Source organism: Artemia sp. Qi Xiang Cuo, chromosome 13 (genome assembly GCF_049724085.1).
Source record: "Artemia sp. Qi Xiang Cuo chromosome 13, ASM4972408v1, whole genome shotgun sequence".
Lineage (NCBI taxonomy): Eukaryota > Metazoa > Arthropoda > Branchiopoda > Anostraca > Artemiidae > Artemia > Artemia sp. Qi Xiang Cuo.
The window spans coordinates 15758666-15902844 of NC_142806.1; the positions used below are offsets into that span (position 1 = coordinate 15758666).

A 144179-nucleotide genomic window follows, 5' to 3' on the forward strand; every position below is an offset into this window, starting at 1 on the left:
TTCCTTCAGGGAAGAAACAGTTCCCTTCCTGAAGATAAAACAGTTAGAAAAATTGTTGCTGCCAATTTGCGGCCAAAAAATCAAATATCTTGGAAAAGACTGCAGTGTGAAAAGAGATGAAAATGCAGTTTTTACGATCCCCCCTGCAAAACAATAAAAAAAAACAAAAATAAACACGCATTCGTGATCTTTCTTCTGAAAAAAAATACCAAATTCCACTTTTTTGCATTTAGGAGCTTTAAAACGTCTAAAGTAAAAGTTACCTGATACGCTGAATCTGTTGGTGTAATTTTCATTAAGGTTCTATGTTTCTTAGGGGATGTTTCCACCTATTTTCAAAACACATTTTGTATCTGGAAATCAACTACGCTGAACAAAATGGCTATCTCAAAATTTTGATTGGATGTGTTTGGGGGAATGATGGGCGTAGGGGAGGGGTGCTAGTTACCCTTCAATCACTTTCTACTTTTAAAAAGAGCACTAGCCCTTTGAATTTCCAATCAAATGAGCCTATTTTGAAGTTTATACGACAACGCCTTCTATAAAATCCTTATATGCCCCAGGGCATAACTTAAAACTTTTGCCCTGAGGGTTAAGGGGGAGTGTCCTCCTCAAAAACATATTTTCTATCTGTAAATCAATTACGCTGAACAAAATGGCTATCTCACGATTTTGATTGGATGTGTTGGGGGAATGATGGGCGTGGGGAGGGGGCTAGTTGCCCTCCAATTACTTTTGACTATTAAAAAGCGCACTTGCCCTTTGAATTTCCAATCGAACGAGCCTGTTTTGAAGTTTCTACGACAAAGCCTTCTATAAAAACCTTATATGCCCCCAGGGCATAGCTTAAAACCCTTGCCCCGAGGGTTGTGGGGCAGTGTCCTACTCAAAAAGATATTTTCTATCTGGAAATCAGCTACGCTGACAAAATCCTTATCTCGAATATTTGATTTGATGTGTTTGGGGGAATGATGGGTGAGGGGGGGCTAGTTGCCCTCCAATCACTTAAGATAATTAAAAAGGGCACTGGCCCTTTGGATTTCCAATCGAATGTGCCTGTTTTGAAGTTTCTACGACAACGCCTTCTACGAGAACCTTATATGCCCCCCAGGGCATAACTTAAAACCCTTGCCCATAGGGTTGTGGGGGAGTGTCCTCAAAAACACATTTTCTCTCTAGAATTTAACTACGCAAAACAAAATGGCTATCTCAAAATTGTGATTGTATGTTTTTGGGAGGAAAATGGGCGTGGGGGGGATTGTTGCCCTCCAATCACTTTCGACTATTAAAAAGGCCACTAGCCCTTTGAATTTCCAATCGAATGAGCCTGTTTTGAAGTTTCTATGACAACGCCTTCAATAAAAAACTTATACGCCCCAAGGGCATAACTTAAAACCCTTGCCCTAAGGTATGTGGGGGAGTGTCCTCCTCAAAAACATATTTTCTATCTGGAAATCAACTACGCTGAACAAAATGGCTATCTCAAAATTTTGATTGGATGTGTTTGAGGAATGATGGGCATGGGGGAGGGGGATAGTTGCCCTCCTATCACTTTTGACTATGAAAAGGGCACTAGCCCCTTGAATTTCCAATCGAATGTGCCTTTTTTGAAGTTTCTACGACAAAGCCTTCTATAAAACCGTATATACCCCCCAGGCCTTAACTTAAAACCCTTGCCCATAGGGTTGTGAGGGAGTGTCCTCCTCAAAAACAAATTTTCTCTCTTGAAATCAACTACAATGAACAGAATGGCTATCTCAAAATTTCGATTGGATGTATTTGGAGGAATGATTGGCGTGAGGGGAGGGGGGCTAGTTGCTCTCCAATCACTTTTGACTATTAAAAAGGGCACTAGAACTCTCAATTTCCAATCGAACGATCCCCTTTTGAAGTCTCTATGACGACCCCTTCTATATTAAGTGCCGCGCTTTAAAGGAAAAAAATAATAAAGTGTACATTGTGTCAACATTGATCTTATATGCCCTCAGGGCATAACTTAAAACCCTTGCCACGAGGGTTGTGGGGGAATGTCCTCCTTAAAAACATATCTTCTATCTGGAAATCAACTACGCTGACAAAATTTCTATCTCAAAATTTTGATTGGATGTGTTTGGGGGAATGATGGGCGAGGGGGGGGGGGTGGGGGTAGTTGCCCTCCAATCACTTTCGACTATTAAAAAGGGCATTAGCCACTCTAATTTCCAATCGAATAAGCCCTTTTCAAACTTTCTACAACAACTCCTTTGATACGAAGTGCCCGGGTACGGAGAAAAAAAAAATCAAAAACACATGGTGCCCACATCGTTCCTTACTTAGGCAGCGCTAGCGTGCGGCCTGTGATAGGCTATTTTGTATTTTACTCTGGAGCATCATCCTCTTACTATGTTGTAAGCTATCGCTGCAACCTGAACAGGTTAAAAAAATAATTTGGAAATAGAATCAATTTTATAGGAAAAACTATATCCGGGTTGCAGCGGTAGCGAGCATCCGGGTTGTAGCGGTTGCTAGCAACTAGTAAGAGATGATCACGCCCAATAGTAAAAACTAAATAGTCCTTAGGAGATTAGCTTTAAGAGCTTGAGGATTAGCTTTAAGACCTTGAGGAGATTAGCTTTAAGAGCTTCTTTGCAAATATTTTTTTGTTCCACTTGAATGAATAGTCTTTTTTCACTTTCGATTGGCCTAGACTACCAGTCCTGGTGGAACTTCCTTGAAGTAATGATACTAGGTCTGTCTTGAGAATATTTTATTTTAAGACTGAAATTTAATGTGAGTTCCTTTATATTCGTTTTTCTTTCATTTGTTTTGCTGAGGACGACTCTTGGATATAGAGTCAAAATATTCATTTAAAGTTACGTTTTACTGTCTTAGAAAAAAAAATTCCCTATTGTTCTACTTGTGGTTTATAATGGAAAGGCAGTGTGGTCTTCGTCGCTATTCAAGCTGTATACACATGAAAAAAGTCATAGATACACTTTCTGTTTCTCATAGTAGAAAAAAAAATAGTGAGGAGTCATGCATGAGACAATATTTGTCCTTATTTCTTATATAGCTTTTGCTTGTGCTCAGCTTAAGAAATCCTGTTCTAATGGAACCGGGATGCTTTTGGCTGAGATTTTGCTCCCACGTGTTTGACAATGCACTAGGCTTTTTTACATTTAATTCGTCGGAAGTTCGACATCCAAGAATAAATGAACGGATTATAAGGCTTAAAGTTCATTTGGGTTGTTTCTGGCCATTTTGGAGTGTTTTCTACACATACTGTTTCTCTTGGAAATTTTTGTAGGTTAATGAATAAATTTTTCTTGGTATTATGTAAATAAAACAACTCTCTTGTGTTATAAGTGTATTTTATGTCAAATGAATTGGGATGATATTTTATCAATTGCATTTAATAGTGAAGAGAAATTTAATTTGTTTTACCCGATTATCCAAAGTGAATTAGAAAAGGATTGTCAAAGAAAAAAGGACGGCGTAGGACAACCCCTAAGAAGCCATGGGTTACTATAGACCTTCTAAAATTGATGCGTATTAGAGACTAACATTACAAGAAAAAGACCAATCATAAATGCGATTTAAATGATATGATATATATATTAATTATCGCTATGCTCTGAATTGATTATTAAGAAAAGCAACAAGAGAATTTTACTCAAGGAAGTTTGAGGGAGTATTGGGATGTCCGGCAAAAACATAGCACATGATTAAAGAAGTACTTTAGCAGCCAACAAAATCGATCCCACTTGAAATAATTAACCAACAAGGTGAAATGCCCAAAAGTGCTGCTGATATCTCGGAGATATTCAGAAATTCTCAGCGGTAGGAAAGTGTGTTGCTGAAGGAATCTGTCCAATGTTACATGATCCAAGCATCTTTGACTACCTTGATCATTTTGAATCGGACGTTTCAATGTATTTAGCACCTGTATCATTAAGTGAGATGAAACAGGTCAGCTACAAAATAAAAAGTAATACCTCTGGAAGTGATATCATATAGTTAAGAGTAGTTAAATTTATTCTGCCACTAATCCAGAAGCTATTTTTATCCCTAATTATATCTGCACTAAAAGAGGGTTTCTTTCTGTCTTGATTTAAAGCAGATCGTGCTACTCCAGTTCATAAGGGTGGTGAGAAATATAATTTAGGAAATTATAGACCGATTTCTGCTCTTCCTGTGCTATCACGTGTTTTAGAGAATTGCTTTGCTGCCCGTCCTTATGCATATTTAAAGCGTCGTAAAGTGTTAAATCGGCATGCAGCCAATTCGCACTGTAGCCAACTCGGATTTCGGCTAAAAACATGGTTAAACAACAGAACAAGCGGTTGCCTATCTAACCAGCGTAGTAAATAAAGCGTACGATGAGGGTTACAGGGTTTTAGCAATATTTTTAGACATAATTATAGCTTTCGACACAGTAGATCATGATCTCCTACTTCTAAAGTGTGAGTTTTATGGCATAAGAGGTGTATTTTTAGTAGGACGGCTGCAGTATGTTCAGATTGACTCAAAGCGTTCATCAAGCTTTCTTATTAAATGTGGAGTTCCACAGGGCTCTGTTCTTGGACCGCTATTATTCTTAATTTTTGTATAAATGACCTAAGTCAAACCATGCCTAATATCAGAAGAATTTCAGTGAACTATACAATGATCCACACACGATGTATTTTCCAGAAACGCATCTGATAGAAATTTTAAGATGGCCATTCTTTGTCGTAGAAATTTAAAAAAGGGCTCAGTCGGTTGGTAATTGAAAGGGGTAGTGCCTTCTTTAATAGTGAAAAGTGATTGGAGGGCAACCACCTCCCCCCACGCCCATCATTTCCCCAAACACTTCCAGTCAAAATTTCAAGATAATTATTTTGTTTGACGTAGTTTAAAAGTCCAGAAATTATGTCTTTGAGGATAAGAACCCCCTCACAGTCCTCAGGGCAAGGTTTGTAAGGTATGCCCCGAGGGCATTTAAGGTTTTTATGGAAACGGTGGTCATATAAACTTCGGAGGGGGCTTATTGGATTGTAAATCGAAAGTTGAAGAGCCATTTTTAAGAATAAAATTTATTCGAGGGCAGCTATACCCCCCTCACGTCATTTTTTCCCCCAATGCATCCGATAGAAACTTTAAGATAGCCATTTGTTCAAAAATGGTCCAAAGATACGGCCTTTGGGGTTGACACGACCCCCCAAAGTATGGGGATAAGGGTTTTAAGTTATGCCCAGGGGGGATGTAAGGTTTGTATGAAGAGGTGGTCTTGTGAACTTTGGAGGAGGTTCATTGATTGGAAATGCATACTTCTTGTTCCATTTTAAGAGGCAAGCGTGATGGAGAGAAAATAGCCCCCCCCCCCCTCTCCCTGATATCTTTTTTTCCTCAGACACTTTTGATAGAAATGGAGAGACAGCCATTTTGTAGCCAATAGTCCAAAGAGAATATAACAATGCCTTCAGTAATCAAATATAAGAAATATTTTGGCGGACGTTGAACTAAATCAAAACAAACTATGAGAATGTGAACTTTCAAAAAGGTGACAAAGCAATATCTCAGGAACTATTTATAATATTAAGTTAGATCTTTAAGAGTAAGTTGTGGGGGATTTTAAACTAGCCAGAAGGCTTAGTTACAGTTACTGTAACTAATGAGGCTTAGAGTATTAAGGTGTAACTTCTAGGAAGTGTTTAGGGGGCGTTCCAATTAGACGAAAAACTGTATACATGCAGGTTTTCAATAAGGCATATAAGCAATATCATAGACAGCATCACTCTATAATAGCTGGAAATATCATTGAAACATTTAAAGGAGCTAATTCGATTCAAAATTAAAAGTTCTAGGGTCCTTTCTAAGAGTAAAAAGAAATTGGAGGGCAATCAGCTCGTCTCTCAAGTCGATTTATTTCCCAAACACATCTAGTCAAAATTTTGAGAACTATTTTGTTCAGCATAGTAGAACGGTTCAGCAACTATGTTTTTAGGGATATTGGGCATGTCAAACCCCCCACAATTATGCCAAACTATGGATTCTTAAATAAAAAAATCGAAAAAATTAATTGCAAAATGAAGGCTTGTCACAAAGTACTTTTTTTAAATTTTTTTTTTTGGGGGGGGGTTTAGCAATGGGACTATCAACGGCTCTAGAATTACAAAAGAGCTCAGGCCCTTCTAAGACTGTGTGTTCGACTGGCAATTGGATATGTAAGAAGAACTTATTATTACAGTTGTATTCCTAATAGAACCGTTGCAAACGTCAAATTTAAAAAAATAATTACTTTCGCCACCGATTACTTTCGCCACCCACTGGTCCAGCTTTCACTGGTCCACTCGGAACTTAGCCGATTACATACCTGAAGAAGATTACTTGGAATCCTTTGATAAAGTCGAAGATGCCGATACAACTGGTAAAAACTATTCAGACGGCCTTTCTGTTCCTTGTTCTGAAAACTCCACAAGTAAAGACACTTTTCATAAGACTCTGATGAAACTGATGCACTGTCTACGGAAGGGGGTGGCGAAAGTAATCGGGAAGAAAACTGGGGAGCTGGGGGTCTGTCAAAAAACGATGTTGTAGCATGGGCCATCCAAAGACACTTAACACTTGCTCAAACATTTGAAAAACTGCTAATATTAATTAGAACACTAAGAATTTCCACTGTCCAGCATGGAAACTTAAGAAGATGTTGTAGAGAGAGTGGCCTTCGTTCTCGTATCCCTCTTGACATGAAAGTTTAATGTAATAGCACATTGGAAATGATTAAATCTACAAAAAATTAGTTAGCCTGGGATTATTTTTTTAAATTTGACGTTTGCAACGGTTCTATTAGGAATCCCTTGTTTATGTCTAATGACTGGACTGTACTAGAAGCTGCTATTACCGTACTTTTTCCCTTGCACAATACCACTGTAATGGTAAATTCTTCTTACATATCCAATTGCCAGTCGAGCACACAGTCTTAGAAGGGCCTGAGCTCTTTTGTAATTCTAGAGCCGTTGATAGTCCCATTGCTAAACCCCCAAAAAAATTAAAAAAGTACTTTGTGACAAGCCTTCATTTTGCAATTAATTTTTTCGATTTTTCTTATTTAAGAATCCATAGTTTGGCATAATTGTGGGGGTTTTGAAATGCCCAATATCCCTAAAAATATAGTTGCTGGACCGTTCTACTATGCTGAACAAAATAGTTCTCAAAATTTTGACCAGATGTGTTTGGGAAATAAGTCGGCTTGAGAGACGGGCTGATTGCCCTCTAGTTCCATCATTTTACTTACATCCCGATTTTAGAATTGTATGAGACGTAACCACGCTTCTTCACAATTTGAAATTATGATTTAAAACACTATTTTGTAAGATCGAAAGTCTCGAATATTTTATTTTCGTATCACTAGAATAAAATCAGAAACAGAAGAAAAACAGGTAGAAAAAAAAAACAGAAACAGGACGAAATAGCTATTATAAAAACAGAAACAGAACAGGTAAATAAAAACAAGTCATCTGTTTCTGTTCTGTTTTTTTTCTGAATTAACAGAACAGTAACAGGTACTTTAAAAACAGAACAGAAATAGAAAACAGAAACAGTGCCCATGCTTAATCGGAATCTTTAGAAAACTCGCACACTTTATCCCGCATCTTATTTTAAGGTTGTTGTATTTCTCTATAATACATCCGTATATTTTAAATTGTTCTTCAGTATGGTTAGGGACATTTCCGTCGCTAGTTAATCCAATTCGAGTACTCCAAAATGATGCGATCCGTTTATTTTGCAATAAATCTTATAGTGATTCCGTGAGACTGTAGTATAGAAGACAAAAAATTGTACCAGCTGCTGGCTTACGGGATTTTTATCACGAGTTATATATGGTCAGGTATAATAATAATAATTTACGTTTATGCTTCCCAGGCATGTTTCAGGTTAGGTCTGATTGCCAAAATTATAATACTCGAACAAGCAAGGCGCTGTTTGCTGAAATTGCCATCACTACAAGGTCATGTTGAATTTAAAGTTATCATTTGTCATTTCCATTTGTATGATATTTATAAAATGGTTTGACAAAATTTAGAAATAAAGTCAAGGAAAAAATGCATCCTATTAATGAGTCCTAAGCTATTATACGTATTATTTTTTCTCTCCTTCTCCTTCTTTTGTTGTTTGAGGTGTGAGAACGAGTGTAGTGGATTATTTGGATAGTTTTCTTTTTTGGTCGTTATGGTGACTCCAGTAGCAATTCAGGAAAGAATTATGTATTTTTATTTATACATATATACATATATTTTTTTTATATTATCAGTATTTCTGGTATATTTAATTTGGGCTATTAACTAGTACTAAAATTGTCTCTTTTTTCTTCTATTCCTGGCACACCCCTAGGCCAACTTGCCTTTACAAATTCATGGGCAGACTAGAAGATTTAGTTGAATGACTTTGTTTTTTCACGTATTATACATATATATGTATGTTTTTTGTGAAGTTCAATTTTTAATTAATAGACTTAAACTTAATAATTTGGCCTTTACTTTTCTTTGAAAAAATTCTTTTTCGGAAGATTTTGTTTTAATAAATTTTAACAATGTAATTAATTATCGAAGAACCTTATTGCAGGGATTGCAAAAGCTTAGACAGCGTAGAAGACCAAAAGTCACACAAAACGTCAATTCATATCCACAATAGTGTTCCTTTTCGTCAACCCGCAATTCTGTAGTAAAGATGCTACGAGTAACCTATTCAACAACACTATTCTTCATTAATGCTGTCAAGTCAATAGTTGGAAATATAACAAGAAGATGACCCAAAAAATAAAATAAGAATTGAAGTTATTCATGACAACAAACGGTATGGCGTCGCACAAACTTATCTTAACGTCATCAGGCTTTTTGGTTTGTTTTTGGGTGTTCATAAATTTTATTTTCGTCAGAAACATTAAAAAGAAATGAGAGACCAGAGACGATTCTATATTTCTCTAGTTAACAAATTCAAACAAAAAGAAAAGTTTAGTTTAACTTTTTTGTTTTATAGTGGGAGGGACTAAGCTGGATCAAGGCTTTGGCCTTAAATGTAAAGAGGAAGGTCACGAGATACACAACCATGATTATTTAGTATCTAAGGCTTCTAGCCAAAAATGTGAGAAGAAATTTCACGATAAGTATTTAACATTTTACTCTGATGGCTTTCCTTGTGACAGGCGGGATCGAACCAGAGTTCCTTTAATCAAGAGCCACTGATGTCATCCACTACACAGGCATAAGGTAATTATTCGTCTGATTTTTGTATGAAGCTGTTCACATACTTTTGATGTAAGAAGTATAATGGCTAATGTGCGCTACATTTGAGTAATCTATTTCTTAAATTTATTTGGTCTGAGAATAAAAGTCAGATTTAAGGATTTTCAAGAAAATAGCGTAATCACAAACAGCTATGATGCAACAATAACTGGAAAAATATTAGCTAAAAAGAAGATAGAATAGAAGATTTATGAGGGACAACCACCTTCTTGGGGGTTATGACATAAGTAGACTCAATAATGAGAGGAGCGCAGGTGAAAATTGGTGGAGACCCAACTAGGGACACAAGCGAAAACACTTTAGGCTTGGGTATAAAGAGGAAGGATCTGTAAAAGAAGAGAAATATGATGTATCATAAGAGAACAGGAAGAGATCAAAGGAAGTATATAGGAGAGTAAAGTATGAATAACGAAGGTATGGAATGAAGACGATGGATAAAGTTGCTGAGAATCCGGAAGATGCAGCAATACAGCTAACAATAAATAATTCAATTTGGATGTTACGCAATTGGCAGTTTTGGCACTAAGTAGTCAATAAGGACTTATCTCAGTTAAAGATAAGAACAGGGCCCCATTTCCTGACATGGTAAGTGTTATAAAGATAGTTGCAAACATTTTGTGAATGTATTAAACAGTGGAGAAGTTAATGGAAATTATATAGAAAAGATAAGAACAGGGCCCCATTTCCTGACATTTCAATATGAATGTATTAAACAGTTAAAGATAAGAACAGGGCCCCATTTCCTGATATTTTCATGTGAATGTATTAAACAGTGGAGAAGTTATAGGAAATGAAAAGTTTTTTTTTATGAAGGTGAAGGAAGATTTACTTGGTGAAATGAGTTGGAGACAGAACCAATAGGATTGAAAAATAATACGGCCAAGGGCTCTAGCACCTCCCTCTTAAGCTAATTGGGAGGATGCCATTACTAACACTACTACCACAGCTACTTTTACTAATACTACAACTAAACTATTACTTCAATAACAGCAACTTGTAAGGCTGGGAGCATTAAGATATAAAAGGGTGACAGGCCAAAACAAAGAGTACAAATATCACCAATAAAGCCCTGAAATACAATAAACATTTCATATTCACATGGAATTGATTTATTGATATATATACAGGTTAAGGTCAATTTCATAATAAGCTGGCATTAGCTGGGAATTGACAAAATTTACGATCCAACAGAGATTTCATTATTAATGTTTCTTAACAAATTCTTCTCCTTTCTTTATATTCTTTTTAAGTTCCTCGACAGCTGGTGCAACAAGACTTTGTTCGAAATCAGTAAGTTTTCCCAACCCCAAGTTCTTCTCAATACCATTTGGCTGAAAAAATAAAAAAAAATCAATATTACGAATGTATTTTTGATATCCTAAAAAAAAATTGCAACAATTTGACTAGCAACAATGCTTTACAAAAAAAAACTGTTATTAAGATCCATGGTCCATTTGCAAGTTTTTGGTATGTTACTTTGATGCAGTGTTTCGGTTAAAGTTTTAAATGTTTCAACGTGAAACGACAATTTCACAATCATTCCATAATTGAGATTTAGCTCTGTTTGTTAACCAAATTACATCGCACGACGGCTTGGCCTAGTATACCGTGAATGATTCTTCATCTACTAATTCCACGGTTACTATGAGATTTGAAAAATAAATTGAAATATTAATCTAAGAAGCAGAATCAAAAGCGGTTGATCCCTATTTAAAATGATCTCTCAAGCAAGAACGAATTTAATTGGTTGACGCTTCCACGCCCCAGCACTTGCTATTGACCAATAGAAAGAAAACTGACAACTGAATGTAAGATCCATTTAGGTGATAAAATTTAAGAAATTGCAATTCAGTCTGTTATCATAATTATTTGCTTGCTTTTTAATTATGTATATATCCTTTCTATGTTTACACTTATTTCTGTTAATCAGATGTTCTACCATCAATAAAAAAGAATGTAAACTAATAAATTCGAAAGGCTACTTTTTTGAAACTGATCAGATAAATAGTATAATCACAGCACTAAATATATTTCAACCCATAAATTAGTTGTTGAACAGAAAAGAAATTGGTTAAACGGAACCTCAAACGGAAAAAAAAAATTACAGGAAAGAAACTGCAAAGATACATTGAGCCAAATAAAACTGCAGTAATAAATTGAACCAATCAGTCCACCTCACCATGGATTATCCCAAACGACACTGGACCCATTCAAACTACACCCAGAACCGTAATTTACTATGATACAGGGAGAACGGGACAATTCCCCCCCCCAGACCAAAGTTGCATACTCCCCAGCTGAAATTTAGTTTCTTCCCAAATCTTGTCCAAATTAAGAGGAAGTCTGCTTAATTCAAGAATCAAGAGAAACGATCAGTTTTCTATAGTATATCTGCCTTCATGATGTCATAGGGCTCATTTTTCATCGCCATTTTCACTTGATTTGGAAAAATTGGCTCCAACTTTGCCCCCCCCCAGGGTTTACCACGCCACTGACTACACTGATTAAATAAATTAATACAGAACGTATTGGACTATCTTTTAATAGCATTGACCCTATTTAGACTACATTGACCAGATCAATTAGTTAAACATTGATTGAAATAATCATTTCACATTACAGAGGACTATCTCACAATAGCAGTGAGTACATTCATCCCTCATTGATATAATGAGTGTCTCAATCGATTCGCGTCACCGTGGACTAGTCTATATTAAGAGTAAACCCCCCAGACTACACTCAATACATTAATCGAAATAATCAGTCCTTGTAACTGGGAACTACCCCATAAAAATATTGAACCTACTCAGTTCACATTGCCGTTGATTACCCCATAATAGCATTGAGCACATTCAGACTTCATTGATACGTTTATTGAATCAGTCAATTCGCATCACCATGGACCTGCCCATAATACCATTAAAATCAGTGAGACTGCCCTCATATACTGATTGAAATAATCATTTCCTGCCACCGGGAACTACCCCATAATAAAATTCAGCACAAACAGATTATATTCATTACCGATAGAATCAGAGAATTCCTGTCACTGCAGACCACACGATAATATGAAATACTTACACCCAGAAGAAGAGGAGTCGAGAAATATTTGGCCTCGGTAACGTCTGACCTCACATAGGCACATTCAATAACGCCCTGTTCTCCGTTCAAGGCACGAATCAGGGAGAACGTAAAACGAGCACCAGCATAAGCCATTGATAGAGTGGCGGATCCTGCACCAGCCTTGGCTTTTACTACTTCAGTACCAGCATCCTAAAAAAGAAACAACATTTTATATTATCTTATTAAGATTATTTTATCATCTAATTATTTTATTAGTGATTATAATTTATTTGGTCTTTAATTTAAATATTTTGTGTAAGTACTCTTTATTATTACCCAATTAATGCTATTATATCGTTTTTATATAACTGTATCTTATTATCGTACTAAGATGACTATATGTGCTATCTAATTATTTATGTATGATATTATACTGGCATTAAGGTTTTTCTGATTATCCTGTTGGTTAATCAGTACAACGACCACAAAAAAAGTCTGCAAGTGGATCTGTCGCTTTTGTAAAATTAACCTGACAATCCATTGTGCAACCTTTTCGATCACATCTTTTTGGCCAGACCGAAACTTTACCTTTTGCTGAAGTACATCCCAGGAGTCCCGTATGAGGCATCCAAAAATGACTTTTCCAGGTCAATGTTTTCTTATTTGTTTTGGGAAGGGAATTCAATTGAAAAAATATCACTTCAAGGAAATCCCACCATTGAATTTGACATGTCTCATACTAAGAACAGTTCAGTAATGAAAAAGAAGCGATCAACCCCGATGTATCCATATTTGTTCAAATATCTTCTTCGGAGTGAAGGAAGGTTAATTCATATTCTTCTGAAGAACCTTTCACAGAAAGCAGGAAAAATGTGGGCATTTAAAATGTACTTTTTGAGGCTTCAGGCTCACCCGTCAGTTAAAGATCCACTCACCTCCCTTCAAACGATGCATAGCCTTTTGTGACACTGCATACATGTTCTATTTAATCCCCGTTCATTTTGCACAGATTGCCTACATCCTAGGGGCTATAGCGCCACCTCAGTGTAAGAACATTCTAAGTAACTATAATCCCTGAAATTGGGGGACATATTAACAGTTTTTATACATAAAGCCAATTGGCTATTTCGGAATTCATATTCTAAAGCCATGTAGATCAAGCCAAAATTGTTGTTTAGGGCACAAAATGAATGAAATCGGCACTTGTGCAGCAACGTGCAGCAACAAGATCTCTTTTGCTACTTAAAATGGCCCTAGAACTTTGATTTCCCGTTTGAATGATTCTTCTCCCGATACTCCGCAGCAACTGGTTTGGTACGGTCACCCTGGTGACACAAATACAAACAAGCACATGTGAACAACTTTATGGAGGAAAAAATGTGCATGTATCATTCAAAAACGAGCTTCAAATCTCCAATAATGTGTGTTGTATCATGTTGAGTCTGATGTTGTAATTTTCGTCAGGATTTCCACCTTTTATGGGGACATTTTCTCTTTTTTCTATAACTATGAAATTTTTTTTTCTCACAACTTTTGATGAGTATATTTAAATTTAGCAAATATTTAGAACTACCAGAAAATGGTGTAGCTTTTGATGAACTAATTATAAACAAAATGAGTTTAGTTTAATACTGCCATGAGTTACTCTTTGCTTACGATTCCCTATCACAAACTGTTTGATAATTGTCCAATGAGTTTTCTTTTCTTTTTTTTTATTCACGGAAGAAGAGTAAAATATTACTATCTAGACCAGTGGCTCTCAAACTTACTTGTACCTCTTTTACCCCAAAACGTTTTAGGTACCCTTTCTCAGTTACCAGCACTGAGTAAACTTTAGCTAAAATATAACTAAAATTGCGAGTCTTAGAGTTAAAGAGTTGTTTTATTTTTTTTTGCCCGACTTTGTACCCCCAAAAAAATTGTGCGTAACCCCAAGGGGTATGTGTATCACAATTTGAGAACCACCGATCTAGAGGATTATGTTTAATACCACAGAGAAATTACTTACGAAATATTTTGGCTTTAAAAACTTTAAGTTTTCTTACGGCTTTTAAAATCGGTGCTAATTAGCTTCCTTTTACATACGTTATTGACGCGATTTCTCACGAAATTACGTCACCTACGCAAACATTTAAAACTAACGCGCATTTAGGACTATAACAAAGCAATCTTCCTTTACATCTTTGATAGCTTTATATCTTTGAACTGCAGAAGTTAAGAAGAACTATGCTTCATATCTCAAAGAAATGCCAGACAAACTTCTAAATGAATATGCAGTATTCCTGGCTAAACTTTTGGCATCCGTAATAAATCGGTGTTTCAGAGATCATATCTTCCATCAAGCATAGAACAGAGCATATGTCCTGATTATGCTTAGAGTGAAGGACCCGAAATCATGTGAACAACTCCGTCCAATTTCAATAACTCTGAATCTCACCAAGGTCACCGAATCTTTTATATATCGCGAACTCCTGACACAAATCAATCCTCTCCAGTATTGCTGTTTGAAAGGAAGCAGCACTAGCCATTATCTTGTGCGTCTCTATAACCTGATAACTGAATGGCTAGACAAGGGAAACACCATAGTAGACCTTCTGCTGGCTGATTACTGTAAAGCGTTCTATTTAATCCGCCTTATCACTGCAGTACAAAACCTGAAGCAAATGAGGGCTAAAAAACAGACTCTGATGTCGATAGTCGATTTCCTCAGAAGCCGTGACCACTGTGTCTATGCGGTTTTTTCTGGAGATCTCACCTCTGAATGGGCTGAAATATCGTATGGTGCTCCCCAAGGTACCAAGCTGGCTGCCATACTGTTCTTGGCTGTGATCAACTATGTTTTCGTTGACTTTGATGAACGCTTTAAATACGTTGATGATCCTCTCTGCCTTGCTCAAATTTCTCGTGGATAAATCCCAGGTAATACCCCAGTTCCAAGGAGAATTGAAAGACAGCTTCACTGATCAGTGCAGGAATAATGGACGAATTAACATCGATAAAATAGAAGTGATGTGTTTTAATTCTCTTGAAACGGACGTAGCTTGTCCTAAACCCTGGTTCCCTACCACTTCAACTGCAATTAAGCTTGGTATGACTTTCAGTACTGACTGTTCTTTCAATCTACCATGTTTCTAACCTTGTAAAAAAAGGACAACTATGTTTTGCGATCACTGACTACACTCCGACGACTAGGTTTCCCAGTGAAACAGTTACGACTAGCGTATATCCCTTACTAGAATACGCGTGCCCTGTTTAGGGACCGCAGGTGCACAACATTGACTATTTAAGAGACTATCTCGATGCTATTCAAAAACAATGACAAAAATCAAACTGGGCATTAATGTGACACATACGCAACTGCAACTGCAACGTTGAAAATACCAACGCCGAGAGAACGGAGATTCCATCTCATGTGCTAATTTGGACAGTGGTTCCTCGCTAGCGAAAACACAGTACGTTGTTGCTTCCTTTTATTGCCATCAAAGCCAATACTCGACACACGAACAAGTTCGAGCCAATAAGATGCAGAATGAGTCGATTCAACAATTCTTTTATTCCGTTTTATATAGGTGTCACTAACCATGCTTAGTTTTTTTCTTTTTCTTTTTTTCTGTGTTATTAGAAATAGCGTAATTTAGTTGAGGCTTTTGCCAACACTAACGAAAATTGTTTTAAATAAATTAATCTTAAATCATGAATAACACCAAATTTTACTAATATTTGCAAATTCAAACCCAACCACTAACACCCATTTTCTCAAAATGCGCATTTTCTGACTTTAAAAACTTTGTTTTTTTAATGGCTTAAAATTTCACAGTGGAGGTATTAGAACCGATCAGGTCTTTTAAAAGTATTTTACTATGCTATACTTTCTAGACGGGTCGCCCCGATTGGGGTCATCTACGGTTGGGGTGGAATGCTGTCGTAAAGAAAGCTTAAGGGAAATTGGAACTTCCTGGGAGGGTGTTGAGGGAGGATTCGAATAGATTAGGATGGAGAGGAGCGTGCGTACCTGTGTTGACCTCAGGAGACTTGGTGCTGAGGTGAGTTGTTAGCGGTAGTAGGTCTTTTAAAACCGGGGCTAATTACCTTCCTTTTACATAGATTATCCACGCGATCTCTTACGGCATTTCGTCACCAACGTAAACAACCGAAACAAAAGCGCATTTAGGACTATTGGAAAGCAACCTTCCTTTATATCTTTGATAACACCAAATTTTACTAATGTTCCCAAACTTAAACTCAACTAGTAAAACCCATTTTCTCATAATGTTAAATACCCTTTCTAACATAAAACAAGCAAAGAACAACTTTCAAATGCTTGAAAGGGTTTCATAAGAACACAAAACCGATTGCATTCAAACAATGATAGGCTACCAATGCGTTATTCTAAACGAGTGTTTAGAATAACAAAATGAGTGTTATGCTAAACGAGTGTTTTCAAACAATAATGCTCAAACTAGCAGACTAACCTGGATTCGTTCAGTAAGTGCCTTTAGTTGATCAGGCTCAAAAGAAACAGATGGCGTGCACTGTGAAATCACAGGCAGGATGGTGATACCAGCATGTCCACCAATTACTGGGCAGTTCACTTTTTGTGGGTCAAGTCCCTGAAAAAGAAAACAAATAAAGTACTTATAACTACTACTATGAACAAATTAAGTCATGATTTTGTAATTATTCTCAATAATTAGTAATTAATTTGTCTACACGTAGAAGCTTTGGTGAAAACTTTTTTAGAAGATTATGTTCGAATTCTTCAAAAAAATTGCAACTCTTCAATATAATTCAGCAGAAAAATTAAAATAAAGTTTCAACAAAGAAAATAAAGTTTAAAAAAAAATAGGAATAAAGTATAGGGTACATATAATATAGTAGGCCTATACACAGTATATTATAGTTTATACATAAAAGATAAAATATACAACTATTTGACCTTGCACAACTCGTCCTAGTTTGATCTAATCGGTTCGTACTTGGTCATAAATTACTTCTCTGCGTATAGAGCATGGGGGGGGGGGGCGGGGAAGGAGCTGATTCAAATTTTGGAGACCTTTTTATGGCAAGAATTATATTTGGATCCTTTCCTCATCTTCTTTACTGAGACGAGTTTGCATAAATGTAAAAAAAAATACACCAAAACCAGTGGGTGTGTGATGGGGGAGGGGGATTTTGGCGGTCAAAAAGCCCAAGTGTCGTATTAGGAAGATAAAAAGACGAAATCACGAAATTTTTAATAGATTTCAATGTTTTTACTTCGCCTATTTTCGCATTTTTATAAAAGCTGCTCCCCCCTACCAAAAACAAAATCGGGCATACATGTCTGCTTTATCCCTTGGGGTGTAGTCACAACAAAGCTTGAGCAACACTGGCTTAGAAAATATCTTCACAACAATCCACTAGCAATATATATATATATATATATATATATATATATATATATATATATATATATATATATATATATATATATATATATATATATATATATATATATATATATATATATATATATATATATATATATATATATATATATATATATTTATATGTATATAATTTATAGAATATAAATCATATAGTTTATAAAATGTTTGATACTAGTTTTTAGAAAAAAATTGCTCGTATTCTGACAAGGAAGTCAATTTACCATGAGAAATGAATTACAATTACTAGGAAAACTTCATATATAATTACTCAAAATCGTTTGCTAAGCTGTTCTCAAAGGGAAGATCAACATGGTAATGCATGTCCAATCACACTTTGATCCTCTTGGTCAACATTGCCATAGTGATTCATTTTTTTACGAAGAGCTTAGTAATCTCAGAAGTGTAAAGCTGTAAGACACGATCTTTAGGCATGATAGTGACGAATAAAACAAATACTGAAAAAAACCGTAGAAAATAATAAAATAAATATAGAAACTAAAAAAGAGACTTAAAATAAACTAATAGCAGTCACAATAAATAAGCCAATAGTAAAAATAAATAAACAATCATAGACAAAAAATAAACTGCTAATACATAGAATAAACGGCGGTAAAGTAGACGTATAAAATCAAATTTGTGAATTCACCGAGCTCTTTATTTGGATATGATATGTAACGAGGACATTTATGAAAGAATAAGCATAAGGCAGGCCAATGTAGCAGAACAATACCGATTTTTAGAAGTTAGAAAATGTCACAAACGAATCTTAGGCATGAAATGACGATATAAATATGTATATTATAATGTACATATAGGGAAGCTTTAAGAATATCGACATAAATAAAGCCATATAAAAATTCAACATCGAATAGAAACTTTCCACAAACCTTGAGTTCAGCAATGAAAGCGTTGGAGCGAACAACATCAAGGGAAGTTACACCGAAAATCCTGTTTGGATCATAAGCCCCGGCTTCGGCAAAAACTTCTGAGGCAATTGGAACTGTGCTGTTCACCTATAGTTAAAAATTAATTTGATTTTAATTTGTTAAAGTTACTTAATCAAATTAGCTTGACACACTGATCCTAATGTCTGAAAGTCACTTGAACCACCTGGAAGTCCCTATGCCTTCCCAAGGCCAGAACAAAATTTGCACTTTAATGAAAAAAAATAAATGTTTTTAATTTTATAACTTTAATAAATCAAATAATATTAACATTTTGATTAATAAATAGCAGTATATGTATATTAAACTGACAATACACATCCATTTGTATTTTTTTCAGTAAAGTGTAAATTATGTTCTGACCTTGGGAAAGCATAGGGGTTTTGAGCCCAACTTATGTTAATTCCTGCTTGTTTTGAGTTTGACTTGGTTTTTTATTGTAATTTCTGTTTGTTATGGGTTTCATTTATTTATTGATGCTGATGTTTGGTAGTTTCACGCTTGGTAGATTACTTGATTTTATTTTTGCTCATTTTTGTTTAATGGAGTTCTTTATTTTTCTTTGAAAAACTTATTTTGCGGAAAACGTTTTTTTAATTAATTTCTGTTCCTTTTATATTGACATAGTCTTTCAGGGAAACAGAAAATAATACTTTAAATCTTTTCATTTTTTTTAAGAATTTATAGTTTGGCCTGCTATTTGTATGCTGGAGAAAAATTTGCAGCAATTTTTAACAACATAAACCCTTTTAAAAATCTGGACAGAAATAGTACTGTTTAGTTTAGTTTCATACCTCGTCTAGTTGACCTGAAATGGAAAACTTGATACCATTCGCAAAAAAATCTGTTTACTTTCTTTAATAGCTTGGATACACTTACGCTATTTTGATTTGGTTAAATTTTAAGAGCAGAAGTAGCCCCGAAAGTTTGAACATAATACCCTCAGTCGTTCTTGGGATACTGCTGAGATGCCTTATTGGGAATTAGCATTAACACAGTGCACTTTTATTTAATCTTAAGGCAACATTTAGTAATTAAACATAAAGACAAATAAGAGGGTGGGCGTGGGAGGGGGATTAGTTTCCCTCAAATCCCTTTCGACCATTAAAAAGGGCATTAGCCCTTTCCATTTTCAATCGAATTAGCCCTTTTCGAAGTTCCTACGGCAACTCCTTCGAAACGAAGTGCCATGGTCTAAACAACAACAACAACAAAATAATATATTATACCCCCATCGATTTTAACTATAAAAATGTCAAGCCTTCCAATCACCTTCGACTATTAAAAAGGGCACTAGGCCTTTTGATTTCAAATCGAATGAACCCTTTTTGAGTTTCTACGACAACGCTTTCTATAAACCCCTTATATGCCCCCAGGACATATATTACAACCCTTACCATAAGGGCTGTGAGGGTGGTTGTCATCCTCTACAGGGACGTACGCAGGGGGGCCTCCGGGCCCGGGCCCCCCGGAAATCTCACGAATTTTTTTTTCATTTTCCCATAATTTACTGATTTTTCTCACAGAATAATGGGTTTGAAGGATTTGGCCCTCCCCCCAAAACAAATTTCCCCCCCCAGAAACAATTTCCAATCAAATGAGCCCTTTTTGAAATTTCTACAACAGCTTTCTATATAACCCACCAATCACTTTCAAGTATTAAAAAGGGCACTAGCTCTCTCAATTTCCAATTGAATGAGCCACTTTTGAAGTTTTTACGACAACTCTATCTATAAAAACCTTATATGCCCCCAGGGCAAAACTTACAACCTTTACCCTGGGGGCTCTGGGGGGGGGGGGTTGTCATCCGTAAATACATAATATCCAGAACTTTAAACTGCGTTGAACAAAATGGCTATCTCTAAATTTTGATTGGATGTGAGGGGGGTTTATTACTCCACTTACTTTTGACTATTGAAAAGGGAAATTTCAATTTTCACTCAAATGAGCCCTTTTTTAAATCTCTACCACAGCTTTCTACTTAAAGTTTACAAGTCCCCAGGGCATAGCTTAAAACCCTTATACTGAGAGTTTTGTTTGGATTATTACCTGAAAAGACCTAATTTTCAAAACTGTCGACTATGTTGGATAAAAGAGATACCTTGGAATTTCGATTGGATATGTCTGGGGAAATGGTGGGTGTGAGAGAGGGGTTAGTTGCCGTTCAATCACTTTCGACTATTAAAATGGCACTAGCCCTTTCAATTTCCAATTGAATGAGCCCTTTTTGAAGTTTCTACGACATCGCTTTCTATAAAAACCTTGTATTTCCCCAGGGCATAACTTACGACCCTTGCCCTGAGGGCTGTGGGGATGGAGGGGTTGTCATCCTTAAAGACCTAATTTCCAAAACTTTCAACTACGTTGAATAAAATGCTATCTCAAAATTTTGATTAGATGTGTTTGGGGGAATGATACGCGTGGGGGGGTAGTTACCCTCCAATCACTTTTGACTATTAAAAAGGGCACTAGCCATTCCAATTTCCAATCTAATGAGCCCTTTATGAAGTTTCTACGACAACGCCTTCTATTAAAACCTTATATGCCCCAGGTTATAACTTACAATCCTTGCCCTGAAGGCTGTGGGGGAGTGTCCTCCTCAAAAACATAATTTCTATCTGGAAATCCACTACGCTGAACAAAATGGCTATCTCAAAATTGTGATTGGATGTGTTTTGGTAAATGGTCAGAGTGAAAGGGGTGTTAGTTGCATTCCAATCACTTTCGACTATTAAAAAGGGCACAAGCCACTCCAATTTCCAATTGAATGAACCCTTTTCGAAGTTTCTACGACAACTTCTTTGATACGAAGTGCCCTACTCTAAAGGAAAAAGTAATAAATAATACATTGTGCCAACATCGTTCCCTTTTCGAAGTTCCTACGACAACTGCTTCGATACGAAGTGCCCTGGGGTATGAAAAAAGCAAAAAAAAATAAAATAAATAATACATTGTGTCGACATCGTTCTTTACTTAGGCAGCACTATTGCGCTGCCTATGAAAAATCGTCTGATTTTTACATAAATCCAAAGCTTTTACAGTACCAAGGACAGTCAAAATGAAAGCTGATTGTTTGAGTTGGTTGAACATATATCTTAAAAAATTAAGAAAATTTGTTTGAATTTTTACACACAAAAAGCGTAATCACATTTAACTAATTCATTTGCTTAATTATTTTCATGGTTCAGCATGGCAACACAGACAAAAATGTGATAGTGCCTTGATGACGTAATAGTTTTTGAAACTATCAGAAGAAAATATTAGAAAATCCGGTTTTCAGATATGAATAAACCTAAGACAGGTCCAGGGGGGGGTGTTTTTAATTTAATGTCCTTGGTACTTTAATATAAAATTTATATGAACTTCCCCGTAAGTGCTCAAACCAAATAACAGTTTTACCTGCTTCTAATGCGTTTCCTAGCGGCATAGAAATTGGAATAATTCCACTCTCCCCCCCCCCCCTCTTTTTTTATAAAAATTTACTCCTGCTAATAGTTTTGATGCGTAAGTGAAAATTTACTTATGAATTGGGGACGACATAACAACAAGATATTTTCATGTACGTACTGCTTTCGAAATTCCGTTTTTAAATTTTAGTTACGAAATTTGGCAGTAATGACCACAACAGTTAGCAACAACAATTTCTCTCCAGTCAGCCAAATTGTGCTTTAAATAAATAGAAGTTTATTATTAGTGCCCTCGTAAAAAAAGAGACAAAATTGCCGTTCACATCCTTTCTTATATATGTATTCAATAAAGTCTTTTATTTATGAAATTTTCTAAGAAGAAATCAGAAAATTTCAGCCAGAATTCACATAGAAACGTTGCTTTGTTGGAAAAAAAAACAACGTCGAAGAATAGAAAAAAGAAGAAAGTAAAAACCTGTTTGTGCAATAGGCGCCCAGAAGATGCAGCATCGGAGAAAGTGTGTACCCCTTTGTCACTAAAAGTAAAGTCACGGATTATGGCGCAAAGGGAACGCTTATGGTAGCTTTTAATTTTAACAGATTATAAACTTATTCAAATTACACTACTAGAAGCAAAAACAAGTGTAATTCCTTCAATACTTACCAATTAAAAGCTAGATCTTAGGCTAATTAAAAACAAGCAGTACACCCCTTACCACATTCAACGACGATGGTAAGCTGTAGTCGACTATGGTAAGTAGCTTGACATGAAAGTTGTAAGTAAGTCAGAGATAAATGCGCGTAAGTTTTGAAGGTCAGTACGATTATACTAAATTTGGTACATTATAACATGAATAGTAGAAAGATGAAACAACCACTTGGCTTGAAGATAGAATAGAACCATATTAGTTTATGAATTCGTTTTAGAGACAAACATTAGGAAGCAACTGCTCTACAGATCAAGATTTTGCTCAGGTAGAGTTGATGCAACTCCGCCTTGCTATGGCCGAAAAAGACAAAATAATTCAGCTTCAACAAAAGCAAATAGATCTATTGCTAAATCTTGTGGTACCTGAGCTGAAAGAGGAAGTTGCCAACCAGCTTGAACAACAAAGCGCTTCCAAACAAAGTCGCTCACAGTTTACTAGTCGACCACACACAGAACAGAAACAGAATAGGACGATTTGCAAATATTTCAGCCACAGAAAATGCAACAAAGGTAAAGTTTGTACTTATGTTCATCCTTGCAAGTTTTATGCAGCTAATAAGTGCCAGAGTCAGAACTGCAAGTTTGATCACACGAACCTGTGCAAGCATGGTTCGTTACGCCAGTGCCCTAACAAACAGAAATGCAACTTTGTCCACACCACGCAACAGGAACTGTCTCCAAGGCAGCAACCAGCGAGGTCTCCAAATACCAACCATCCTAGACGTTTTCAGCTTAATAATCATAGAAGACCGGTTTCTAACGAGAGAGGTATTTCTCCTTTGTATTTAATGTACCTTAGCCTAAATGCTGCTCCTTCTTTCTTATCAGGTAACGGCCAAGTTGTTCAACCCAGCCCAGTTCTCCCTCTCAACTGGAGTATGGCGAGCCACTGGCCATCTCTTGGGGTCCCTGCAGCCCCCAAGCACGTTGTTCCAACAAGTTCTAAAAATTTGGGAAACTTCTAACATTTTTCGGTGATCTACCCCAGGTAGATAAAAAGAAAGAAGCAGCAAGTTCTTACGATCTCCCCTCTTTTCTCCTTGTTAATGCCCGGTCTCTAAGCAATAAAGTGACGGAACTTTCGACAAGACTAAATGACAATAGAGTTGATATTTGCTGCATAACAGAGACGTGGTCTGCCCATGAATTTAACGCCCAGATAAGTAACTATAATTTTAAGAGTAGGCGAATCAAGGAAGTTGCAGTCGTCACACATGGAGGAGTAGATATGTACATTCGAAACGATAGACCGCATCAGAGATATGAAGGCTCTCAGACTACCGACTACGAACTGTTGTGGGTAATACTGAGACCAAATTTTTTCCCCGTAAGTTTTCCTCGATCGTAGTTGGAGTACTCTATTATCCGCCGCGGTCGAGTTACAGGCGGGAGCTCATAGCCCATCTACAAGCATGTTTAGATGAGATTAAAATGAGACACTCAAACAGTTCTGTGGTTCTTATGGGTGACTTCAACAACCTACTACCCAGCTGGATTGAACGATCGCTAAGCTTGAAGCGAGTTGTTCATGAAAAGACAACTCAAAAGTATGTCATTGATCTCATCTTCATAGGTATTTCCGATTTCTCTAGCGATCCAGTGACGTTGCCGAGTCTTAGTAAAAGTACACATTTCTGTGTGCACTCGTGTCCCAGGGAGGAAAAGAGAATAGGAACCAAGCGATCTTTTTTTTATGCCAGCCTCTGACTGAGTCTGGAAAAGACCTATTCGCTAAAAGGGCTATTTCGAAAAACTGGAAAAGTTTGTACAGAAACTGCAATATCAACGAGATGTATAGAATATTTTCCACTGAAATACGGATAGCTTATGATGTATGTTTTCCAGAGAAGACAGTCACAGTAAACTCAGCTGACAAACCCTGGGTTAACTCGCGCCTGAAAAGGCTGATACGCAAACGCAACAGGCTCCATAAGAAAGGGAAGATAGGTGAAGCTTCCAACCTGAGAAATTAAGTAATCTTTGAATGTAGATTGGCTGAGAAGTCCTAAGGTTCAAAAATGAAGGAGCTCATGACCACAAACCCAGCCGATTACTATAAAGGAATAGGGCTTCTCACTGGCTCCTCTGTAAGGCAAAGTGTAAGCGTATACGACGAATCTGGGAATAACCTCGACGCAAACGCTATTGATAAGTGTTTTGCTAGTATTTGCAGAAGCAATCCACCAATTTCCAGTATTCCCCCTTGACTGTTCGATCTAAAACACCTGCGATTTTCCTTCATGAAATTGCAAAGTTTCTTGAGATACTTGACACCAATAAGGCAACTTACCCTGGAGACATTCCAGCAACCCTGTACAAAGAAAACGCAGCCTTTCTAGCTGAACCTCTCACAGCCTTTTTAAACCAATGTATGTTGAGTGGTACCTTTCCGGATGATTTAAAAAAAGCAGTTGTAACACCAATACCTAAATTTTTGAATCAGAAAGGGGTGAGTGACCTACGACCTATACCTTTGACCCCTATTGTATCTAAGGTTTTCGAACATTTTCTAAAGAAATGGCTACTAGAAGATTTCTGTAATAAAATAGATCCCAGTCAGTAGGAATTTATCAAAGAATCTAGAACAGTACATTATCTCATCGAAATTGTGGAAGAAGCCCTGGAGCATTTAGAAAATAAAGATACATTTGTAGAAATATTGCAAGCAGACTTAGAAAAGGCTTTCGACAAGTCAAGCCATCCGCATATTCTTGAGTCAATGACAGATTTTAGAACTTTTTTAATTCGGATAGTTTATAGTTTTTTACACGGACGGCAACAGTGTGTTGGTGCTGATGGGGTACAATCGGATTTTTTTAGGTTTTCTGTGGAATACCCCAAGGTAACAAAACGGGACCTGTTTTATTTTTAATAATGTGTAACAAAATTGCGACTTGGCATGAAAACAGAGCGAAGTTTGAAAGACAGTATGTCATTGCTGATACTTCATAAGCTAGGATCCATGATTGGTACGGATGGCACAATTCGTCGTTTGGAGGCTGACTGTGAAGAAAAACGGCTTTCAATTAATAGGAAAAAGTCAGCACTTATGAGTGTCGTTTTTGAAAAAAAAAAGTTCCTAGTCAAAGTGATATAAATATGCCAATTGTAAATAGTATGACAATTTTAGGTGTGATTTTTAACTCAAAAATGTCATGGATGGAACATGTTAATAATTGTACTAAGAAGGCGAATATACCGTTGCGCAATCTAGTCACGATTCAGTTTTAGTCGTTTTTCACTGTTGAATTTTCATAAACTGTACATTCAGATTATTACAGAGTATGCTTGTCCTGTGTGGCATCCGGGGCTAAGTAAAGAGCAAAGAAATGACCTTGAGAATGTGCAGAAACGAGCTACCCGTGTGATATTAGGTCCGAAATTCACGAATTATGATGATAGCCTTAAAATCCTAGGCATAGATGGACTAGATGCCAGGCGACACCAGCTTACAATGGCCTTTGGACAGAAGCTTTTGGAGCAAACAGGCATCGAGATTTGCTCCCTGAATCGGCACGAACAGGGTATAATACAAGGCACCAGAATAAACTCGAGCCTTGTACGCCCGTGCCCACCAACCGATACAGATTGTCTTTTCGACAGTATTTTGTGTCTCATTTTAATAAGTAAGTGACAAGGAAGAGTGATTATTTAAACTATATTCTGTTTCATTTAATTCTTGTTATTTGACACAATAAATTCGTATCGTATCGTATACACATTAAAAACAATATTTCCTTATTTTCCATTATTACTACTATTTCTATTTCAGCTACTATTACTATCATAATAGTTGGTAGCAAAACCAAGTAGGAGTTATAGTCTAGTCCTACCAGAAGGCACATAAACTTCAGAATAGAATAATCAGAATAACGTTTAATGTTACTTACACGGTTGCCACCCAGATAAAATTTTAAGGTGCATAATTACTATAGGAGAATCCTTTCTACTGGCAAAATCCTATTTTTTATAGCCGCCAATCAGTACCATACAAAAGAGAGCATCAAATTTTGGTAAAAACCAGTGAAGAGTACCACCCAAAAATAAACAATGCCACAAATGGTGTATTCATACCATGGATAGCTATCCTGACTACAGGAAATAAAAGATATAAATTGCGGAACAACTAAAGGGACAAGAGGAAAAAGTTACAAGAGGTTCACTCATTAGCACTGACCTTAAAAGAATATTTTTCTATTCTTTTTTTATATTATTTTAAAATTCTACCCTGGACGTTTCTGACAGGTTTCAATGCAGAAATGGATTATTTTTTCCACAGAATGGGGGAAATATCACTTTCGCACTGACAAAAAAAAAATAATAATAAAATTAATAATTTCCAGTTTATTTTAATCGAGAATTTTGAATTATGGTTCTGTGTAAGGCTGAGTAAGTCAAGCTTCTTTGGGTTTTTTTTCTCCTCCCTCCCTTCAAAAATTTATTTAATTTTTTGGCTAATGTTACATTGTGTTTAGTCCCTTACAGGCTACAGCCTCCGGGCATTGTTGCGAATTACGCTTTTTTTAAAATAAATAAACCGAATCATTATTAGATATTTAACTTTAGTGTTTAAAAAAAAACACACACAATCAACGTCAAGCGTTATTAATTCAATGATCATCAGCCAAGATAGCACTCAAAATTTGTACAGAGTAAGATACATAAGTCTCTATTTTGAAATAACAAAAATTTATAAGCAATGAGGTTGGATTTAAGAACAATTTCTCAGTGTTGCCATATGGAGACCTCTAATTATAATTCATTTGCTACATAAGATTTATGACAAAATCGATACAACAGTCATTAATAGGAGCAGTGAATCTTACAACTTGAGCTTTTGGCCTTAAAGTATTTTTACTCTGAGTTTCAGCCTGGTAATTTTTTGAATTTTTATTTAATAAGGTTTTGAATTCCCTATACCATGATAGTATATAATCATAAAAAACACTCAAGTTAAAGCTTTAATCGATTCAAATTTGAACCTTGATTTGAGATCATCCAAAAAAAGAGTCTCTGAGCTTGAGCTTTGATCAACAAGACCATTCCTAAGACTCACAAAAGAAAAGACGAATACTTACAGGGTTGGAGATGATTCCAATTAAAGCTTTGGGGCAAACTTCAGCGCAAGCACGGGCCAAATCTCTGACAATTGAGGCATTCGTGTTGAATAAATCATCACGTGTCATTCCTGGCTTCCTTGGTACACCCGCAGGAATAACGACAATTTCAGCTCCTTCAAGTGAGCTCTAGAGAAAAAAACAACTTAGAAATAAAAACCCACGAGTACTCCTAATTTCAAGCCCCCCCCCCCTCCCGAAAACTTTAGATATCATGACCTGAAAATCATTTTGATATTTCACAAAACATCAGGTACTCACAAGTGCATTTATTTTTAACTCGTTACAACAAAATAATATAAACTTACCCTATATAATTGGTAAGCGCCCCTAACTTGCAGCCAGTTACTAATCGGATGACAATCCCGTAACAAGAGGTATCTGAAGCGAGTATTTCTCACGAGTACTTTTACAATCAGAGTCAATAGGTCTTTGTATGCTCACAAGAAGGTATACGTTGGCCTGTACGAAGGTAAAGGCCACCAAATATTTCTTATTTTAGACATTGGATACAGTCAGACACTTTATTAAAAGTTGGGAGTTTTATACGTAAATATATAAGAACATCTTTTTGTCTCAGGACTTGGGATACGAGCTGAAACTTCTGGGTTTTTTGGGGGGAGGGGGGGGGTTGCTCTACGATTTTTTCGGGGGAGGGGTTTCACAAAAAACCCTTAAAAACGCATAAAAAATTTGTTTGTATCCATTTTGGTTACGTAGGGGGGGGGGGGGTTCAAACCCTCAATCCCCCTGGGTACGGCATTTGGGGGGGGGGGGGAGGAGACTTAGAATTTAGCGTTTGGGGGAGGGGGAGATATGTTTTCCCAGTCCTCACAAAGGTATATGCCATGTTTTTTTTTTATAATGCCTGCCATCCGACAGTCTCTTAGGCTAGTGGACGATACATAATGAAATGACATACTGTTAGCTGAAACAGTCAATGTGGAAAATATCAATACAGATGTGATGGATAACAAAATAAAAAAAGGAAAAGGGACTAGAACAAGATTAAGATAAGAAACACCATTTCCCGAAAACCTGAGGAGCAGCTATAATTTACATATTTGACAAAAACAATAACGTTCAGGAAATAAGGACAGTACTGACTTGGTGTCACTTCAAATTGCGACAAAGTTGATAAGATTGATAGAGCTGCGATTCTTCTTATACACATTGACATTCAGGATCTCTAGATGATTTTCATATTAACTTCAGCAGCAATTTACTTTTTCTTAAACAGGTTCTGAGACAAAACCGGCTATATATAATGATCAATATTAAGAGGGTTCAATACCTTAAACACAATTTTGTGAGCCTCAACGTTGGCTGACTGTCTCAAAGGCAAAGAGAATTCTCCCGCAGGACTAATAATCATTTGAAAGCAATTGAGACTTTGTGGTTTGACTATAAAATTTTATTGAAAAGACAATAAAATTGCGTCGCAAAATTTTCAATTAAAGAGGGTTGCACCACAAGAAAATCGCAGAGCTGCCAAACTGAGCAAATTACATTTCTTTTTAGGTGATTGGCTTCTAGTTTTCCGATGTTTACATAGATCGCTTATTCAAGTTCTATAAGTTAGGCAAAACGACCCAATCGATTCTAAATAGTTCTTGTTCAGCTCCCGTGCTGTGAACATCTATCCAAATAAATAGCATTTGTAAGTGACAAAAAGGATTATTTATTGCACAACCCAAGTATATTTCATAAGGAATGTAAGTGATTGCAATCCCTGACCTAGATTCAGTGTGAGATTACCTTTTTAGATTTTGAAATCTCATTAACTCAGTGACCTTCAAAAAAATTCCTCGGACTACAAAGTTGTAACTCTGCTTTGGCGGCACGGGCTGCTTGATCGGATTGAGTGTATATGAGTGGCTGTTTTCGGCATTGATTTGGAGTTCTTTTTTGTATTTATAATGTTATGAAAGGAATGTCAAATATTAAATAATTGGTGACTAATATATTATTTTGAGTAAAAAATTTAATGTTATTTCTCGATAGATGATAGATTGTATCAAAGTAGAAACAATAATTGCTAAGTCGACAAGCTTTTTCAGTCATGAAACCATTCTAAAGGCAAAGGAGGTCTTACATCAGGCGCTAGAAATTGGAACACGTTTAATTAGATGCCAAAAAGACGATGAAAATGTCCTTGACATTTGTAAGTGGTTATCTACGGCATTGAAAGAAAAACGTATGATCCCAAAATTCGTAATTTACTCATCATGTTAAATTCCAACAATTGGTGATGCAATTGCTGCAGCCTTAACCTGTTGCATGAATGAACTTTCCCGTAAAATTGACAGTTTGTCTGAGCTAAATAAGCAACATTTCGCAGTACAGCAACTTCTGCCTGGCCCTCTTCCACTCAGTCGTCTTGCACCAAGGACCAATCCAATCCTCCTACCTATGCTGTTGTGTTAAAAAATTGCCCATCCAATCTTTCATCTCCACTATTAAGGAAAGATTTTATTGATAAAATATGTCCTAAAGTTGCAAATGATATTTCAGAGGTGAAACGTTCTTCATCAGAATGGAAAATTGTCGTAAAAAAACCGCTGCCTCCTCAATTTCTGACCAGATGAAAAAGTTCCACCTTGGCCTTTTAGCCTCTGTTAAATCTCCCACCTTTATCGGTATAATAAAAGGCGTACCGACAGAAATGAAAGAAAAAGATCTAGGGAAAATTATTCAAAAGTGTGTCAAAGCTTTGCAGTGTGGCAAGTCACGCGTCTATAAGATTTATTTTGAACAACGGAGTGATCTCGATTCTTTTCTGAAAAATTCTGTGAAGGTGGGTTATGAAAAGTTAACTGTCCAGAATTTCATATTCATACCTAGACGGTGTTTCAGATGCCATCAGCAAGGACATTTTGCAGCTGATTGTAAGAACGCAGAACTATGCTCTCGTTGTGGGTCTACGGAGTACTCTCCCATTAGGGATAAGCCATGCGTTTTGACCAAGTTCTGTATTTCGTGTAAAAAGTTTAATCAAACCTGTCGCCGTATCAAATGCCCTTTTAACCCTCGAACTGAAAAACGGGCATCTCATTTGATTACTTTATCTTCATTGTTTATCTTTTACCATTAATTATAGCATTTTAAAAAAAAAACCTACTATTTAAAATGTACTTCATAAACATTATCTCCTGTGTTTGGAGTAATATTTCTTGACAAACCACTGCCTTAGTTTAATTTACATTAGTGCCACTTTCAAAACTTTTTCGGTTCCAGCTAAACGTAGTGCTTCTAAAGGCAGAGCTTCCGGTCGTATTGCTACTTATGTAGCATCGAATCTTAATTCTAGTGTTTTCTTTTCTTGTGATAGTTTTTTAGCTGTTCGAGTAGGTGAGTGCGCAATAATAAATGTTTATTTACCCACAGTTTATAAAGATGAAGATTCGGAAAGAGATTTCACTTTAGCAGTTAGTAAACTTAGCTGTTGTCTTCGTGATGTCCTTAAACTGAAAATCCCGTGCTTGATCATAGGTGATGTTAATTGTGATTTGAATTGCGGGTTGTCTTCAGCTTCTATCCGTGCTTCTTTACTATTAGGAATATTTGGTGATGATTTTAAAGTTCAACAGAAATCTGCTCAGTTTACTTACATTCATTCTTCCTCTTGCACATCTAACCTCGACCATGTTGTGTCATATAACCTTGATATACCTTGTGTTGAGGTAGTTTCCAAATTTCGAGTTGCACACCATCTTCCTATTGCTTCTAGTTTCAAACGAGAAGCTTCTCAGATTCCAGTGTTACAGGCTTATACTGTTCGCCGGCACAAGTGGTATACTTCTCGCGATTGGAATAAAATTGACACATCTCAGTACATTGAAATTTCAGATAGTATCCTAAACAAGATCCGGGTTCCATTTCATCTACTGCAAAAGTCTCCTAATAAAATACATTAATGAGGTTAGATTAACTCTTGATATATATTCCACAGAAATCTGCCATGCACTTTTGTGTGCTGAAAAAAGGGCAGTTCCTCTTAAAAAAATACGTGTTGGTCCCCAAGTTCCCGGGTGGTCAGGAAATCTAGTGCTGTCTGAAGCTTGTGACCGTGCTAAATTTTGGTACAAATTATGGAGAGATTGCCTATGCCCCCGTCAAGGAATAGTCAATGAACTGAGAAACGTGTCAAAAAAATGTTTTGCTAAGGAACTTGCCCTTCATGGATCTAAAATGCAGACACTTTATTCCGAGAAGGTCAGGAATTCACCTGATCTTCTGTGGAAGCTATTACCTCGTACTATCTCCTCCAATTTGCCAGACCCGAATGACATTCCTTTGTCCGAGTGGATATCCCATTTTTCAAATGAATTTTCCGAGCCTGATCCTGTTTTAGAGTCACAATTTTGTGACGAGCTCTACAAATTCATTGATGAATCTCCTGACCTTGATTTTGTTGTTACTTGTGACGCTGTTATAAAAGCTATTTCCCAACTTAAAAAGAAAGCGTCTTGTGGGATAGATAAAGTGAGCACTCTACACATCATTAATGGAAGTTATCTATTGGTGCATCACCTCAGCCTTCTCATGCAAATGATATTTGTTACAGGTATTGTTCCATCCTCGTTCTGCATTGGTGATCTGACTCCGATTCCCAAAAAAGGGAAATCTGAGCTGCAATGTTCCTCTTTCCGTCCCATCACCGTATCTACTACGACATGCAAACTTTTCGAGCTTCTTTTTCTTGATGAGTTAAGACAGAAATATTACGTTCCCCCATATCAGTTCGGTTTTCAGGCTAATCTTGGCTGTTCTCATGCTCTTACAGCAGTTTTTACTGCCCTCGCCGACGCTGAATCTTCGGGAGAAAGTATGATCCTCGCCGGACATGATGTTAGACGTGCGTTCGATTCCTTAATTCATTCGTCCATGCTTCTTCATATGGCAAGGCGAGGCGTAAACCCATCAGTTGTCCGTGTTCTCAGGGATTTATATAGCAATCTAAAAGTGCGTTTAAAACTGCCATCCCGTTTTTCCCTGCAGTCGGCTCTTCATCCTTCCCTATATAATTGCATTAATTCACGTTTGAGGCCAAACTCTTCGATTCCCTCGAATATGCTTGTGAATCCTCAGTACCCCATCCTCGTTAAGAAAGGGACTAGACAGGGAGCTATCACTTCCCCAACCCTGTTCAATAATAGTGGCCTGGAAACGCAGGCAAAGTGTCTTCCTTCATGCATTTTTGTGAGAATCGATATGTCTCTTATCTGTTATGCTGATGAAATCCTGAATCTCAGCCGTACAATCAAGCGGATTGAGCAGAAGTTCAAAATCCTCAAAGATGAATATTCAAAAATCGATCTGTCTTTTAATCCTGAGAAATCCGAAGTAATCCTTTTCAATTGGCGAAATCCCTCTACTTCTCTTATAAATATGGACGGTTCTCTTGTTAAACCCTCAGACCATATTACATACCTGGGCCTCCCAATTGGCACATCTATAGGCCACACACGTCGTTTGCTAATTTCTCACGTTGAGCGTAAAATTAGCATTTCTTATGCTGCAATTATAAAACGTAAATTACGTTTCAACCAATACATTCTAAATCCGATTGACAACACCGCAGATCTTCTTCATCTGATTTACAGTGGTTTTTTCTGAAGATTTTTGACAATTATAGATAAAAAGCACCTACAATCAATCTTCATCAGACTTGTTAAGTATCCTTTACATTTGCCCCCGTGAACAAAAAACTATAGAATCATTCAAATGTATTAGCTATCTGACCCTAATTTTAGCATTAATGAATCTGTATCCTGTTTCCAAAGTAAGTTTCATCATTCTTGGTCACTAGTTTCTTCATAATAGTTTTTTTTATATTAATGTAATGCATATAGTCTAGTCACTGTTCGTATTAATGTAATCAAGAGTTTTCTTTTGTCATGTGGTTGAATTTTCAATGTGTGTTTGTGTCCTTCTTTTCCTTCGTTTTTTTTTCTTTTTTGTTTTCTTTAGTGATTACTCCGTCTACTGTACCTTTTGTACCTTTTTTTTGACGGGCAATAAATGAATAATAATAATAATAATCCCCTTAAGAAATGGTGATAAAAAAATAGGAGGACAATTTCTACCCAGCAAAAAGAAATATTGAAGCAATATTTACTTTATTTACAACATTTACAATATATTACAAATATTTACTTACTTAGAATTAGGTCTTCCCACGCCGGCTGGCGCATCGACAACGGTGCCTCTCCATGATGATATCTCTTGCGGTTTTGACCAAAGTTCTTCGGCGACGATTTCAAAAGCGCATCCTCCTTCTCAAGGCATTTTCCCAGTGTTGTCTTCTGTCGCCCACGTCTTCTGAGGTCAGAAGAAACCCAACACCACACATCATGGGGTAGGCGGCCCACACCCATCAGCCCCACGTAACCCAAATATTACCATCAGTTAGTCGCAATTCTATCGATCACGAGCGGCTGCTTTGTCTTTTCAGGTATAGAGGCGTTAGTGAGCTTATCAGTCCACTGGTTACCAAGGATCCGCCGAAGACAGATGTTTTTTCAAAACCCTGGATTCGCTTTTCCTGTTGCTTAGTCAACGCCCAAGGTTCGCGGCCGTACATTAGTACGGAAAGGACATTACTATTGAAAAGCCGGAGCTTGAGCTGTAGAGAGTATCCTGGCTTTCTCCACATATTTCTTAACTTATTAAAAGCACTTCCTGTGCATGCAACCCGTGTGATAATTTCACGCTTAAGACCGCCCTTACATTGATTTACACTACCAATGTAGATGAACGCTTCAAACTCCTCTAGTACATCAGATCTAATTTTAAGCGGTGAGACAGGTAGGGTTTTGACGCTGTTTTACATGACCTTTGTTTTCTGTGTACTGATTGACAGACCAACTCGCCCAGCCATACTGGAGAGTACAGTGATATTATTCTGTAACTCCTTTCTTAAATGAGATAGGAGGGTTATATCATCAACAAAATCTCCGTCACAGAATGTGCGGTTTAGGTTCAACTGAATTCCACCTCTGAAATTACATTTTCGATGTACGTAGTCGATGAGAATAGCAAACAACACTGGGGAGAGGATACATCCTTGGCGGACACCTGACTTCATACTGAACCATTAAGTAGGGTCCCCATCATCAGTCCGTACAGCACATAACTGATTCTCATATAGCTTGAGAATCATACAAACGATTTTGCTGGGGAATCCATAATACCGAAGTATTTTCCATAGTGAGTCTCTGTGGACCGAGTCAAATGCTTTCAAAAAGTCAATGAAGGCAACAATAATCTCAGTCTGCCATTCGTTTGCTTCTTCTATGAGTACCCTCAAACTAAATATCAAATCAGCGCACGATCTTCCTGGTCAAAATTGCTCAGCTCTTAGTATTGCGTCGACTTTTTACTGAATACGGTTCAGTAGTACTTGGCAGAAAATATTACTCCCTACCGACTGCAGAGTTATACCTCGCCAGTTATTACAGTCGGTTGTTCTGCCTTTCTTAAAGAACTTGACAATAGCCCCCTTCTTCCAATCAGTGGGAATATTTTCAGTTTCCCATATCTGAGAAATAACCTTGTGAAGCGGCTCGGCAATGAATTCAGCTCCATACTTCAAGAGCTCAGGCTGTATGTCATCAACTCCTGCAGCTTTGCCATTCTTAAGCTTATGTAATACTGTCATGACTTCAAGCAGGCTTATATGTTCTTCACTTATGTCAAGTTGGAGGAACGGTAGCTCAGCTGGAGGGGATACAGGGTTTGTAGATGGTGGAAAGTTTAGTACCTCATTGAATTCCTTCCATCTCTTATCAATGTCTTCCTTTTTTTGTAAGAAGTTGGCCAGCCTTACTTTCAATCACAGGTACCGGCTTTCTGAAGTCTCCAGTTAATTCCTTGGTGACATGATAGACTGTCCGACTGTCACCCTTACTGGTGGCTGCTACTGCTTCAACCACCTTTGTCTCAAGAAAGAGTTATGTGTCAGCTATGATAGACCACTTTACAGCCTTGTGGGCTTCCTTATATTTAGATTTCAAAAAATCTCTGTACTCGACAGTGGACTCACTCTTGCATGATTCCAACAAGATTTTACCAATACATTTTTTATCATTTACCAATACCTACCAACAATAAAGAAGATGTTTGCATAATTCATTTTGGGTCATCAATTTTTATCTCCATTATTGTAATTTTTTTTTGGTCATTAGATATTATGCACGTTTTCTTCTATTGTGAAACTAGACAGAGTTTTAACGTTTTGGCACCACTTTAAAAAGGGTCATAGTTCAACCTGTCATTGTGATAAGCGCCTTTGTTTATTTCTGTCATCAGAAAAAGCCTAACTGTTTGTATGGGTCATTGCAGTGCTGTTATCTTTATATACAATTGTCATGTTTGTTGAGGCAAATCCCCCCCCCCCTTTTTTCCGCCAACAAGGAATATTTGCAAGCAATGTCTCACCAAAGGCTGGGTTTTAGCACAAATCGTTATTAAGAAATTGAATTCGATCATCTGCACCAGTGGGAAATTGACCTTGATAGACAAAACAATCATATATAAAACAAGGATACTTTTTAAAGGCACATAAAACGTTCAAACTTTTCCTAAATGACAAAAAAAACAATGACACTTATTCCAATAACTCATAAAAATAATGACAAAAGGTACCATGGCTGAAAATAATTGTGATATTATGATTTAAAAACAAATATTAAAAAAATGGCAGATTAAAAAAAATAACACACAGATTAAACAGATTTTTTAAAACAGATTAAAAAAGAGCAGCACTGAGCCTGACGACAAAAACACTTTTTGCAATGACAGAATAATCTAGATAAAAGGTCAGAGAATCTTGGCTGGAAACTGTAAACTGGGATTAAAAATCAACAAAAATAAAATACATCTTGAAAGAAGTGCTATTAAAAAGGAGACCTTATTGAATAACTTTGTCAAAGCCGGAAAGAAGGGAACAATCAAATTAGCATATTTAAAAAGTAAATTAGATTACCAATCAAACATGTCCAATTCAAATAGCAATGGAGTAAATTTTTGAAACTTTTAGATCCTGTGCTAAGCAGTAACTTGAAATTATATTGCTGTGTGTGATAAAATTTGCCTAAACAGATATACTGCTAGATTTAAAGGTCTAACACAGTCTTTTGGCTTAAACTGGAATGCAACAGCAATGTGTTTCCAAGCACTCTTCCTCTTTTGAAGAGCTTTTTTGACAATGTTACTTTGTTTGATGAAATAAGTTTAAAATCTAGAGGTATCCCTCTACAGAGATTAAACCCAAAGGCCATCCAAACATTTAGACCCCCCCCCCCAAAGAGCATATTTTTGAAAATTCTAAGATAACATATTGTTTGGTGAAATGAACTTAATGTCAAAAAGTATCAGTCAACCACCTATCTTTCTTTTTAAGTCTTTACTACTACTACTACTACTAACAACTCACCACAGCACCAAGCCACCTGAGACAAACACAGCTACGCACACTCCTCCATTTAAAAGAAAAATATCCAATTTTTAAAGTACATAATCCCTCCCTGAATTCATTTGAGTTCTTTAAGCGCTTTGACATTGCAACCCCTGAAAAATCTTGTCATGAATAGAGTCAAAATAGTTTGAAGTTTCATTCCTATTTGTTCATGCTTTCATATATGAAAAAATATATGACATATTTTCAAGCATATATGATATGCTTGAAAATATTCATTCCTGTTTTCATTTCAGTTTTCATTCATATTTATTTCATTCAACTGTCATTGAAAAATACTCCAATATCATTCTTTGTTTTTATTACTTTATTTGTAGGGTTCAGAGCAGCAACACAAATTCACGAGCCGCCATGGAAAAAGTGGGGTAGCATAGTAGCTGTGCTACTTGGCAGTTTTCATGGCCTAGTGTAATTTGTTGGCAGATTTGGCAGCTTTTCGAATTCTGCTGCTGGCAACTTTGGAACTTTTTCCATATCTGTACACGAAAATGTTGGATAAACAGGCAAGGGACGTTCTTATTTTTTTTAATGCAGAAAAAAATCAAAATCTAGGGGGTAGGGGGGGGGGGCATCTTACAGATTTTCTTTAAGTGAAAATACCCAAAAAATTATTTTTCAAAATGAAGGGGAGCTGATTTGCAACACTGTAGGGAGCTGACTTGCAACACTGTCTGAGAATTTTCAGGGAAAAAGCTTAAATTAGAAAGTGCTGTTTTATGGCCACTATATTTGAATTTTTGTGGGGAGGGGATAAGATGACTGAATAAAACTTGTTTTAACAATTGCTTATAATTCTCTTTTTTAAAAGTGCTAAAAAGTTTTGAGATATGAAAATATAAACAAAAAATAAAGAGCCATAATACATTTTTATTACTATCTACCATAAGTTCTTCACAGTTGGACTAAAGCCTTAAATGAAGATTGCAGAGCAGTCCTGTGATTTTTTGCAAAGGTCTTGGAACTTCATCTGGCAAAATTTTCAAACTAAATAAAATGGTGTGCTTACCTTAAGTTGGTCTGGTCCAACAAAGCCCCTGACCTTGCTTTGTGTGTCCATGTGACTTAGATCAGCAGCTACTCCAACAGTATGAACAATATCATACAAAGAAAGATCTGTTACTAAGGGTGATTGTTTGAGAAGTAGAGACAAGGGCTGGCCAATGCCACCACTAGCACCCATTACTGCCACTTTGGCAAAGTCCTGCAAAATTACATCAATTACTTACATTTAAGGGATATACGAAAATAAAAACAATAAAATTGAAAGTTATTTTTGTATTGGCCCTGCAATGTGTTGCTACAGCTGAGTTCATGGGCTTCTTCTTGGTCCATGGGCAGCATCTTGTCTAAAGGGGGGGGGCTGAAGTTATATCACAAAATATCACATCGCTAGCAAGTTCTATCATACCTTTTGAAATTTTTATTCATCAATAATCCCCAAAAATCATAAATCAGGAATTAGCTTCAGCATAAATCTTCTTGGATTACTATACTCTTTTTATCTTTGAGCAACTATAATATGAAAAAAAACCACTATCCTACTTCCAATTTCCAGAAAACATAAATACCATAAAAGTAATTTGACACATTTCACATTACAGTTGGATAAAATCTTCTTGTTCTATGAATTCAATTCAAAATTGGGCAAAATTAAATACCAAAATCGATATATCTATATATCAGACCAAAAATCAATGTTGAGCTTTGAAATGTAAATATTGACATCAGAAACAATATTTGGAAATTTCTGTTTATTTCCAGCTTTTTCAAACATCTACCAGTGAACATCCAACAGAAAAATTCCAACATGCAAAAAATTCTTGTTAAAATCTAGTGTAAATTTGAAGCTCTAGGGGGAAGGGAGCCCTTTCCCTATGCCCATGGCCAAGTTCAAACTCTGGATCCCATATTACTAGGCTGATGAAATCCACTGTACCAACACAGGACTAAGATTGGAAGCAATATCAGCTTTCCACTTTTTCAAATATATTTATCCCCAAAAATAAGAATGATCAGATTTTCTCAAATGGCTGGTTATTTTGAATGACTGATTTGGGTATAACTGCTACCAATTTTTTTTCTTTTTCAATGATGTAGGCTACCCCCATTTGCCTAATAAATAAATAGAAAAGTATAAAAATAAATATAAAAAGAGCCAAAAAATAGCTACACTTTATGCCACTATTTTACCCACTCATTCTTTAATGACTGGCTGAAAATGTAGGGGGAACGCCCTTTCCTCCTCCACACATGATGCTTCTGGACATTATCCCATAAATCTAAGCATCCAAAATGTAGCGTAACTGATTAAAGAATTTTAATATTTGCAAAAGAAACTTTCCTGTTTCTGATGTATTTTTATCTAAAAACTAGCATTTATATAACAAAAGGGAAGTTGTCACCTCCTTATTGGAGGTGACATCAGCCAATATTGGTGATACAAGAAAAATGGCTTTAAATATGGAAACAGAAAGCACACATGAATATAATTCCTGAAAATAACCTTGAGGTGAGTAACCAATATGCACCAATTCCTTTTGACAGAGCAATGGATGAATCTTAACTGATTGCATTTCAAACCTACCTGTTGCAAGCCTACTTTCCTACCTGTTACAAGCCACTTTGAGGAGTGGTGACCCTTAATTTAAAACATGCTAAATATATCATGATTTAATTTACAAACAAAACGAAATTTTTAAGTCAATGTATTTTTAGAGATGCTGTGGAATTAGTATCTGTATTATGTTCATGTCTCAAGACTAGACATCTAGGACTGGATTACAACTAGTCCTTATAGGACTGGTCTCTGGCCAGTAGGAAGAAAAAGAAAAGAAACAATCACACCAATATTTTTTTTGTATCAAACAAGGCACCCTCAGCATGGAGAAAGGAGAATTGAAAACAAAACGTAATAAAAGATAAAATAAAATAAGAAAGGAAAAAGTAAAATCAAAGAAGAGTGAAAATAAAACAACCAAAGAAAATATATACAGTTTCTACTCTGTTGCATAAATTATGGAAGTAGAATATCATAGAACAGCAATTACAAATTATGCAATAGGTGCAGGCAAAATATTCATGTGATTGTTTCTTTTTTTTCTATTGGCCAGAGACCCACTGTCTTCTCACAATTTCTTTCTTTGTTTTGTCATGGTAAGCAGTGGTGGCTCTAGATGTCTTATACTAACTAGTTTTCCTTTTGTGCAGACACTAATCTATTCAAACAAGTTTTACAACATACTATTTTCATAGGATTGGCCTTCTGTAAGAGTTCAGATTTCATTGTTAGATTTCTTGACGATTACATGCAAATCTATACACAATAGATGATAAATCTAAAAAACTAGGTTTTGTTAGAATTTTTTTTTTTCAAACTGATATTTCAAAGTGTCACTGATGGAGGTAAAATTGTAAATGATAGCTGTGCTTTACAATAATATCAATTCTTTCAGCCACTGAGAAGGTTTAGACTCAAATTAATTGATGGCATATTTGGAAAATAGACCACCTGTACAAAAGAAATTTTACTGTGATCTAACAATCTTCTTTTCTCACATTTTCATGGTAGCAACCATTATGTTTAGAAAAGGTGTTGATTGAACATGGCAAATTTTTATACATAGCCTATAGGTATATTTGACCTAATTTTTTGGGGGGATTTCAAAAACATCTTCCCATGACATATATTGTCCTCTAAAGTTGATTTTTATGTTTTTAGCGCTCTGTCTTAGTGCTTTAGAAATATTTAAAAAAAGCTTCTTAAGTAGAATTTTGGAAAATTTTGAGTTTGGGGGGAAGGGGGATTTCAAAAACATCTTCCCATAATATAATTTGTCCTCTGAAGTTGATTCTGATATTTGTAGTGCTCTATCTATTAGTGCTTTAGAAATATTTAAAAAGCTTTCAAAGTAGAATTTTGAAAAATTTTGAGTTCAGGGGGAAGGGGGATTTAAAAACATCATCCCATGACATAAATTTTCCTCTAAAGTCAATTCTGATGTTTGTAGCGCTCTATGTCTTAGTGCTTTAGAAATATTTAACAAAGCTTCTAAAGTAAAATTTTGAGTTTGGGGGGAAGGGGAATTTCAAAAACAACTTCCCATGACATAACGTGTCCTCTGAAGTCAATTCTGATGTTTTTAGCACTCTATCTTTTAGTGCTTTAGAAATATTTTAAAAGCTTCTAAAGTAGAATTTTGGAAAATTTTGAGTTTGGGTGGAAGGGGGATTTCAAAAACATCTTCCCATGACATAACTTGTCCTTTAAAACTGATTTGGTTATTTTTACTTGTCTATCTCTTGTCAAATTCTTACCCTAGTTAATACAGTTTAAATGTCTGTCAACACAGATTGTTTGGCACCTGGATGCTACCCTTAAGGGTAAGGGTTTATGATAAACAAAGTTGTGACATCACAAACAAGTTTCATAAGCAGGTCAGCTATATAGTAAATAAGTTTAAAGACATGAATGTTAAAGGAAAATAGGATTTTGGAATATATTTTAATGAACAAGGTTAAAAGCTGAAGTTGTGTAAGGTAAGCAGTGATTTATAATTATGATATTAATATAGGATGAAATGTGAGCTAAAACAACTAGTAATGTGCAGTAATTTACCATTATATAGAGGGGGAGGAGTGGAGGTAGGTACTTCAAAGTACCTTCCCGGGACATACCTTAGTAGCCTATGTAGATCCATCCCTGAAAGTTTTGGTCAATAGCCTATCTACCAAATCATATTATTGAGTTAGGACTAAAGTGAATACACCATTTGGTGCCTTTTTTATGCTGATTACAAATATAATAAGCATTTATATTGGAAATGAATTTCAGCCCCCCCCTATATATTCCAATTCAGGGGTAGGTTAGGTTGGGTTAGGTATAGCCTATATAGGGTTAAATTCATTTCCAATAGAAATGCTTATTATATTTGTGGTAAAATTCTACTTTAGTTACTTTTGGCTATCTTGGAAAGGGGTTGGGTTAGGAAAATGAAACTTTCAGGGATGGATGTACATGCTAAGGTTTGTCCCGGGAAGGTACTTTGAAGTACCTACCTCCACTCATCCCCCCTCTATATAATGGTAAATTACTGCACATTACTAGTTGTTTTTAACTCATATTTCATCCTATATTACTATCATAAATATAAATCACTGCTTACCTTACACAACTTCTGCTTTTAACCTTGTTCATTAAAATATATTCCAAAATCCTATTTAAATCCTAATCCATTTAATTTTCAACCCATGCTGACTTTCTTTATGGTATATGAAACCAGATTTGTTATGATGTCACACTTTCCTTATCAGAAACCCTTACCCTTAAGGGTAGCAGGCACATGCCAAACAAGGAAAAGGATTTGACAAGAGAGACCAGTAAAAATAACCTGATCCTTTTTAGAGGACAAATTATGTCATGGGAAGATGTTTTTGAAATTCCCCTTCCACCCAAACTTAAAATTTTCTAAAATTCTACTTTAGAAGCTTTTAAAATATTTCTAAAGTACTAAAAGATAGAGTTCAAAAAACATCAGACTTGACTTCAGAGGACACGTTATATCACGGGAAGAGGTTTTTGAAATCACCCTTCCCCCCAAACTCAAAATTTTCCAAAATTCTACTTTAGAAGCTTTTAAAATATTTCTAAAGTACTAATAGATAGAGTGCTAAAAACATTTAAATTGACTTCAGAGGACACGGTATATCACTGGAAGATGTTTTGAAAATCCCCTTTCCCGCCAAACTCAACATTTTCCAAAATTTTACTTTCTACGCTTTTTTTACATTTTTATAAGGAGCTAAGACATAGAGCGCTACAAACATAAGAATCATCTGCAGAGGATAAATTATATTATGGGAAGATGTTTTTGAAATCCCCCTTCCCCCCAAACTCAAAATTCTACTTTAGAAGCTTTGAAAATATTTCTAAATCACTAATAGATGGAGTGCTAAAAACATCAGAATCGACTTCAGAGGACACGTTATATCACGGGAAAAGGCTTGTAAAATCCCCCTTCCCCCCAAACTCAAAATTTTCCAAAATTCTACTTTAGAAGCTTTTTTAAATATTTCTAAAGCTCTAAGACACAGAGCGCTACAAACATCAGAATCAACTTGAGAGGATAATTTATGTCATGGGAATATTTTTGTTAAATCGCTTTTTCCCCAAAAACTCAAAAATTTCCAACTTTTTACTTTAGAAACTTTTTTAATTATTTCTAAAGCTATAAGACAGAGAGCAATAAAAACTTCAGAATCATCATTAGAGGACAAATTATGTTATGGTAAGATTTTTTTGAAATCCCCCTTCCCCCCAAACTCAAAATTTTCCAAAATTCTACTTTAGAAGCTTTTAAAATATTTCTAAAGCGCTAATAGATAGAGTGTTAAAAACATCAGAATCGACTTCAGAGGACACGTTATATCACGGGAAGAGGTTTTTAAAACCCCCCTCCCCCCAATCTCAAAATTTTCCAAAATTTTACTTTAGAAGCTTTTTTAAATATTTTTAAAGCGCCAAGACATAGAGCGTTACAAATCTCACAATCAACTTTAGATAACAATTTATGTTACGGGAAGATGTTTTTTATGTCATGGTAAGATGTTTTTCAAATACCCATTACCCAATGAAATTTTGACAAAGCAACATTTTACCTTAATTTTCAGTTATCAGTTTCTTTTTCTCTGTCTTTAGTTCTGAAAATGCAATTTCAGACATTTGAACCGAATTTTGAGACATATGAATGTTTTAGTTCCAAAATTTAGGAAATGCAATTTCGTACATTCATTACCTTGTCATTTGGGATTGACCATATTATTGAAGTAGAAAACAATTTTGTTGTACTTCATTTAAGCATAAGATCTCTTTTGTATGGTGCCATTGCTATAGCTCACAAATTTTTAAAGGATATTCAAAGTTTTAGAAATCCCCCTTACCATTCATCCCATTCCCCCTTCATACTCTAAAATCTGGTTGATAATTTGAAATTTGAAAAGCCTTATTTTCCACGGGGGTATTTTTTTGGGGGGAGGGGGGATTTTCCGTGAGGGTATTTCCCATGGGGGGGGGGGTATTTTCTGCGGGGAGGTATTTTCCGGGGGGATTTTCCGGCGGGTATTTGCCAAGAACCACAAATTTGATGGTATGAGTTTTATTAAAATCTTTTACTTTTAGGCGTTGTTTCCCCCTTTTACGAAACTCAGACAAATTTGTTAGACAGGCAATTTATCAACCAGATTTTAGAGTACGATTCCGGTGCAACACGTTGCAACGAAATGGTCAGCTTAGATTAGTATTATTAGATTAGTATTATTTGAAAAAAAACTACGTTTTCTAAAGAGTTAAAGAGGCTGAGTCACAAGTTCGAACCTTAAAACGTACAGGGATTAGAAGGTACAGTTGGGGGGCTGCCGCCCCCCAAAACCCCCGCTTTCGCAGCCTTTAAAAAAAATATGTTAAACTGAAAGTAAGGAGCGACATTAAAACTTAAAACGAACAGAAATTATTCCGCATATGAAAGGGGCTGTGCCCTCCTCAGCGCCTCGCTCTTTACGCTAAAGTTTGACTTTCTCACAACTCTTTTTTTTAAACAATAAAAACTTTAGCGTAAAGAGCGAGGCACTGAGGAGGGCACAGCCCCTTTCATATGCGGAATAATTTCTGTTCGTTTTAAGTTTTAATGTCGCTCCTTACTTTCAGTTTAACATTTTTTTTTAAAGGCTGCGAAAAAGGGGGTTTGGGGGGCGGCAGCCCCCCAACTGTACCTTCTAATCCCTGTATGTTTTAAGGTTCGAACTTGTGACTCAGCCTCTTTAACTCTTTAGAAAACGTAGTTTTTTTCAAATAATTTCTGCACGTTTTGTACAGTTTATTACTTATTATTGCTTGACTAACTGTTAGATGATTGTGTATTATTCTTTTCTTTCTCGACAGGGTGTTTTAAGGGTCGACCTTGTAACTCAGCCTCTTTAACTCTTTAGAAAACGTAGTTTTTTTCAAATAATTTCTGCACGTTTTTGTACAGTTTATTACTTATTATTGCTTGACTAACTGTTAGATGATTGTGTATTATTCTTTTCTTTCTCGACAGGCTGTTTTAAGGGTCGACCTTGTAACTCAGCCTCTTTAACTCTTTAGAAAACGTAGTTTTTTTCAAATAATTTAAAAAAGAAACTGAGTTTCTTTTTTAAACTTTAAATTCAGTATATAAAAAATTTCCTCTGACGGTGAATCGAACCCGGGTTTTCCGCCTGACAGTCATGAGTATCGACCGCTGTACTAAAGAGACACAATTGTAATTGTTTTTTAGTAAGGGGAATCTATTTTTGACGCAAGTAAATCCCCACAAAACTTGATATTTGGTTTTTGGAAAACAGGGAAGGAGTGATCAGATTGAGCTGAAATTTCGAAAATAAGCTCCCAGGCCCCAGGAAAGCTTATCCTCTAAATTTCAGCCAAATCAGACAACGTTAAAGGGGGGCTGTGGTTGGAGGGTCGAAACTTCCGGCCCACTTTTACCCATGAAGATAAAGTCGGAGGGGGTGAAATTTTGCACGTTTCTTAGTTTGAGCTTAGGCTACAAAATGCAATTACCGCTGTCTCTCTGCGACCGCTAGGACCGGAAATCGCTTGCGGGCTCTTATAGGAAAACGAGCCCGCGTTTTCATGGGCTCTTATGGGAAAACGATAAGAGCCCGCTTATAGCGGACTCTTATAGGAAAACGAGGTTTTTCGTAAATGTAAATTTGGGGGATATTTTTTTCGGTCTGAAAATATCAAAAGGCCCTAACAGGTCGAATTCTGCTTCGAATGAGTCCTCATTCACCCGGTTCAGTTGCCAACTGTGGCCTGTAGGCGTGGATAAGAAAAAAAAAGAAATGAATTTTAAGAGGCTATATTTGGTTTTTGGAAAACAGGGTAAGAGTGATCGGATTGAGCTAAAATTTCGAGGATAAGCTTCCGTGCCCTAGAAAAGCTTAACCTATAAATTTAAGCCCGATCGGACAACGTTAACGGGGGGCTGTGGTGGGAGGGTCGAAATTCTGACCCACTTTACCCCATGAAGATAAAGTCGGAGGAGGATGAAATTTTGCACGTTTCTTAGTTTGAGCTTGGGCTACAAAATGCAATCTCCGCCGTCTCTCTGCGAACTCTAGGACCTGAGATCGCTTAACATTGTGGTGGGTTGCCTCTTTATAGATAAGCAGGGGCACCTCCTTTAGAAGCAGGGGCACCACGAGCAGGTTTCTGACCACCGCCCCCGCCCACCCCCTCCCCCCGCTATCAAATCTCCTTTCAAATAACCTTTGCACCCTCGAAAGAAATTTTGTATATAAGTTCCAAAATTTTTTATATATTTTAAATGTCAGATGTAAAAAAGAAAAGCAATATTTTTCAACATTATAGGATTAAGCTATTTGAATATGTTTTATGTGGTTACCCAGCTCAAAATGTTAAGGGGTTTCCAAAAAAAAAATAATCAAAACGAATATAGATTATTCGGTACTTGTGCATTATAAATAACCCACCGCTATATACTGTACAAGGAAACCAGACAAACGGGTTTTTGTTAGATAAATGGATCGCAAAGCGTGATTTTTTATTGCGTTTACAATATTTAAACTGTTGTTTTTTGGGTTTAGGGAGGGAAAAAGGTACCTGGGTTAGGTTATGTATTTAATATATGCTTTGATTTACCCCCACCCCTTAATGAGCCAATATATACCCCAAATTTGTTTCTAAAATTATATTTTCATACAATTTTATTTTACTTTATTATCAGTAACCAAACTTAACTTCTTTTGTGTATAGTGGTGGGTTATTTATAATGCAAAAGTACCGATTATTCTATAGTCAAATATGTAATTCTGCCCCCTCTCTCCCCCTCCTTATTTACACTTTAATAACGTCTCGTAGCTTCAAGAATGAAGATTGCTACACTAAACTATTTGGAAAAAACAATTGAATTGCTTTAAAAACAAATGGGGTTAGATACCGTAAATTGCCAAATTTTCTGTTACAATGTTTTAAAAATTAATTAGTAAATAATGCCCATAAAATAATAAATTAGTTGGGGTTATAAGGCTCCGATATATATTTCATGAAATGGTGCATTCTCAAGGAGATTGAATTTTTTTTTTTTAAATAGTGCTCTGCCATATATCCTTCCATATGTTCTTCTCTTTTGCCATATCTGGGTCTATTGTCTCGAACGTCACGCCAGTGTCTTTCGATGTTTTGTGTGTGAGCACCTGTTGCAGGGTCAACAAAATTTATGCTGTGGTTGACGCGTAAATGCTGATAGCCCTGGCTAGCCAGGCAATCGTAGGCCCTCCAACAGTTGCTGATAATTGTTGTCCCTGGCAGGATTTGGTTTTGGATAATTCCCAACAACGTGGCACTACTTCTATCCGGCACAGAAACCATGAATGAATTACCAGTTCCTTGCTTTATTCCACCAAATACCCATTTACCCTTGACAATCCGACCACTATTATATTTACGCTTCCCAAATTTGGCTTCATCTGTCTCAACAATGAATCCTTCTCCTCCCAAAGGAGCAAAGTTTGAATGACATGTACATACAAACCTCTCTTTAGAACCGGCTCCAATCCACAAAAATTTGTTTACAACAAGTAACATTGTTGATCATGAAATCCTCCCTTGGAGGCGGTATTTGAAGCCAAATCATCAAAAACGGAAATTTTCTAGCTTAGAAAGGTGTGAACGAGCCATCCATGTTTTGTCATAGATCGATTTTGAAAAATTACACTTTACCTGAGAATATTCACGGCCACCTCGGATAGGTATAAGCCTAGACTTCTGGCAACGGAACAAATTTCTATATTTTACGCAAATCTGGCCACAAATATCGCAATTCCTGCTTCTCAATAACATGCCATGGTTATAATACAACTCTAAGACTGCCTCAACAGTAGAAAATTGAACGATACCACCACAGAAATTTATTTCACAAAAATTGCAAGACATATCTCAATAATTGCCATTTACAGACTGAAGCTGTAACTCGTAATATCTATTGCGGCTTTAATTAATTGTTTCATTGTTAAACAGCAGGAATAGTCAAACAAAGATAACAGTGAATTGGGTTATAAATATATTGGAAAGATAGGTCAACTTAGTATGTGTTTTTCCTGCATTTGAAATAGTCGCTTCTTAACAGATGTAGATATCCTTGTCGATTCTGATGTTTTTAGCACTCTATCTATTAGTGCTTTAGAAATATTTTAAAAGCTTCTAAAGTAGATTTTTGGAAAATTTTGAGTTGGGGGGAAGGGTGATTTCAAAAACATCTTCCCATAACATAATTTATCCTCTAAAGTTGATTCTGATGTTTGTAGCGCTCTATGTCTTAGCTCTTTATAAATATGTAAAAAAGCTTATAAAGTGAAAATTTTGAGTTTTGGGGGAAGGGAGATTTAAAAGACCTCTTCACATAACTTACTTTATACTAGACAGTAGTGTCTGATGTTTGTGGTGCTCTATGTCTTAGCGCTTTAGAAATATTTAAAAAAAACTTCTAAATTAGTATTTTGGAAATTTTTTAGTTGGGGGGACGGGGGATTTCAAAAACATCTTCCCGTAACATAACTTGTCCTCTGAAGGCGATTCCGATATTTGTAGCGCTCTATCTATTAGTGCTTTGGAAAAATTTAAAAAGCTTCTAAAGTAGAATTTTGGAAAATTTTGAGTTTGGGGGGAAGGGGGATTTCAAAAACATCTTACCATAACAATATTTGTCCTCTGAAGTCGATTCTGATTTTTTTAGCAATCTATGTATTAGTGCTTTAGAAATATTTTAAAAGCTTCTAAAGTAGAATTTTAGAAAATTTGGAGTTTCGGGGGAAGGGGGATTTCAAAAACATCTTCCCATAATATAATTTGTCCTCTAAAGATGATTCTTATGTTTGTAGTGATCTATGTCTTAGTGCTTTAGAAATATTTAAAAAGCTTCTAAAGTAGAATTTTTGAAAATTTCGAGTTTGGGGGGAAGGGGGATTTCAAAACATTTTCCCGTGATATAAAGTGTCCTCTTAAGTCGATTCTTATTTTTTTAACACTATGTCTATTCGTTCCTTAGAAATATCTAAAAATCTTCTAAAGTAGAATTTTGGAAAATTTTTAGTTAAGGGGGTCGGGGGATTTAAAAAAAATATTAACATAATAAGAAAAATACTATACGGATTATTGTTAGGGGTTTATCGATCTATGTCTTAGCACTTTAGAAATAATAAAAAAAGCTTCTAAAGTAGAATTTTGGAAAATTATGAGTTTGGGGGGAAAGGGGATTTTACAAACCTCTTCACGTGATATAACGTGTCCTCTGAAGTCGATTCTGATGTTTTTAGCGCTCTATGTCTTAGTGGTTTAGAAATATTTAAAAAGCTACTAAAGTATAATTTTTGAAAATTTTGAGTTTGGGGGAAGGGGGATTTCAAAAACATATTCCCGTAACATAATTTGTCCTCTGAAGTTGATTCTGATGTTTTTTGCACTCTATCTATTAGTTCTTTATAAATATTTTAAAAGCTTCTAATGTAAAATTTTGAGTTTGGGGGTAAGGGAGATCTCAAAAACCTCGTCCTGAAACAATATTTGAGCTCTAAAGTCGATTCTGATGTTTTAACGATCGATTTATTATTGATTTGGATATATTTTAAAAGATTTTTCAGCAGAATTTTGGAAAAGTTTTAGTTTGGGGGAAGGGGGATTTAATACACATCGCCCCATGAGATACTTTGTTATCTAAAGTCGATCCTGAGATATTTAGTAATCCAGGTAATAGTGAGTTATAAATAAAATAAAATCTCCTAAACTAGAATTTTAAAAAATATTAATGGCTGGGGGGCGGGGGATTTTCAAAACCTCGTCTCATGACCGAAAAGGTACAATGTACGTGTTTCTTATGTTTTTTAACAATCCAAATATTAGATCTAGAGGTTTATTTTCAAAGAGTCGTAGCTTTTATAATCTACAATTTTGAATGGCTGTGGACATTTGGTATATTATTAAAAATCACAGAATCTAATTAGACATCTCAAGATTAGACGGAGGGATGTATAGCTACATTTGGTCGGGCCATATACATATATTAAAAAGCTTATAATGTAGAAATTTTGAGTTTGGGGGGAAGGGGGATTTTAAAAACCTCTTCCCGTGATATAATGTGTCCTCTGAAGTTGATTCTGATGTATTTAGCGCTCTATGTCTTAGTGCTTTAGAAATATTTAAAAAGCTCCTAAAGTAGAATTTTAGAAAATTTTGAGTTTTGGGGAGGGGGGATTTCAAAAACATCTTCCCATGACATAATTTATCCTTTGAAGTTGATTCTGATGTTTTTAGCACTCTATCTATTAGTGCTTTAGAAATATTTTAAAAGCTTCTAAAGTAGAATTTTGAGTTTGGGGGGAAGGGGGATTTTAAAAACCTCTTCCCATGATATAACGTGTCCTCTGAAGTTGATTCTTATGTCTTTAGCGCTCTATGTCTTAGTGCTTTAGAAATATTTAAAAAGCTCCTAAAGTAGAATTTTAGAAAATTTTGAGTTTGGGGGGAAGGGGCATTAAAAAAAAATCTTCGCTTAAAATAATTTTTCCTCTAAAGTTCTGATGTTTTTAGCTCTCTATGTCTTAGCGCTTTCGAAATATTAAAAAAAACTTCAAAAGTAAAATTTTGGAAAATTTTGAGTTTGGGGGAAGGGGGATTTCAAAAACATCTTCCCATAACATAATTTGTCCTCTGAAGTTGATTCCGATATTTGTAGCGCTCTAGCTATTAGTGCTTTGGAAATATTTAAAAACCTTCTAAAGTAGAATTTTGGAAAATTTTGAGTTTGGGGGGAAGGGGGATTTCAAAAACATCTTCCCGTAACAATATTTGTTCTCTGAAGTCGATTCTGATGTTTTTAGGACTCTATATATTAGTGCTTTAGAAATATTTTAAAAGCTTCTAAAGTAGAATTTTAGAAAATTTTAAGTTTGGGTGGAAGGGGAATTTCAAAAACATCTTCCCAAGACAAAAATTGTCCTCTAAAGTTGATTCTGATGTTTGTATCGCTCTATGTCTTAGAGCTTTAGAAATATTTAAAAAGCTCCTAAAGTAGAATTTTAAAAAATTTGGAGTTTGGGGGGAAGGGGGATTTTAAAACCTCGTCCCGTGATATAACATGTCCTCTGAAGTTGATTCTGATGTTTTTAACACTACATCTATTAGTGCTTTATAAATATTTTCAAAGCTTCTAAACTAGAATTTTTGAAAATTTTGAGTTTGGGGGGAAGGGGGATTTATAAAACATCTTACCTTAAAATAATATGTTCTGTCAAGTTGAGTATGAGGATTTTATCATTACATTTAATAGCTCTTTAGAAATAATTAAAAAAGTTTCTAAAGTAAAATTTTTGAAAATTTTGAGTTTGGGGGGAAAGGGGATTTTATATACATCTTCCCATGATGTAACATGTCCTCTGAAGTCGATTCTGATGTTTCTAGCACTATATGTATTAGTGCTTTAGAAATATTTAAAAAGCTCCTAAAGTAGAATTTTTGAAAATTTTGAGTTTGGGGGAAGGGGGATTTCAAAAACATCTTCCCGTAACATAATTTGTCCTCTGAAGTTGATTCTGATGTTTTTAGCACTATATCTATTAGTGCTTTAGAAATATTTTAAAAGCTTCTAAAGTAGAATTTTGAGTTTGGGGGGAAGGGGGATTTAAAAAACATCTTCCCATGATATAACGTCTCCTCTGAAGTCGATTCTGATGTTTTTAGCGCTCTCTGTCTTAGTGCTTTAGAAATATTTAAAATGCTCCTAAAGTAGAATTTTAGAAAATTTTGAGTTTGGGAGGAAGGGGGATTTCAAAAACATCTTCCTATAACATAATTTATCCTCTACAGTTGATTCTGATGTTTTTAGCGCTCTATGTCTTAGCGCTTTAGAAATATTTAAAAAAAACTTTGAAAGTAAAATTTTGAGTTTGGGGGAAGGGGGATTTCAAAAACATCTTCCCATAACATAATTTGTCCTCTGAAGTTGATTCCAATATTTGTAGCGCTCTATCTATTAGTGCTTTGGAAATATTTAAAAAGCTTCTAAAGTAGAATTTTGGAAGGGGAAGGGGGATTTCAAAAACATCTTCCCGTAACAATGTTTGTCCTCTGAAGTCGATTCTGATGTTTTTAGCACTCTATCTTTTAGTGCTTTAGAAATATTTTAAAAGCTTCTAAAGCAGAATTTTAGAAAATTTTAAGTTTGGGTGGAAGGGGAATTTCAAAAACATCTTCCCATGACATAATTTGTCCTCTAAAAAGGATTGGGTTATTTTTACTGGTCTCTCTTGTCAGATCCTTTCCCTAATTAATACAGTTTAAATGGTCTTATCAACAGAGTTGTTTGGCATGTGCCTGCTACCCTTAAGGGTAAGGGTTTCTGATAAGGCAAGTGAGACATCACAACAAATCTGGTTTCATATACCATAAAGAAAGTTGGCATGGGTTGAAAATTAAATGGCTTAGGATTTAAATAGGATTTTGGAATATATTTTAATGAACAAGGTTAAAAGCAGAAGTTGTGTAAGGTAAGCAGTGATTTATATTTATGATAGTAATATAGGATGAAATATGAGTTAAAAACAACTGGTAATGTGCAGTAATTTACCATTATATAGAGAGGGGATGAGTGGAGGTAGGTACTTCAAAGTACCTTCCCGGGACAAACCTTAGCATGTACATCCATCCCTGAAAGTTTCATTTTCCTAACCCAACCCCTTTCCAAGATAGCCAAAAGTAACTAAAGTAGAATTTTACCATATTTGTAATCAGCATAAAAAAAGGAATCGAATGGTGTATTCACTTTATTCCTAACTCAATAATATGATTTGGTAGATATTGACCAAAGTTTCATTTTCCTAACCCAACCCCTTTCCAAGATAGCCAAAAGTTACTAAAGTAGAATTTTACCACTAGCAGTTCTGACAAGAAATAGCCTAAGCAATGGAGATAAAGCAAAAACAACCTAACTGTACAAAACAAATTACGTTAACTATAGGCATACCTTGGAAGAGGTTGAAAAGAATTTAGCATCTTTCTTCAAGTTGTTAAGAAGGAGAAGGGTCTTTCTTGAAGCCATTTTCAACTATAAAACAAATTTTCTTTCCAAATAGAAAATTAAATCTTGTGATGACGCTAATGCAAAAAAATGAGTGAAAATATCTGTTGGTTTTCAAATGAAAATAGGATATTTTTTTGTCATAGATGCCGCTAAAATTAAATTCGGATTGGTTGACACACTTTCCATTGTATCCATAGAACATTAGATAGGAAAGAAATTTTGAATAACAAATTTCAATAAAAAGAAATATAGATACCGCAAACTCTATATGCGTCAAGAAACCAGCAGCCTTTATGCGTTCTTGGTATACTTTTATTTTTCCGTTTTATGTAATATAGTCTTTTTGATTGGAACAAAGTGCTGTATTGATTATTAATTGACATCTAAGCGTATTTTCACTACAGACAGGCAAAACTCAAATGAACACCGCATGATATATCGTCATTTTCTGGATTCTCATTGGTTACCAAGCGCGTTTATGTCCTGCCCACGGAAAATCTAATTGTGTCAGGATTTCAGTGTAGTTTTACTGAAATTTCTATTATATTAGGAAAGGTCATTGAATTCATAGAATAGCGTCCACACTTTAAAAACGTTGTCAACCAGCATTGTTTTTTGTCAAAGTAATAAATTTTCAATTTTCAGGCGATGTCTTCTTTCTGTACTGTAGATAGTGAATCAACTATCACAAAAAAAGCCATAGTAAATTTACACTGGCACACAAACATAAAACTTTTAATCTAATTTATTTTAAACTTTTAATTTAAATTTAATTTATTTTAAACTTTTAATTTAATTTATTTTAGAATTGTTATGCCAGAAGAACGAATTTTTCAATTCTTATCCAAAACCACAAATCAAATATTCACCCACAAGAAGACATCCTTTGTGTCTGGTGAACGGAAATGGGAAATCTGGCCGCCATAGCTAAAATCGATTTTTGTTAGAGCCTAGTTTTATGGTATATTAATCTAAAAAATATTTTACAAAAAAGGTAAAGAGCCGTATTAAAACCTAAGAAAAGTAGAAATGAGGCCAAATAATAATTTGAACTTAAAACGAACAGAAATTACAACTAATGAACAAAATGAAATAAAAACGAGCAGAAATTAAATTGAATTTTCAAATCAAACAAAAGATAACAGATAATGTTATGGGTGAATCCTAAAAAGATACATAGATTTAAAAAAGTAATCAAATAGAACTTAAAACAGACATAAGTTACCACAAATGGAAATAGGGCTTGAACCCCTAAAACCTTCTAAAAGGCAGTGTCATTTGCACTTTACTGAAAACAATGAGTATTTCAAGCATTGGGATTTTTTTGTCATGATATTGACAAAACAAAACTAAAAATTGATATCAGAAGGCTAGTCAAGGCTTGCAAATATGTGTGATAGGTTTTTTTTTTAATATTTTTTACAGTTACGTTCGGTTGACCAACAGTCAAACGCTAAACAGCTCATTTGGGAATCTCGAGTCAATGCAATATTTTTTTCATAGTTTTCGTCTTCATTGAGGTCCTCTTTTCTTTTTCTATATATTCTTTAAGTCTGAGATAATCCAAGCTAAAAAAAAAATTTTGAACTAGTTTCAGATATCATATATCGATACAATTAATCTCAAAATATTTTTGATTTCATTGAGGTCTACCTAGCCCTTTAAGTTACAAGCCTATCAGAGATAAAAAAAAATAATTCAGGCCCATTTTCGTGCTACACCTGCTAAAATCATTTTTTTTTCCACGAAGGGGTCCCCCTGGCCAAAAAAATTATGAATGTGATTTCAAGCTGATTGGAGAGATGAAATTTAAGGCCCCATTTTTGTTCATCCAAAATATTTTAGTCTGCACGTCAAAATTTGAGATCCACCTGGCCCAATAACAGTCACTGAAAATTTCAACTCGACCCCATAAAGCGGTTACGGAGATGATACAGATATGCTATTACAATAATATGGGTACACATGGTTTCTTCTGTTCTTTATTGCTACTTCACCGGGAATGGCTTCTATCCCAACAGGAACTAATGACATCAAAAATTCTAAACAGATTGGAAATCGAAACTTTTTTTCTGCTCTCTCCCCTTCAGTCACGGTTTGGGGTCTACTTGCCTAAATCGACACTCCTTAAAAGTTATAACTTGATCCGCAAAACCGACCCTAGGCTATTTCAGATGGACTTTAATGATCATCTGACAATATAGACGTAAGGAGAGCATGATGAAAAATTGTAAATATCATCCACAATGTCATTTTGAGCTTTTGTTTTCTGGAAATTTTTGAGTAAAAAACGAACAAAATATCTTTTTTTATCTAATTCTTTTTATGTTGAATTGATAAAATATAAACATGATACATGAGAGATGAAAGTTGATTGTTTTGCCAGTTTGACCAATATTTAGGAAAAAAGTTCTGCTTCTGGAGCCCCTATACTTTTTAAGGAATAAAAAGTTATTTTCAATTTTCAATATTTTTCTTGTCATGAACTGTAAAATTTCTTGTACTTTAATTTCAGATAGAGCAGCTTCCACAATCTTACTATTATGATAAATCTCTATGCTCCAACAACAGACTGTTGAGAGTAAAAGAAAATCCTCGTGAAGAACTATTCCTTTAGTTCGCCACTGCTTCCCGTTTGGCTGTGTAAATTTGCTGGCCAAAGAAAGCATGACCTATCACTGTCAATTCTCGATGATGAGTCAGGTTTTACATCATTGCTAGTTCCCAGTGCCGCATCAGGATTCGTTTGATCTCCTTCAAAAGTTACGAGGAACGAAATTGGAGATCCATTACAAGATGATAAAGTACCTATCTGCAAAATAAATGTCCAAGTGTCTTGACAGAAAGAAATCTAAGAAAGACAAACATAGGGCCAAAGGGACTCTATCTATCCCTCATCCCCTCTTTAAGGATAAAACCAAAATCACGAAAAAGACGATTAATCCGCTTCTATTTACCGTACACTTGGTATATTATAACATTTGATTTTTTTTTTCAAAATAGATAACGATCCTCATCAGACACATAAGCCAAAATATATCGGAGAGAGAGAGAGAGGGGGGGAGGAGGAGGATAATTACTCAACCGAATACAATAAAACCTTAAAAAGAACTGTAGAAAAAGGCTCAAATTAAAATTATATTGCAGTTTACATTTAAAAGTATGGGCAAATTATATAAGTTACCCATATTCTTTGATTTCCATTTCCTAAGAGATTTGTAGGTAGATATAGCTTAAAGAGCGTTTCTGAGATTTTCACATTTCTGAGATACCTATAAAAAACCATTTGCTAAGCTCTTCTCAAAAGTGAATTAGCAGGGCCATGTGATATGGAAGGAAATATCCAGTTAATCAGCATTAACATTGGAAAATTAATACGGTGAAAAGTGTATTTTTGTATTATTTTAAATATATCATTTCTATAAAAAGTTATATATTACTTACTCTTTACAGTTCATTTTAAAGCAGTTATTTTATATTGTCACCGTCACACCTAAAATTGTGTACAACATTTTCAGTTGTGACCTTGACGTGTGACAGCGACGATGTTTATACTAGAGGTGAAGGTAAACTCGAGATGTCTTTTCAAGGGAGAAAAAAGTAAGTGGAAAGCCTTGATATGACTCGTTCCTCATTACATAGCCCGATGGCTTCAAAAATAAAAGGTAGATATATAACAAAGCCATTTACAAGACTTGTTTTGATGTTTCTCCCATCACAAAATGAGGTCTGGTTTGGCAAGAATTTGAAATTTTGTGAATTCTAATAGAGGAATCAATGCAAGAGGTGAAGCTACAATAGATATGTCTTTTCTAGGGGGAAAAAAGTAAGTGGTAATCCTTGATATGGCCCATTCCTTATTACGTAGCCCAGTGGCTTTAAATATAACAGGCAGATGTACAATTTAGCCATTTATTAAAGACTATTTTCGAGGCTTCTCTTATCAAAAATTATACTTAGTTAGGCAAGGATTTGAGGTCTTATGAATTCTAATAGCGGAAACGCTGCAAGAGGTGAAGCTGTGCAAGAGATGTCTTTTCTACGGAGATAAAAGTAAGTGGAAGTCCTTGTTATGGCCGTTATTGATCACGTAGCCCGGTGGCTTCAAATATAACAGGCAAATATACATAGCCGTTTACCCGAGACTTTTTTTTTTTTTAGAGATTTTGCTATCTCAAAACGATATTTGGTTTCGATTTGAAACTTTATATATTTTAATAGCGCAAACGCAATATACCTTACACTAGATGTAAAGGCATGCCTAGAAAAATGCACAGTGACCCTTCTCATGATCAGTAATTTACTAACATTTAGGTATGTCCTGATGCTTCTGACAATTTTCTTTAAGCATTTAAGTTATTTAATATTAACTTACGTTACTTATAGTGGCATCACGGAGCCCGGTGGCTTCAAATATAACAGTCAAATATATAACATAGCCGTTTAGCCGAGACTTTTTTTTAGAGATATTCCTGTCTCAAAACGATACTTGGTTACGATTTGAAACTGTATTTATTTTAATAGCGCAAACGCAGTATACTTTACACTAGATGTAAAGGCATGCCTATAAAAATGCACACTGACCCTTCACATGATCAGTAATTTACTAACATTTAGGTATGTCCTGATGCTTCTGACATTTTTTTTTAAGCATTCAAGTTATTTAATATTAACTTACGTTACGTATAGTGGCATCACGAGCCCGGTGGCTTCAAATATAACAGTCAAATATATAACATAGCCGTTTAGCCGAGACTTTTTTTTTATAGATTTTCCTGTCTCAAAACGACATGCAAAATACTTCGGGTCAAGTTATCAATTTGGACTCAGTAGATAATAAGAAAGATCTGGGTGTAGCTGTTGATAAACAGCTTAAATTTCACTGTCACAGGTCTCTAAGGCTAATCGAGCACTTGGTCTGATCAAACGAACAATTTCTTCTCACCATCCATTGGTAATTAAAAAATAGTACACCACTCTTGTTCGCCCTCATCTGGAGTTTGGTTACCCAATCAGCAACTCTTCATATAAAAGTGACATTACATTATTAGAAGGAGTTCAAAGGAGATCTACTAAATTATCGGCTCCACATAAAGATATTGTATACCCTGACCGCTTGAAGAAACTTAACCTCCCCTCATTAGTTTACCGACACCAAAGGGGGGGGGGGTGTAATTGTATGAAGAATTTCACAATATTTCACAATAATATGATAAACCTGTTATTCAGCTCTACATTATATTCTTCAACAAGAGGTCTTTCATTAAAGCTGCAAAGGAAACAAATAAAAAGACGAGAAGTACAGAACTTTTTTCTATCTGAGCAGTGCCAGTCTGGAACAGTCTTTTTGATTCTACTGTTTCAACTTCCTCTATAAATTCTTTTAAAAAGGCTGTTGATTTTGAGTGGGCAAGTGTCGAGTGGAAATATCACTGGAATGCTCCTGTGATATTCAGATAACATCATTTCCAACCCAGCGAGAACTACAGGAGGTTATAGCCACCTTAACTCGCTGGCAAGTGCCATTTAAGGTAATTAAAAAAATTAAAATCGTGGAATGGAGACTCAAGCTATGATCAAGAAATAAAGGCTTTCTAGGAAAAGCTTGTGAACGTATTTTCCAAATTTATTAGATTCTCCTCAAGAAATTCCTGTCTATTACTAATATTTTGACTTTTCCATAGTAAAACATAAACGTAAAATTTTCAAATTTACGTTATGCAATTTGATATATAACGTAAAATTTACAATTTTACGGAATGCAAGTTTATGCATAACGTAAAATTTTAAGTAGAGCTCTAGTCCGCTTAGCACTGCCTAAGCTAAAGACACAATATGCTCCGTAATATTTCCTAACGTAACGTAAAGTCTGAAGCTACGCTGGTGTGAAAGGTTCTCAGACGTAGGATGAACCAACCATTATACTATACTAACACAGTTAGTATACTATACTAACGCGCGGTGAACATATGTTGCATTACATACAGAATAATACTATAATAACATTGTACTAATACAGACAATTTGTTACATAAACACTAACACCAAAATGTGACACTAACAGTTTTATTAGCAACACTAGTCATGCTTGCCTCAGGCCAGGTTTTGACAAAGATGCCGTGATTAACATTGATTTTCTGACATAAGAAAGAATTAAAGCGAAAAATCAATACAGCCAATCCAATTACACTAGAAAATCCTGGGAAGTAAGCATGTAAGAAAGTTATAAACACATTATAATTAGCAATACTACACTAGTGCCATATTACAAGAAACGCGTACTACTATAGCCGTAATACTAACCCTGCTTACCTCAAGTTGAGTTTTGGCAGTGGATCAACGATTTATATATGTATTTTCTAACAGAAATACAATGTAGAGTGGGAACTCAATGCAGCTAATTAATTTACAACAATAAATCCTATTCACTCATTCAAGCTTATTTTCTTTTTCTTCTCAACAATGTTCTTCAAGAAAAATTCACCAGCTTTATAAGAACTACGAACCAGAGGTCCACTCGCAACATAGAGAAAGCCCATATTTTTTCCTTCTATCTCGTATTCAAGAAATTGTTCAGGGGTTACATATTCTTGTACTTTCAGATGACGTCTTGTTGGTTGCATATACTGACCAAGGGTTAAACAATCCACATTGTTTCCGCGCAAATCTGTAAAAAATTCTAATAAATAACAAGGTGACAGAAGACATAACATAGCCAGAATATTACACACCATATTTAAATTTTTCATTATCTGTAAATAGAAAAAAGGCTTCTTTACTTCAAAGTAGAACTGGCCGTCCTTTATAAAGTAATAAGGCAGGGTTTTTCATCCTAAAAATTAGGTCGATGAAAAAAGTATTATGTGCATTCTTTTTTAGATGAAGTACCGAGGAAACCAAAAATGGAAACCACATCTTTAAATTGGTTAAGAGGAAACTTACATAAGGATATCCGTCTTCAACAATTAGGAAACCCCAGGACTCAATTATCCACCAAGAAGATCTTCAATTTTCAATGTTGCTCTGTCTTTACAAACGCCCATCAGTTTAAAAAATAAAGAACGTGTGTTCAAGATCAGCAGAAAATGAGCGAAAAAATCCCAGGGAAACCCCAGGACTCAATTTTTCACGAAAAAGATCTTCAATTTTTAATGTTGCTCTATCTTTACAAACGCCCATCAGTTTGAAAAATAAAGAATGTGTGTTAAAATCAGCAGAAAATGATCAAAAAAATTATATCAACCTAAAGCTGTAGAAAGTGCAGCTTTGCCAATTGCTGTAGCAGAAGTAAAATACAGCCGTTAGTTGGCAGTAAACTGGGTAAAAATCCAGTGATTGGTTGAGAAAATGTAGGTTAATCCTAACACCTTGTTAACAAATAGGAATTGGAAAAAATTGAATGCATCATGAAATAGCTAAACTCTAAGGTAGGCATTAATTTGCTTATTATTAAAAGTATTCAACCCTTCAAAGTACTAATTGTTGAATTGCCTATAAGAACATCTTTTTGGAAAGACCAATTATCCTATTTTGGCACATTTATCCCTTCCAAATATTTATTCCAAAGTATTACTTTTATTGCATAGCTTGGATCACATAAAGTACAAATATTAGATTTATTGTTTCACTTTAAACTAATGAAAGTAGTAAATGCATGACACATTCAAGTATAACAAAGACAGGCTAAAATCTCTTTTTGGCTAGTCTAATTTGGCTAGCGGTAGATACAAGATAAATAATTCTCCAATGGAAGATAAATATTAAATATTTCAATACAAGAATTCAATGCTTAGTTATGCCAAATAACAACAACAAAAAATCTATGAAAAGGATTTACGGATTATTTAAAACAAACATCATATCGAAAAAGGAAAATATAGAATATAGAATCTAGAATCTAGATTCTAGATTCTAGATATAGATTCTAGAATAGAATATAGAATCTTCAGGGAATGTTGAGCGGTGGTCAAAATAAAAGATTTAAACACGGGAAGAGGGGGGATACAGGAGGAATATTCTCCGGTATATCTCAAGTGGCCGACATTTTCCTCAGGCAACGTGTGCTAGCCAATGTGTCTGTCTTAGGTAACCAATTTGTAGTAATACCACCCTCCCCCACCCAAAAAAACACTACGACCCAAAATGAAAAAACGTCAGTTTTTTCACTCTTAGCTTAGTCTTTTATTTAAAACTTTTCTTTATCTTATTATGTCTGGCCTAGGATAATCCTCAGCTCCTTTAAGATTCTTTTGCAGCATTTCGGCACTTAATGAATGATTTAGTGCAATATTGATATATACCAAAAAAATTATAAAACGGAAAAAGTGTAGTGTATAGTTTATCACGACGCAGGTGTGCTTATAGGTTCCAATTGCTAAAGAAAAAATATTTAGGTATAATAAGTATATAAGTATAATAAATGTCTATCAAACAGTTCGTGGTAACGAACTGTAAGTAAGGAGCGACCCGGCTCAATGGTAACCAAAACTCTAGAAAACGGGATTTTAATACCAATAGATACATCAAAAGAATCAAATTTTAATACTGATTTCAAATATATAAGTTTCATCAAGTTTAGTCCTACCCATTAAAAGTTAGGCGCCTGATAAAATTTGGCTGATTTTCGAAAAAAAAGGGGGAAAGACCCCCTATAAGTTAAAGAACCTTAATAAAAATCACACCATCATATTCAGCGTATCAGAGAACCCTACTATAGAGGTTTCAAGCTCCTATCTACAAAAATGTGGAAGTTTGTATTTTTTGCCAGAAGAAAGATCACGGATGCGTGTTTATTTGCTTTTTTTTCCAGGGGTGATCGTATCGACCCAGTGGTCCTAGAAATTCGTGGGAGGGCTCATGGGAACGGAAATGAAAAGTTCTAGTGCCCTTTTTAAGTGACCAAAAAAATGGAGGGATACTAGGCCCCTTCCCACGCTAATTTTTTTCCCAAAGCCAGGCGATCAAAATTTTGAGATAGCCATTTTGTTCGGCATAGTCGAAAATATTATAAATATGTCTTTTAGGATGACTTAATCCCCCGAAATCCCCGGGGGGAGGGCTGAAAGTTATGAACTTTACCCAATGTTAACATATAGTATTGGTTATTGGGAAGTATACAGACGTTTTCAGGGGGAAATTTTTAGGGTAGTGGGGGATGGGCGGGTCGGTGGTTATGTGGGAGGATCTTTCTATGACGGAGGTTTTCACGGGGGAAGGGACATTGCTATGAAGGGGGCACCAGATTTCCCAGCATTATTCAAAAAAAAGATCAGAAATTAAATATAAAAAAACAAGTTTTTCAACTGAAAATAAGGGGCAACATCAAAACTTAAAACAAACAGAAAGTATTACGTATATGATTGGTTTCACCCCATAGTCAATACCTCGCTCTTTAAGCCAAAGATTTTTTAGTACTTTCATAAGAGCTATTTATTCTAAATAATGGTCTTTGTGATTAAGGGGTCATTTTTAAAGGATTGGAACAAAATTCGAACTTTAGCTTAAAGAGCGAGGTATTGACAAGGAGGCGAACCCCCTAATATACGTATTAAAAATATATGAATATATAATTTCGTTACGTAAGTTAATTCGTAAGTTACGTATAGGCTATTTATTACTAATAAAAAAGGTTCGTAAATAAAATTAAACAAGTTTCGAGAAAGCCATTTAACCAAATAAAGGTTAAATTAATATGCAAATTTTGTTTTAATTATTCATGTACGGTGAGCCAAAATCGAAACCTGCATTAATTCAAAAACGTTCAAAAATTAAATTAGAAAAAAACAAGTTTTTTCAACTGGAAGTAAGGAACGACGTTAAAACTTAAAACGAACAGAAATTATTCCGTATATGAATGCGGCTGTCCCCTCCTCAACGCCTCGCTCTTTACGCTAAAGTTGGACTTTCTGACAACTCTATTTTTTAAAATAATAAAAAACTTTAGCGTAAAGAGCGAGGCGTTAAGGAGGGGACAGCCGCTTTCATATACGGAATAATTTCTGGTTTTTTTTTAAGTTTTAACGTCGTTCCTTACTTTCAGTTAAAAAAACTTGTTTTTTTTTATTTAATAACAAGTCCAAGTTTGGTCTCATTAAAGTGATTAAATTCACCAAAGAAACATGTTTAAATCTCCTGGAAGTTAGGCGTCTGCTTTCTAAAAAGTATATCTTTCTAAAAATCAAAATTCAATCAAACTTCAAATTGAATTCTAAAAATTAAATTCTGCTTTCTAAAAATTAAATTCAAGATGCAATTGGGTTTTTGTAGGACACATTATTTTTATAAAATAATTTGATCGAACTTCGGTGTTTCAGACAATAAGACCCTAAAGAATTTCCCGTAAAAATGTGTCCATGATAAGAAAATTAAATTGACTGAAAATAATTCTTAATTTACCATAATAATTTGAAGTTTGAAAACTTCCAAATCCACCCGTCTTTTTTAAAAACTAATTTATTCTTAGTGAAATTTCTGGTATTTCAGGCAATACAAACTACAAGTAAATTAACTTTTCCCCCAATATTAACCATTATTTTATTAATTTAAATTAATTAAAACTAATTGATTTAAATTAATAAATTTTTATTTAATTAAAATTTATTAATTAAAAAAAAATTGTTGTGTTCGGCAGAATTTATGGCATTTCAAAGAATACAACTTTCAGGTTTGTGTTCTTAACTTTTGATCAGTTGTGTTTTTGATGGACAGTCTAGATAAAAACTTAATTCAACTAAAAAGTTAAAACAGGGGCTGATGAAGGTTGTCTCTGTAAAGAGTAGAAATCACAAATCATCGAATGCATGGTTGTCTAGTATTTCAGACAACAAAAAAGCTAAATATTATTCGGCGAAATTGCTGGAACAAGAAAAAATGTGATTACGCTCCTGAGCTTTACAGAAAGATCTACAGAAGGAAAGCTTTCTAATCAATAAGCCGTTCCTCGACCAAAGAATCCGACTACGACAAAAGTCAAAAAGAGGGCGACAGAAATACTTCAATGTCACAGTAAAAGTACACATTGAAAATCGGAAAGGAAAATCCACTCATTGGTAGACAATCAACCATATTCTACGTCACAGTCAGATATGACAATAAAAATCAGCGATACATATTCAATACAATAATCCACAAAAAGGCACAGTCGATCATATTTTAGTTCACAATATCACAATATGTCACCCCAATAACCACCATTAAAAATTCAAAAAGAAAACCCACTCAACGGTACACGATTGACCATGTCCTTGCTCGATATCACAACATCAGAATACAAACTAGCAAAAAAAAAAAAAAAAAAAAAAAATTAAACAAACGACCTAGTTCTTTTCACAATAAAACCATCATTCCAAAAAAAGAAAAAAAACTCCCTGTAACACAATTGCCCCAATTCTAGTTCAAGATAACAGTATGGATTCATTTGTACAAGTTCTCCATCGTCACTAGTTACACAACTTTTCTAATCAATTTATACGATCAATTTTTTTGAATTGAAGTTGCCATCAATCCATGGCTAATTGGAGAAAAAACCCAAGACAGATAGTCTGAGTGGAGAGGCACAGGTGGCATAAGCCTTTTTCAGGAATGTATAACAATGATGACATTTTCACTTGTTGATAGCCTCAACTGCTCCAACTAGTCATTGAACTTAAGGGACAAGATTTATGTCTAAAAGACGAAAATCAAGATGTCTTAAAAAATCTAAGAAGAATTATTTTTATTTCGTTATTTTTTATAAAATGTAAAGTTTTATTACAAGTACTTACAATTCTTGATGATAATGAAGACAAGAGGGAGGAGTCTTGTTCAAACTAATTTTTTGGTAACAGAGGACTGTTCTAGGGTGAAATGCAAAGCTAACACAAGTGAGTGTCATCGCAGAATTATAGCATAGGTTATCTTAAACAGATATTCAATAGAGGCGGGCATTTTCAAAGCTGGTGACGTAAAAAGTCTGTAATCTTTTGTTGTGCACATTATTTGTAGAAGGGAGTTTATAAAAGAAATATTAATGCTATTTCACAATTTAAGTGTTATTTTTTTTTTACTATAGCTAAAAACAATAAATTATTTAGCAGCTATACTTTTTTTTGTTAAACCAAGATTTACAAAAGTTGTACGTAACGCTTCTTGAATAAAAGCAGCTGGTATCCTCGAAGAGGTGAATAATATTTATTTACACTCCACGGTAGACTGATCTGGAGGCTTTCATATTGACGTATCTTCCTCCAGCGATTATTGCCCACCAGAAGACGGTATCTCGAACTTTACGAATCACTGATCGTGTATGACAAACTAGTAAAATTATTTGAATATTGAATAATATTGTTCTGAGGCAAAATGTCGAAAAAGCAGATACCAAAAGAGACCCCAAGGGGTAATCAAGTTAAAAGAAGAAGATGATCAGAATGATAGATGGCAGCACGTTTCTGAATAGTAGTGGACCAAACAGAAGTCTGTAGTTTTAGTTTTATGCATTATCTGTGAGAGAAAATTTATAAAGGATTATTAGAATCACTTCACAGTTCAAGGTTTAAGGGCGTTTGAAACCAAAAATGTCATTTTTCGAGTCTCAGTAAAGTCAGTCTCAAAGACAAAGGGCCTAATAGTAGATTTTCCCAGCACCACAGGGAGCTTCCGAAGCAATTTTGGTAAAAATTAATATTTAAATGTGCCAACAATTCAAAGCCAACGAGAGGCTCATTAAAAACTAAAAAAAAAAAATACTCTCTTACTAATTTAACAATTAGTTAAAATAATTTAACAATTAGCTTAACAGCAAATCATTGTCAATTCAATGCACATATATCATAAATAATACATCCTGTATTATTTATGATATATATGTCGATACAGGATAATACATCCTGTATCGACAAAGACTTCAATCAAGGCGGTTAGCACAACAGAAAACTTTCAAAGTTGTCAAATTATTCAATGGTACTTATTTTGAGCCAATATTTAATGTTTTCCAATCAGGTATGCTAGAATATTTTTAGGAAATGTACTGTCCTGAACTTTAAAAAGAAAATTCTGCTCCATTTAATAACAAAGACAAAATTCACACTTTCTAATGATGCAAGTTTCGTTAAACTGAATATCTTTATCTCTTGGCACAAAAGCGGGGAGAGGTTAAAAGAATTTCCCAGAAAACCAGTTTCGGCTTTTAGTTTTTTTGTCGTTTATTCAGGTTTCTGTCCTTGATTTTGGTCTTATTGATTTCAGTTTTTCATTGATTTCAGTTTTTTGAAATATTGATTTCAGGTTTTTGTCAGTTATTCAGAGCTGTTATAAAAGCATTACTAGGAATGGCAAAACAATTCTGAATAGTTTGGCCACACCAACTAAATAACTTTATAAAGAATGAGATAGGGTTATCCTTTATGGTATCGAATGGCCTTAAAACAGTTTTTTTTCTCATTAGAGTAGCTAAAAAAGTGAATTATCCAGTGTATGCCCTGACTTACCTTCCATAGTCTTCCTAACCTGATCTTGAGTTTCACCAAGTCCGAGCATAATCGAAGTTTTTGTGACTAGATTAGGCTCAGCTTCCTTAGCAAAGCGAAGAACCTCCAAAGACTGTCTGTAATAGAGAACAAAAAGTGTTATCAAATCGCAAAGAAAAAATAGAAGGTAAACTTGACTACAAAAACAACTCTTTACATTAAGGGAAAGACAGAGACGAAAGTAAGTGAGAAAAAGAAGGAAGAGCGAGAGAGAGAAAGAGAGAGAGAGGGATAGAGAAAAAGTGACAGTAGTAGAAGTAGAGAGAGACAGAAAGGGCGAAAATTTAGCTGAGCATAAAGTAAAATAGCCATACAAAAAAAATATATACAAGAAAGAATAATGTGAGAAAAGAAATAAAACACCAAGATAACAATTTTCGACATACAGTACAAGTGATCTAAAATTCAAATAATAGCACAAAGTAAAATAGCTGTGCAGAAAAAAATATACAAGAAAGAATAATGTGAGAAAAGAAATAAAAAACCAAGATAACAATTTTCAACATACAGTACAAGTGATCTAAAATGCAAATAATAGCATAAAGTAAAATAGCTGTACAGAAAAAAATATACAAGAAAGAATAATGTGAGAAAAGAAATAAAAAACCAAGATAACAATTTTTGACATAGAGTACAAGTGATCTAAAATTAAAATAATAGCATAAAGTAAAATAGCTGTACTGAAAAAAACATACAAGAAAGAATAATGTGAGAAAAGAAATAAAAAACCAAGATAAAAATTTTCGACATATAGTACAAGTGATCTAAAATTCAAATAATGGCATAAAGTAAAATAGCTGTACAGAAAAAAACATACAAGAAAGAATAATGTGAGAAAAGAAATAAAAAACCAAGATAACAATTTTCGACATAGAGTACAAGGGATCTAAAATTTATACACTTTTTCATTCGAGTAACAATCAATAAAAACAAAATTCAGAGAAGAATAAAAAATGAATCAAAAAAGGTCTATTTGACAATTAGAGTGATGTACCAGTTTAACAGTCTACTGCCAAAGTAATATTATTTCCTGGACAGAGAGAAGCAAGTTTGACTCTTCTGTTTGATAAGTCATTAATAACCAATAACAATTATTATAAGATTATAATTATTATAAAACTTGCCTATATTTTGCCCTGGGATCTCTCACAAGCCTAGTCAGGTCTTCTACCGTCTCTATGTTATGGGCGAATACATCTAGTCCTGACTCAGCTACTGTTTTGATACATTCTTTATCTCCTCTAAAATCAGGAGTTAAGCATTCCACGAGCAAAGACGGGGACCTAAAAAAAGAAACAATATTAGAAATGTTTTATGGATTTTGTTTTAAGGGTTATTTTTATGTCCCAAGAGATATTATAGATTTGACGTCATTCCCATTACCGAACAGTTTTTTTTATATAGGCTACACGCTTCGTATATATGGCGATCTGAAATAAACTAAATATCTTTGGTTAGCCTCAATCGGCCGAAATACGAGAACAAAACCTGAATCGATGTTTAGATCTCTAAAATCAATGTCTTCGCTCCATTCTTTTTACGCGTCCCAACTCGGACTTTGGCTAAAGAAAGAGCAACAAAAAGAGAAGTCCAATAACAGTTCCCCTAAAACCCCTTTCCCATTTCCCCTGAGATTAGCCCACACAAACAAGTTTATAAAAAGAAAATAATTCATGACAACACAACGTCGTCAGAGGCCAACACGGCCGTGTCAGTTTCGCAGCAAGCTGGGTCAGTTTCTTGCCTATTATTGACCTTGGAGGTTTACCATTTCTTGAGCGCTTTGGCACAAACAGTTCAGAAACATAATTATAAGAAAATAATTCACAGTAACATAACATCGTCTAAACAACAGTATCAATTTCCCAGAAAGTGAAATTGTTCCTTGTTGTTCTTAGCTATTTTTGGAATTGGGGAGCCACCATTCCTTGATCCCCTCCAGACAGACAGTTTTGAACTGTAGTTCCCAGAGTTTTCAAGCACGGCTATATCTGTGCACAATGATAAGACTAAAACAATACTTTTTGTGACAGGCAGGACTGAACCATAGAATCTCTGTTATAAAGCCATGGTTAGAAACAACCTACCCTTAAAAATCACTATCATTCACTATCAAATCACAATCACTATCACTATCGTAAAAATACCCATAAAAATGCGACAAAACTGGATGGACACGATATCCTTACAAATAAATGTTTTCCCGGCAAAAAAGTGACTTTCCTTGTTGTTCAAGGCGGGGGGCTGTACTTTTCTTGAACAGAGTTTTGAAAATGAATATTCAAATGATGTGAATATTCCAATATTCACGTTGGCAATGAGCGTTGACCTTAGGTGCTTCCTTAATAAACAGTATTTTTTTTACCATGAGGTTACAAGCTTCCTAATTTTGTTAATAAATAAAATATTTGTTTATTTTTATTATTTATTTTCATTTATTCCATTAAATATGAATATTCCAATGATGTGAATATTCGAATATTCACGTTGGCAATGAGCGTTGAGCGTGCTTCCTTAATGAACAGTATTTTTTTTACCATAAGGTTACAAGTTATCTCATTTTGTTAATAAATAAAATATTTATTTATTTTTATTTATTCCAATATATATGAATGCTCCAATGATGCACGTTTCGACTCTATCCAACGACAACTTGGAGGGGTTTCAGGCTCTTTTTCAGAATTCATGTAAATTTATTTTTAAAATAACATTTTACGGTACTGCTGCGTTATGCGGGCATCGCTATATGCTGTATCACAGAAACCAGTCACGAAACCCTTCAAACTGCAATTTCATTAGCAGACAACGGTTGACTTGCTAGATAAATTGATGACAAAGCGTGGTTTTAATGAAGTGTTTGATTTTAGAGTTTAATCAGAATTTTCAGATTATAATAGTTAGCTCCAGGATTTGTTCAGTATTTTTAAGTTTATTTATTAGGTAAAAAAAAAAGAAGCGTGGTTTCTCAATATTTAAACGATTGTTTTTTGGGGTTTAGGGGGGAAAAAGGTACCTAGGTTTGGTTACGTATTTAGTATATGATATACTTTAATCCCCCCCACCCCCTAATGTGCAAATATATAGCCCAAATTTGTTTCTAACTATTATATATTCATTCTATTTTATTTCATTTCATTAGCATTAACCAAACTTGACTTCTTCGCGGTGCCCGCATAATAAACCAGTACCCATTTTACTATCAAAACTCTGCAAAATAATAGTTACCATTCCTGAGTCAGCTAGAAATGACTATTTTTCTCACTCGACAGATTTTTCTTTTTATATTCAGATTTTTTGTTACCTTAGGCCATGGTTTATTCTTTACTCCGTTTCAGCTACTGCTGCAACAATGATGATGTTGACGGCTGAGATAATTTCTCATCATAGTCAAAAATATGTTTGATTTTAGTTTATTCAAGGCTTTGACTAAGAAATACGTGTTCAGCTTTACTTTCCTGAGAAACTTTCAAAGAAATACGGCGAATAGTGTTGAGAAATTAAATGTTGAAGCTGTTTCCTATACAGAGAAAAAATATATTCAATATAGGATACTTTATTTTCTTATGCAGAAAATGATTACTATGGTAATCATTACTATGATTACCATAGTAACAATCATTACAATCATTAATATGGTAATGATTACTATGATTACTATGGTAGCAAAATTTAATGCACAACAGCACAATAGCACACAATACCCTCCACGTTCACCAGACAGCACACCCCTAGGCTTCTTTTTATCGGGAGACCTAAAGGGCAAAGTCTACGCCCCGAAACTTGGAACAGTGGTTCAATTGAGGGCAACCATTAAACATGAATGTTCGAATACCCCATAAAGGGAATTGTTCCACGATGTGTGCCATTTCATCGCTTCACAGTATCAGCAGTGTCTGGAGCTGAATGGTCAAAAGTTTGTGAACATGCAATAACAAAACAATAGAATGATATTTGTAAATTTTTTCACATGCTGAAAATTACTTCAATTATAATAAACCACAAATTTACAATTATTTAGGATGTGTATTGATTTTTTTTGTGGGGGACCCTTTTTTTGGGGGGGGGGAGGAGAGGGAAGAATTTTATCAACTAATTAATTTAATAATTTAAATAAGAATTACCCGGGAATGTGGCAAAATTTAGGAACACAGGGGGGCCCGGACCCCGAGCCCCTCCCCTCCATTCCTCTGCCTCCAGGAGATATATAGATTTCAGTTACACAAGCACAATGACCATGATTTTTGTTCTTTCAACAAAAATCATGAATTAAATTCCGAATTAAATAATTCAGAATTTAATTAATTATTAAATTCTAATTAATTAATCATTCTAATTAATTAGTTAATTATTACTAATTAGTTAATTAATTCTAATCAATTAATTATTAAAATCTAATTAATTAATAATTAAATTCAGAATTTAATGAATTAAATAATTCTGAATTAAATAAATAAATGAAGATTAGAGTAGAGCAACTTTTCATGTACAACAAAACAAACACTGTTAATCAATGAAAACGAATATGCCTTATGACACAATTAAGCCCAATACCTTTTATAAAAAAAGGATAAATCAAGCGGCTACATCTTGTCATAATATAATAAGAATAACAAAAACAACTTGAAACTACAAAGTCCCAACGTGTTTCTTTAGTACACTGAAAAACTGAACCTTCATCAGTGCACTCACGAATTGGTAGTGGTAGGGAGTTCCATATATTTGGTCCCATTTGGCGAAGGCTAAAGCTGTTTCTAGTTATGGGTCGTAAACCCAATGAAAAACATGATCTATGAAATATGGGGTAATTATGATATTGCGAATCTGTCGTAAAAATTGTAGAAAATCTTGATGGAAGTTGATCAAAAGCAAAATACGGCAAATAGAAATCAGATGGACCTGATTTATAGAAAATATACCGAAAGACCCGTATAAGTGTCCTACTGAAGCTGAACGATCATGAATGAATAGAAATAATTTTTAATGTCAATAATACAACCAGAACATGAAGTATGTTTACCTCTGTTTCAATTCTTTAACCGTTTGAGCGAAGTGGTTAGAACCTTGATCCGATAGATCATCCCTATCAACAGAGGTCAGAACAACGTAGTCAAGTCCCCAAGCAGCTATGGCTGTGGCTGTGTTCACCGGTTCGTTTGGATCAAGTGCAGGAGGGGCCTTGGACGTTTTCACTGAGCAAAAACGGCAACCACGGGTGCAAGTGTCTCCCATAAGCTAATAATAAATAAACAATTTAATAAAAAAGTCAAAATAGCTAAAATAAGTTAAGATTAAGAAATAACTAAATATCCAGAAACTGAGCTTGTGAGCGATGCAAAGAGAAAAAACTAAAAAAGAAACATTAAATAACAGAAAACAAATAAAAATAAAGACGATCATAAGCAGCGCAATCGCGCTGCTTAAGTAAAGAACGATGTTGGTGCAATGTATATTTTTTTTCCATACCAAGGCCCTTCGTATCGAAGGAGTTTGCGTAGAAACTTCGAAAAGGGCTCATTCGATTGGAAATTGGAGTGGCTTGTGCCCTTTTTAATAGTCGAAAGTGATTGGATGGCAACTAACACCCCTTCCACTGCCCACCATTTTCCCAAACACATCAAATCAAAATTATGGGATAGCCATTTTGGTCGGCATAGTTGATTTTCAGATACAAATTATATCTTTGAGTAGGTCACTCCCCCACAGTCCTCGGGGCATAGGTTTTTAGCTATGCCCTGAGGGCATATAATAACAATGTTGGTACAGTGTACTAATTATTAATTTTTTCCTTTGGAGCAGGGCACTTCGTATCGAAGAATTTGTCATAGAAACTTCGAAAAGAGCTCATTTAATTGGAAATTGCAGTGGCTTGTTCCTTTTTTAATAGTCAAAAGTGATTGAAAGGCAACCAACACCCATTCTACGCCCACCATTTCCTGAAACACATCCAATCAAAATTTTGAGATAGCCATTTTGTTCAGCGTAGTTAATTTCCAGATAGAAATTATGTTTTGAGGAGGACACTCCCCCACAGCCCTCAGGGCAAGGGTTCTTAGTTATGCCCTGGGGGCATATAAAGTTATTACAAAAAGCGTTGTCGTAGAAACTTCAAAAAAGACTCATTTGATTGGAAATTCAAAGGGCTAGTGCCCTTTTTCATAGTCGAATGTGATTGGAGGGCAACTAACACCCATCTCACGCCAAACTTTTCCCCAAACACATCCAATCAAAATTTTGAGATAGCCATTTTGTTCAGCGTAGTTGATTTCCAGATAGAAATTATGTTTTTGAGGATGACACTCCCGACAGCCCTCAGGGCAAGGGTTGTAAGTTATGCCCTGGGGGCATATAAGGTTTTTACAGAACGCGTTGTCGTAGAAACTTCAAAAAGGGCTCACTCGATTAGAAATTGAAATGGCTAGTGCCCTTTTTAATAGTCGAAAGTGATTGGAAGGCAACTAACACCCCTTCCGCACCCACCATTTCCCCAAACACAACCAATCAAAATTTTGAGATAGCCATTTTGTTCCAAGCATTTTAAAGTCCAGGAAATTATACCTCTGAGCAGGACAGTCCCCCCACAGTCTTCAGGGCAAGGGTTACAAGTTATGCCCTGGGGGCACATAGGGTTCTTATTGAAATCTTTGTCGTAAAAACTTGAAAAATGGCTCAATCGATTGAAATTTCAAAGGGCTAGTGCCCTTTTGAATAGTCGAAAGTGATTTGAGGGCAACTAACCCCCCTCTCACTCCTACCATTTCTCCACACACATTCAATAAAATTTTAGAGATAGCCATTTTTTAAACGTAATTGAAAGTTCTATAATTCGAGACTTCAAGGATGACAAATCCCTCAGAACCCCCATGGCAAGGTCTTAATTTATGCCCTGGGGGATATAAGGTTTTTAGAGACATAGTTGTAGTAAAAACTTCAAAAGGGCTCATTTAATTGGAAATTGAAAGAGCTAGTGCTTTTTTTAATAGTTGAAAGTGACTGGAGAGCAGCTAACGCTCCTCTCACGCCCACCATTTCCCCAAACACGTCTAATCAAAATTTTGAGATAGCCATTTTGTTTAACGTAGTTGAAAGTTCTGGAAATTAGGTTTTAGAGGCTGAAAACCACCCTAACAGCCTTTTGGGTAAGGGTTGTAATTTACGTCCTGGGGGCATATAAGGTGTTTATAGACAGCGATGTCGTAGAAAGTGATTGGAAGGCTTGACATTTTTCATAGGCAGCGCAATCGCGCTGCCTACATAAAGAACGACGTTTTCGATGACCAGAAGTTTTGGAAATTAGGTATTTGAAGATGACAACCCCTCCCCCCACAGCCCTCAGGGCAAAGGTTGTAAGTTATGCCCTGGGGGCATCCTTGAGTTATAATCTTTTTTGCCTGGGCATATAAGGTTTTTATAGAAAGCGTTGTCGTAGAAATTTCAAAAAGGGCTCATTCGATTGGAAATTGAGATGGTTTGTGCCCTTTTTAATAGTCGAAAGTGATTGGAAGGCAACTAACACCTATTCCACGCCCACCATTTCCCCAAACACATCCAATCAAAATTTTGAGATAGCCATTTAGCCAAATACTTAGAAAGTGTTTACATTTTGTTCAACGTAGTTGAAAGTTCTGGAAATTATACCTTCGAGCAGGACACTCCCCCACAGTCTTCAGGGCAAGGGTTATAAGTTATGCCCTGGGGACGTATAAGGTTTTCATTGAAAGCTTTGTCGTAGAAACTTCAAAAAGGGCTCATTCGATTAAAAATTGGAATGGTTAGTGCCCTTTTTATAGTCTAAAGTGATTGGAGGGCAAATAACCCCGCTCTTCCGCCCATCAGTGCTCCAAACATACCCTATCAAAATCTCGAGATAGGAATCTTGTTCGACGAAATGGAAATTTCTGGAAATCATGTCTTTGAGGATGACGACCGCTCCCCCTCAGACCCCTCAGGGCAAGGGTTACAAGTTATGTCCTGGTGGCATATAAGGTTTATATTGAAAGCTTTGTAGAAACTTGAAAAAGGGTGCATTCAATTGTTAATTCAAAGTGCTAGTGCCCTTTTTAATAGTGAAAAGTGATTGGAGGACAACTAGTCCCCCTCTCACGCCCACCTTTTCCCCAAACACATCCAATCAAAATTTTTAGATAGCCATTTTGTTCAACGCAGTTGAAAGTTTTGAAAATTAGGTCTTTAAGTATTACAACCTCCCCCCAGCCCTCAGGGCAAGGGTTGTAAGTTATGCCCTGGGGGCATATAAGGTTTTTTATAGAAAGCTTTGTCGTAGAAACTTCAAAAGGGGCTTATTTGATTGTAAATTGAAATGGCTAGTGCCATTTTTAATAGTTGAAAGTAATTGGAGGGCAACTAGTCCCCCTCTCACTCACCATTTTCCCAAACACATCCAATCAAAATTTTGAGATTTTCATTTTGTTCAACGCTGTTGAAAGTTCTGGAAATTAGGTCTTTGAGGATGACAGGGCCCCCCCCCCCCCACAACCCTCAGAGCAAAGGTTGTAAGTTATGCCGTGGGGCATATAAGACTTTTATAGAAAGTTTTGTTGTAGAAACTCCAAAAGGGCTCATTTGATTGGAAATTGATAGATAGATAGATTTATTTTCCATATACCAGTAAAATAATTACATAACAATCTACAAATCCCCACAAAGGCTCCATGGCCTGAAATGGCTAATTGAAAGGGCTAGAGCCCTTTTTAATAGTCAAAAGTGATTGAAGGGCAACTAGCCCCCCTCTCAAACCAATCATTTCCCCAAATACGTCCAATCAAAATTTTTAGATAGCCGTTTTGTTTGACGTAGTTGAAAGTTCTTGAAGTTAGGTCTTTGAGGATGAACCTCCCTCACAGCCCCCAGGGCAAGGGTTGTAAGTTATGCCTTGTGGGCATATAAGGTGTTTATAGAAAACGTTGTCGTAGAAACTCAAAAAGGGCTCATTCGATTGGAAATTGAAAGGGCTAGTGCCCTTTTTAATTGTCGAAAGTGATTGGAAGGCTTGACATTTTTATAGTAAAGATCGATCTGGGTACAATGTATTATTATTTTTTTTTTGTTTAGACCAGGGCACTTCGTATAGAAGGACTTGTCGTAGGAACTTCGAAAAGGGCTCATTCGATTGAAAATAGAAAGGACTACTGCCCTTTTTAATAATCGAAAGTGACTGGAGGGCAACTAGTCCCCCTCGCACGTGCACCCTCCCATTTGCCCATTATGTTTAAAAACTAAATTTTGCCTTAAGATTAAATCAAAATGCACTATTTTAATGCTAATTCCCAATAAGTCACCTCAGTAGTATCCCATGAACGACTGAGGGTATTATGTTCAAACTTTCGGGGCTACTTCTACTCTTAAAATTTAGCCAAATCAAAATAGCGTAAGTGTATCCAAGCTATCAAAGAAAGTAAACAGATTTTTTTGGCGAATGGTATCAAGTTTTCTATTTCAGCTCAACTATAGGAGGTATTAAACTAAATTAAAAGTACTATTTGTGTCCGGATATTTAAAAGTGTGTATGTTGTTAAAAATTGCTGAAAAATTTTCTCCAGCATACAAATAGCAGATCAAACTATAAAGTCTTAAAAAAGAAACGATTTAAGGCATCATTATCTTTATTCCTGAAAAGACTAAGGCATTATAAAACGAACAGAAATTAATTCAAAGACTTCTTTCACGGAACAAGTTTTTCAAAGAGAATAAAAGAAATCCATTAAACAAAAAATGAGCAAAAAATAAAATCCGATATTCTACCAAGCGTTAAACTACCACCAATCAGCATCGATAAATAAAAGAAAACTAAAAACGAACAGAAATTGCAATAAATACCTGAGACATACCCAAAATGAGCAGAAATTGAAATGAGTTGGGCTCAGAACCCCTATGCCTTCCCAAGATCAGAACATAATTTGCACTTTACTGAAAAAAACAAACAAATGAATGTGAATTGTCAGTTTAATATACATATACTGATATTTAGTATCAAAATATTAGTATTATTTGATTGATTAAAGTTATGAAAGTAAAAACATTTATATTTTTTTCAGTAAAGTGCATTTATTTAAGTGCAGTAATTTCTGATCGTTTTGGGCTTCATTTATTTATCGATGCTGATTTGTGGTAGTTTCACGCTTGGTAGATTATTTGATTTTATTTTTTGCTAATTTTTGGTTTAATTGAGTTCTTTACTTTTCTTTGAAAAACTTATTTTGTGAAAAAAGTTTTTTTTTAATTAATTACAGCAAAAGTAAGAATGAATTTCAGTCATTTAGCTTTATGAGCCAAGAAGATCTTAATTTATTTTCATGATTTAATCCACTTCCACAACCGACCAGTTCGAATCAAGGACGTAAGGCCCGGGAAAAAGCTCAATATTTTTACGATTTCTTCCGTTCCATTTGCATTTAATTCGCCAGTCTTTCTGTTATTCCAAAGTATTAATTATGGAAATAAATTAAAAAAAATGCTATCTCTTGAAATAGTAAAGAGATCTTTTAGTATATCCTTTTATCTTCTTTAAAAATGTAAATATGGGCAAGAACCGGCTTGGTCTTTAGCAGACCAAAGTGTCAGCATACGCAAAGAAATCTGTCTTCTTTACTCCTTGAAAATACTTCAAAAAATTGGTTTTTGTATTTGTGCCCAAGATCTTTCACAAGCATTTGGTCATAGCCAGCTTCTTTTTTTTTTATAGTTCTGATGTTAATCTTTCTACTACCAAGCTTCTTAAATTTTTATACTTAGATTATTTTCTTCAACTCAAATACGAGAAAGATACTATTATAAAGATGCAAAGAGGAGTAAGGCAAGGGGGGATGTTGTCTCCAACCCTTTTTTAGATTTGTGTTTTAATGCTTTGGCTATGATCTCGGGTAAATGCTCTTCAGGTTCCACTGATATTCCTTACCTTGCACACCCAGGCAGTTCAGATTAGTTATTCCAAAAATTGCCTAGATGAAATGGTTTCTACTGCTTCTCCTCCTTTTTCTGATATAAATCTTTCGCTTAAAGTAGATAAATGCGAGTTTTTTGCCTATAAATTTGCTACAGTTGCGCCCCTTCATTGTAATAATTTCACTATCCTCTTATAGATTGTATCCGGTGCCTTGGTATCTCTATGACTAACAGCCTTACAAATTTAAGTTAGCACACTATTGCCGTTATTTTCTTTCAGCGTCATAATTACCCGGAGGTTTACACTTCCAAAATTTCAGCTTTAAGTTAACTCTAGACACTACTTAGATGTTAATTTTTACTTTTGACATTTACACTAAATACATTAACAAAATCTGGCTAATCAAATTATAAAAAAATAAAGAAAGTGAAAAAGAAATTGATGTGTGTACCATGATAGTTGCAGTTGCAGTGGCATCTTCTCCACCGCCCCAGCATTCCCCTATATTAGGACATCTAGCTTCTTCACAGACAGTGTGTAGTTTTAATGACCTTAAATCTTCCTTCAATTTTGCAAAATTTTTGCCAATCGGAATTTCTGTCTTCAGCCAAGGAGGAAGTCGAAGTCTTTTATCACCCTTTTCTCGAATGAGCTTCCCTGAAAAAACGAAGTTTGTAAAAATATAACGAAATGAATTATAACGACAATAATATAGCGACAGAATATCTGCATTCATCTATTTATTGTCAGTTCTCATATTTTGTAAAAAATACGTTTTTTTCATTTTATACAAGTAACATATTAAGACCTGAATTAAGTCTCCTGCCGGCCAGCTGACGTATTGAGGGACAATACTCGCAGTCTTCAGGCTTGGCAGTCTTGAACCAATCTGCGAGCGTCGTCTGGATAACGTTCACTAGGGCCAAAAAATGATTGAAACTGTTCCACCATCTAAACCCAGGTCTTCCTTGTGATCCTTTTCATCCAGGGATGAAGGGCCAAAGCCAGATCTAATTTTCCCAACAAAATTCCGTTGACATCTAAAGCAGATGACCAAACCAAGAGATCGTTCGAATAGCCAGTTGACAAGAGAATGGAAGCTGACCAGTCGGCAATAGGGTCTGGCGTTTGACACGAAGTTTCTCCAGAGGTGCTTTTGTTGTACTACGTCAACTAAACTGAGAATTGAAGACCCCCCCCCCATAAGCACGTACACACCTCAGGACCTAGCCTGTGTAAATCTGTGCTATTATACACCACTGACGTCTGGATTCGCATGTAATTTATCATATTAAAGGAAGAGGGATCAGAGCCAGCGACTCATCCTCCTCCACTCAGGTACGACCTTGTTTGCAACCCCCAGATCCTTATGACAAATGCTATGAGATATTATATTATGCAAGCAGGATATAAGCTCACCAACCTTGATATGACTTCAAAGTTTCACCACCAGGAATTTTTTCTTCAATAAAATCATGTAGTGAAGGCCCATTTTTAATCAATGACCTTCGTGCTTCGACCGTATGCTCTCCTGTGCTTGAAGAACTGCTTGAGTCTCGAAGAACAGTTTGATACAAGGTCTAAAAAACAAAATAAAATCAATTTAGAAAGAAGTCATTCCATACAAAAGCAGCCGCTGAAAGTTTCATTTACTTACTTATTATCAAAATTTTAGGTCACCTTTACTGAATTTTAATAAGTTGAGCAGCTGCGAATGGAGAAACTATATCAAAATGTTTGTCATTAAGAATTATTTAGAGGTTTTACTAAGGATTACCTATTTTTACTGGATGAAGCATTTGAACAGCTATACAATAGAGGCACTACAGAAATTCCTCTTTATTTTCAATTATGTGCAATAGACCCTGACAGTTCGCACAATATAACATATTTATATGCCCTCACTTGGCAAATAGCTCAGACATCATATGATTTATTGAATAGATGAGTAGGGTTTAATGCTTGGTCTCAAGTTACTAAAAGACAAGACAAAGAAACAAATTTGGAGTTTTGTAGGTAGCTTTGGAGGTAAATTAATCATAGCTTGTGAGAGCAGCTTTTTGCAATATCATCGGCTTTGAGATTACTAATGCGACTTTGAATATTTCTTTGGACTCCTCGGGAAGTGCGCCTGAATTATGAAATATGATTCCTTTGCAAATATGTATGGGGGAGGGGCGAGAATTTCCCCCACTTTTTGAAGGGAATGTTTGTTTGGGGCCCTAGGGAAGTTCTTCTGAGATATGGAATATGAGTCCATTGAAAAAATATAGGGGGAGTAGGACAAGGATTTATCCCATTTTTTTAATGAAGATGTAAAAAACTGAATTTGTCAAAATCAAAGGAAGGATCAAATGTTTCTATTTCATTCACGGAAAGTTTTGAAAAGAGTGTTTTTCAAAACCTAGGAAAGGGGGAGTATATATTATAGTGGCCCTACTGCTTTACTTACTTGCCAATGTCTTGTTGAACTATTTCCTTCACTGTTCTAGATCATTTTAAATTAAACAGTTTTTTGCATGATTATTTCACTGGAAATACCATTAAGTTTGGAACAAAATAAAAGACTGGTAGAATGACAGCTTTTAAAATTATATTATTTAAAAAAAAATTATTTTTTTAAAGAATTTTTTCAAAGAAAAATAAAAAGCCATATTGAAACCTAAGACAAGCGAAAATAAAGTCCTAAATTAAACAGTTCGTGGTAATGAACTGCAAGTAATGGAAGGCTCAATAGTAACGGAAACTCTATAAAACGAAATTACATCAAAGAATCAGCTTATTACGCTGATTCCAAATATAAAAGATTCATTCATTTTAGTACTACCCATCAACATCTAAGAGCCTAAGAAAATCACCTTATTTTCGAAAAATGGGGAAACACCCCCTAAAAGTAAAGACATCTTAATGAAAATCAAACCATCAGATTCAGCATATCAGAGAACCTTGCTGCAGAGGTTTCAAGCTCCCATCTACAAAAATTTGGAATTCTGTATTTTTTCTTTTCCAGATGAAAGATCATGGGTGCGTGTTTATTTAATTTTTTTGTTTACCCCAGGGGTGATCGTATCGATCTAGTGGTCCTAGGACATCAAAAGAGGGCTCTTACGAACGGAAGTTAAAAGTTCTAGAGCCGTTTTTAAGTGCCCGAAAATGTTGCAGGGGAGCTAGACCCCCTCCCACGCCTGTTTTCTCCCCCAGATTCAACTGATCAAAAATCTTGAGTTATTCATTTTGTTCAGAATAGTTAAAGGTCTATTAGTTATGCCTTTGGGGATAACATAATCCCCCACAGTCCTTGAGGAAAAGTCTTTAAGTTATGAAATTTGCCCACTGTTTACGTAGGCTATAGTATTCGTTATTGGGAAGTAGGCAAACATTTTTCGGTGGGGGGGGGGAGTAAGATGAATTCTATGCTTAGTGCATTTACCATGGGGGAATATTCCATGTGAAGGGAAGTTTCTGGAGGTTGTACTTCCCAGAAGAAATTTTACACTGGGGAGATTTGACAGAGTCCCTATATGAAAATCTTTTTATTTGTCCTCCTTTCTCTATATTGACTCAATTTACATGTGGGGATGTCAATGGTAATTTTTAGGGTAAAAACTCACTGAAATTGAATTGTCTAAAGGATCTTTCCTTGGTGGGGAAGCCAGATTTCCTGGCATTACTTAGAAAAGATCAGAAATTAAATAAAAAAACAAGTTTTTTTCAACTGAAAGTAAGGAGTAACACTTAAACTTAAAACGAACAGAAATTATTACGTATATGAGAGGGGGTTCCCTTCTTAATACTTCGCTCTTTATGCTAAAGTCTGACTTGTTGTCCCAATTCCTTTAGAACGATTCCTGAAACACAAGGGTTATTTAACTAGAACAATAAAAAGCTTTTCTAACAATACTAAAAAATTTTAGCATGAAGAGCAAGGTATTAAGAAGGGGGTTCCTTCATATATGAAAAAAAAGTTAGAATCCACTATATAATTCCTAACCCATAACCCCTAATTAAATTGTCCATTAAATGGAAAATTTAATTGCATAATTTGCTTCTTATATTGCTCCTGCCTTGTATTAAACCTGAGCCTAGCAAAAATTTCTATGTCAGAATCTAGGCAAAGCCCAAGGTGCTATAACAAGTGATCCAAAGAAAAAACATGTTTATGTTGAAACAAAACCAAGATAAAAATGATTTTTGAATGAGGCCTAATGGTTTAAGAGTTGCTTAAAATAGGTTTAAATAAAAAACTTATTCACAATTTTGATTGTAAATGTATGATTTTGCTGACAATCTAGATAAGTGGTTCTCAAACTGTGGTACGCGTAACCTTTGGGGGTAAGTAAAATAATAAATAATAATAAAAATAATAATAAATTTTAAGGGGGTACTCGGCCGGCCAAAAACAAAAAAACAATCCTTTAAATCTAGGACTGGCAAAGTTGTCAGAATTGTCCCTTTCTGACTTTCAAGCGGTTATACTTGGGACACGTTGACTTACGCGAGCCGCTAAGGCTTAGTCATCAGGCTGGCTGTGCAGGCCGGTCAGCCTCTCGTGTCACTGCACTGCAGTAGTAAAAAATGTGGACTTCCCAAAGGGGGGTTATCAAATTTTTAGACAATTAGCCTACCTATCCGACAGGCATTATAAAGGTAGAGTCCATAGATAATACTCTTATGTCTATCCAGTGCATAAAGGACTCCCGCAGGGGTCATCACTTAGCCCTTTATTGTTCACTTTGTTTCTACCGGATTTAAAGTTCAGCTCTGAGAATGCTTGCAAAGCGGAGTTTGCTGACGATTTTTTTATTTGGAGCTATCAGGGTATACACTATAATGAAATATTGCTGATTTGTTGGCAAATTCTACATTGGATACACCCATTTCTATTAACGCCAGGTCTCTACCTTTACGTGACACAACCCGAAATAGAATATCTGAAAAAACGACTCTTACCTCCTATTCTGATCTTCCCGTTTTAGGAAACTGATGTCCTTTATTTCAGAATAAAGAGTAACTCCCTGATTTTAAGAAAGAAAGAATATGAATGGAATAAAAGGGACGACCCACACTGCATATTTTATTTAAAAGTGCCTGAGACTTTATAACACATAATTTTTGAATGCTACAGCAGAACTTACCTAGCAGCAAATATCAACCGTGCATTTGAAAGACTGAAGACGAATAAAGATATCGACGAACTATTTAAAGCCAATTATAGTGCCATAGATGAAAGATACTTGTACAAAAGCATAACTGATTTTCTCGTGGATAATAATAGGCTATTGTTTGAAGAAAGTGAAGTGAGTGCAGAAGAGAGCAGAAGCGAGTAGCGAGAGACGTATAGGTACTAGCCGGCCTCCAGGCCTTAAATTGCTGGGAAATGGCAGCTCGATTACTCGTACCTCCCACAAACCATCCAATTCCATTGTTTCTTATTTTCCTTTTGTTCTGTTATATGAATTGTTTTTGTCATATGAAAACGAGAATACTATATTCCTTAATAATTACAGAAAAAAGAAAGAAAAAAACATGCTAATTGTTTTGATGTTGATGTAAAAAAAGCCCCTTTTGTTTATCTGTTGGTTGTATTGATTTTTGTTGCATCAATTGTGTATTTAGATGAAACCTCCTAGAAGCCGAAAGGAGTCTATTATATATTCCAGGTGCTGTTTTTCGAAAAGAAAAGAAGAAGAAGTAGTGCTGCCTGTATTATTTTTGCGGTGTGTTGTATTTTTCTGAGGACATTCAATCCTGCTCAAACAGTACGTCAGTGTATTGATTTAGGTACGTAGGTGAATTTTAAAATAAAAATTAACAGTGGATAAATGGCTCCTAAAGAAAAGGCCTCATGATGATCTGAATCAAAGTTCTGGGCCATCAACTTCACAAAATGAAAGTAGTCCTGGGCGTCTTGTTGCTACTGAACATACCAAGGAAAAAAGCAACAGATTCGGAAATGAATTTAAAATTGAAAAAAAAAAAAAATATGATTTGGTAAACATATATGCAAGTTCCTTCTTGAAATTTGTCTTCTCATGCAACTTGCACACTATAGGCCTTCCTCATGTACTGTGGGGACCTCTTTGTTGAAATGAATAGCAAATGCTTCAGTAATGTCTTTATCGGTCTTTAAAGTGGTTCCCGTTGTTGTAAGACAGGGGATCTTTGAATTATAGGTTTTATTATTGCCAGCCATTTGATTTATAAGCGAATGAATTTTACTTGAAGGAACATTATGGTCAATTTCGGATAAAAATTTATTCCAGGCTGAGCGCGTGGCCTTCAAAACTGTTTTGTTTATAAAAGCTTTAGCCTTCCTAAGAGCAATGAGTTTCTTGGCTTGGATGCCTCTGGAAAATGTATCTTGCTTTCTTTTTACTTAAAACTGCACTTCTACCGTCTTGACTCTACCAGATCTTGTTAGACTTCTTTAACGAAGAAATAGGCATTTGGTCAGATAATTTCTTGAGTTTTCTTGAGTTGTTCTCTCTTAACATTCACCGTTTTGGATCTTTGCTAATAGCTGTCCAAGATCAGAAAGCAGCAGATACAATAATTAATCTAAAAATCTCTACTGAATATCCCAATTAATTCATCTAAATGGAACCCAAAACAATCCCCAACAAAGTAGTAGTGTACAATGCTCCCCCAGAGATACCTATTCAGGAGTTAAAAGAAGGGCTCTCAGAGAGGGCTAGCAACACAATCCCTGTTGAAGATGTCACCCAACTGGGTAAACAGAACTCTAATGGCCTAAAAACAAGAAGATCCTTCTTATTTACACTGAAGGAAAAACCACACAAGGCGTACAAGCCAAAGCCTATCCAGTGCCAGAAGTGTCTCAAACTGGGACACACAACAATCAAATGCAGTGAAATTCTCCTAGCCTGTAGCAATTGTAAAGGCTCCCATCCTAAAGAGTAGAGAACTTGCAACAACACTCAGCCTACATGTATCAATTGTAAAGGACCACATGAATCTACCAATAAATCACTATGCCCTTCATATAAGAAAAGAGCACTAACACTGCAAGTAGCGAAGGCCAGAGAAGGCCATTCCATACCCTTTTGCAGCTATGGAAGTAAATGCTGCCCAACCACACCAAATAAAACCCATAATGAAATCAACCAAAACTCCCAAGTCAAACACTCCCAATGCAACAAGTACCCCTTACAAAACACCATCCTCTAAGCCCCCTAGCTCACATCCCTATCAGAAAGAATCACCAAGCCAACAAGCCTCCTCGTCCAGTGAGATGAGGTCTGCCTGCCCCCCCCCCCCTCCCAAGAAGAAACAAACCAGAAACACTATCAGGAATTGATCCCTTAACTGACCAACCGGATGCACAACGAAACATGCAAACTCCAAATATACGCTTATTCATTCTAAACTGTAATGCAGTTCAGGCCATGAATACCCAACAACTACAGAAAACAAAATCATAGCTGAATTGGCAAAAACCTACATCCCTAATCATATGCTCATTCAAACAAAAAAAAAGATCTTGCTTTACTATAAACAAAGCTGAACATTGATACACAGTCATATGAAAAATAAATCAACAAAACAACACATATCAATACTCCAGTGGAATGTAAGATCACTTACAGAAAATAAGTTAAATGAACTAATATCTTTTATGAATAATAAATCCATTGATATTGCTTGCCTCCAGGAAACTCATTTAACGCAAAATCAACAAACTAAGTCTCTGGGATATACTATCCTGAGAAAGGATAGATCATCAGAGAGAAAAGGAGGGGGAGTAGCTTTAATAATTAATAATAATATAAAATTTTGTGGCATCAACTTTCCAGATATTGTAAATGATGTTGAAGCAATTGGTATCAGTGTTTGGCTGAATAATACAAAAAATTACATAATAAGCTTTTATAACGCTAATGGCCAAACCACAGATGCCATGGATTTCTTCAGTTATATAAGTAATCCTAACATGTTGAAAAGTCTCATTATTTGTGGAGACATTAATGCCCACAGCCTTTAGTGGGGGAATAAACCAGCAAATAAAGCCGGTAAGTTTATTGAGCGTATGATTTCAAATAATAATGAATTAGCTGTTGCTACCCCCCCCCCCAACCTGAATACATATTTCAACCCCAAAAGTGGCAGTTTCTCTACAATTGATCTACAAATTGTGTCATTAAATATTTTGAATAAAATTTATACAAATAAAATTGATAGTCTATGTACAGACCACTTTGCCATAGTTGGTTCCCTAAATGAACCTGCTGAAACTCTATCACATACCTCCAACTATATTAACACTAAAGAAAATTGGCCTATGTTCCAAAATAAGCTAAATGATGAACTTACAAGTTTCACCAAAAATTCAAGCATTTCAAATGCAACAGCTGACACACATGCTGAAGTTTTGGCATCCTTACTAATAGATACAGCTAATTATGCTATCTCCAGGACAACGCCCAGGAAAACCTTCCCCAAACACATTCCCAAAGCATGGTGGACGAATGAGTGCCAAAATAAACGGAGAACAAAAAAGGCAGCTAGGAGAAATATTCCTAAAAAAGCCATCATCTACTATATATTTAAGAAAATTACAAGCAGAATCTAATCTAAAAAAGACTATAATAAATGCTAAATGTAACTACTGGAATAATTTTGCAAATAATCTCTCCAGAGAAACACATGAGCCAATTATACATAGTCATAAGCCACATCTGTGGGAAAAAAACTTCCCCCAACCCACTCCTGTATGAGCTTATACATAATAATACCCATTATGACAATGATAATGAAAAAGCTGAGTTATTTGCCACTCTTTTTGCTAATAAGCTAACATCAAACAATTCCAGCAAAACCTCCCCAGTTCTTATGAACCCAAGTTAACAACCTCGCCCAGGATCCGAGTATATAACCAGCCCATTTTCAATCCAGGAAATGAATAATGCAATAAATCATATTAGGATCAAGACTACCAGCAGCTATGACAATATACACCGTATATGGATAAAGAATCTCACCTCTTCATACAAACAGGAACTTCTAAATTGTTATAATCATGATTGGACTTAATCTACGTTCCCCAATATCTGGAAATGTTCGTCCCTCCTACCAATTCTATAGAAAAATAACCCCAAAAATAACCCTGAGTCTTATAGGCCTATTATGATTACTCCTTTGATGGGAAAAATAATGGAGAAAATAATATTTCATCGACTCCTCTGGTTTGTCGAAAAAAATAAAATTATCCCTCACACTCAAACTGGTTTCAGGAAACACCACTCCTCAACAGATGCTTTCATATTGTTAACAAATGCAATAAATGAATCATTCTCAAAAAATAATGTCCTAGTTGCAGCTTTCCTAGATTTTGAAGGGCATATGACAATGTGAACCACAAAATCCTTTTAACTAAACTTCCAAACCTTGGACTACCCCCCAAGCTAGTATCTTTTATAAAATCTTTCATAGAATTGCGAAGTATCATTGTTTGTGTATGTTCAGCCTCTTCACCCCAAAAGACAATAACCAAAGGCCTTCCTCAGGGAGCAGTCCTGAGCTGCCTCCTCTTTGCCGTATATCTGTGGTACATGAACCTCCCCCACACGAATCTACATTATGCTGATGATCTGGTACTATGGTCATCTGGCAACACCTTTGAGATTGCACAAATGTCACTTTTCCAATTTGAAAAATTTTCTTAATATTCAGATTTACCCATTGCACCCACAAAGTCGAAAATAATCCAATTTCACCGAAAGCGAAATTATGTTAATGCAAGAGTAACTCTACATGGAACAACTATTCCAGAAGATAATCATATTAATTACCAAGGTCTCATACTTGACCAAAAACTTAACTTCGACCTCCACATCTCAAACACAATAAACAAATGCTATAGAGAAATAAGTATACTAAAAAGACTTCTTTCCACACCCTGGGGTTGTAAGGAGAAGACCTTACTCCTGTTTTATAAGTCACATATAAGACCCCATATTGACTATGGGCTCATCGTTTATGGTGCATGTGCAAAAACCCAGATGCAAAAAATGGAAACAATACAAAATGATATAATACGTCTCATATTTGGTCTTAGGAAACCCACAAGCACCAAGTTTCTTCTTATGGAGAGTAGATTAACAACAAAAAGGGAGAGACGTAGCTTTCTCTTGATAAGACATCTTACAAAAATCGAATCATATGCTCACACACCCTACATAATTGGCTAAGAAATCCAGCCATGTATAGAGGCATTGCAGATGAGTATGCCAATAAGAAGTTCCCTGTACCCGCAAAGTCTATTGCACCTACTTTCCCCCAATCCCTTCCATGGAATTGGCCAATCCCCATAATAAATACTGATTTCTCAAAGTGGACTAAAGATTTAACCCCCATTGCTTTTGTCCAGAAAAAATTTGCTGAACTTAATACAATTACATATAAAAACCATTTACAAGTTTTTGTTGATGGGTCCAAACTGAATGAGAAGGTAGCAAGTGGTGATTTCCTTCCTCACCTGAATATTGCAATGGGTGAGAGATTGTATAATAATGTATCTATAATGTCTGCAGAGTTAAATGCCATAATCATGGCATTAGAACACCTTATGAAAAACCAACCTTTGATTGCTAATTCAAATAATATTATAGTCTATTCTGACTTTTTGTCAAGCCTTGAGTTGCTGTCTTCAGCTCCTCAGTATAAGTTGGATATTGACACTTATCATGGTCTAAGTATTATTGATAATCTTTCTTCAAGTGGCATAAGAACTTATCTTCAGTATATTCCTAGCCACTCTGGTATAAGTGGTAATCATCAGGTTGATGAAATAGCAAAAAATGCTATAAATATTGACCCGCCAAGTGGGAAACCAATCTTCATTAGAGATATTTACAGATGGAGACTATCGGATATTATGTTTAATAAGAATAATCCTAAGCTTTCCCCCTTTACCAATAAAGATTTTTCTAAATTTGTCATAGAATTCGTTCTGGAACAAATGGACTAAATTTTCTTGCATTCTCCTATCAGTCTCCTAATTCAAGTGGTTCCTTTCCCTTGTCCCCTCTTTACATGTATTGTAATATGAATAATGAAACAATTGACCACTGCCTATTTGAATGTAATACGCTGACATCTGCACAGCATACCTTGCATTTTAAACTGTTAAAGTGCTTCAAACACCACAAAATCTCACAATCAGCCAAGAGCCTAGCCAGCTATACCTGCATACAGAGCACAGAAATCAATATATATCGTATTATATTCGAACTACTTGAGTCAAAAGATTTACGGTAAGATATCTGAGTATATCTAACAAATTACAGGCAACCAAGCTAGTAGCTATGCTTAACCCACAGAGTGAATCAAAACGAAAAGGGCTGAATGGTAGTAACTGAAAAGCCCGCCGTCTGTAATAGAAGAAGAAGTTTTCTACAGCTGTTAAGAGAGTGTCGCTTAATTTTTCAATTAATTTTTCAATTTGGCTTTAATTTCAATATCTTCCTCTAGGCTGATAGTTGAGTAATCAGTACTATCTAATTGGTTTTTGAAGAGGGTCCAGTTTGCTGTCTTCAGATTGAATCTCATTGTTGAAGGAACAGGAGTGTATTTTGCAGCATGGATTTCGATAACGGTTGCAGTATGGTCAGTATGAAGATCTAGGACAAGAGAAATTTGGACTTCAGACTCAAGCCATTTTGAACCAATCTGCAAATAAATCGTTGATGAGGTATTATTTCTAATATTGTAGTAGGTGGGGAGACCATTTTTCCCATATAGGGCTATGAGCGTTAAAGTCACAAAAAATGACAGCGTTTTAACTCTTGTTTTTTCTTCAAGCACGGTTTTGATGTCATTGCTGCCATCATGATTGTAAAAGGATGAGACTTTTAAGGGATGTCTATCTTGGAGATTTAAATTCACACTGACCACACCAATGCCATTCGGGTACTCTCTTGGGGCTATTGTTGAATGCGGTATATCCTTTTTCATGAGGTTGCCACTCCCCTCCTTTCCTTCCGGTTGATCTTTACTTTCTATAAAGATGGAATCAGGTATAATTACTTTCCTGAGACTGTGTAAATTTGTCTCCTGGAGGCAAACAAGATGAAATTTTATGGCTATTTATGTATTCGATAGGTTCATTTAGTTTTAAACTATTTAGAGACACATTGTTCCATTGCAATATCTTGAAACTATTCATGGCTGGTAAATATTTCCTCCATGTTTTCTTCTCAAGACATAAATTCTGAGTTATCATCACTTGTCACTGAGGGAGCATTGTCCCTCCGTAGTTTTTTTACTTTTTGGATGTCTCTTCCTTAAGACCAGAAAAATGATGACTTGAGAAGACCTTGGTTTTTTGTCCTGTCTGGACTTGTACTACTTCTTGGGAACGAGGAGGAAAGGCCACTTCATTTCCAAGTTTCTCAAATTCGGTGTTTGTTTGTCTCCAAACTTCTTGATCTAAAAGTGTGGCAATTCCTTTCCTTGTTGGAATAGCTTTGGCTTGCTTTGATTGTCCAGAGGTCAAGATGAGGTGATTTAGGGTCAAAAACGTGCCCAACTTTTGAAATTCGGAACTGTTCATCTGGTCAGTAACTTCAAGTGTTGGAGCTGTGTTTTGGTTTCCCCAGGTCTTACCTTTGGCCAAGTAGGTTATTTCTGGAACATCTGCGTTATTGTTTACACATAGGGGCGTTTTCATTGGAAGTGCTTGCATAATGATAAGCTTTGATGTCGGGGGTTTTCCGCACCTCTTTAATTTGGGCGGAGACGGCACTTGGCTTTGGAGTCTTAGGCATTTTAGCTGCGACGATTGAGAAAGGAATGTTCTACTAAGTTGAGATTCTCAGAATGTCAGCACGTTGATGGTGGGTGGGGCATAGATCTTTTTGAAATGCACTGTGTGTCTATGGTCCTATGGTCTTACAGTTTTTGCAATATGGCTCAGGAGCAGGACAGGATTTTGAGTTATGGTTGTCTTTTCCACATTTGGAGCAGGAGGGATTTATTTGCTGGCAATTATTTTTAGTGTGGCAATGTATATGAAATTTGATGCAGTATAAGGGATTGGCCGTGCAGGTTTGAAAGGGATTTTTAGCCCATATAGATATACATCATGCTTGAGCTCAGTTTTCATTGTGACCAAGATTGACTTACTTGGCATCAGGCTTTCTACATTTATTTTGTAAAGCCTAGTCATATTTGTGGTGGTAGGAGTTCTTCCTGATGAGTCTAATAACTCAGATTTGATTTCGTGTGTCTCCAAAGAAAGATCAATTCCATAAAATATATATTAGAATTTCTTTTCTCTGATGAGTTTTGCGGTTTCAATTCCTGAGTTAGTAAGCTGAATTAAACTTGAGCTTTGAATTACTTTATCAGCTCCTACTGCACTTTGGAAACAAAGTTTTGCTGTGTCTGATTTTTGGTCACTAAGCTCAAAGTTAACTCTTGCTACTTTGAAAAGAGCTTTTCTGATTAATATGTTATCATCTGCTACGAAAGGTGCTCCGTTTTTCTTTTTAATTGATACAATATGATAATTTGGAACAGTTGGGAATGGAGGAAGCACTGAAATTTTTCGTTTTCTTGCTGGTGACTCAGTTTGTTCAATACTAGTATGGGGTTGATTTTACGGTTATTGATCTGGTTGTTGTCTATGGGGTTGATTGAGGTTAATCTGCGGTTGATTTTACGGATCCTTTTCCTTGGTTTGCTTTTGCTTCTTTTGGAGCTTGCTGGTGATTTTGGAGGTGATCGCAGCAGCGTCTTCGAAGCTTACTCAGTAAGGAAAACATTGATCCCTGCTCACCTGATCCCCGCAGTTCAAGCAAAACCTTCTATTTTAAAATGTTATTTTGAAAGAAAACATGAGAATTTAGTAAAAAGGAGCTACAGCATCTTGAACATCTTTTGAACGATCTTAAAAGTAGGAAAAACAATAAAACAGTTTTTTGGTACAGAACAAAATGAAAGTGTTCTGAAAGTTTGTTATAAAGTTAGTCATTTGATTACGAAGGCTAGTATAACCCATATTACTGGCGAAAATCTAATCTGTCGCACTCCAAATTGTTTCTTGGATGTTTGGAGAGAAAGAGGCAAAAACAATTAAAAAAAAATTCATTATCAAACGATGTTTCAAGGAGAGTTAGTGATATGGCGCATGACACAAAAGAACAACTTGTAGGAGCAATTCAAGGTAGTCCTTGCTTTGGTATACGACTCGACGAAACCAGGGATGTCACTGGCATAGCCCAACTGATCGTTTTTGTACGTAGTATTTTTCGAGATGGAAATTTTTGAAGATATTTTATTTTGTAAGACACTTAAAACATCGACAAAAAGGGAAGATATTTTCAAGTTGTTAGATTTTTTCCCCCAAAAACCAGCTGGACTGTAAAAACTGTATGTCAGTTTTATGGATGGTGCTAAGGCTATGAGCGGTGACATCACAGGGCTTGTAGGCCATGATAAAAAGGTTTTAACTAAGTATAAGTTCACTCACTGTGTACTTCACCGAGAGGCTTTGGTGGCTAAGAAGCTCCCTGATGAACTTAAGGTGTTGTTGATCAGAGTGTTAAAATTGTGAACATCATAAAAACTAGGCCTCAAAAATTTCTTTACTTTAAAATTCTATGCCAGGAATTGGGGAGCCTCCATGATAACTTATTGCTACATACTGAGGTACGATGGCTTTCTCGGGAAATATTGTGTCCCGTGAATTTGAACTCCACAAAGAAATACTTTTTTTTTATCAAACACAAATCTCATCTATGTAGAAAGAAAATGATGCAATGGTAAAAAGAGCAATCTCTGGGAAAAACAAATAAAAAACAACAACTACGAGCCATTTAAAAGACTACGTATATTTTTGCAAGATAATGAGAAAAACAAATCTTATTTCACTAAACTCAAGACTCAAATGAGCCAGCATTTGAATGCATTGAAGATCCGCATAAGAGAGTACTTTCCACCTTTGGAGAAACAGTTAGACTGGATACGCAACCCCTTTAATGCTAATGCTATGGACACTAGCCTAACTACCTTCCAAAAGGAGTAACTCATTGAAGTCTCATGTGATCCCATGCTGAAAAATAAATATTTGACTGCTGGATCTACATTGTTAGGTTCCTGGATTGGTATTGGGAAGGAATACAAAGAACTGTCAAGCAATGCAGTTAAATTTCTTGTAGGGTTTTCCACTACTTATTTATGTAAAAAGGGATTCTCAAGTTTAATAAATCTTAAAAGTAAATCTAGAAACAAATTAAATGTTGAACATGATTTAAGATTGTATTTAACTAAGTTAGAGCCCAATTTCGATAAACTGTGTAAAGGAAAACGAGCTCAACCTTCTCACTGATCCTTTTGAGAGTAAGCGCTTTTTGTTCTTGAAATTTTGTGTATTTTTGTTTTTAAATATAAATGTTTGTAAAAAGTATCTCTTCGTTGTTACTTAAAAATGGTGAGTAATTGAGTTTAACAGGTTAAGGCTATAAGATTTGTTTAATATTTTAGCTATAGTTTACTTTGTACAGGTAACTGAGAAAGGGTACCTAAAATGTTTTGTGGGTAAAAAGGGGTATAGTGTCTAAATAAGTTTGAGAACCACTGATCTAGATCAAGAGTTCGTAAATAAGGCAAAGATCATGAATTTAACAACTTGGCTAGAAAAAAAAATACCAATTCTGCTGGTTTGATAGCAGATTTATAAATTTTGTTGTTTAACATTTTGTAATTTAACAATCTAGTTTTATACTTAATTCTAATAATAATTCTTAATATTCTTTGAAAGTACAAAGAACAATACCTAAATTCACTATAGAAGATATAGGCTAGTATAGAGAATATTAGACAGGAATAAGAATTTTATACTTAGTGCATTGGTAAAATTCTAGATGAGGGGTTATTGTCTTTCTTGGAAGGCAGTTGAGTTAGGTGAATGAAACTTTCAGAAATGGATTCCGAGCTTTAATAACCCCCAGAGAGCTTTTTTGAAATACCTAATTCCACCACTTTTCTCTCCAAAGGGCACTGACCTTTGAAAATCTTTATGCTATAAAATTAAAACCCTGAGAAATAGATCTACTGCTCAAATGGGGAAAATAAATTATTTTGAGCCTCATACTTAAAACTACACCTTCTTCAGGTTCATTTAAGGCACTGGATACATTCCTGAAAGTTTTATATACCTAACTCAATGACTTTTCAAAATAGCTGGAAGCCCCTCAACCAGAAATTTATCCAATGTTTTTTTTTTCTATAAAGATCAAGGATTGCACATCTTCAGAAAGAGATGTGCTAGAACAAAAAGATACACATTTTTATATTACTAATTTGATGCTTATTTTCATGGTTTGGTGTGCATTTTTGACAACTCATCTTCATTCCCCTTGTAAAGGTTTTGTATAGCCCAATGCAGGGCTCCCATGGCGTCAATAAAGTTAATAAAGTTTGTCATGAAAGTACAAACCATAAAGTTTGTCCCAATCACACAAGCATTTCATCTTTTTGACTTAACAGCAATTTTTCATAGAAAGTAACTGAAATAGTGATACATGAAGCTGAGGAAAACATCTTTTTAGGCATTTTTTCTTTTAGTAATAGATGAAAATATTGTTTTGTTTCTTTTACCAAGCAAAATATTTAAACAAGTATACACGATGATATTTATAGACACTAATTTGTATTTTGTTTATTTGAAATTTTCCACACGTCTTCTGCTATTGGTTGAACTTTGCAGACTTCCTTGAAAAAGTTAAATAACGCTTAACTTCTTTCCAGCTGCAATAAAGTCAACAAAGTTATGCGAGGAAAACGGTTTATTAACTTTGTGGACAGACTTATTAACTTTATTGATACCATGGGAGCCCCGCATAAGGCTTTGTAGAAAAAAGTAACATAATAACTAATGAAAACTGATCCAAGACATATAAAAATAGAAAAAACAAGAAAATGTGATTCATTGATACTTGCTGCATATTTTAAAGTAGGAATTCCATCGTTTTTATGGTATTTGCATAGAGAACTAACTGCAAAGAAATAAACATGTTAATAAAACCATTCTTACCTCATAATATGCAGAATAATCATAGTTAACACACTTGGCATGCAGCCTTGCTATACTTTACCCCCAACCCCCCTAATGTGCAAAAATATAGCCCAAATTATACATTTCCTATCTTAAGAATACAGTTCTCACTTCATAATATGTAGAATAATCATAGTTAACACATTTTGTATGCAGCCCTGCTATACTTTATAGTACAGTCAATATAAGGTTTGACCACAAACAAATTGCAACAGAAATGATTTTTACACCATCTTGTAGAGAAAAAAAAAACTGTACAAGATATCAAAAGTTGAGAAACCTAGCGGGGTGCAAAATTAGTGTTTTTTAGCGTTTTGTGTTTAATTTTTCGTTTTTAAGCCTAAATTTTCGATTTTCTCAAGGCTTAGAGTTTACTTCATGGGAAACACATTTCTGATGTAGTTTTATGTGCTGAACTCGAATATTACATCAGATTTAAGATACAGTGAACCAAAAGTGTTTCACATTCATCACCATTCACTAAGTTCGCGATTCTATTATAACATAGTTGTTTGACCACATTTCTTGAGTAGTTTTATGCGATGAACTCGAATATCACATCAGATCAAGGATATGTTCAACCGACCGTGTTTCAAATTCATCACCAAAAGGTTTCTTCAAAATAGTCAATTATCTCTTAATGTATTAACTGACTAAAATCACAGGTAACAAAAATCACATTGGTAAAAGGCAGGCAACTTTTCAAATGACTTGCGACATTAATCACTGGCAGTGTAGTTTGAAACTTCGTCGTCGAGATCGTCGATGAGATCTTCTGATTTGGAAGAATTATCACATTCTGCTCCCTGACAAGTTTTGCACGCGAGAGTGCAAGACATGCCGTTTCTGACACAAGTGCAGTTTGAACGGCAGGAACACTTAACAATCTTTAGAAGTTGGAGAGGTGCTGGGGGTTGGTCCGTCATCACAGGGTATAATGTACCATTTCGGTCCTTCCAGCCCCACTTTTGAGGGTCCAATTCTAGATTACGGTCGTCATTCCAGGCGTGTACCTGAAAGTAAACTCTATAGCTGTGAAATGCTGCAGAGTTGGATGTGGGAGGTAGCTACTCCGGGTGAACAAAAGCCGTTGCTGTGACGAGCTTTCTTTCGAAGAGCTGCTTTTGAAGCTCGTTCAGATTTCCCCCCTTCTTTCCCCCATATATTATAAGAAGTGCGTCTTTTCCGGCTTCCTTGACTTCGATTTTTGTTGCTGCCTTCTTCATAAAGACCTTGGCAGATGCTCGAAAACTTTCGTCTTCTATCACTTTTTTCAGGGTAAGACCTTTTCCGATGTTGTGGACACGTGATGTAGAATCACCCCCAAGGAATGCATGGACAAAGAGGATCAGACCACATACTTCTTGGCCTAATCTTTTTTTCATTTCATGAACATCCCAGCATCTTCACTCTTTATTTTTCTTTGGCTCTGGGGCGAATTACACCTTGTTAGTGGAGACATCACAGTGGTAGCAGAGAAGGACCAGAAGATCCGTATCTTCTCCATTAACGGCAGTTACCTTCTGTTTAGCTGATTCGATAGCAGCTTTTACAATAGGCACATCTGCATCACTGGGGGCTTGGACTACAAAATAGCCTTTTTGCCGGAGATGAACTGCAAGCTCACTAATGAATCTTGACTTGTTTTTCTTGTTCCCGAGAAATTCTTCTTTCTTAACTTTCAGCCGCATGTCATTCGTGAAGAAAACCTCGCGACCGATCGTTCGATTACGATACGAATGGGCCATATCTTTGATGGAAGGTCCACTATCATACCTATCGAAAACAACAGTTGCGGCAGGGTACTTCCGCGAAATATACAGAGAATAGCTCTGTATGATACTCGCATACGTGTCATTTTTTATCCATGGGACTCGGTGCAATAGAGATCCGCCGTCAAGTACGTAGTGTGTCCCGTCGTTCAGCAAACACGGAATTTCTTCGAGTTTGCATGCAAGTGCAATGGCCTTGGCGAATTCGGCTTTGTTCAGCACTCTCGGCATAAATGAGCTGTCAAACTGAGCAGCGGGATACGAACAAAGTTCATACTGGAAGCACTCTGATTCAGGAAGTCTTGTCCTTTTGGCTAACGCAATGAAGCGTTGGAATAGCAAAGCTGGATCCAGTCGCTTGCAATCTCCTCCAGCTGTTTGCTTTGTTGCTATCTGGACTGCCTGTTCCTTTCTTCGGAAGACAAAATCCTTCGCCACTTTTCCAGTCATAGCATCAAGGATTTTTAGCCCGACAGCCTTCGCACAGTCAACGTTTGCAGGTTCATATGCAGTCAAACCGGTAGCAATGCTTCTAAGCTGGGTATCCCCTCCGAATGGTGAGCCATTTTCAAAGTACATGACCATCGCCTGCGTATCCTTGAAGTCTCGTTCTTGTGTGGGGCCTGCGTTCTCCTTGTGCTGCTCGCTTGTCCCATAGAGAATTTGCGTCAGATCTTCCATTAGGAGGTTAACAGCAGAGCAGGTTGGGCGTGCTAAAACCCACAGCGACCTCTGGGTTTCGGTCATGCCCGTAGCCCTAGTCAGTCCGCCTGCTGTTTTCAACGAGCGCATAAGATCTTGTTCAATAACTAGATCCGTCGACAAGCCAGCCCAATAGCGATCAGATCGTCTGACGACGTGCATTCCTTGTTGGAATGAACTATGAACAGTAGGATGGGTTTCTTCAAGCTTCACCATCTTCTCAAGGTATATTCGGCACGATTTGGCATAGTTGTTGTGACCACAGGCCGCAAGAAAAGGTAGCATTTCAGACACAGACTTTAGGTGTAAGTCCCAAAGCCCCATCCACTCAGCTTTGATGAAAGAACGAATTATCCCAACCATATTCATAAGCTGAAACCACAGCTTTGAAGTTCTGTGCTGAGACAGATCAAGTATCTTCTGGTCGACGAAACCTTTGATCCGCTTGAGTGCAGGATTTTCTTCAACCTCCGTCATTGTTGCGTCTCCATTCATTAGCTTGCTGTATAGTGTTTTAAGGTCTGCAACTTCTTTGGTGCCTAACTTTGTTTCAGGTTCTGAACAGGGATCATCGTCAAATAACTCGTAGAGCAGCACGGCATGTAGAGCACTATCAACTAGCAAGAGACCTCGAACAGCTCGTGAAATAGCCTTTCCACTTAGCAGATGGGGAACAGTTTTTGGGGCATATGCAAGTTCCAGGACTTCGCGGAGACCGGATCCTTCCATTGTGTATCCTATGCATCCAATAAAGCTCATGGTTGTGTGAAACCCACCGAGTTTCAGAACTACTGCTGAGAGCTCACTTCCTGGTTCAGAAGCCTCAACCATTTTCATAGCTTTCCACCACAATGGCTGATCAAAGGTTACGACTGGGGTGAATCCATGGCGTTTAGCTTGGTCTGCGATGAACATCAAGGTAGAGTACACACAGGTGTCATCACTGGCAGACAGATCAATCATCGGGAGAAATATTACAGACGCTTTCCCCGGATGGTTTCCAACCATGACAGTCTGATGTGTCCCATTCCATCCCGGCCTTGGAGTCTTCAGATACCACGACGAAAGCCAGAGAGTATCGAGACTAGCACTGGGATCCAGTGCAGTGAAGTCAGGAATACGAACGTATCTGATTTTTGAAAGAACAATGTCGTCACATCTGACATGAAGCACACGGAAATATGGTCACGAAATACGAATTTCTTGTTTGGTGATGAATGTGAAACACTAACAGTGGGAAAAAACTTGAATATGATGCGATATTCGAATTCAGCACACAAAACTATTTCAGAAACACGTCTCCCTTGAAGTAAATGCTAAGCTCTAGGATAACAGAAAATTTCCGCTAAAAACAACAAAAAACAAACCGAAAACGCTGAAAAAAACTTATTTTGCACCCCGCTGGGTTTCTCAACTTTTGATATGTTGTACACTTTTTTTTTCTCTACAAGATGGTGTAAAAATCATTTCTGTTGCAATTTGTTTGCGGTCGAGTCCTATTTGACGCTAGATTGACTGTACTATTACCCGCCCCCCCCCCCCACTGATGTGCAAATATATAGTCCAAATTGTATATTTCCTATCTATTCTCCCAACATGTCTCAGTTTTTTCAACTAATGTACCTGTAAATTGAATCAACTGTGACTAAACAAAAACTGGAAAAACAAGTTATGGGTAGCAGAATGAATTGAAAATAAATATTTTTGAAGCCAGTTGCTCGTTACTTACAGTCTGTTACCACAAACTGTTTGAATAGTATTTTATCCAATTTATCTTGGGATTTTGGTTTGCCTGATTCAGTCTTTCTTCTGCTCTGTTAGATTTACTTAAAAAAATTAGTTTCCCTTCTTTTTTTCTAGCACGTAAGCCAGCTGGGAGCCTTTAAAGCTTCATTGACCAGCCAAAAGAACAGAGTTCTAGGAAATTTTTTATGAAACCATAGCTTCAAAACATGCTTCACAGCTTCAAAATATGCTATACTGTGCATAAAGAATGTCTCTTTAACAAGTAGACAAAAACAGGTTTGGATATGATTTATTGATTTTCTTTGTGTATAGCTGTACTAGGTTAGCTGTATTAGAATGTCGTCTGTGTGACTTCAGTCTCTTGTTATCAAAACAATAAAGTGTATTATAGATTATAGTACAGGTGATTAGAATTTTGCAATGGTGCAAAATTCTAATATTAGCTGAAATAAAATTTATTAGTTCTGTGTGCTGTTAAAGACAGAAAGAGCTACAAGGAGGATTGACATATGACAAACAAGAAAAAAATTAAATAGCCATGAAAAAGAGGGTAATGTCGGCCAGTTGACAGAAAAGAAGCAAAAATAACAGAAGCAGATATTTTGTCAGGGACTTCCACCCAGCCATCTTATGTGCTCAAAAAAAAGAAGGAAAACTAATTTTTTGAAGTAAATCTAACGGAGCAGAAATTCTTTTCATGTGTCTTGCTTTCTCTTTTCTGTCTAAATTTTATATGCAGGGTGGTTAAGAGCAATTGTCCAGGTAAATTTTCACCGGGATTGAATTGTCTAGAGGAAATTTCTGTGGAGTGGGGGTTTCTCTGTGGAGGTGGGGCCAGATTTCCTGGCATTATTTAAAAAACTATCAGAAACTAAATAAAAAAAAAGTATTTTCAACTGCAAGTAAGGAGCAACATTAAAACTAAAAACAAACAGAAATTATTACACATATAAAGGGGTTCGCCTCCTCCTTAACACCTCGATCTTTACGCTATAAGTTTGAATTGTGTCCCAATTCTTTAAGAATGACTCCTGAAACACAATGACCATTTAATTAGAACAATAAGAAAAAAAGTTGAACAATAAGAAGAACAATAAAAAAAACTTTAAAGAGGGAGATGTTGAGGAGGGGGCAAACCCCCTTTATATAGCCTATGTAATAACTTCTGTCCGTTTTAGGTTTTAATGTTGCTCCTTACTTTCAGTTGAAAAAAAAACTGGTTTTATTTCTTTGATCGCCAACAAGATTGGGCAAGAATTATCTGTGCTTGTTAATTAGCCATAACACACTTAAGTTTTTGATCTGAATGTAAGATCCAAGAAAACCAGTTTCATAGCCACAAAAACAAGTGACAAAATGCATTAGTGCATAAGCATGACAGCAATAACCTAGACCCTCAAGGTCCAAACCAACAGTGCTGATCTCCATTTTGTGGCCCCTTCAGCCAGAAAGTACAATAGGGGGGGGATTGGAGGCAAGCCATCCTATAATTTCTACACCCTTCCTGCTTACCTTTGCTAGATACCCATTTAGAGCTTGGTCAACTCTGGCTGAGCTTACAGAGTCACACCACTGACCCCATACCAGACCAAATAACTGGCCACACTGGCCCCCTATTTTCCCCTTGGATAATTCTGGATCTTCATTAGAAGGACAATTGAAATTTCTACTCCCCTTTTTAAGTCAGAGGCAGTTTCATAGCATCACCTATAGTAAAGATCCCTAAGGGTTCAAATATTTATTCATTTATTTTATCCCAGAGGCACTTCCTGTGTAAGGGGTGGTTGAATAAACTTTGGAGGGGGCTTAGCTAATTAAAAATAAAAAGTTCCAGTACCATTTTCTAAAATTTAGCCTGCTTTTCAACGAATTGCTACCAAATAAGTTGTTAACAACTACAGTGTATTTAACAAATTCTTATTGTAGTTTAACAATCCTTGTGTTTCAGCAGTTGTTTTGAAAAAATCTTCCCATAAATACATAACTAGTTCTAAGGGAGAGATAAAGGGAGGGTGGAGACAAAATTGATATATAATCCTCAGGGCCATTCCAGGACTTTTGTTTGGGAGGGGAGACACAAAACAAAATCAACATAGTAATAATTTTGGCCTATATAGCCTATGCTTACATGATTATCTTTAAAAAATGGAAGATGGGAATTTATATGAACCTGTTAAAGCTATTGAGATTTTGAAATCTCATTAATTCAGTGGTTTGAACTTAACTTAATTCAGTGACCTTGAAGTCAATTTCTTGGACTACAAAGCTATCACCCCCCCTGTGACGTCACTGCCTGCTTGATTGGATATGATTTACGGATTGTGCTTTAGACTGTTTGCAATTGCATGGTAAATTGTGCGCTATGGCGAAAAGCTGATTCTGAGCCCAGTGTTGAATTTTCTGAGTCGGTCTTTGACTGATGGGGTCAAACAAGAGACAATTCAGAAGGCATCTGTTGCGTTTTTCAATCATGGCCAAATTATATAAGTTAAGGGTCACATACAACGAGTTAAGCATCATATCACGAGTTGTGATTCATGCTAGGGATGAAGAGAACATTCTTGATATGTGTTAGAACCTGGTCTTACAGGCTAAGCAAAATGCCAGTATCCCAAAATTTGTGATTTTAACCCCAGGTGATGTTCCAACTGTTGATGAGGTTGTCAATTCTACAGTTGTATCAAAATTTAATGAACTGTCCAGAAAACTTGATGGTTTTATTACGAACGTCACCCGTCCCTCAACAAGTGTCACTCCCCCCCTCGGCCTCCCAACCAAACCCAACCCCCAAGCTTTTATTTGCAGTGATTCTAAAAAATCCATCAAAAGACCCGAAAGATCCATCTGAGCGTAAAGCATATATAGAAAATCTCTGCCCTACTTCTGGTGGTGATACATGTGAACTCGGACGTCAAAAAAATGAATGGAAGCTCTTCGTCTTGTCAAAGAAAGCTGCGAATCAAAAAGCCGATATTGTAAAACGTTCTGATCCCAGTCTGAATCTCTCTGTCAAAGAACCACTCTTTGTTGCCGTTCTGAAGCAAGTTCCAGGGGATTTAAACGACATAACACTTAAAGACTTAATCCCAAATTGTAGCAAAATTGGACAATGCGGAAAGTCTCATGCGTTCAAAGTTTATTTCCAAACTCGTGCTGACCAAGATCAATTTCTCAGGGACTCGCTGAAAATAGGATATGAGAGATTACCAGTGCAAGAATTTGTTTTCAAGCCCCGTTACTGCTACATGATTGTAGCAGCTTTTAATTGCTACATGATTGGCCATGTAGCAGCGGATTGTTTAAACAGTGCTATCTGCTCTAAATGCGGTGCCAGTGACCATAAGTCGAGCTCTGACTCTCCCTGCAAGAAGAGTCCTTTCTGTGTGGACTGCAAAGTTCTTGGGCATACATGCTACAACGTTAGTTGTCCTAAAAATCACAAGGCAGTGAATCCATGAGCTGCTCAGTTTGGTTTCTATCCTGGAATATCAACGGCTCTTTTGCAAATAGACTTCCTGTGCTTAATGGTCTTCGTGCGAATTATAATGTAATTTTTATACAAGAACATTTCCTAACTAAGTATAGTGTAAATTTACTTAAGATGCAGGAGTCTTTGACTTACTCTGTACCTGCTCAACAGCGTAAGAATAGAGGCAGGCCGTCAGGGGGCCTTGGGAGTTTTGTTTGTGTTTCCCTTGGTTCTAGCCTCTTCGAAACAATTGATCACTTCTTGGCTGTCCAAGTTGAAGGGTTTGTATTTATTAACGTTTATTTACCTACTGATTATTGCAGTGATGAATCCAAGCGTCGTTTTATAATATTGTGTGAGAAATTAGGTTTGTGTCTTGATGAAGTTAAGCATTTAGGGCTGTTGTGTGTAGTAGCTAGATACTTTAATTGTAATTTAAAGGAAAGGAATACCCAAGAATCACTGCAAACAATTCTCCTTAGGGGTATATTTGGTGATTGGGTTAGAGTGGCTCATAAGGGTTCTGATTTTACTTACATTCATACATCATCTCATGCATCTAATCTGGATCACATTGCAATATCTTGCAACCTCAAGACGGAACAAGTTTCTGTTTTGAGTGAATACCAGCTATCAGACCATTTTCCCATTTCATCTTCCATTATAATTCACACAACCACCCCAGCATACACACCAAACTAATCCTCGAACACCTCCACTTTCGCGTGATTGGTCGAAAATTAATAGTGATCTTTTCAAGTGTTCTTTGGATTTTATCCCAAACAAAATTCGAGTACCATTTCATCTTCTACAGATTTCAGATAAGTTATCAAAAAAAAAACCACGCCTTAGCCTGGACATGTATTCTGCCGAGATTTGTCATGCCCTTCGTTTTTCCGAGAGCCAAGCAGTTCCTCTCCAAAGAAATCACAAAGGGATTATCCAGGGCTGGTCATCAAACTCTGATCTAGTTAGATCATGGAGAAAAGCAAAATTGTGGTTCAATCTGTGGAAAGATTGCAATAAACCGCGATCTGGTATCGTGAATGATCTACGCCTCAGTACAAAAAGACAATTTTCAAAGGCTCTTGCTCTTCATTTGAAGATGCTTATTGATTGGAACTCTGCTAGAGCTGGACATGATCATACACTATTCTTCAAATTTGTTTCCCAGTCAGGTAACCAAGCCTCTTCTGTGATTCCTCTGATATTCCTGATGATGAATGGTATGCTCACTTTGAATCGGAGTTTTTTGTTTCCTGATCCCCATCTTCAGTATCAATATGATAAAGAATTAGATGCCTTCTTAGCTTCTTTGCCAAAAACACATTACACCATGACAACTCGAGCAATAGAAAAAGCAACCCAAAAATTGAAGTGGAAGTCTTCCAGCAGCTTTGATTGTGTGGGAGCTATGTATCTAAAGAATAGAAGCCCTCTTTTAACCCAACACCTCACACTGCTAATGCAGATGATATTCACTCAATGCGCTGTGCCCTCAACATTCTGTATCAGTGACCTTACTCTGATCCCTAAGAAGGGAAAAGCAGTACCCCAGTGTACCTTGTTTTGGCCCATCACCCTCACAACCTCTCTTTGTAAGCTCTGAGCTTCTCTTTAGGGACAAACTCGAAGCAACTTGCTGTACACCCCACACCAATTTGGCTTCAAACAAGGAACTGGTTGTGCTGATGCTCTCACTGTAGTAACAAACGCTCTTATTGATGTCAATTCTGCAGGAAAAAGTCTAGTTCTTGCTGGCCACAATGTAAGACACGCATTTGAATCACTTATACACTGCAATGTTTCTTAAAGCTAGTATGCGTGGACTGAACCTGGATGTAATTTGTACACTTAGGGATATGTATACATGGCTATCCCTTTGACTGAAACTTCCACCAGATAAAATTTGCCTCTGATTCCCAGGAAAAGGCTCATACAAGTCTTAAAGGGTGCTCAACAAGGTGCAGTTTCTTCCTCCAATTTCTTCAATAATTACATCCTTGAGGCTTAAGACCAATGCCCCTGCTCTTTAATTTTGGGATCTACTAATTTGTCGTTTGCGTGCTATGCAGATGATATTCTGAATCTCAGTTGAACGCTACAGCAAATCAGTGAAATTTTTGCTATCCTTCAAGATGAATACCTCAAGGTTGGGCTTCAGTTCAATTTGGCAAAGTCTGAAATAGTTCTTTTCAACTGTTCTTTTCAACTTCAGTTCTTTGTCAGAGTTCAACCTGTCAACGCCTCTCTAAGTTCAAAGCTGCAGTGATTGTGACCTTTGTCCAAATGGCAAAACAAAAACGAAACTGTCCAGAATGCAGATTACGAGTTAATTCTAACTCAATCAAATGTGCAAATTGTGACTCTTGGTTCCACACAGGGGCCGAAAAGTGTGCCAGGATAGACATTACTAATTGGAGTAACTCCTGGATGTGCCTTGACTGCTCCACTAAATCCAAGGTAAACCTTAATTCTTCTCCGGGTCTTTCTGTACCCCGTTCAGGCTTCCCTCGAACGCCTCGTACCCCAGTTGAAAGAAAAAGAATTCTTAGCATCCTAAGTGACCTAAGCAGTCCTACTCCTTATCCTGACCCTCCACCCGGCCAGATTTCTGTTTCAACAGAAAAATCAAACAAGCCCCAGGAGGCTAGTTCAGTTGGTCCTACAATTTTACTTGCCCCACCCCAGTGCCAAGTTCTTGAAGTCCTTCCCGAAGGTCCAACGCATGTATCATGCCAAACCACTGAATGCAGCATGGATAAATATGTTCAAACGGACAGCGTCACGACATCCCCCTCATCACAAGCAGATTTTACAAAAATTTTGACTTTAAAAGAAAAGCTAAGGGATGTATTAATGCTGATTAGAGATTATTTGTCAATTTATGAAAATTATTCAAGAAGTCAACTTACAAATTATTCCATCACAAACAAGGTAAATAACACCTTAGATTTTCATCATCAAAACAGTGCATTGTCCCCAAGCTCAATGAATATTAATAAAGAAAGCAGAAGATTAAGTTCATCAGCTTTAGCCAATACGAATGCCATTAACCTGAGTTCAGAAATTGTACCTAACCCTAATATCACCTCTATTCAACCTAATTATAATCCTGACCTTGAGAACTCAATCAGAGATGCCCGAATTTGTTTGAAAGTACTGAAGTGATTCTGACTAATAATAAGGACTTCTCTGCAAATAATTGCAAATGTGCTAATATAATTTTGGCAGGTATTTGCAAATTAGGTGATAAATGTCATTTTGGACATGATCGTGCTCCAAGCAAGTTGCAGGAAAAAAGCATTCCTGATAATAGTGCTATAAAAAATTGCAAGTTTTTTAAGGAAGTAAATTGTAAATTAGGTCGAAAGTGCCCCTATAATCATGGATATATTACCCGTAACTTCAAAATGAAGCTAGTCCAAGAGTTTGTTCTCAATTTTTATATAGCAAGTGCGATCAAAAGAAGTGCTTGTTATTGCACTTATGTCGTTTTTACCTCACTGGCAAGTCTACTAAAACAAAGTGTAATTTTGACCACGTTCCTTTATGTAAGTTAGCATCAAGTGGGCGTTGTTTTGGGTGTGATAACCTGCATATTTATGTCCCCCCTTCCTTTTTACGAAATAAATCGAGCTGCAAACAAAAAATAAGTGCACAAACTTGGGCAGTACCAGCTGTTACCGGTCAAGGTAACAAGGTAACCCAACGTTTTTTAGGGCGACGCCGAAAGTATTCACGACCCCCCCTCCCCTAGTTCGTGTCCCATTCGACTTTCAGTTTTATCCCCCTGCATACCCGATACAGCGCAGTATACCTCAGGAATCCATCCCTCGAAACAATCCTCCGCCCCAAGTACTTACGCGTGTCCATTCATTCCAACCCCCAAAATAACTTTACTCAATTCGGACCATCCCCAACCCCCCCCCCCTCACTCATTTTCCTCCCAAAAATCCACTTCCTTTCGACTCCGTTCTTCTCCGTGCGTCCAAGAAGTTACCGACTGGTTCTGGACTCCACCCGTTATTTGCCGAAACATACTTAACCCCTCCCCTCTCAGACACCCCCCAACGTACTTCCGTCCCTCAGCATCATCTTGCCCCCCCCCAACCCCCATATAAAGAACACTCCCAATTTGACTTATTCCCAGATCACCAGGAAACCTTTCTCCCTTCCCTGGCACTTTATCCCCCCTGGCTACCCTACCAGTATGACTCTGGTTTAAGAGTAAGCAGGCAGAAGGATCCACTTGCAACACCTCCATGCAGAGTTTCTAAAACTTCAAATAGTTACCGCTGTTTAGAGTCTTCGCTAGTAACTGCTCAATTAAATGCAATTGTATTTGAAAAAGATGGATTTGATCCCCCTGTCCCTTGTTCTCACTATCCAAGTTCAGCCCCCATCAAGAATTCCACTAGAAGCCCTCACCCCACCTGTGATATAAAAAAAAGTAAAGTGTAAAAACGGTACCTTCACAAGTCGCTTTCGATTCCCCACACTTTTGTTGAGCAACGCTGAAAGCCTTAACTTTGAAAATCTTAATGAATTAGACACCCTTTCTAAAATATATAGATTAGATGTAATCGCTATTACTGAAGTTCAAGCTCAAAATTTGCACATGTTAAAGATTAAAATTTTTTCTCAATTTATTAAAATCAGACCAGAAAACCACCCTCTGGGTAAGAAAGGCGGCGGAATTCTGTTCTTTGTCTGTAATGATTTATTCCCAAGTGAAATCCCAATTCCGTGTCTTACTTCCTTTGATGAAGTTATGTGGGTGTGTGTTTGACCTAAAGTCTTGCCGCGTCCTTTTAGTTTAATTGTCCTTTGTTGTTTTTATTACTCCCCTAATCAGAGATCCGCTGAGAAAACAAGTTTTATCGAAAAATTATATGCATGTGCTGACTGTGCTATCCAAACGCTCACATCCAGGAATTTTCCTGATGGGTGACGCAAACTATATAAAACTTGACTCTGCACGTAATGCTTTTAATTTAAAACATGTCATTAATATCCCCATTACAAAAGGCAATACTACTCTTGATTTAATTTGCACTAATCTTTCGAAGTTTTACAAACCCGTCTCCACTCTGCCCCCTCTAGGGGATAGTTACCACTTTAGCCTTTTCTTATCTCTGCTGGCTAAACTTAAACAGTCATTTTCTATAACTGAAACCATTTATAGACCTCTCACTGACTCAGGATTTTTCAATTTTGGCTCCTGGATTACTACTGACAATTGGTCCACTGTGTATCAAACAAATGACGTTGACTGCATGCCTTTGTCCCTCCAAAATTTATTGAGGATCAATATGAATTCCACTTCCCTGAGAAAAAATTCAAAATATCTTCTACAGATAAGCCTTATTTTATTCAGTCTTTTACAAAACTTATAAGAAAAAAAAATCAATTTTTTCAAGGCAGGTTGTATTACTGAGGCTAATAGTCTGAGTAAGCTCCTAAAGATAATATGAATAAAAGGAGCTTCTAATTATTATAATAATAAAGTCAAAGATCTATATTCTAACAAGCCCAAGCAATGGTACAGAAAAATTAAAGAAATATGTGGAAAAAGTCTTTCCGAAATTGATTTTCATCTCCCTGAACCCCCTAATAAGACTGCCAACGATCTGAACTTGTACCTTTCTTCCATCGTGCAAAGTCTCCCCCCTGTCACTGGCTCAAGTCCAACTATTCCTCCCAATACTCCCTTCCCCTTTTTTTCTCCCTCTGATGTTATCAATAAAATTATAAAGCTTAGAAAATCAAGTATTTCTCCCCTGTACATCCCAGTTGACTTAATTAAAACCTTTTCGGACAAAATTGCTGAGCCTTTATCAAATATTTTCAACCACATCACAAAATTTGGTAAATTCCCAAGTTGCTGGAAACAAGGTTTTATAAGACCTATCCCAAAAAAATGTACCAGTCTGACTTTTGCCAACATTCGCCCCAATGCACTTACTTCTGTTTTTTCCAAACTGTATGAAGGTTTCTTCTGTGACTGGCTTAAGGATAAAGTTTGTCCGCACATTGACACCCTGCAGTTTGGTAACTTCTACGACATTTCCATTACCCTTTAGCTCATACACTAAAGACACACAGCAGTAAGTAGCCTTGACAAGCCAGAATTCTGGCTAAACCGTGTCGTAGTTGACTTCCCAAAAGTGTTCTACCTGGTTGACCACGCAATCTTAATTTGTTCACTACTGGTTAACTTTATCCTCTGTTAGTAAATAAAATATTTTCTCTAACCCCCTCCCTATATATTGTGGAATTCCTCAAGGAACCTTATTGGGACCACTTTTATTTCTAGTCATGATAAACGATATTGGTAAGGAGTTTCCCCAAAGGTGGAAATATGTGGATGACTTGTCGATCCTTGAAGTATGTGACAGGAATATTAAAAGTGACCCCCTCGAAATTCTAACCCATATTTCGAATGAAGCTAAGAACCTAAATATGAAAGTAAATTCCACTAAATCAAATATAATGACGATAAATTTCTTGAAATCTACTCCCAAATTCCTTGACCCTATCCCCCAGATATTCCCGTGTCTTCCTTTAAATTACTTGGGGTTTCAATATCCTCAGATTTTCAGGTGGATATCGACGGGAAAGACATTGCCCGTAGAGCTAATGCGTCCGTGTCTCTCCTTAAGGTCTTGAATAAATGTAACGTCCCCCCATCCCATTCTTTAAGGATTTATACTTCCTTTGTCCGCCCGCATCTTGAATATGCTTGTCCAGTTTGGCATCCTGGCATCTCCCGTGATGAATCAGATAAAATTGAATCTATTCAAAAAAGAGCCCTAAGAATAATTTTTAAAGAAACTTTGGTACCATATTCACTCCTTCTAAAAAAAGCCAATCTGGAAACTCTTGAGCACAGGAGAGGCACGTTGTGCCTCCGTTTTGCAAAAAATGCAATAATAAACCCTCGCATGGAAAACATTTTCCCCAAAAGACACTCCCCATCCAGACACCGCCTGCCACGTACTGTTTTTGAACCCATCCCTATCTTGTCCCCCATCCATTGTTTAACCTCCAGGTATGAAAAAACCTTTGTCCCCTTCATTACTGATCAAATAAACTACTAGTTTTTTTTTTGTACTGGTGATACTCATGCTGGTGTCTGTTTGGTTCTTCCGTTCCCTCCCCTTTTTATATACTCTCTTTTAAACCTTATTAACACTATTTTTATCTCAATTTTTTTTTTGGTTTTGTTAGAATTTGTGCCTTTTTAACTTTCTTACATTTGACACTTTTTGTTTTTTAGACTAATGAATGGCTTTGCCTTTCTGATATTGTTGTTTTTGGCATTGTTTAGCCAGTTTTTAGTTATTGTGCTATTTCTATGTCTTTTTTTATTATATGACCCCAAAATGCGAATTTGGCCCTTCGGGGCTTGTGATAGTCATTTTTTGAAATAAATATCTAAAATATCTTATCTAACTGGATGAGTCCTACACTCCCTTCAATGGCACTTGGGAGCTCAATGGTTCAGCCTGCTGATCATATAGTATACTTAGGCCTCCCCATTGGGTCCTCTTTATGTAACCACACTAGATCTCTCCTCATCAAGCACCTTAACGATTGAATTTCAGCATTTTTATGCCTCTATTGTCACTTGCAAGTTCTGCTTCAATTGTCATCTCTTAGCTAGCCTGTTCAATGCAGTAGCCCTCCCACATATATTGTATATCGCCCATTTTGGAAAATATTTACAAAATATGAAAAGTCAAAATCTGTTTGCTGTTTTTCCATTTTGCAAAATATTTACTATGTCTACCACCTTGGCAGAGAAATTCACCTATAGTTAAAAAATACAAAATTGCAGACCCAGAAAAAGCTATCTCTTGAGTTATTGGAAAACACAATAGAAAAGTAGCTGGTCATGAGTTATTGGAAAACACAATAGAAAAGTAGCTGGTCATTCCAATTCTAGTGCAATAGCTTCATCTGCTGTTGATTTTTTTTATATATATGTTGATGTTGTATGTGTGAATTTGCTTTTGCTTTGTTTGATTTTATTCTTATTTTACCTTGGATTAGCTTTGTTTTGATTTTGTTCTTATTTTATTCTTGATTTATTTATAATTGATGTTCTTATTCGATTTTTGTTGATATTTGTCTCATACTATTGTCTTCTTTTCTTTTTTCTCATATTTTGCTCTGTCCTTTTCAAGCTTTTATTTTCATTTAATAAATAAATAAAATAAATAAAAACTTTTGGAAATGCATCAAAAATATGTTTTAACCAAAGGGATAAACTAGGATGTTAATTCAATTGATAAGACTCTAGATGAAGGGGTTTTATCTTTTTTAAGCCCAGGAAAATCAGAAACATTAAAGTATTTCATTAAAAACATTATCAAGCAAAAACATTAAAAACATTTGAAAAAATCAAAGCATTATTAAAACAGAAACATTAAAAGAAAGCTGAATGTGATGCTTACAAAGAAATGTTCAACTGGTCTTATAGCTACAGAGCAACTCTAAAACACCAAGTTTACCATATATTAACAATTTTACCTTATTTTAACAATTTTAATTAGTGAATTTTTATTCTATAGTGATTTTACAACACTTCCTAGGGCTATACCTTAAAATGCAGCTTGGAGCAATCAAAGGATTTCTCCTTGTAGAGCTCCAGAGTAAATGCTTTAAGTTGTATTCAAAATTATACAATATGCTGATCAATAGCTTTCCAGTTGAGTTTACACTCCCTGGAGGCCCATTTAGCATCCAGCCTTTGTTTGAAGATGTCCACAGATTCAGCAGTAACAGTTTCATTGGAGAGTTTATTCCAACTGTTGATGATTATTGAGGAAAAGAATTGAGTGCAGACTCTGGATAGGGTAGACTGCTTAATAAGTTTCAGGTGATGATCTCTAGTTCTTGAGTTAGGACCAACATTGGGGGAAAATGCTAGGAGCATATTAGCCCTCATTTACTTATAGGCTAAAATGGCATCACCTCTGTTTCTCCTATATACAAGTGTTGTATGCAGGGTAGGACAGTTCCTACCCTGCATACCACCATATATAACTTTGGTGGTACATCTTTGTACATCGTCCAACACATTTATGTCTTTTTAAAATAAGGGGAGGCTAGAGCCATTCCAACTTCAAGCTTTGGATGCACAAGTAGCTTTCAGCAGCAGACTTCTTAGCATGAGTGCTGAATTTTAATTCATTATCAATAATGACTCCAAGATCTTACTCAGTATTGACAGAGGAGAGCAAGTGGCCTGAGAAAAAATAAGAGTGACAAGGGTGCATTTTACCAAAGTGACTGGTATGGCACTTGGCAACATTAAATTCAAGAAGCCAAGCCTCAGCCCATTGATCATGCACTCCAAGATTATTTTGTAGAAGAGTAGGATCTTCACAGGACAAGGCTGGTTTAAGGAGCTTCAAGTTGTCAGCATAGAGCATCAGTTTACTGCTGATAGCAAAGGAGCATCATTGATGAAGATATTGAATAGTTTAGGATCCAAAACACTTCCCTTAGAAACTCCACTCAAAACATAATTAGAGGAAGAAAGAATATAGTTACCATAGGTGTCAAATAACTGAACACATTGAGTTTGCAGATAAAGAAAATCAAGAGCAGCAACTTATCTTAAAGCTTGAATTTGATTAGCAAGTTGCTTGTGACAAACTTTGTCAAAAACTATATGAGATCACTAAAGGGGCTGGGAATTAATTGTGAAAAAAATGCAAAACAAACTATAAATATAAGTGTAAATTGGTAATCTAAAAATGTTTCTCTTTTTGTTATAGCATGTCTTCTTCCGAAGAGGTCCAATTCTTAACCTTTACTGCTTTTTCCAAATATATAGCCTAGACCTAATTCCTACTGATCTAATTGCATCATCTTTTTATCCCTACCCCTTCTCTATTGGACCAGATATAGTCCTAGGCTGCATAAAAGTTGACTGACTGCTGTTTTTTAATAGGCCTTATTGGGCACTAGGCATCAATTGTTTATGAAAAATTAGCACAAATATAATGGCAGATCAACAACATCAGGAAACTGAAGATAGTCTTTGGGGGGTTTGCACTATTTGATGTTTATAGTTGTTGCTACTTTAGATATTAAGGGTAAAATTCCACTTTAGCTACTTTAGCCTATCTTGGGAAGGGGTTAGGTTAGGAAAATGGAAGTTTCAGGGTTGGGTCTACTGGTTAAAGTATGCCCTGGGAAAATATTTTGAAGTACCTACCTCTACTCCTTCTCTCTCTAAAGGGTCCTGAAACTTGTCTACATGACAGGTCTATACCTATTGAAATTTTGACCAAAACAACATTTTACCTTGGTTTTCAGTCATGGTATCAGTTTCTTTTTCTCTGGCTTTAGTTCTGAAAATACAATTCCTATTATTTGAGTGGAATTTTTAGCTATATCAAAGCTTTTTTTCAAAATTTAGGAAATGTATTTGCATATCTTTAAAACCTTATAAATTGGGATAGGGGCAAAGTAGTGAAGATCTATTTTACAAGGTTTCACTTTTATAACACACAGATTTTTATAGGTCATCAAAGGTCAGGACCCTCTAGAGGGAGAAGGAGTGGAGGCAGGTACTTCAAAATACCTTCCTGGGACATATTTAACCTGTAGATCTATCCCTGAAAGTTTCATTTGGTACTGTTCTATTAGCCAGGCAACACACAAGACAGCCACTCAAGAAAAGCAAAGATCAAATATGCATTACCTGATAATGCCTATGAGATGATGAATAAACAAGGGGTTTCTCACTCTAGGAACTATAATTAAACCTTAGGTTTTTGGGATTTAGGGGGGAAAAGGGATATAGGGAGAAGGAGTAGAGTTAGGTACTTCAAAATAACCATTGAATTTTTGTTGTTCATACAATTGACTTACAATTAAAGTAAACATACCACTGGATGCCTTTTTTATGCTCTTTCCAAATAGCCTATAATAATAACTTTTGTTGCAAATGAATTTTACCCCACCCCTATATAGGCTATACCAATTCAGGGTATATATTTGCACGTTAGGGGGTGGGTAAAGTTTAAACTTACCTCCCATTTACACCAGAAATATAATTTGCCCCACCCCCTCTAAGGTGCAACTAGGCTATATACCCGGAATTGGTATATATAGGGGGGGCTGAAATTCATTTCCAAAAGAAATGATTATTATATTCGTAATCAGCATAAAAAAGGCACCGAATAGTATATTCACTTTATTTGAAACTCAATAATATGATTTGGTATATATTTAGGCCTACCCAATTTATTTGCAGCAAAATTGATAATTATATTTGGAGAGCATAAAAAAAGGCATCAAGTGGTATGTTTACTTTATTTGTAAGTCAATAATTAAACAACAAAACATTTACCAAAATAACTTTCCAGGACACATGCTTTAGTCTGTAGACCCACCCCTGAAAGTTTTGTTTTCCTAACCTAACCCTTTTCCAAAATAAAAAAAGTAGCTAAGCTAGAATTTTACCAATATTAAGCATTCAAAATTGTCATTTAATACTATATTTCTTAGTTCCTCTCTGATTTTTGCCCCATAGCCTACTTTAGGCCTATGTTTACCAATTCATCTGGCCAACAGCCTTTGGAGGTAGGTGTACAGCCCATATTGCTGAAATTTCACCACCGTAAGTATGTATTTAATAAATAGAACTGGAAAACTGACTTATTCGCTTTTTCCTACCTTGCTGCTGTTTCCAGTGAAGTTTAATTTAGTCCTGGAGAGCATTCTCTGAATGATTTGAAAATTTTTGCGAGAAAACGACATCTAAATTAGAAGTAAAAATGAAAACCATCTAACAAATTATTGTAGTGAGCTTAAAAAAAAAAAAAAAAAAAAAATCAAGCCTGTGATGACTCAGTGGATTAATTTCTGCTTGTGGGCCCAGGGTTCGATAACAAATTTGAAAGGGCAAGTTATACAGGTTGTCCCATCCATTGGTGTCAATTAATGTAAATTTAGTAGGGGAGGGGGGGGGCAAATATATTTATCACTTTTTATACCTTGTAGGGCCGGGAAAACTTGCCTTTTTATGCAGTGAAAGCTAAAAAAAAAATGCATTTTTCAGTGAAACTAACCCCAGAAATATATTTTTCAAAATCAAAGGGACACTGGTCCCCTGTCCCCAACCCAATTGACACCACCGTTTCCTCCCCTAATAAAAACAGTCTTCCAACGTTTCTGTTCAAACATGTCATATTCTTTGCCTCACCACTTTATGTGCGATAAAGCATGTGAATGTACGCCTAAACCAAGGGCGCCGGCAGAAAATTTTCCAGGGGGGCCAAACGCTAAAATAGCAATGGTGGTTGGGTGACAGTTTAAGCGGTTTAGGGTACCAAACTACGACTTTACCCCAAAGAGGACGAATTTAAAATTAATTTAAACCCCGAAAAGCTAATTCATTTAAAAGTATCAATAACTATATTTTAGGCTTTCCAGTTGCAAAAGAAGTAATATCATGCGATGGCAGTACTGGATTCCGCCAAGTTAATTCGCTTTATTTGTAATGAAATTAGGCCACGTTTAGTGATCTGTATATGCGTATCAGCTATAATGAGGTAGGGATGAGTCATTGCTTAGGTGGGGGTAGGGTAGATTCTTAAAAAAGTACACATTTTGATGGACGAACTGCTTACTCTTCATGAGGCTTCAGATAAATGTTGAAAGAGTTAGGGGGGGGTAAGAATTAATTAAAATGTTTCTCTACACAGCTAAAATTTTACATTCTTATATGTACCAGCACAGAGGTGGAAAAGGCAAACAGGTCATGAGCAGTCTCACCAGGAAATTTCTTTGGGGTGGCAAATACTGCTAGAAACTTAGTTCTTAGCAATTTTTAATTGTAATATTTTACTTTTTCTATTTATATGAAGTACTTCAATGTATTTAAACAAATGCATGTAATATATTTATCGATGAGAAAATCCTTTTGTAGAAGTTGTGATGGCCTTAGTTGAATAGAAGATCAAAAGTTTCACAGAATTTCGTTCATCACCAATTTTTAAGTATATTCAAATCTTAAGTTTTAAACTTGCTCCTTACTTTAGTTGAAATACCTTTTCTATTTGTTTAATTACATTTCATGAAACTGCAGACTTTTGTGAATGCAATACTTTTGGTAACGCAGAAAAAACGATCACTATTTATCTGATTGGATTTTGATAGTTAATCAAACAGTTCGTGGTAGCGAAGTGTAAGTAAGGAGTGATACGGCTCAATAGTAACCAAAACTCTAAAAAGCGGAGTTTGATACCAATAGATATATAAAAAAAAATTGGCTTATTATAATAATTATTTTATTTCAACCCTTCATACAAATACATGTAAATGCTCGAAGGAGTTATAAAAACGAAATAAAAAAAATAATGAAAAAATCACACAACGCCATAAAACAAAATTAAACTGACATAACTATGCAAAAGAGAAAACAAACGAAATCAAAATCACGATTTTAATGCACAAGACTAGCCAATGGAAAGTCGTGTATTGTTCTATTTCGACTTTTGAAACGGGTATATAACTCATCCATTTTCTTACTTATCTCCAAAATATAGTACCTCTGCGAAACATAAGAGTTTCCGAACCATATGGGAATTCCCAATAAATATTTGCAATACCGAAAAAAAATTGAACGAATTTGGTTACGTTCAGTTTTACTAAAGCAATTCCATAAAGGAGCTAAAAAAAGACATGTGGCGCGAACATGGCGTTACAGAGACGACCGAGCGTAATTTTGTCAAATTGACCTATAGTTCATGCTAGCATACCGTAAGTTTTCCACAGTTTTTCATTAAGTGCTGCAATAACTAGATTTTTAGTAGCTTTGATAGAATTTCCATACCGGAGTCAGAGATACTCAAACTTATCCTTTTGGAGAACTGTCTTCCCGCAAACATCAACAGCACGATTTGGCAATGTTTCGTCATTCAAAACGACAAATTCAGTCTTAGACGGCTCTATTGTTAGCCCAATATCAACAAGTGCAGACGACACGGCATTAACAGCTTTCTGTAAATATTCTAAATTATCACTTATCAAAAGTAGATCATCTGCGTAAGATAGATGACTAGCATCAATTCCATCATCTATACAAACATCTTCTATCGTTTTTGTCGCAGAACGTTTTGCGTTGTTAAATATCACAGGGCTGATTACTGAGCCTTGTTTAACATCCCTACGTATATCTATAGGTCCAGAAAGCTGTCTGGCAGACCGAATTCTTACTTGAGATTTTCGATACCATTACCTCAGACAATTACAAAGAAAGGGATCAACTCCTGCCCTTAGTAGTGACAAGACTGCTTGCGAATGTAAGACAGAATCAAACGCCTTAGATATGTCTATTGCGCAGACGAATAATGGAGTTTTTCGTTTCTTAAACTTTTCAACAATTGAAATAAAAGTTGCATGTGCATTCTGAACACCAAGACCGGACCGAAAACCGAACTGATTGTCACCCACATCCGCTCGTGCTGCCACTATAGGGCACAGTATCTTCTCCAGTAACTTTGCTAGAACTGAACAAATAGTGATGGGCATGTACGAAGAACAATCTTTAGGGTCTTTCCCCTTCTTATGTATACAGGTAACGACCCCCTGACACAAACCTTGTGGGACAGACTGTTGTAATACTATTGCTTGGAACAATAAAGCTATGTGGCTAAACAGTTTAGGGGTACCCTACCTCAGATGTTCCAGCTGAATGCCATCTGCCCCAGGCGAATTCCCTAAAGGAAGAGGACGAACAAAATATTCAACACACGACAGGGGTAATAGTAAGCCAGTTACTGTATTGGTTGAGTCGATCAAAATGCTGCATCAGAATGTCCCGGAAATTACTTTCTAATAATAGAGGATCAGCCGCAAACATGGAAAAAAAATGTTCAAACCATCTATTTATTTCAGTACTATCAGGCGGCGACGAAAAAGAACGGATAAGTTTAGACGCTTCTCGCCATAGTTGACGAGGATTATTTTTTATTTCCCGCGATAGCTCCTTAACCCGACTTCTTTTCCAAGATTTCACCTTCTTTTGATATTGGTGTTTACTCGACCTCATAATTTTAAAAACCCATCCCGAACGTGGTCTTTCACAATCAACCCAAATTTGTCTCCAAAACACATGCGAGACTTTTCAACCTTCAAACCAGGAAAATCTGACCAGCCTCTCTTACGGGTATTCAGCTTTATTTTTTCCGACGGAACTACAACGGATGCAGCCATTTTTATACTATGCACCAGTTCAAGCAAATAACAATTGAAATGGAGAAGCCGGTCAGATTTTACCCGTGAGAGCAAATGAAACGGAACCCTTATCTCATCTAAGCACGAATCAAGTAGCATCTGGTAAGTAAATATATCAATACGACTCCAGTTCTGTTTAGTGAACCACTTGGGTCTAGAGGGAGCATATATCTCAAAAGAACTAAGTGGTAAATGAAACTCAAGATACGAATGATGACTTAAAAAAAGTTCTTCAGAAACATTAACTATCTGCCGCCGGAGATCCCCCATATTAGTAAACACGAAATTGAGATCAGAAGTACTACCACTGTTATGTACATAGGTAAACGATCTATTTTTCTGCAGACAACAGACATTTTGCGGCAATGTAGCATTTAACATTTGTGAGCGACCAATGGTATTATCATTAATGTCCGTATTAAAATCACCCCTATTAACACAAGATTTATGGGTAAGAGCTATTCTTTCAAGTAGTTTCGACAATGACGAGCAGGCAGACGCAAACTTTTGACTCGATCGGTCATTTCTATAACTTTGTGGCATATAAACACAAACAGCAATAAAACCACTAAATTCGACCGCAAGACCTACATCATTAGACTCAAACAGACTACAATTATACTTTTTTCTAACAGCTATCATTAAGCCCCCCCCCACCCCGAGGGTCGACCCCCAGTATTTTTAGCTGGGTAGATAAAATACTGATGATCAGAAGAAGTAATCAGTCTTGTGCTATTATTTTCATTAAGCAGATGCTCATTAATACAAATTATATCGAAAGCACCATACACTATTTGAAGTATGTCTAATTTTTCTCTAGCACCGTTTATGTTTTGACAGAACACACGTACTTCGCCATTTATCGAGCCGGTTTACGATTTAAGTTCTTCGGCAGAGCTTGGTCTGGAATTGTACCACGAGCTGCATTTCTTAGGTTCGGGCACCGAAAGCTGTTACTTGCATGGTTGGATCCGCAGTTGGCACACTTCAGCACATCTGAGGTGTACTCGGAGTAGCTATGATCACCGGCACACTTTCTACATTTAGTGTCCTTCTGAAACTGGTTTGCACGATGACCAAAACATTCACATTTGTAGCACTGCAGCGGCTTTGTAAGGGGTTTTGACACAGAAAACATGGTGTATTCCACTTTTATTCCAAACTTGAGAGCCTGATCGAAGTCAATCTTAGTAGCAAACGTGAGCTGGAAAACTGAGGAATTTCCAAAGCGCTTGGCTTGGGAAACACCGCTAATTAGGTTAGGAATAGTTGAAACGTCGTAATCTTTGTCAACGTAAATGATCCCGAGGTATTCTGAGTGAAGTACCTTGCTACGGATATTTTGCTCGGCTTGGGCCCCGGGGGCAACAACACTTGCGGATGTTTCGTCTTTCATGTGTACAAACAGCCTGTCTCTTCGTTGTTCGATTCTGTCTATTTTATCAGCGGGTCCGATTTTCCTCTAGAACTCCTTTTGCTTTGTAGGATTAGCACTCAAGCTTCGGGCAGATTCGACAAAACAACTGGGATAGTCCTTTCTGGTCGGGGCAGAGATGGCCACTTTGGTGACTTGTTCTCTGAGCTAGGTACTGCAGAGGTTTCATGCTTCTCTACAAGAAAACTTAGCATCGCTTTACAATCATTCAATCGTGAGGCAACAATCGTACTCACATCCTCAGGAATGGTGGGACCGTCAGCTGGGTCGAGAATGGCAAAACGAGGGGTCAGAACCTCATTTGCGAACCTTTCTGATATAACCTCATAAATATTGCCATAAAAGGCAGAAGTTGGGTGAGAGGCCGTACGACTCTGATTATTGTCTTTGTCGAGTACTGTTTTACATATATCAATAGCCTCTTTCAGAGCTTCCTTTGAGAAAAACTTGGACTGCCTGATAACAATCTCCTTATTCGTTTTTTTTTCCACATGCCTCTGTATAAAGTTCAACACCAAACTTAAAACCACTGTATTTTCCGTCATTATTGATCCAGCTATCACCCCGAAAGACAAGGGAGTAGAAAGGCCCCTATTGACACGGAACGAACCACGTGGTTTATGGTTTTGTTAGTGAGAATTTGAAAAACATGAACTTTCTCACATGTATATGTGTTTTCTTGGACTGCCAGAAATGTTGTTCAGTGTTCTTGATGTTTTTATATAATTGTAATTTAGGTTTTATGGTTTTTGTAAGCAGGACTTTGAAAAACAGGGACTTTCACACAGCGATCTATTCTAATGGTATTTGTCATTTTTAACTAGAAACAAGAAGCTTCTTCACTTCAATTGATTATTGAGTCTAATGTGAGCAGGTAAATGACAATTCCTTCTTGTTGTTCGCTTATACACATGTTATGACCCAGAAATAGTATTTCTTGTTGTTGTTCGAGGCAAATGTTATGAGTTTCCTGGAAACAGTTAGATCACGTGTTTCCTTCTCAGCCAATCAGAGGGCCGGTTACATATCCTTTCTAAGCCAATCAGAGGGCTTGTTACATATGATTTCCCCGTTACATAACAAATCGCCCTTGAGATTTCGTATATAACGGACATGCAATGTGATTAAATTATCAGAAAGTATTGTGACACAATTGAAACAACAATGGATAAATTTGATGAATTAGAAGCCATGTCAACTTCAATTTGCAATGTAAGTACATTGTTATTTTCAAATAAAATTGTTTTCCGTGGTTACCCTCCAGTATATTCAGGTAAATCCCCCCCCATACAATACAAACATCACTTTACAATCTTTATACTCGATGGAAAACGTAAATATATTCTTTTTACCCTCAAAACCTAACCCCCCCCTCACTGTTTTACAACCAAATTCTCGCAAATGGAAATAATAATCTTTTCGTTAAATTCCTGTTTTTATTTTCAAATAAAATTATTTTCCTTGGTCACCCTCCATTATATTCAGGTAAATCCCCCCCCCCCCATACAATACAAACATCACTATACAATCTTTATACTCGATGGAAAACGTAAATATATTCTTTTTACCCTCGAAACCTAACCCCCCCCCTCACTGTTTTACAACCAAATTCTCGCAAATGGAAATAATAATATTTTCGTTAAATTTTAGCCTTTCTCTATTGTGATTTAAAGTGTCTACTGACTTCTGTCAATTTTTAATGAAAATGCCGCTCTGTTTTGACACAATCTCCAGTGCGAGGTTAAAATTAGCTATCACCCCTTTTTCCTCTGTGTTTACGAACGAAGCGGCCAAAGTCATAGGAACAGTTCTTCCGTCAAAATTAAAACACTATGATGCAATAATTAAGCACAGACGTAATGCTCTATTTTGGAGAAGTGAAACAGATTATTTTCAAATTAAGGTCTAACAATATATTTAGGACATTATGTAAAAGGGGGGAGAGGGGGCAATGTCTCACTTCTAACAGCTTCGTTGTAAGTAAATTATGTAAAAGGGAGGGGGCAATGTCTCAATTCTACCGCCATCATTGTAAAATGGAAACAAACTGTGCAGGGCTAGAAAAGTCTTTGGGAGTTGCATGAAGCTTATATTATGTGTAAATTGAATAGCATTTTAACCTATGTTTGCAAATTTAGGTCTATAGGCCGCTGGGTTAACGATCTAATTTAAAGCCTATAGACTGGAACATTTAATATTTTTCTAAATGGTAAAAATAGAAACAATGATTTCTATCCTATGGCTCTAGACTACTGATTGTCTAACAAAAACGGTTGATTTCTAAGCCTAATATATTTCTCGCAAAATTCTTATTTTTTGCTTTACTGAAAAGAGATAAATGCTTTTCTAAACAAAATTATATGGATGATGATACTAACTTTCTTTCTGTAAAAAAGGGGCAAATTATTTTGATACTAATTTTTTCTCTTCTTTTTAAGGCAAATTATGAAGAATGCGTGCCCCCTCCTTCCAAGAGAACAAGAGAGGGTGAGGCAGCCCCAATACAGTCCGGTCAAAAACCGAAAAGACAATGGGCCATAAGGACGGTGAACCCTGCTGGCTCATCTATGCAATCCCACAACATCGCAGTCCAATCTGCACAAGAACATAGCGACGCCCTGGACCGGCTTACAATAATTGGGAGCCTCCATCAGGACCATCCATCATTTGGACCTGGACCATCCGGCTCCCAAGTGCAGCCAGGATTTGCAAATGGGAGTATTTTTTCCTCAAACTATCTTATAGAAATACATATCTATTTCTTCCAATGTTTTTTTCTTTTCACTATTTTTCAACACTGTGTAAAAGTGTATCTCAGCGGGATATTAACCCCTCAGCCCCCAACTAGGGTTTTTTCTGCTCCCCCCTCCCTCGGAGATCTCTAAATCTAATATAATTTTTGCAAAGTAACCACTCCTCTTTTTTTTAATCTTTACAATTTTCTCTGTTGATATCTATTCACTATCACATATAGTTTTAGGTACCTTTGAAACTCTGTGAATGCTATTCTTCACATAGTTTTAAGAGAGAGATTATTCCATTTTATCCATATCAGCGTCCTAATTTACACTGAGCCTTACATCGTGCCAAAGATTTTAGCGAAGGGGAAATCAAGTTAACGGTTCTCGGCATTTTTAAGTTCAATCCTGGAAATTGTAACACTCGCGTGGCTTACAATAATTAAACTCATGAGTTCACTGAATCTGTGTGGAATTAGAGAAAAAAAAATAGCGACTTTTGACGGGCATTATGTAAAGGGGGCCGGGAAGAGCTGTGGGAAGCGCTGCGGGGGTGCGCCGTGGGGTGCGCTACGGGCCCGAGAAGCGCTGCAGGGATGCACCGCAAGGATGCGCCGCGGGCCCAAAAAGCACTGCGAAAAAAAAAAAAAATTGAACAATTTGAAACGAAAAAAACACCGTGTTACCTTCCAAGTTACATTATATATTATATTATGTTGGAACTTTCAGTTGAAATAAACGATCGTTAATAGGCAATAATAATCAAAATTTTAAAAGCTGTAGGGATGATTTGAACACTTTGAAAATGAGCTATTTTTTCATTTATAGATTGGTGCATTGGTCCGCTACTCACCATCGAGTGAAGAAGAGGAAGAACCCATTGAAGGGGCAATGGAGTTTCAGGACAATTCAGCCATCAGTGATTGGCACGGTATTATTAATTCCATTGATGTACTATCTAATATTGATGATTTTTTTAATAATTTTCTTTTCAATGTAGAAGCTAGCACAGTTGAGCAGGTGGACTTGAGCCCAAATACAATACAGCTTTTAAATAATTTCAAAAACGAAATAACTGGGAACCCTTCTCCTCCTCCTCCAACCTTTGATACCCTCACGAGTCCACTTCAAACAATTGAAGTGGAACATTCGCCAAATATTGTTGAACAACTTGGGGGAGGGGATAATATACAAGAGGGGGAGGGGGTTACAACTTTTCCCGATTTTCAATTGACCAATAGAATTTTAAATTCAATAGTTGAGGTCTCGACGACGTTTTGGTATCCCTATCAGACACTAAGGGGGGAAAATTTTGTTTTTTATCACGGAGAAAGTATTCACGAATCTGTAGACAAATGTTTTAATCTTCGGGTGAGCTAAATTAAATGGGGGGGGAGGAAATCAATTACGTCCTCCATTGTTCTAAAGGTTTTCTATTTGAATGAGGGAAAAAGTGAGGTGTATGATCATTTTGTACATTCAGAGATGTGTTTGGTTTATTCGAATTTAGAAAATTATTAGGGTGTTTTCATGGATTGGGTAGATCAAATTATAACGCATTTCGATAACTATATCTAAATCGGTCGTGGGTCTCCAGTTCTTTTTGTTGAAAATTTAAATCTTAATTTATGTAGATTTAATAAAGATTTTATTTTAAGAGGGAGGGCAGGGTCTGAGGGGTCAGTAGTTTTAAATTATAATCCCGATCTAGTAGGTTGTAGAGGTGTCCAGCGGATTTGTTTTGAAACAGGTCAAATGTGTTTCAGGTATGCTTTCCTCATATCAGCATTCGAGCCTCTAGCACGTGACGCTTCCAAGACGAATTTAGACAATTGGGCTGTACATGGGAAGGACGGGTCCAATTTCCCCATTGTAGATTTTTCTTGTTTAGAGGGGAGATACCCAGTAACTCTTAGATCTATTGATATTTTTGAAAGGGCTAATGCCCACTTAAATATCGGCGTTACTGTGGTTCCGTATAAAACTGAATTTGAAGATTGGGTTCACTCTAAAAAGAAGGGGGTGGTCTTCCCTGTAAGGGGCCTGTCAAATGATTTGGTCAGACACTGGGTTTGGTTGTTATACACACCCCCACCTAATGACCCCGCGAATTCAATTGGCCATTATAATCCTATCACAGACATTAGTAGAGGTTTGGGGGAGGGTAAGAAACAGTTCACGTTTCTACTGTCCAACATGCCTCTCTAGATTTTGCACTGAATTAAAGTTGCAAAATCACATGAGGCATTGTAGCCGGCATGGCTACCAGACAGTGGAGATGGTATCAGGGGATAGGGTCACTTTACGTTTCAAAAATTTTCTAAACACGCGTTTCCAGTGCAACAAAATATCTTTGGACTGTTAAGATAAGCTGGGGGAGGTGAACGACCTTCGATATCCGAACCAAGTCAAAGAACACCAGACTATCGCAGTGCCCTATTTTCATGGGTAAACAGACAGTTCTAACACCAGTCAGTTGCTGGAAATCGTTGAAACGTTGGATAAGAGCGAATGTATGGTCACGGCACTGACTAACCTAGTTAGAACAGCTAATTGTGCTATTTCTATTTTGCGAAAAACGCATTACCCAATGGTTCTGTCTGCAGAGGATCGTCTCGCGATTAAAAATAAAAAAATATGTTGGGTTTGTAAGGGAGAGTTTGCAGAGGATGAGAAGGGGACTAAAGGGACAAGAGGGGGTCTGGGTAAAGTCAGAGATAAGAATCAACTGGGGCAGGACCGCGCAGCGGGGGGTAGTAATTTTAGGGGGGTTGCGCATCAATCGTGTAACTTAAATGTTAGCCAACAGTTTTTCATCCCTGTTTTAATTCACAACTCTAATTATGACTTAAAATTTATTTTACCGGCACTGGAACGTATGCATAGAGGGAGGGGGAGTAGACGGTCTATGGGTAAACAGTTCATTTACCTATAACATAATCCCCACATCGGCCGAGATGTTTTTGCTTCTCGAGCTTAAATGGCAGGCTGTGTATATTGGGAATAGGTGCTTTAATAAAATCTGTTTTTTAGATTACTTTATTTTTTTCCCCAAGGCATTGAGTAATTTGATTAAAGTGAAAAAAAGCGACAATTTTGATAGCTTTCCCTTGCTTAAACAGCACTTTCCAGACGGTGAAATGTATGATCTGTTGACCTGCAAAGGTGTATATGTATATGATTATTACTGTTTTGATACACGCTTAAGTGACGTAAAACTATCTCCAATTGAAGCTTTTTACAATTCACTGACCAACAGTGAATACAGAACCGAGGAATATGAGTTTGCTAAGAAGGTGTGGTCCAAAGGGGGATTGTAAAACTGGGTGGGAGTATTGTCGACTGTACTTGGCTACTGATGTTTTAACTCTGTTGGATATAATCTGTAAGAACATAGACCAAATCCATCCAGAGTTCGGGTTAGATATAGGCTTCTATTTCTCCACATCACATTTAGTGCTGGATTTGATTTCAAAAATTAGCAGGGAGGAACTACGCCTAATAACTGATCTAGATCAGAACCCTTTTTTATAGTGTTCAATGAGGGGAGGGTATGTTTTTCATGGGGACCGCGTCTTATCAACCGATCCGAGCAGACAAAGCACCGGTGCAAAGTCAAATGCAGTGTTCTTGGACATGAACTCATTGTACCCATCAGCAATGTCTCACTACTCTTTGCCGTGTGGGAACTATCAATGGCTTGAGAATCCTTGCGAGTTCCCTGACATTACCACCGTCAAGGACAATGGGCCACCAGGATGGTTCTTTGAAATTGACGGGTACATTCCGCTGGCGCTTCACGATTCAGTCAAAGATTTTGTCTTTCCCTGTATCAATCGGCCCGTGAGCAGGGACTCTCTGAGTCCCTACAATCGATCATTGGTTGAGGATATGGGGATGCACTGGACTCCTTCTAAGCAAAAATTGATTGCTGATTTTGACCCTTAGTAGAATATCGTTGTTCACAATGTGCTTTTGCACTGGATGGTGAGCAATGGTTTCAAAATCACCATAATACATAGGGTCCTGAAGTTCAATCAACGACCATATTTAAAAATATATATCGACACTTTTGTTGATAAACGGTCTAGGGCAAATTTAAAGGTGGAGAAGGAAACGTACAAGCTCATCCTAAATTCAGCGTTTGGCAAAATGTGTGAAAGCGTACGTAATAGCTCTCGCTGCGACGTCGTGACTGACCCTCTAGAGTGTGCACGAATAATTGCAGATACTAATTTTACATCGTTCACGAGCATAGAGACCGGCATGGTTCTTCTAGACAATTGAAAGCGAAATGTGGTACTTAACAAGAATATTGCAGGAGGCAGTTCAGTACTGGAAATTTCCAAAAAACTCATGTTGTCGTTCTTTTACAATGTGTGCAAGGTGCCATGGCCACGGGAGGGGGAGGTTCAAGTTTAGTATGGTGATACAGATTCTCTGCTGTTAAAGGTAAATGGGACTGAAGATTTATTGGGTGATTTAGAAAAGGGGGAACACATCAGCTCGCGGATGGATTTCACCAATTGGAATCCATCCCTCGACCCCTAGCTGGTATCACGAAAAGCCCCTAACACAATATGTATGTTGCACACAGCGAAGGGGTCTAATGTGGTCCACAGGAGTATGTTCCCGGGTCCCAAAGTCTATTTCGCGGAAACTCATAATGTAGAAGAAAAGATGGTGTCGACTGTCATGCAAACAAACATTTTGTAATGCACTTTCAACATAAGCGTGTACAAAGACTGTGTAGAAAGTAGCCTAGTGCCGAGAGCACAAGTGCTTGCAATTTGCTCTCTACAGTATAGAAATTATACTGTGAGAGTGGAAAAGAATGCAATGTCATGTATATACGACAAAGTCTATGTGCTCGAGAATGGTGTGAGTGTCCTACATCATGGCCACTACCGTATTTCAGGCCGAGTTGAATGCATTGACTATCGCAATCAACTTGGTCTGGATAAACTAATCTGACTAATCAACTAACCACCACCAACCCATTCATAAATTAACCATCACCAACCCTTCCATAAATTAACTAACCTCAACTGGCCCAACTAACCCAACCTAACCTGTAGCAGCAGTGACGACAACTATTGTGTACAGTTTTTCGCCCCGCGGCTCCCGGGGGTGGGGGGGAGCCTTCCCGCGGCCGGCTCCCAGGGGGGTGGGGGGTCCCGCCCGCGGCCGGCCTTCGGCACCGCGGCCCTGGGGGGTGGGGGGAACCCTATTTTTAAATTCATAATGTTCAACTGTGCTATCCCGTGATTTTCAAGTGTGTTTTCTGTTTTTGTTGTTGTATAGAAAAGTGTTATTGTACAGAAAAGTGTTTACAGACAATAAGTGCTGCTGATGTTGTTGTACAGAAAAGTGTTTAAAGACAATAAGTGTTGCTCTTCATGGACAAAAGTGTTTTTTTATAGAGTGTTATCATTGCAGTTCATGTTGAACAAATAGTGTTTTCATGTTGACCATGAAATTTTTTCAACTGTTCTTGTTGAACAAGTGTTATTTTTGTCGTTGCAGTTCACGTTGAACAAATATTTGTTTTCATATTGCCTCAAATAAATGTTGCCATGAAATATTGTTTTTTTGTTGTTCTTGAATAGATAGATCAATGGGAAAATTATTGCTACTTATTCATTTGACACTTATGATTTACAGTTAGTTGTAGTCCGACTGTTGTCAACAGCATGTATTAATTTAAAACACCCTTTAGATCGTTTCTGTGTGGACCCTCAATGTCGGGGAAAACAACACTTTTAGCTAAAATAATTCAAAATTGCGATAAAATGTTTTTGGAAAAGCCGAAAAAAATCTACTATTGCTATAGTATTTGGCAGGAGTCCTACGATAAAATAAAAGCTATTGCCACATCCATACCAATACAATTCATACAAGGACTTGATGTTTTCAATAGTATTGAACCGAACTCGTGGCTGATTATTGATGATTTGGCTGAATCCATTGAACAGTTCTCACAGGAAATGCTACAACTGTTCACCGTTCGCTCCCATCATGAACACATTTCCGTTACTCTGGTTCTACACAATCTGTTTCATCAGAGCAAATGTATAAGAACCCTTGCTTTGAATTGCACCGTCTATATTATCTATCGAGTCGTTAGTCATTCTAGCTCGCTCATAACTCTCAATAAGCAGATATAACCCGGCACCCAAAATTTATATTGTAAGCGTACACACAGGCGACTAGCAAGCCCTACGGTTACATTTTGTTCGATCTTAATCAGAGCACGCCCGAGGATCTACGTGTAGTCACCGACATTTTCAACTATGAAATTACAGTATATCTTCCGGTGAACAGTAGAAAAGTCTATTAGTTGCCATTATGACACTGAAGAAACTACACGAACAGCGGCATTTATTTTCCGTTTTAAGCACTTCAAAACCTCCGCTTAGGAAGGCCATGCTCAAACATGGGGTTGACAATGATTTCATTAATCTAATATCTGAACTCTGTTTAAATTTAACTGAGGGCAATGTTCAACGGCAATATGTTTCTAGACAACAGGAAAACAAACTGCTTGCAATGGTCTGCGCCGGGGATTTTAAAAACAAGGTAAAAAAATTTAAACGAACACGGCTCCTTCAAGCAGGCGGTAGATTTTTCAAACTTTTACTGCCAATAATTGTAGGACTTATAAACAGTTTTTTCTAGAGAATGGCAAAACCCTATAGATTGACGACATTTGAACTTGTCCTCTCGCCCGTCGTACATTTTGAAGACAATTTAAGCAAATTCATTAATGATGAGAATATTTCCGATGACAAAAAACTGCTTTTACTTCAAGATTCATTGCGACGTGTGAACAAACATAGGCATTATCGTGAGAGACCCACCGTCGCCGCCGCCACTGATCCCTCTAAACAGGAAACATCACCTCAAGACTTTGCAGCAGCATCAAACAAGAAGGAATTGGATTCAATTGTATCGAAAATTGGAAACCTATTGCCACTCACCTATCGAGAACAGAGTAAAAGATTATTATTTTATCTCATGTTGGAAACTGCTGATGAACATCAAGTTAAAGTCGATAGCCCAGGTAAACAAATTATAATTCAGGAAAAAGGTTATAATCTAGTTGATTTAATTTGTGATATGGTAACGAATCGTAAATGACTATTATCCATCGAAAATAATCTATACACCTCTCTATGTGTATCAAACTTTCCCAAAAGTTTTATTGGCAATAAATAAATTCAATAGAAACTAAGAGAATATAGTCCTCCACCAACAGCAACATCATTTAAAAAAGAAGAAGATTCAATATTTGAAGATATTATCAGCGTCACGGATTTTACAATACCTGTAGCTGCTAGTAAAAAGTGAAAACGAATTGATTCACCCGCCAGTGCGCAAAAGGGAAGTGAACACAAAACTACGTGCTTGCGTTCAAAATTGATAAAGTTCTGGAACTTTTCTATAAAAATTTCGGAGACGCAAGGAGTTAAATTGCTCCCAAAATGCTTACTAGGGCTGTCTCTGACACCCCCACATTGAAAACTGCAAAAGAGTATCAAGAGAATGAAGCAAGTTACACACTGCATCAGAATCACAGGCTTCGCAGCAAGCAATATCGACAAACTAAAGCCTTTTTCCCTCTGCGTATATTGCAAACAGGTTTTTTGACTTTAGACACACTTCAACAGCGTCACAATGCACCATACAAATATTTTTTGGTGGCACTCAGTGTTTTTAGTCGCTATGAATATGCCATTCCATTGCAGTCAAAGAGAGGTGTTGAAGTTGCTCGAGCCAATCAACGTCATATTGCAATGGGCTCACGCACCTTCACCGATTCATCCTTTATCAATGGTGAAATTCCGTCAAAACTTGCTTTGGCATTTGTAAAAAGCGCCAGTGCCATAGGATCATGGACTGAATGCCCACATAAATTCGAGATGTTTGGACTTTCATCTCTTGTGTGCAAAGTAAACGGTATCCCACTCTACAATCTATCATTTGATAGATCCTATAGAAGATTGTACGAGTTGACCATGCAAACCCTAGATCATGATTCTCAATTATTTGAAAATGGTATAACTCAAGATATGTTTGCTGAAAAATATGCTATCAATGTACTCGATTTGTCTGGCACAAAGTATATGAGTAAAGTACGTACGGGGAGTGTGCGTTAAGAGTGTACATTTGCCGACCCATTGGCTGAGAGTATTGCACTAATCTCACTAAATCAATATAAAACCTATTGGGAAATCACTCCCGAAGGCGGTGTTCTACTAGACTTGGTACCATGAACACCAGTAAAATAATCAGTGTATTTAATATGGATCCCTACATGTCTCAGTACAAATCCTATTGTCTACCCTCAGACTTTCTTGGAAAAACTCAAAGTGTGAGAGGGATTTTCATTATTGTTAATAGCAGTTCATAGACTGTTATGTTGTGTCATTGTATGTGCATATGTTAAACAATCAAAACAATGGAATTTTTTGATCCTGTTGGCCCACCATAAAAATTTTGCACACCTCACATAAGCATATATGTTGAGAGCAGTGGGAAAACTATTATTCAAAATCGGAAGAGGGTGCAGGATCTAACGACTAAAAGCTGTGGCTTCCATGCACTACTATATTTTGTGTTCCGATGTCGCGGCTATACTTACAAGCAGTTTCTCCACATTTATGTTGACAATCCACGTTAGAATGACTTTCTAGTGGAAAATATCCTCTCAGACCTATACAGTATTGATTTCAGTGCCCTAAGAGTAAAGTGCTTAAAAAATGTTTGTGAATTTGTTTATTAATAAAATGCATATATATACAAACATGTCTTTAAATCTTCACTTTAGATTTCTTTATCGATGTATAGGCAACTTTCATGAACCTCTAATGCTGGTAAATCATTTAGATTCACTGTATATTGATCTTGATTGACTGCAAAGTCAGGGTCACATTTTCTACAGTAGAGTGTAACTTCACTCTTGTCATAACTCTTTGTATAGTCAATGATACTATTTGCATTCATATTATGAAATTCACGAGTTTCAATCTGTCTATTTGAAGCAATATCACATACAGTGTTTTCAAGTGGTGAATCAAATTCGGTAACTGTCAAATAAAAATCACTTGGTTTATAATCACAGTGGGCAGTGTCATCACAACAATGACGTAGAAACCAAATTGTCTTGTTAGCCCAACAGTTGAATCGTAGACCAGATTCCTCTTCCCAGAATAATTTAAATCCGCGACGATACCAATCACGTAGAAATAAACTAAAATCACGTTTGGGATTCTTTCCAATCATAGCGGGGTAAGTATTCTCCCACTGATCACATTTATCATAGTGACAATTGGAGCACAGGTGCCCTCTAGGATGAGAGTCACACACCTCCTCAAGACATGAATTACATCCTTTAATTTGTATTGCATAGCCTCTATGTAATTTACAATGATTACATAATCTACACTTTTTACTATAGTCATCAATAATTGTACAATTCTCACTCTGAGTCCGACTGCCAAGAGTGTACATGCACAATGGACATATATAGAAAATCTTTCGGTTTCCGGTGTCAACTTTCTAACAGCTAAAGCGAAACTGATCTTCTTCGCTTCATAAAGTCAATGAGGGGAAATGGGGGAGAGGAGTAGCTCTGTGACGTTACCTCTTTCGAAGGAGGAGCCATCTACATTGAATGCATTGGCAATGTTTTCAAAAGAATATCCACAATATGATTCTGCTTTGTTCCAATTAATATATCAATATATTGACTATAAGCATTTGATTCACATTTTAAAAGTTTCATACAATAGTCCAATGGGGGAGAAGCACACCTCATTATATTGTCAAGTGTTCCCTGACAAGAGAATATCCTGCGTTTAAGAGATAACTCGAGAAAATCGTCATCCAAAATCAAATGTTTTTCCATAAACACTAGATTTGATCTAATTCTCTCTTTCTCAAATTTATTCATTTTTCAATCCTTTCACTCCGACTGCTGACTCTAGACTGACCCTGATTCGTTAGCCCTAACCTAACCAGAAAAGAAAGAAAACATTTTCGATTTCGAAACAATTTTATTGAATAATTACAACAACATTAATAATACAGAGCATTTACAATTAGCGATAGAGTTTATTGTCTTCAATATGTTTCTTCAATGCACTTAAAGCACATTGAAGTCTATTCACATGTGCTATATCAACTTTAGCGGTGAAACATAATTGATCCTCCATTTTAAATTTGCTCAAGGATATCACATATCTTGCATATACTGCATCCCATTCCAGACAAAGCCGCGATCCTTTCGTGATTTCCACCGCAATGTTTGGTGCTCTTGTATTATTACCATCAACCCCACTATCAACTTCTAGGAGGGTCAACATTCCACTCATCGACACAAATATATATCCAAATAAACTATTCTCTTTGAATTCTATTCACAGACTAATAAAACTATAGCAAAGATCCTTTCCTTATATTCCCTCCACCGCTAATATGTAACAAGCCCTCTGATTGGCTGAGAAGGAAACACGTGATCTAACTATTTCCGGGAAACTCATAATATTCGCTGAGAGCAGCAACAAGAAGGAACTGTCATTGACCTACCCCCATTAGACTCAATAATCCATTAAAGGGAGAAAGTTCCTGTTTTTTCATTCTCACTTAAAAAAACCATAAAAACATCCATTATTGTTAGAAAGTCCATTCATTTTAAATTCTCACGGACAAAACCTTAAATTATAAATACCAATCAATGAAAAACATCAAGTACCTTGAACAACAATCATAACATTCCAAGACAACACATATATATGTGAGAAAGATCATGTTTTTAAAATTCTCACTGACAAAACCATAAACCACAGGGTTCGTTCCGTGTCAATAGGGGCCTTTCTACTCAAGGGAAGCGTCAGTCCCCGTTACTTTATCCCCGCAGTTTAAGGGAGACTCTCCCGGCAGGTACAACGGCACTTGCCACGGGTTTACTGCCCCTCTTCTGCTTGTCAATTATGGTTACGCAAAATTGAAATCAGCACAAATCTATTTTTGTAAAGTATAAATAAATGTCCATAAACTAGGTCAGTAGATTACAACATTTTTAATCCGTATAAAATGTTATGAAAGAATGGTCCAACAATTAACTCCGGTCACTGAATAAATTTAGGATCCTACCGAGTTTCAAGTTGATAAAATCTAAAAAAGGTGTTATCACATTCAAGGCTAAATGTTTCATAATATAAATTTCATTAAGTTTAGTCTTACCCATCAAAAGCTACAAGCCTGAGAAAATTTGTCTGATTTTTGAAAAAAGAGATAATGACCCCCTTGAAGTAATTTAATTTTAATGAAAATCACACCATCAGATTCAGCGTATCAAAGAACCCTGCTGTAGAGATTCCCAGCTCGTATCTGCACAAATGTGGAATTTTGTAATTTTGCCAGAAGAAAAATCGCGGATGTGTGTTTATATGTTGTTGTTTTTTCCCCAGGGGTGATCGTATCGACCCACTGGGCCTAGAACGTCGGGAGAGGGCTCATTCTCATGGAAATGAAAAGTTCTTGTGCCCATTTTAAGTGACCAAAAAAATCGGAGGGCAACTGGGACCCCTCCCACGCCACATTTTCCCCAAAATTATCCGATCAAAATTTTAAGATAACCTTTTTGTTCAGCATAGTTGAAAGGCCCAATAGCTGCCTTAGGAGATAAAATGACCCACTACAGCCCCTGACGAAAGATTTCAAGTTATAAAATTCGCCCATTGTTTTATTTGTTACTGAGAAGTATGCATACATTTTTCGGGTGGGGAGGGGACAAGGGCGGATCCAGGATTTTTTTTCGAGGGGGGGGGGTTACTAATTTTTGACTCAGTTTTCGACTAACTTTACTGATTTTTACCTAGGTTTTACTAATTTTCTACTTATTTTCAACTCGGTCAAAAATTTCGGGGGGGGGGGGGGTCAAACCGGGCTCTTTACGGTAAAGTTTAAATTTTGTCCCAATTCTTTAAAAACCATTCCTGGAACACAACGGTCGTTTAATTATAACAATAAGTAACTTTTTTTTAAAGTGCCGAAAAACTATAGCGTGGAGAGTGAGGTGTTGAGGAGGAGGAAAACCGCCTTCATATACGTAATAATTTCTGTTCGTTTTAAGTTTTAATGTTGCTCCTTATTTTCAGTTGAAAAAACTTGTTTTTTCTCTTTATTTAATGAAGCTTAGAGACAAACATTTTTCTAAAGGCAATGGAAAAAATATGGCAATTAAATTAAAAGTATTTAAAAATTAAAAAAGTAATTAATTACAAAAAAAAATTCACAAAACAAATAACCTACTTACAAAAACTAAGATATAAACTCCCAGCATTCAGTTCTGTTGAGCAATTTCGAAGCGTTGGAAGGATATTTTTTAATAATATCGTTAGTTTTGAACTTGGTTATCAACACAGTAGAGAGACTATACAGTGCTTATCAAACACATAAATATTTAATGCCTTCAGACTTTCTATGTTTATAAAAAGTAATGCATTATCAAAGTAGTTTGTTCAAAGTAAAACAATAAAACCTTAAGTTAAAAAAAAATCTAATAGAAATTTTTAATTCAATATTTAAAATTCAATTTTGAATACCCAAAGTCAGTACATTTGACACCTTCATACTTCATAACTGTAAAAAATTAAATCTTTTTCAAAGTGAAAACTAGATAAATACAATCACTCCTGGAAAAAAAATTGTAATAAAATACAAAAAACGTATCCGTTCAGGGAGAAAATACAGAAATTCCCAGCATTCCGTTCAGGGGAAACATTTCTGATTATAGTGGCTTCATATATCAGCTCATAGGCACTCTGGCAATTCAAGCAAAAGTTGACGGCATATCTTTACCGAAATTGCCTCTTATTAAGTTGTTTTCCTTGTGTTTTTTATAATTATACGAGCTTTCATGTGTACTAATAGCGGCACTAATTACTAATAAACAAATACATATTTAGGATCACTATAAAAAGCTGATTCTTTTATTGAATGTCATCAATAGTTGGGTTCTTATACTTTCGTCATTGACAAGGATCGTTGTTGACTTACCATTCATGACTATGAAGAATTTTTTTTTTTTTTTGTTCCAACCAAATCATAAAGAAAAAATGTTTGTGGAAAACTGGAAAGGGGTCCCTCAGTCACAAATTAGAACTTACGCTTTCCTTATTAAGGGACAAAATATATTGGCATGCAGCCAACAATGGGGCAACACACATTTTTTAATTGCTTTTTCCCTATTCTGCTCTATTTCCTTTGGTTTCCTTATAATTACTTTATAGTCCCAAATTTCGAGGGGGCCATGCCCCCCCAGCCCCGCCCCTGCCCAAGCACATATCCTAAACCTTTTACAATTAATATATTTATTCTATAAGAGGGGCTGTCACCCCTTTACAACACGTTATTGATGCTTGAAATCATTATCTATTCTCAATGAAAACTGAGAATTCCATTGCATCTGAACCCTTGTGTAGATGAGCTCTGCGTAACTGAACCTTTGTGCAACTAAACCTTCTCGCAACTGAACCCCGGTTCAATTGAATCACGGTGTAGCTCAACCCCCATGCAACTCAACTTTCGTGTAGCTGAACCTTAATGCAACTGAACCCCCTTTTAACTCAGCTTCATTCAACTGAATCCACATGCAACTAAACCCAAATGCGACCGTGCCCCACCTCAATCCCCTGTAACCCTGTAACTGAACCCCGTGTAACTCAACCCCCATTAAACTGAATCCCAGGCAGCTAAACCCTTATTCAAATCAATATACGTCCAACTCAACGCCAGTGTAATTCAACCCTCTTGCAACTCGACCTACATTTAATCCAACCCCCGTTCACCTCAACCACCGTGCAATTTGACTGTCATTTAGCTCGATCCTCATGCAACTCAACCCCGTTTAACACAGCCCTGATTGACTCCATCCCCATTCAAATCGACCCCATTCAGCTCAATCCCCCTCAATTCCTCAAGCTAACTAGAAAATGTAATTCTGCCCGTTTTGTATGAAGGGATAATACGGCTTCCTGAGGTAAAAGCGCGTATACACATGAAAAGTCACTTTCCGAGTTACATATACCACTGGCTTCAGCTCGACGAGCTGAATCGAATGGTGTATGCAAGAGTGCCCTAACACGACTTCCTGCAAAATTGTCCCTGCCAAAAACGCGTATCTGCAGTATTTTGTCCCGTCTACCTAAGGTAAAAACACTTATCAGCTATATACGCTTTTTTACCGGTGGACTCTAGCGCGCGGCGTCACGGCTCCGCATATACGTGATTTTACCTTTGACAGCCAGACACATTTTTGTATATACGCGTTATTAAACCACAATTTTTCACAGGTTTCAGCAAGTTTAGCTAACTTAGGAGCAACATATATGTAAATAAAAGATGTCTTGGCCAGAGTCTAGGGGTCTGAAATCTCTAACATTGGCCTTGGAGATAAGGAAAAAGCAACAGTGAGTACAACTTGGAATTATCTATTCATGTATGTACAGGATCTTTGTGTGTTATATGTACTAACTGTTGGAAATTTAGTGTTCACTGAGTTTCATTTGATCAGGTAGGCTACAATAAAACCTGAAGTATATAATAGGAGGTACTTGTTTGTGTTGTAAAAATGTGGGAAAGCCATCATAACCTGAATAAATTGTAAAGATAGCAAAGTATGACTTTTGCAGTAACGAAGTATTAAATTTCTTTGTGTAAGGATTTTGAACAATTGTACCCTTGTCAACAAGGACCATAAAATACAAATACAACTAGCGGACTGCCGTTTCAAACTCAAGGGGTCAACGACAAGTATATTACGCGATTTGAATCACATGACCAAAAAACAGGGTTTTTTAATAGAGAAAGTGGAAACCAATCTTTGAACAAAGAAGTATCATTAGGATGACATAAAACTGGTCTCTGACCAATGACAGGAAAGAAGAACAAAATAGATAGAACTTAAAATAGAGATTGAGGAACGGAAACAAGGTAGTCTTTTTTTGGAAATCAAACGAAGAGTAAGTGTTTACTTTGTAATAACGATAGGCTGCCACTGTCTGTCTGAAATTCTCCTTGGGGATAAAAGTTTGAAGATAAAGATTAAAATAAGAAAGAAAACCTCAAAAAGGCTTTCTGTCACTTGGAGATAATTTTAATACGTATATAAGAGAAATTGATGATCTTAGGACTTATAGTTTCATTTCGTATTTTCACCAAAACAAGGCTTGAACCATCTGAACAAAACAGCATTTTTTTAAGGTTCGAATAATCCAAAGTAAATTTCTTCCCAGAAATTTAAGCTTTGAATAACTGAGAGTTTAAAGAAGGAAGGAAACCTCAACCAAGAAGAAAGGAAAGCTAGTAGCCATTTGGGCTCTCCCTTTTTCAGCCTAGAGTCCCTTGAGGTTTAGCTTGACTTTATAAAGACTTTATATCCAAAATTGTAATTATCGGACAATAACATAAATTAACACCCCCCCTTTTGTGCAGCCCTCAGACGTTTATACGAAGAGGAACACTGTTCCCTTTTTATCACTCGTTCATTTCGTTAACCCGTACTGCTTGTTTATACAAAAGTAACCTCAAATGTTTATACAGGAAAGGTCAGGGGAAAAAGGGGAACAATATTACCAGCTTAAGAATTTCTAAACCTTATGTCCAGATATTTTCAAATAAGTTTCCCTGCTAAAATTAAAGCTTAATAAAGGTCAAAGGAATACACAATCCTATCAAGAAATAATAAAAGAATCTCTTGGTTTGGGTTAATGAAAATTGGAATTAAAAGCAAGTACGGTTACTCTTAGCTTAGCTCAAAAATAGCTTGAACTAAAGGATTTTATAACCCAGAACTCAAGCCTTGACTGGCTGTTCAAGTGCAACCCTTTTAAGTTGAAACATTTGTTATCTTATGATTAACTTAATCTTTTTCTTTTCGGTATACATCGGTGGATGTGAACAAGTAGATCTTTTGACCTTAGAAGAGGTTTGGAAATAGCCAACAGATAGAATTAGAATATTTTTCATTTTATCTTATTTTATAATAAAATCAGTTGTCACTGAATTCTGAGTACCGATTCTTATCCAACGCCTCAGTCTATATCACGCTACCAAATTTATTAGCCCTGTTAAGTAGGGGCAACCTTACAGTGTCCTACTATGTCTAAGCCCGCATTAACTACACTTAACCTACATTACACTACCTAAGATAGCTGCTGGTTTTGTGATATAAATAGTAAAAACAACTTGGTATAAGAGGTAAAATTACTGGTATAAAAGCAACATTTCTGAATAGCAAATTAGTGTGGGTGTAACTTTCCAGAAACACCGAAGTGCTTGCCACTGATTTAGTCACTCTAGCAAAAGATAAGCTTACTTCTAAAAAGGTTGAATTTGATGCATATATTGTATAAACAAACAGCAAACGTTTAAGTTTCTCTCAACGGGAAATACTGCTGAAACCCTTTAACCTAATAAGAACTGCTGGTCTGTTGGAGTAACTAGTAGAAATAACTGGTATAGGCTATTAGGTAAAAGCACTGTAAAAATCAACTTCTTAAGACCAAACTTAATGGTTTCAACTTTCCAGGACTGACGAAGTATCAGCTGCTGATTTGGCTGCTCAGTCTCCCTAGTGTACCCCAAGGGATAATAAATACTCAGCTATCAAGATCAGTCAGGATGTCTACTATGCTGACTAAGGCAACGACAGCAGTAGCACTAGTGAGAGTGAGGATACGGCTAGTCCAAAGATATATAGTAAGCTCAAACCAACGTCTGTTTCAAGCCAGGTTAAATATGCCGCCAGTGATACAGATTTTTCATCAGGTTTTAGTGTTGTGTCTGATTTAATCTCAAATACACTGGAGACAAACCAAATATTGTGTGACAACATTGATCCTTTCCTTGACGATATGAACATTTTCCTGTGCCCAGACACAATTGAAGCTGAATTGATTGCTACAAGTGTTGCTGTCTTTCAGGAGCACCAATTAGTTCCTGATCGCATGACATATGGTAGCTGCATCGAAGGCGTTGAACCAATAGTGCCAGCTGTCCCCCGCAGAACATGAAAGTCAAGAAAGACGAGGTGTTGAACCATCAGTGGAGCTCCCCCCCCCCACCCGCAGAACATGAAAGTTAAGAAAAACAAGGTGTTGAACCATTAGTGGAGCTCCCCCTGCAGAACATGAAAGTCAAGACAGACAAACCAGTGGGACTGTAGCAGCAGGTTCGAGTGATTTGGTTATCCGGAAGAGAGTGAGAAGTAAAATAGGGAAAAGTGAAAGAGAAATGACAAAGCATATTTTCTCATTAAACACAGATTGCGATTCAAAGAAATGCACTAATAGTTACAAATTGTTTGATCACGAAGACATGAAAAAGTTATATAACAGGTTTTGGACAATCAGCTATGAAGAAAAGGGTAAATGTCTCGTTACGCTGTTATGCTTTCTTCCAGTCGCCCGAAGAGTTACAGAATGTGTAGAAAAGTTCCGAAAGAATTCTACTGTGGTTTATTTTCTTCCCGAAAATACAGCAGAAGATCTTCTAAGTGCCACCCCTAAAATTGAAAGAATTAGGGTTTGTAAGTCCAAGTTCCTTGCCACCTTTGGATTAGAAAAAACAGATTGTGTCATTTTCTCCACAAAAAATACCTTGCACGGGATGAATTAGGTACAATGGTGACACACAATCGTGGCAATAAGTAAAGGAAACCTGGAAACAATATTGAGAAACAAGTGATAGTAAACCGCATAGAAAGTTTCCGTCCAGCTATACCGCACTACCGTCGCTCGCAAGCACCTAACGTGAGGTACCTTCGAAGACACCTTAGTGTTTTGATCATGACGGAGAATTTCCGGCTTAAAAACCCTGGCATCAAGATTTCAGAGGAGACGTACAGAAAAATACTGAAGGAGGAAAATGTATCCCTCTGTTTGCCTCAGAGTGATAGTTGTGATATTTGTGTTCTTTTAAAGGACGAGGTTGAGCAAGATCTTGCATCTGATACAGAAAAAGAAGTCTACACGAAACACAGAGCTCTAGTTGAGACTGTCAGGCGAGAAATTGAAAAAGACAGAACTGAAACGGAGACAAAGGTCTATGCTGTGGATTTTCAGAAAGTGCTTTTGTTGCCAATTATGCATAGCAGAAAAGAAGCCTTTTTTTTGTCGCGCCTTGTCTGTTTCAATGAAACTTTCGCCCCACTTGAAGCTACCAGGCAGAATCCCAATTTGTGTGTCTTGTGGAATGAGACTTTGCAAGGACGTGACGCATCCGATATTGGTAGCTCGTATCACAAGGTTGTCAGGATGAACCGTGACGCGAAGAGGTTTTTATTCTATGCCGGCAATTGTTGTGCACAGAATAAAAATTGGACCCTTTACAGTGAGTTTCTGATACTTGTGAATTCGGAAGGTGGGCCTGATAGCATCGTCATCAAATATCTAGTGAAGGGTCACACGCATATGGCTGCAGATTCTGTGCATATATCCATAGATTCCAAGTTTCAAAATAGAGACGTTCTGGACTTCGATGACCTGTGTGACCTGATTGAAAAAAGCAGGAGGCATGTCAAAGCTGTGAGGATGTGGTTAGACGATTTTCGACAGTGGAGTTCCATCAGATCTCCGTCCCTGGTGATGAAAAAGGTTGGAGTCAAGATCGAACAATTTTCTCTAGTGAGATTTGAGCTTGGTGAATCATCTCTATTCCACAAGACCTCGCCAGATAGCGAAGATAAGTCGATAGATTGTGTGCTGAAAAAGCATGTCAATATGATCGAAGAGGGTAAGCATCCTCTTGCTGAAAAGGTAAACGGAGTGAGAGAGGTGAAACCTGGAAAAAACAGGCGATTTTGAAAAAGCCTGTGCCTTTCATGCCAGAGAACCACATAAGTTTTTGAAAGGATATGCCATCTGGCACCAATTCTGTTGACCTACTGAAGAGTGTTGGCTACTGAATGATTTTTTGTATTCTGAATATGATTTTCGTCTTACTGTCTGAATAAATAACTGAATATTTAAATTTTGTTCCAAAGGTAAAAACGCGTATCCACGGATCTACGTGTTTTTACCTGAGACGGGTTCATACAAGAACAAGAAAAATGCCAATGGTAAAAACGCGTACATGACATATAGCAGTGTTAGCGAAGTCTGGCATTTATTTTAGTTACGTAATCGGAAAGAACACTATCTAAAACCCGTCCTAATAACTTTTCACTTAATTAAATCCTGTGTCTAGTTTTGCGCAACATGTGGGGAAAGTATCGCAAAACTTGAAAAACTTTGAAGACGTTTTTCTCGGAATAATGAAAAGTGTATATGTGCGCTTTTAACTTTGGAGAGCCGAATAGCTGATTCATAGCTGATAATTTAGCTGATTCATTTGAAACGGCCTTTATTTGTTGGTTAATTCTTTTGCAAGTGTTTTCTTAAATACCGCTTAAATGGAAAACTATTCCTCCCCACTCCCTCTAAAAAAATAAAAAAATTATCCTTGTGCATTTTTTTGAAAAAAATTTCAAAATTTCTATATTTGAAATTTAATGAAAATTTTCTTGCCGAGGGTCAGAACTCAGTTGAAAATCATGGTTGCAGCAACAGCTGTACTATAGCACAGAGAAAACGACGGCCAGTTGTAGCCAAAACCTTAAAAACCCGAAAAAAACGATGGCTCACCAGAAAAATTCGCCGGTAATGCTGATTCAGGAATAATACGGAATGATATATCATCGCTATTACTTAAATTTATCTTTATAGTAAAAGTTTATTGAAGAAACAAACTTACGGGAATTTTTAAAAAGAGCTGGAAACGCTGATAAGTCTCCGTTTTTCTGTTTTATTTCTCCAGTACCAGTACGGTTCCAGAACATCGTAGAGAGCTGTTTAAGGTCTTTTCGAAGCTAATATAATGTTTACGTGCTTTTTATAATTCCACCATGACAACACCATCATAAAATGTCGTACGCCACCAAAATACAGTTCTAGTGTCATTTCTGGAGAGTAAAGGTTTGAAGACGTAAAAAGTCTACCACTGAATCTCCATGACGTAAAACCCTTAAGTCTCCTCTTTATGTATAAAACTCTCTTGAATATTCCTCTTCCCAGCCACCTTTGCAAGTCGAAAAAAAAGATACAATTTTGAAAAAAAACTACCAAGTATAATTAAATTAAAACAAGCAAATTTTTTCAGTTGAAAGCAGGGAACAACGTTAAACTTAAAACAAGCAGAAATTATTCCGTATTTGAGGGGGCTATCCCCTCCTCAATCCCTCACTCTTCACCTAGCCCTTGTGTTTCTGGTGTTGTTCCTAAAGAATTTAGGCACAAAGCCAAACTTTAGCGTAAAGAGCAAGGTATGAGGAGGAGGTAGCCCCCAATATCTGGAATAATACCTGATCGTTTTAAATTTTAATGTTGTCCCTTACTTTAAGCTAAAAAAATGTATTTTTAAAATTTTTTTATTCCTGATCGCTTTTCAAATAATGCTGGGAATTCCGCCTCCCACCTCCATGGAAAATTCCCCACCCACAAAAATTCCACCAGGAAAAGTTCGTTCAATGTAAAATACTCTCCACCCACCGGATAATTTCCATTGGACAATGCTATCCTCACTTAAAATTCCCCCCAAAAAATTTCCAGTAGACAATTCCGCCAGAAAAAATTCTCGTTAGCCTACTTTCACTTGAAAGTAGGCTAAATGATACCGGAAATAATACACAAAATATTTCAAATTATGCCGGAAATCCCCTCTGTTCAAGGTTTTTCTCGCGGGAAATTCCCCCTTAGGGAATTTCTACCAAGGAAAATTCCCCCATGGAGAATTACTCCTGCGGATAATACCCCCCCCCCCCCACGGAAAAATCACTCATAAAATTCGAACCCTACCGAAAACATCCCCCAGAAAATAACCCCGGAACATCTTCAAATGCAAAATTGATTCAGCAAAGAGAAAGTAAGACAAATAAAAGTAATTCTGGCAAATTCCCCTCATGTAAAATTTTCCTTGGAAACTTCAAACCCACAGGAACTTCCATTCCCACTGAAAGTTCTCCCCATGAAGATGCCTCTGCCCCTACAGAAAATCCACCCAGAGAAATGTCTCTATACCTCCCAGTAACAAATTCTGTATGTAAATAATGGGCAAGTTTCATAACTTACAGCCCTGTCCCCTAGGTCTGCGGGTGTAATGTCACCCCAAAGGCCTAGTTATTGGACCTTTCAACCATGTTGAAAAAAAATGGGAATCTGAAAATTTTGAGGGATTGACGTAGGGAAAAAAGGGATCGTTAGTAGAAGTGGGGGTGCCAGTCGTGACAATACCACGTGGTCATGTCAGCAATTTTAATGATGTCAGTACACCAAAAATGGGCATAGCCTCCCGAGGGGAGATGGATTTCTGAGAAATTGATTGTGTAATCAAAGTGTGTCAACAACAACAACAACGACCTTGACATTCGCTGAGAGCGTGCACTTACAACAACAAAAACCCGGAATTTGGAACACCTGTGCTGTCGACCTCAATTCACATATCGTGAACCAATAATTCCCCTTAGAAACAACAAATTAATTTCCCTTTCTTGACAGATCAATCAATCAATGACATCATCTATCAGACTTTAAAAATTTTCGCCTAGAAACATTTCTCCAGGAATAAATTCAAGTCATTAATGTCTTTGCCTCGGGAACAGTTCTACTGGTCGAACTCCAAAAGATATAAATAACCAAAGTCCATGGAAACAATTAGGCAAGAAACATCTTAGCGATGAATTGTTTTAGCGCGCGAAAAGGTTTCATATTAATTTGAAATGCTTAAGCACAGAGATGCCAATAACAAAGGAACACGCTGAATTTACGTTTAGGGATTATTTGGGCGAAACCGTTTTAGACAGGTTATGGAACTATTTCGGCGAAACAGATATAGACATTTTAAAAGAAGATTTTTGAAGAGATTTTAGAAGAGAATTTAAAGGTGAAACAGTGTTGTGAGGTCCTCTAACCCAACCCCAAAGGGTTCCAATC

General features: G+C 36.4%; 2 protein-coding genes across 2 annotated transcripts; both read right to left on the minus strand.

The window, feature by feature from the left end:
- Window positions 1-10356: 10356 nt before the first annotated feature.
- Mdh2 (malate dehydrogenase 2) lies at window positions 10357-53641 on the minus strand. Its single transcript, XM_089099358.1, has 7 exons — window positions 53484-53641; window positions 38420-38614; window positions 27894-28061; window positions 18643-18768; window positions 16799-16936; window positions 12345-12536; window positions 10357-10594 (listed from the first exon to the last, which is right to left on the minus strand). Exons 1-7 carry the CDS (start codon window positions 53556-53558, stop codon window positions 10466-10468), a joined length of 1023 nt encoding a protein of 340 aa, XP_088955484.1. The 5' UTR covers window positions 53559-53641; the 3' UTR covers window positions 10357-10465.
- Window positions 53642-59876: 6235 nt separating this feature from the next.
- Window positions 59877-114469, minus strand: Las (lipoyl synthase, mitochondrial). The gene is made up of 7 exons (XM_089099536.1): window positions 114409-114469; window positions 79366-79522; window positions 78394-78599; window positions 72060-72274; window positions 68167-68325; window positions 67004-67119; window positions 59877-60207 (listed from the first exon to the last, which is right to left on the minus strand). Exons 1-7 carry the CDS (start codon window positions 114451-114453, stop codon window positions 59966-59968), a joined length of 1140 nt encoding a protein of 379 aa, XP_088955662.1. The 5' UTR covers window positions 114454-114469; the 3' UTR covers window positions 59877-59965.
- Between the last annotated feature and the right edge of the window lie 29710 nt (window positions 114470-144179).

What these genes read in the sequence shown, in the direction of transcription:
- Las (XM_089099536.1), bottom strand. Translation starts at nt 114,453, where the DNA reads ATGCTCTCCAGGACTAAATTAAACTTCACTGGAAACAGCAGCAAG. An exon ending in GATCCCAGGGCAAAATATAG is followed by an intron (nt 67,120 to 68,166) that starts GCAAGTTTTATA and finishes TCTCTATTACAG; the next exon opens with ACAGTCTTTGGAGGTTCTTC. An exon ending in GGTTAGGAAGACTATGGAAG is followed by an intron (nt 60,208 to 67,003) that starts GTAAGTCAGGGC and finishes AATTTTTTACAG; the next exon opens with ATTTGCGCGGAAACAATGTG.
- Mdh2 (XM_089099358.1), bottom strand. Translation starts at nt 53,558, where the DNA reads ATGGCTTCAAGAAAGACCCTTCTCCTTCTTAACAACTTGAAGAAAGAT. An exon ending in CTTTCATTGCTGAACTCAAG is followed by an intron (nt 16,937 to 18,642) that starts GTTTGTGGAAAG and finishes TTTCTTTTTCAG; the next exon opens with GGACTTGACCCACAAAAAGT. An exon ending in CACTTACTGAACGAATCCAG is followed by an intron (nt 12,537 to 16,798) that starts GTTAGTCTGCTA and finishes TTTCTTTTTTAG; the next exon opens with GATGCTGGTACTGAAGTAGT.